This window comes from Epinephelus lanceolatus, chromosome 18 (assembly GCF_041903045.1).
Source record: "Epinephelus lanceolatus isolate andai-2023 chromosome 18, ASM4190304v1, whole genome shotgun sequence".
NCBI lineage: Eukaryota > Metazoa > Chordata > Actinopteri > Perciformes > Serranidae > Epinephelus > Epinephelus lanceolatus.
In genome coordinates this window covers 34,298,912-34,407,241 of record NC_135751.1, presented here as the reverse complement: position 1 = coordinate 34,407,241, position 108,330 = coordinate 34,298,912, and the positions used below count along the sequence as shown (strand labels likewise).

General features: G+C 42.1%; 5 protein-coding genes across 5 annotated transcripts; 3 read left to right on the top strand and 2 right to left on the bottom strand.

Annotated features, from left to right (window-relative positions):
- Positions 1-3,902: 3,902 nt before the first annotated feature.
- On the bottom strand, positions 3,903-10,652 carry pglyrp6 (peptidoglycan recognition protein 6). Its single transcript, XM_033644312.2, has 5 exons — positions 10,501-10,652; positions 7,080-7,892; positions 5,428-5,638; positions 5,033-5,327; positions 3,903-3,989 (listed from the first exon to the last, which is right to left on the bottom strand). The coding sequence occupies exons 1-5, from the start codon at positions 10,583-10,585 to the stop codon at positions 3,960-3,962; spliced, it is 1,434 nt and encodes a 477-aa protein (XP_033500203.1). The 5' UTR covers positions 10,586-10,652; the 3' UTR covers positions 3,903-3,959.
- Positions 10,653-14,146: 3,494 nt separating this feature from the next.
- trappc5 (trafficking protein particle complex subunit 5) lies at positions 14,147-19,763 on the top strand. The gene is made up of 3 exons (XM_033645473.2): positions 14,147-14,243; positions 16,119-16,391; positions 18,628-19,763. The coding sequence occupies exons 2-3, from the start codon at positions 16,122-16,124 to the stop codon at positions 18,922-18,924; spliced, it is 567 nt and encodes a 188-aa protein (XP_033501364.1). The 5' UTR covers positions 14,147-14,243; positions 16,119-16,121; the 3' UTR covers positions 18,925-19,763.
- Positions 19,764-21,471: 1,708 nt separating this feature from the next.
- Positions 21,472-39,637, top strand: LOC117267839 (mucolipin-1). The gene is made up of 13 exons (XM_033643879.2): positions 21,472-21,657; positions 28,182-28,435; positions 28,554-28,715; positions 28,908-29,064; positions 30,913-30,994; positions 31,083-31,179; positions 33,987-34,086; positions 34,206-34,312; positions 35,912-36,061; positions 36,158-36,259; positions 36,360-36,482; positions 37,858-38,064; positions 38,525-39,637. Exons 1-13 carry the CDS (start codon positions 21,615-21,617, stop codon positions 38,657-38,659), a joined length of 1,719 nt encoding a protein of 572 aa, XP_033499770.1. The 5' UTR covers positions 21,472-21,614; the 3' UTR covers positions 38,660-39,637.
- An 11,908-nt stretch (positions 39,638-51,545) lies between these two features.
- On the top strand, positions 51,546-91,465 carry prr36b (proline rich 36b). The gene is made up of 6 exons (XM_033644558.2): positions 51,546-51,768; positions 68,504-69,233; positions 70,234-70,312; positions 83,188-83,414; positions 83,621-86,770; positions 90,387-91,465. Exons 2-6 carry the CDS (start codon positions 68,606-68,608, stop codon positions 91,364-91,366), a joined length of 5,064 nt encoding a protein of 1,687 aa, XP_033500449.2. The 5' UTR covers positions 51,546-51,768; positions 68,504-68,605; the 3' UTR covers positions 91,367-91,465.
- Positions 91,466-100,901: 9,436 nt separating this feature from the next.
- Positions 100,902-104,731, bottom strand: LOC117268705 (amine sulfotransferase-like). Its single transcript, XM_078161056.1, has 7 exons — positions 104,722-104,731; positions 104,308-104,457; positions 102,166-102,374; positions 101,971-102,097; positions 101,428-101,522; positions 101,128-101,302; positions 100,902-101,020 (listed from the first exon to the last, which is right to left on the bottom strand). The coding sequence occupies exons 1-7, from the start codon at positions 104,729-104,731 to the stop codon at positions 100,902-100,904; spliced, it is 885 nt and encodes a 294-aa protein (XP_078017182.1).
- Between the last annotated feature and the right edge of the window lie 3,599 nt (positions 104,732-108,330).

The window sequence follows — 108,330 nt, the reverse complement described above, 5'->3', positions numbered from 1 at the left end:
ACTGGAAATCAATAAACGCCTTATTACTGCCTATTACATGATCGTGTGGCGCCTTCTGCTGGCCGGATATGGAACTGTGTGAAAGACACTTTACACTTAGACTTGGATTTAGATCCTAAAAGTAGAAATACCACAGTGCAGAAATACTCTAAGTAAAACTCCTTAATTGAAAAAAATACTTAAATGAAATAGAAGTATTAGCGTTTAATTATTCTCACAGAACTAAAAGTAAAAGTATTCATTATGCAGAATAAAATGGTTATATTATAGGGTTATAATTATTGATTCAGAATACTTTGATGCGTTTATGTGTTCATCACCAATGCTGCAGCCACTGGTCAAAGTATAAATCCTTAACTTATGTGAAAGTAGAAGTACTCCATCACAAGACAAAAATCCTTAATGCCAAATGTTACATTAGTAAATGTACAAAAGTACTGATGAAAATGTACCTACAATACGTAAAGGAAAATTCACTCATTGTGCAGAGTGGACTGTTTCAGAATGATATTGTCATATATCACTGGATTATACTTATTGATGTATTAATGTGTTCATCACTAATGTTGTACTTCTCAGATCTCTTGCTTAAGTAAAAATAAGAATACCTTAGTCTGAAAATACTCCATTACTAGTCCATACCTATTGAGTACAGCATACCATACCATGACTTAGTCAAACCAACAATTAGAAGAAGAAACAACATTGGTCCACAGGGGGAGCTACAGCGATGGGTCGCATTTTAGCCATTTGTAAGCATTTTTCTGTTGTTATAGCGCCACCCAGTTGACAATTAGAGTTAAATTTCTCCAGTCACCTTGAGGCGTCCTGTTCTACATATCTACCAAGTTTAGTAAAAATCCATATGGCGGTTAGGCCTAGATAAGAAATGAGCTCTCTAGCGCCCCCATTTTGTTTGATGGGGTCAATAATGGAGGGATCCCCTCAGATTATGTGTGGTCATATGCCTACAAAGTTGCGTGGTGATGGGTGAAACCCTTGAGATGTTATACACCTTTATGTGATGAGCCACGCCCTCCGCAATATTCATTACCTTATAGAAGCTCAGTTTTAGTAAGTTTTCCAACTTTTGCCAAGAGGGAACTTTAGATATTGGTCCCTAGATTATGTTCACCCAGTTTCATGCAGATCGCTCAAACTTCCTAGGAAGAGATCCATTTGAAGTGTTTTTCAAAAAATTCAAAATGGCGGAAAATCTATATAACCGGAAGTTATGGGTTCTTGAGGCAAATGTGTTCCTCATGAGGAGAGGCATCTCTGTGCAAAGTTTCATGTCTCTACGACATATGGGGCATGAGATATGCCCATTCAAAGTTTGCAACTTCAGTCGGTTGCTATAGCGCCCCCCTTTGGCCAATTGATGTAATATTGCTTCATTCGCATCCTCCCATGACCCTCTACCACTGTGCCAAATTTCACATGGATTGACCAAGTCAGTGAGGAGGAAAACGTGGAACAGACACACAGACAGACAGTCAGTTTTCGTCATTATATAGTAAGAGATGTAAAAGACCTGGGGCCACATTCACAAAGCTTCCTAGTGAAGAGTCGCTCCTGGTGACGAAACGACGAAAAGAAAATTCTTAGAGTTGTGACATTTTCTTAGAATTTTCCCCTTAAAGTTAAGACTAGGTCCTTGTGAAGATGAGAGTTATTCACAGAGCATCCTAGCCCTTAAGGGAGCTCCTAAGGTGAAAAACTGTTAGGGGCAGGAAGGAGGACTTTAAAGAGACTTAAGAGTTTCATAATCAGAGGAGAAAATGGTGGAAACAAGCACATCAGAGAAGTATTCTCCAAACGCTGGATGACAGTAAGTGAAATGCTACAGATTAGTTCGTGCAGGAATAATATGCGTGGTTGATCTCATTTGGGATACACACACATTTACCAATCACAACAGTGCAGCAGTGATGACTTGAGTCTGTCTCAACCTTCAATCAGCAGAGTGATCACACTAACAATGACGACACTTAAACAGTCAGCAGTTCATTTCATTTCCACTGGGTGTCCACACCTTGCAGGCTCACAAAGGGCATGTTTGTGACAACCAATCACGTGTTAAAAAAATGCATCATACCTAGCAACCGGGTCGACCACACCTCCTCACTGAGGTCAAAGTTTCTGTCCCTTCCTTGCTCAGAGTTGCTCTATGAACTTTCCTTAATCACTCCTAAGCTAAGACTCCTTACTAAACGTTTTAGGCTAAGTTAGGAGCTCTCTGAGAGTGTTCTCAGGCTGTTTGTGAAGTATGACACTAAAGACTTATTTTTTTCAAAGCCGATTGACTCACTTAAGGGTGTTGCACAGAATTCCTTAGAAGGTTACCTTAGTTAAGTAACATTTTAAGGCATTTGTTGCATTAAAGGAGATTTTACAGTGGTAAAATACTACAGTTTCTGTGATAACCATTTGTTTGCTTGTGATACCTTAAGTCCTTTGTGCAAGGATTTGACTGACTTTAAGTGTAAGACCTTATCTTGGTCTTATACTGAAGGAGAAAACCTTAAATACTTAAGTGAACACCTCAAGGAAACCTGAAGAAAAGGTCTTGTTATGTGCAACTGATTATACTTTGATAAAGCTAAAGCCTTAGCATGGACTTGAGGGAAAATCTTAATTTAAGGTGTTTTGTGCAACTGGCCCCTGAATAGAAAATGTCACTAAAAGCAGGGGGGAGTGGGAGGTGGCCTCTGGAGCTACAGCCCTGAATATTTTTTAAAAAGATAGATAATGTATGCAGATGTTGTTCATCCTATGATGCTGTTCCCTAAAGAAATCTAAAATAATTGAGTCTATATTCATTTCAGAGTACATTTACTTTGCAGTGTTCAGGATCCTTGACTTAAAGTTAAAGCTGCCATATTATTATGGTATGGATTCAGATGCAGCAGATTCGTCAGCTAAACATTCGTTCTGTGAACTCTAGTCCATCATAAACAAAAACAAAAATATGTTTCCGGATTAGTAATGCTGCTTAAATTCCTACACAATAGTAGCATCAGATAATTTTGGCTCATGGTGTCAGGAGTGAAAATGAGTCATCGTCAGCATTTGTTGTGGTTTCAGAGACAGCTGGAGATCAATTACATACAAAACAGGACTTTTTTCCCTCAGCAATGATCATGTTTTTCTCAAATGGTGTTCAGATTTTTAGGCATTTATTATCTCATTAATGCCCCTGAACCCTCCTAGGTATGGACTTAGCCCTGAATGTTAACGTCTGGCTCCACCCCTGAGTAAACGAGCGTGAGTATTATCAGCAAAATCTACTTAAAGTATCAAAAGTAAAAGTACTCATAATGCAGAATGGCTCTTTTCAAAGTGTTTTATTAATATAGAATGTGGAGTCGATTTAAGATACTTTGTGTGCTGCTGGGTAGATAAGTAGAAGAGTACTGCATCATAAATAAACATATTGTTTGTTTTTTAAATGTAAAAGGTAACATAGTAAATGCAGTTGAGTAAAAGGTACAATATTTCCCCCTGAGATATAATGAAGTAAAAGTAGCATAAAATAGAAATACTCAAGTATAGTCCAAGTATGTCAAAATTGTACTTAAGTTGAGTAAATGTACTTAGTTACATTGCACCACTGGTTGCAGGTGATAAATGTGGAGCAAATTGTAATTACTTAATATATTTATGGATAGCTTTTGAATATCTCCACAGGGTTCAATAACATATCTTAACCTATAATTTATGTATATTATTACATCATGATTTATTAGTTGATTACATTTTGTATTAACAAGTAACTAAAGTTTTCAGATAAAGCAGTGGAGTAAAATAGATACAATATTTCCCTTTTGAATTGTAGGAAGGTAAAAGTACCTCAGACTTGTGCTTAGGTGCAACAAAAGAAAGCTGCAACAATCAGAACATAAATATAAGACAAATATTTATTGTGTTCAGTTTTGATTTATTCAAAGTTTTTCTTCTTAAGCCGATCGTCTTCCTTTCTTGACCTCCTAAGAGAAAGGAAAAGTGAAATATGAGATGCAATAACAGATATGCAGTGATGAAAGAAGTATTCAGGTCTTTTACAAAAGTAATAGTAACAATCCAAAAATACGGATGCATCCATTTGTAAGCATTATTTTACTGGTGTAGCTGCTCGAGAGAGTTTAGTCCAGTGGTTCCCAACTTAAAGGTCGGGCCCCTCCACAGGGTCTCAGGGTAAATCTGAGGGGTCGTGAGATGATTAAATGTGTTGGAAAGAAGAAGAACAATGTCCTGAAGTTGATATTTGTTTTGTGGACAAAATGTGTCTTTGGGGAAACTGCTAATGAAGATAACACCTGAAACGTTTTGGAAAAGTTTGGGAAAGTCACCACTAACAATAGCTGACAGATAAATATGGTAGAAGTTCTGGTGGTAGAAGTATAAAGTACAAAATATTAAGTACTCAAATGAGGTACAAGTGCCTCAAGCTTACTCATAAGCACTGTACTTTACACATATGCATTTACACATACCCATGCAATGAACAAAAAACGGAGACCTGTGTGCCCAAAAATACTGTGAGAACCATCAGTTGGGATGATTTGCAAAACAGAAGAGAGCACTGCTCCAAATACCAAGGTGCTCCTGCTCTCATTAGACAAACCCTGTCTGTCCTGACATGTCCAACAAGGATTAAGAGACATAATGAGGGACGCCACACCCATATGGAAAAGGCTAAATCAGGGTATTCAAGCGACATTGTGCAACTTTTTTACCTTGAAATAACAGCTTCAACATGTATATTTCGGCGCTTTGAGCTCCACAGGCTGAGTGCCATCTAGTTCCATTATACCAGAGAGAGGGCAGACATCTCTACAGCTGATATCTCTAACACTCTGCAACTCACACCAAAACAATCTAGACTGATAAATAGCACTACAGGTAAGAGGAAAATGTATTTTTGATTTTGGGGTGAACTGTCCCTTTAAGGGCAGTTTGGAGCAGATGACACCAGTTCTCTTCTGGACATTCAATTCATTCCTATCAGAGAGCTGATGCGTGTACGTACCCCGTAGTGTTCCCAGCCTCTGATCTCATTATAGAGAGCGTCTCCAGGACAGGAAGTGTTCACCACCTGTCTGTGTCCCTGCAGGGTGAAGTTGGCAACCAGTCGGCCACCACCGACAGCGCATGATGCCAGCTGATCTCTCACCAGCCCCATGGAATGCTGGGAGGGGAGCCTGGTGGCGTAGTCTCCGATGAAGGAAACCCCGTAGCCTATGGAGTTGTGTCCGAGGGTGTGGGCTCCTTGCCAGAGCCAGCCTCGGCCCTCGTAGATGTACCCGTCAGAGCCTGCGACAAAGCTTTGGGAGAGCAGAGTATCTCAGACGTTTGTAAGCTGGGTGATGAATTTCACACATGTGCTATGTTTTTGACATGAGACCTAAACTCGACCACTCGTACCTGTATCCTATGTCGTCCCAGCCTCTGTCCTCCTGGTGGAAGCGCTGCATGGAGCGCATGTCTGCAGAGCACTGCTCTAAGGTCAGACAGGGCTGGCTGGGTGTGTGAGTGTGGTGGATGTACATGAAGGACAGAGGGAGGGACAGGTTGGTGGGGGTTCCTCTGTATGGCTCTGCACCCCACATACAGCGAGGGATCATGGGTGGGCAATCTGAAACACATTCACAGAGTGTGACCACAGCTGGTTAGTATATGTTAGTTAATTTAAAGCTGGGGTAGGCAGTTTTATTTTGGGCTCACTGGGCAAAAGTCCCATAATAAACCATGTCAGGTCACCCGCGAGTGTAAACACTGACTGACAGGACCAGACTGGCCGACCCGTATGCTCTCGCTCAGTGGACAGATGATGTCACAGGAAGCTTTGTGGTTGATTACTATGCCAATCTTACAAAGCAGGACGACACTTGAACGGTTTCCTCCAGTTTGTTTTGCTATCAAAGCTACCGTTAGCTAATGTGCTAAAAAGTTAGCGTTACAGAGAAATCTAATATTCCTCTTAATACGTCCCCAGTTTCTGATGAGTTGGACATGATAACCCTTACTGCACATAACGTTATTCATCCCTACAACAGGAAATACTTTTTCCCTAACCTGATATGAAGTGAGAGCATTTTTAATGATCGCCTCCGTCCAGTCCTTTTGTCTTATCATATTTGACCATAGTTATCTTTGTTTTCATTGACGGGCAGTGGCGGCTGGTATGTGACACAACAAGATGACATTTTAAGACTCCTATGTAGCCTACAGCCCTGTGGTGGCGAGTCGTGCTTTGCCTCCAGCTGATGAAGTGACGTCGGCCCTAAAAGGGTTTATAAGACAGTCCGGCAATAAACTAAACAAAACACGTAACAACATCGGCAAAGTGTTTCAGAAATGGAGAGAAAATGTTGTTAAGAGTTAAGCCTTGTGCTTAACATTCATGTTTATGCAGCTAGCATTAGCTAAAGCCTCAAATTAGAGTGTGTCCTCCACCTCACTCCTCCACTACAGACCACTTCACTGGGAGGAGAACCAGGTAGCAGCCGCAGCAACACAAATCCAGACAGTGCAAAGCCCAGCTATGAGGGACCAGACAGCCCCGACTCCCGCCGGATCAGCAAACTTTCTGTTGCTGCTGTTACACAGGTTAGACCCCTGTGACACCCGGCGCTGGGGGGTAAGTGCTGGCTGAACTTGAGCTGCTACAGCCTCAACTGAAGGTCAGTCTCCTAAGCTGTTGCCCAGTGTCCTGGCAAAGCAGTCCACAGTGGTGGGGAGCGAGGCGGAGGGACTGTGAGATGGCTATCAGCTTATTTTTGTCTCATTTGTGGTCTGATAAGAAGAAGAGAGAGGCAAGGAGGGGCTGAGAGAATGAACTGCACGCAACTCTACAATGAAATAAGGTTAAATAAATCAATATACGGGAAACACTGGGTTATTGTATAAAGCGTGTGCATATGCCTGTGGTCGTCTGGTGGGAGGGGCTTAGGATTTCCAGATTTCTGCCTACCTCAGCTTTGAGTAAATACATAATAATCAGCATTTATTATTCTCGATTTTGAAGACCACAATAGTTTCCTTTCACTTCTTCTGTGGTTTGGTCTCGTGCTCACCCATGTACATGTGGACGAACTCTTTCATTCCCTCTCTGACCACAGCTGTCAGCTGCTTCTTCTCCTTCACGTCCATCTTTGAGCGCCCCTTCAGTCTCCGCTGCAGCTCTACTGACTTCACCACCTTTCTGGTCAACAATGGAGGGACAACCAGTCCTCTGAAGTTCTCCCTGCGGCGTCTGCTGATGAGGCGTGGGGCTGCGTCCAGTCCTTTGCTGCCCAGCTGGTGGCAGTAGTACTCTGTCAGCAGGCTGCTGAGCTTGAGAGGACGTTTAGATTTGTCAGAGACCTCCATGCCTAGAACCACGCCGTCCATGCCTCCGTTGACCTGAGCAGTGGTGAGCACAGAGGGGCTGTCCAGGAGGGTGAAGACTTGTGGAGAGGTGAGGCTGTCCCAGCAGCCGTCAGGTCCCAGACGCTGGGTGAGAGGAGAGCTGGACAGGTCTTTGGCCAGAGTGAGCTGGTACAGGCCCCGCACACGCCCCGCCGTCTTGGAGAGGAGACCAGCCTCGATGCCCAGGAGGAGCGGTGTGAGGGCAACAGTGGTGCCGTCAGGTGTCAGAACTACACCTTCCTCTTTAGTGTCTTCAGTCATCCTGTGATGCATGGCCTTCTTAATGTAACCTGAGAGGTGAGTGCCAATTTCAGGACCACTAGAGTTGGCGTTACCGAGGAAGTGCTGGATGAATGCATCATTAAGGCCAGCTGCCCGCCGCAGCCTCCTCAGCACAGCTACTGGCTCTGATGCAGGGTGCCCAGCCTCCACCTGCTTCACCGCCTTGATGAAGTCATTCATGTGCCGGGAAAATGAGGCTGGGGACGAGAACAGGACACACATAAAAATCTTTGTCATCAGATGAAAATAAATCTCTGTAGCCCCACACAACCTCACCCTCTTATGTTTGTTTTTTTTTAATATGTCAAATTAATTTATTCATTCATTCATTTTTTAGTGACGCTGAGATTATATTAAGCCACATAAAACAAAAAATAAAATGATTTAAATTAAAACAATTTAACATTTATTGATATAAATAAAACATGACATATAATAAATGGCTGAAATAAAATAAAATTATTCTTCACCATTTGTAAACAGGATAATGCACAATGAGGCACATAAAAATACTTTTTTTACTTTACTGAGGTTTTTTTTTTTTTTGGTACATGTGCTTGATTTTTTGCAAGAACTGTGAGCCATAGAAATAAAACAAACTCAAACCATGATGTCAATATTTGATCGGCCACGTTAAACCCTTTCATATTAAGAATAGGGCTTCTTTTATTATTTTTACTTTATTTTTTATTCTATTTTAATAATTTTCTGTGTCCCTGGAGTCATGTTTTCCCTGTTAGTTAGTACTCTCTCGCCCCCCAAAAAATAGATATATACATGAAAAATTAAAAAGACAAGACCAGAATATTAGGAGGAACTATAGTTAAAAAAAAATAAAAATAAAAATCATAATTTACTGTGTGTCCCTGAAGCCATCTTGCACTGTTTGTAGTTTCGCATCTTCCAAAACAAAACAAAAAAAATTTCCATTTAGACCATTTTCAGGAAGTGTCGCACTTTTTTGGAGGGAATTCAAAGACGTAAAGTCGGGTAAATTAAGTAGATAGTTGGTCCAATCAAAAAATATATAAACATATTTGATATAATTATAAAACTTATATTTCTGGGCAGAAGATTAGCTAGATAAATCTGCATCACTCACAGAACCAAGGCTAATTGATTTGGCCATCTTGTAGTTTGCAGTTGCCAGCCATTTAGTTTGTGGTCCAGACTGTGTTTGTTTAACACACACACCTTCTTGTCTCTCTCTCTCTCTCTTTCTCTCTCTCTCTCTCTCTCTCTCTCTCTCTCTCTCTCTCTCTCTCTCACACACACACACCCATGTTTGTATATAGTGACTAGTTAGTCTTTGTGTGATTTGTTTGTTTTGCTTTCATTATGAAGAAATACTTTCGAAATCACACCTGCAGTCTGTTTGATATTACATAAGAGCGAATGAAAAGTCGTCCTCTGCTGCGTCAAGAACTCAATACTCCTTCAATATTTGTTATTTATACAGCAACTTTTATTATAGTTTTTAATTTAACTATTACTCAGAGTTCCAAATTGATAGTTTTGTTGTATTTTATGAGACTGAAACTATATTAATAGGCTATCATTTTTCCCTTTTCAGGAATGGTACTCCTCGAGGTGATTTAATGCACATTAAGTCACATTATTTAACATAATTAATAATAATCATTAATTATTTCCAATAGCCATTTCGACACTTTGAACCACAAGTTCCCAATAATTGGAGACGAGTTATGAGGTCAGGTCCCAACAATCTACTGACAATGGTCTCAAGCTTTTATGTCTTGTTGGCAAGTATCACATCCATAAAGCTAGAGTGCTTCGGATTCGTCAAATATCCAACTGTTGTTTGTGTTGAACTACAATATCTCTCAAATAATTGATAAAATTATGTCTAATGAAAACAAATAAAGTGTATTATATCCAGGGTTTCATCTCCCTCATAATGTTTCATGTATGCATTTTTTGTTTGATTTTGCTGTTTGACATGTGATGTTAAAATGACCACTTTCAATGTTTTATAATCAAATATGTTTATGAACAATGTCATGTTATATCTGAAAAAAGATCAATAAAAAAATTTAAAAAATCTGAGCCTCTCTGAGCACTTTTAGTAGAGGTCAATTGACAGTGTGAACATACCCTGAGTGGTTATTGCAGCCTGTTTTGCTGCTACAGGCTGCAACGCTATCACTCAATACTGGACCAGTTCAAAAATTTTAGTTTCTAGTAATCACTGAAGACAAAGACGATGGTCTTGGACACGGGTCCATGTCATTGGTCCGACAGCCCATTAGTCTAACCCTAACCCTAACCAAGTGGTTTTTGTGCCTTAACCTAACCAGACCTTAACCACAGGGCATCATGATGATTTCGGAACAATGGTATAATATGGTCGGAACAATGGGCAGTTCCCCTTGGACACTTTCCTAATATTTGCTTCAATTTTTAATTTAGAATCCAAGACAAAATACCTTGGTATCTGAACTGATTTTTCTTTCTAAACAATATTCATTATTATTATTATAGCAATTGTAATAATATTCATTATTATAATTGCTATTATTTCAGCTGTAGCTCATGTATTAGTCTATGTGAGGTCACACATGGACAAAAAAGTACATGTGTTAGCTGTTCACGTTCAACAGAGTAAAAGTTCTTCAGTGAAGAGGTACAAATGGCCAAGAAGACACAAAAAATGTCCGTGCTGAATTTGTCTGAGTAATAAAAAACATTAAATCAATACTGTTTCTGTCACTCTAAATAATCTAATATATCAATTGTCATAATTCATCTCACAAAACTGGTGAAAACATGAACAAATGTCTTTACCTTCTGCATTTGTGCTGACCAGCACCACCACAACAAGAGCCAGGGTCTGTCTCCAGCAGCCTTTATCCATCCTGAACACCTCCATCTCCGAGCTCTAAATGCCTGCTACCTCGTTGTCTCTCTTACTTATACAGTTCACGTGCAGAGTAAGTGGGTGGTTATGCAACAGTTGTGGACATACTGTAGATACGCCTGCGTTCAATCTGTTGGCGTGGCCCACTGAGCAATGTGGGAAACTGGCACCTGCAATGTGGGCAGTGTGGAGTCGTTTGTCCTTTCCGCTCAAGGTCTTCCCACTAACAACACACACACTGTCTGTGACGGACACGGACATTTTCGAGAAATTCTCAAGTTCTGTAAAAGTAATGTAGTCATGTTGTCGCAGTTGATGAGGCTAGTGCTTGTGAAACAAACCTCCTGGGAATCAAATCATTCCGTATAAAAACTGTACAAATCCCTGGCAGTCCTCTGTGAGGCAATACGCATGTTCTCCATAACATTCAGAAAACACAAAGCCAGGGCTGCAAAACTGAGGAAGTCCCAGAGCCATGAATCACGTGTTAGCTGGGCAGCAGCGACAGAGTATATCAGCACACTGATTTAGTCATCATTGATTTTCATGTCAGGTTTATATGTGCACGAACTGGTGGGACTAGAAGACACAGATTCGTGGTTACAGCAGTCACATGAGGACAAGAACAGGAAGTGGACATTGTCTGAGGGTGAACTGGAAAATACATTGCAGAAGGTCTGGGATGCAAATAACAAAGGTCATAAATCTGTTCACTGTATTAATAAAGACGTTTAGAAGGAGGAACAAGAGCGATAAGGTGATGTTGAGGGAACTAGCATGACTTGTAAAACACAAGTGAAACTATTAACATTAATAACTGCTGCATTTCACTGCTGCTGAAAGTAAACCAGCATAATATACACTTTACCTGGGACATGTGCTCATTATCTGCTGTGAAAATGGTCTGTAAATACAATTACTTTGGAAACAACACTGCTGATACCATAGCCTGGTTTCCAAGGCTCAGCTTTGCAAAGTTTATTCAAACCAGTCACCAGGTCACAGGTGTGGTTAGAACCCAGATGCAGCACCACAGACAAGGACAGTTTCTACTAGTGTTTAATGAAACCACTTATCAAACACGGAGTAAGTAGGCAGATGAAAAAACAGTGACGGTCAATTTGTTTGCTTGAAACCTTCCAAGACACAGGTGTAGTACCTGGTGTGGTGCACCGAAGCAGAGAACAGACGTGTCAGTGGCGTCTGCTGGATGCACACAAAAAACAAACAGTTCAAACGCGCAATGGCGGAATGTGCAGCCACACGGTGAAGCAATCCAAAGAAGTTCACAGGTGGATGAACAGGTAAACTCACTCTGCAGAACTGCGTGGCAATCTCTCCAAACAGCCACAAGCAACAGGCAAACAAAAACCAGGAACGTGGAAGCAGAGTTCTTGGTCGGGGACAGAAGGTAGAGTGGTTTACTGGAGAGAAGACGAAACAGGAGAGTCAGGAGCAGGTGGGGTTGGAAATGAGGAAGCAGTCCGGGAACAAATGCTGGAAAGTCTCTCATAAATGACAAAGAACAATTTGGTAAGGAGAGTCTGTGAAGTGGGAGTCTTTATACCAGCAGGAGGTAAAGATCCACAGGTGAGAGGCATTAGCTTGACGAGATGGGTGTGGTGGATCGGCAGGATGAGAGATGTGTGGTTAGGTGATAGGCTGGCAAGTAGGTGTGGTGGAGAGACGGATTGGGTGGATATTTACTGGGTAAAGAGAGTGGCATGTATGGCAGGTGAAAAGTGCCCACTGTGACAGATTTTTGACAGGAAACACATGATGCTCATCAAGCAAACACATCAGTATGAAGCACCCAAAATATGTTAACACCTGTCTTGCTCTCAGGTTTACTGCCAATATAGGAGACAATCTGGGGTTTGAAAAATAGAAGTTTTGGTACACCGCTCATTGTGGCACTATTTTCCCCAACACTGCTGCCAGCTGTTAAAGGACCATGACCGTTTTATAGCTTCCAAAGGGGCCTCCGCCAGGGTTGTCACTTGTCTCCGATCCTTCATGGACAGGGTCTCAAGCAACAGCTGTGGGGAGGAATTTGTCCAGTCTGGGGACCTCAGATTTACATCACTGCTTTCTGATGATGATGTGGTTCTGTTGGCTTCATCACACTGTGACCTCCAGTATGCACTGGGGCGGTTTGCCGAGTGTGAAGCAGTCAGGATGAGAGTCAGCACCTCCACAACTAAGGCCATGGGAGAGAGCTACTGCCTCAAGCAAGGGAGTTCAAGTATCTCATGGTCTTGTTCACAAGTGAAGATAGAATGGAGTATGAGATGGATCATGGCGAAGGGGACGCTAAACCAAAAGGTGAACTTTTCAATTTACTGGTCCATCTACGTCCCAGCCTTCACCTATGGTCATGAGCTCTGGGTAGTGACCGAAAGAATGAGATCGCAGATACAAGCGGCTGAAATGAGTTTCCTTTGTGGGGTGTCTGGGCTCGGGTCCATGTCATTGGTCCGACAGCCCATTGGTCCAACATCCCATTAGTTCTACATCCCATTAGTCCTACATCCCATTAGTCCTACATCCCGTTGTTCCGATATGTGATTGCCACTTTCTTTTTCATTTTAACCCACACCATGATCTTTTCCTAACCCTAACCAAGTGTTTTTTGGGCTTAAACCTAACCAGACCTTAACCACAGGGCATCATGATGATTTCGGAACAACAGGACTTCGGAACAATGGGTTTAATATGGTCAGAACAATGGAAGTCGTCAGACCAATGGGTTGTCAGAAAAATGGGCTGTCGGACCAATGGGCAGTTCCCTCTGGGCTCAGCCTTAGAGATAGGGTCAGGAGCACGAACCTCCGGAGGAAGCTCTGAGTAGAGCCGCTGCTCCTTCACAGTGAAAGGGGTTAGTTGAGGTGGTTCGAGCATCTGATCAGGATGCCTCCTGGGTGCCTCCTGTTAGAGGTGTTCTGGGCACGTCCAACTGGTAGGAGGCGCCAGGGTAGACCCAGAACACACGGGAGGGATTACATATCTCATCTGGCCTGGGAACACCTTGGGATCCCCCAGGAGGAGCTGGGGAGAGGGACGTCTGAGGTACGTTGCTTGGCCTGTTGCCCCCATGACCCTGCCCGGGATATGCAAATGAGGATGGATGGATGGATGGATGGACTCTGTCGCCTTTTTTTCAATTGGTTATTTGATGAAATGGATAAGCAGTTAGCTACTCGGCCAAATGGTTATTTCTTAATATGAGGATATTTTATATGGTGTTTTAGATTATGAAGATTGATAACTCTTATTTTTTCTCTCATTATTGTAAGACTGTTTCCATATTTTCATCAACAACACAGCTATTGCATCTGACTTAAAAATGTTGCTTCCAAAAAGGTGCATGTGACTTTCTTCAAAAAAGAAAAACAAACAATAAATGTAAAAATATTGTTAATTAACTAGATTATCATCCGCATGTTTATGACGTTTTAACATTAAAGATTTATTATTTTAAAAAAGTAATGAAAAGGTATGGTCACTTCTGTTCCGTCTGTTAGCACGCTCCCGTACAGTAGGGGGCGGTGTGTCATTTAAACGGTGGTTGAAGTCGCGAGTAAGCAAAACGTAAAGGAGGAAGTAGACGAAGAAGAAGAAGCGGAAGAAGAAGAGGAAGCTGGTCAGTCGCTTGTCTTTTCTCCAAAAGGTTCGTTTTTTCTGCAAATAAACACCCAGAACTGATCACCAGTTGTCTCCTCTGTATTTGTCTTTTTATTAAAACGTGTATGTTTCCGCTGCTGGAAGGCTCGCGTGCTGTTAACCTAACAGGAAGTACCAGTTAGCATGTTTGGCTAGGAAGCTAACAGCTAGTGTCGATCAGCTGTTTGTTGTGTTTGAAGGCTCAAACTGAGCTTTAGGAGAAACACGGTGGGTCGTTAACAGATCCTGTGTTTTAGTTAAGCTTATATAAAGTATAAATTGTATTTGTAACGCGGATAATCCCGTCAATTTGATGTAATCCCACATTTTACTTCAATCTGGTGGAAGAAACGTCACAAGTGGGATTATTATAATGACATTTATGGTAAATTAGTGAGTCAATTGATCAGTTGCTCGTCTCTGAGTACTTTGAAAAGCGCCATAGAAGTGTGTTATTGTTATCATTATTATTATTAAAAATTAATTGACAATAACTTGCTTAGAGACAAGTCTTTTAAATAATTCTTTCAGCAATATGATGAACAATATCTGTTTAAATCTCATCAAATATGAAGATATAATAGTTTTATTTGTTTTATATTATGGTATATTTTTTGTTTTTGGTGGGTGCACAAAATAATAATATAATAATAATATGATGATGCAGTTCTGGGGTCTGGGAAATCCAGATGCTTTTTTTTCAGTTCATTTTTTTAAAATTCATTTATATGTATTGTTATTATTATTATTAGGGATGCACCATAATATCGGCACATCATCTGTATTGGCCAGTATCAGCTGAATCAGAATTTGCTAAAATGCTTTTTCTTACTTTGCACAATGAATGAATATTACATACACTGACACAAGTATTGTATTTCATGTCTCGAGTATGCATGTATAATATGATCTTAATTCCACTACAGATGAGACTTGATCACTAAAATTAGGTGGGGAAAAATTACAAATAAGTTGTTGTATATTTCCATATCGGATATCGGCAAAAAAATCCAATATCGTGCATCCCTAACTGTTATTATGACATTTTACAGACTAAACAGTTAATCTGAAAAATAAATAAATATGGCATAGTGGAATACTGATTAGTTGCAGCCCTCTGTCAGTTTAGTTAGCTTTCAAAAAAGACTTCATAATATTACAACTGCATATTTGATATCTGTCTAAAGTTATTGGTGACTGCTTTTTTTAATATTCTGAAAGGCGTTAAGTTAAGTTAATGTATTTAAAATGTATTTTTTAACATTACACAGTAAAGATCTTTTTTTGTTTGGTTTAGTTTAATTTATTTCAGTCATTTCCAACATATAAAAGTCAAATACACTGGTAGATAGTCAATAAACATTAAGTAGATTTTTTTTAGCATTAAAGACAAATACAGGACTGAAAAGGGTTAGGCTGAAACCTTAGCTTAATACACCTGCCCTTTTTACATTTATTATTTTTGTCAGCTTCCTTTAAATTACACAGGGCAATAAAAGAAAGTAACAGAAACTTAGTATATTTATATATATATATATATATATATATATATATATACATTATATAGGCCTTTTGTCTACCCAAAAATCCCAAACACATTTCATGTACACTCTGGTGTTCATATTTCAGTGTTCAAACAGGTAACTTACAGGTTCTCAAACTGATGGCATGAGGAGCGGTAGCATCATTATAGCAGCACCACTAGTTGGGAAATACTGCTATTGTCCATGAACATGAATTGTGCAGATATCTGTGTCAATACATGTAAAAATAAAAAATAGTACACACGCCCAGTTTCCTGTTAGCTAACAACACTGACTAGTTATGATCTGCATGTGTGTGTTAGGAGATACTAACCTGTGCTGCTGTCACTCTCCAACAGAAAATGGACACGCGGTTCACTCGGGGAAAATCCAACATCCTGGAGCGCCCCCTGACCCGCCCCAAGACTGAGGTCAGCGTGAGCGCTTTTGCCCTGCTGTTCTCAGAGATGGTCCAGTACTGTCAGAGCCGCGTGTACTCGGTGTCGGAGCTGCAGACACGCCTGGCGGACATGGGCCAGAGTGTGGGAGCCAGCATGCTGGACGTGCTGGTGCTGAGAGAGAAGAACGGGAAGAGGGAGACCAAAGTGCTGAATATGCTGCTCTTCATCAAGGTGAGCTGATGTAAAGTACCAACACATTCTCACTCTGACCTCGTCACATATTGACGTTTGGTCATGGACTTTCCACGTCCAAATACGACGTGCAAGATACCCTGGGTGCACTGGTTGTTGACGTTGTGAGACGCTATGTCAAGTTCTGCCTGTTACATGCATTGTCTTCTTTCAAGATACACTTCTGTTTTCACAGGAAATTTAACACTTACATACAGTCTCTTTCAAAATAAACAACAACACAGCACGTGGTTAGGTTTAGGAAAAAAGAACAGGCTTTGGCTTTCTAATCTTAGGGGATGCGAACACCACTCTCTCGGGTGAAAGTCAGTGTTTGTTGGACCCAACGCCCACCCAGTTGGACTTTTGCTGCCTTGACTTTCATCCTTGTCCCACCGTGTTTTGCCCCTGACGCCTCAGGGCGCCGATAAACTAAAACAGCAACAAGCTACAGTCAGGTCCATAACTATTTGAACAATGTTACAGTTGTCATCATTTTGGCTCTGTACACCACCACAATGGGTTTTAAATGAAACAATGAATACCTGCTTAAAGTGCAGACTCTCAGCTTTCATTTAAGGCTTTTTTCAAAAATGTAGTATGAACCGTGTAGGAATTACAACCATTTCTTCACACAGTCCCCCGACTTTAAGGGCTCATAAGTATTTGGACAAACTAACATAATCATCAATTAAACAGTCAGTTTTAATACTTGGTTGCAAATCCTTTACAGTCAATGACTGCCTGAAGTGTTGGACACATAGGCATCATCAGATGCTGGGTTTCTTCCCTGGTGATGCTCTGCCAGCCCTTTACTGCAGCCGTCTGCACTTCCTGCTTGTGTTTTGGGTGTTTTGCCCTCAGTTTTGGCTTCAGCAAGAGAAACGCATGCTCAGTTGGATTCAGGTCAGATGATATGACTTGGCCATTGCAGAACATTCCACTTCTTTGCCTTAAAAATGTCTTTGGTTGCTTTTGCAGTATGCTTCAGGTCAATGTCCATCTGCACTGTGAAGCATCGTCCAATGAGTAGAAGCATTTAATTGAATCTGAGCAGATAATGTAGCCCCAAACACTTCAGCTTTCATCCTGCTGCTCTTGTAAGCAAGACAAGACTTCACTAGAATAAATACAGAGGGTTTATCACAAGATGCAAACCATTGGTTAGCCTTAAAAATGGAAGGCCAGATTAGAGTTTGTCAAAAACCATCTAAAAAGCCTGTACAGTTGTGGAACAGCATACTATGGACAGATAAAACAAAGATCAACTACCAGAATGATGGGAAGACAAGAGAAGGAAGAAGGGAAGGAACTGCTCATGATCCAAAGCACACCACCTCATCAGTGAAGCATGGTGGAGGTACTGTTATGTCATGGCCATGTATGGCTGCCAGTGGAACTGGTTCTCTTGTATTTATTGATGATGTGACTGCTTACAAGAGCATCAGGATGAATTCTGAAGTGTTTGGGGCACCATTATCTGCTCAGATTCAACCAAATGCTTCAAAACTCATTGGACGATGCTTCACAGTGCAGATGGACATTGACCTGTAGCATACTGCAAAAGCAACCAAAGACATTTTTAAGGCAAAGAAGTGGAATGTTCTGCAATGGCCAAGTCATATCATCTGACCTGAATCCAACTGAGCATGCGTTTCTCTTGCTGAAGCCAAAACTGAGGGCAAAACACCCAAAACACAAGCAGGAAGTGCAGACGGCTACAGTAAAGGGCTGGCAGAGCATCACCAGGGAAGAAGCCCAGCATCTGATGATGCCTATGTGTCCAACACTTCAGGCAGTCATTGACTGTAAAGGATTTGCAACCAAGTATTAAAACTGACTGTTTAATTGATGATTATGTTAGTTTGTCCAAATACTTATGAGCCCTTAAAGTCGGGGGACTGTGTGAAGAAATGGTTGTAATTCCTACATGGTTCATACTACATTTTTGAAAAAAGCCTTAAATGAAAGCTGAGAGTCTGCACTTTAAGCAGGTATTCATTGTTTCATTAAAAACCCATTGTGGTGGTGTACAGAGCCAAAATGACGACAACTGTATCATTGTCCAAATAATTATGGACCTGACTGTACGTATCATGCCGACGTTAAAGACACCTGCCGCAAGTCACAACCCAGCGCCGGATCCCGACGACTTCGGAGTGAGACCAGGCTCAAAGTGCAGCTGATGGTTTTAGAGTCGAGTAACTTCTTAACTAACAGTTTTCTTTCCTTTCAGGTGAATGTGTGGAAGTCTTTGTTTGGGAAGGAGGCCGACAAGCTGGAGCAGGCCAACGATGATGACAAGACCTATTACATCATAGAAAAGGAGCCACTTATCAACGCGTACATCTCTGTGCCCAAGGAGAACAGCAGCTTGAACTGCGCTGCCTTCACCGCGGGCATCGTGGAGGCCATCCTCACACACAGCGGCTTCCCCGCCAAGGTCACCGCCCACTGGCACAAAGGCACCACGCTGATGATAAAGTTTAACGAGTCAGTCATAGCCAGGGACAAAGCTCTGGACGGCAGATAAAAGACTGGAGAGATGTTTATCCATACAGGATGAATGAAATCATCCGGGTCCAGACTGGTGTTTGTTCCTGACTGAATTTCCTTGTGGTAACTTATGAGACAGGATGAAGGGATGACGGCAGCGTAATGAGCCACGTTTAGAGCAGAAACATGCTGTGGCTCCATGTTTTTATGGATCATCTCACTCCTGTTAGTCCTCATCAAGTGTCACAAAGTTGTTTACTGAAGATCACTTTTAATTTGTGGTTTCACGTCACAGTTTTGCATCACAGATCATCCATCATTTTGGTGTTTTCAACAGTACTCCTCTGACTTCTAAAGGTCCAGTGTGTCATTTATAGTTTATAATCACTTGAAAATAAGATTTGTTTTTGTTATTTTAGAATGAGCCATTTGTATCTACATACAGAGTGGGTGCTATTCCTGAACTGACAAACCAAACACTGTCTCTGCATAGGGCCATTCATGTTTTCTCATCAGCCACCGTAGTTCTACATGCTTGGGGAGAAGTTTCAGTTGGTTGCAATCTGCATTCTCACCACTAGATGGCACTAAATCCCACACACTGGACCTTTAAGTCCAACAGGTCAACATGTTTTAATGAAATAACCTTTATTAAATAATGTCACCAGGCTTTGGGAAAGTGTGATTGCACTTCTACACTATTTCTAGACTTTGTTAAGATTAAAAAAAAAAAAAAAAATCAGTTAGTCAACAGATTATTCGAGGAATGAAAATACTTGTGATGACAGCCATTGCCTCATAGTGTGAAAGTGAAGTTGCTCTTTTAATTTGAGCATCCCTTGTTTCTATGATGTCAATAAACATAGTGTCACAACACCTTTTAATGCTACACAATGTTTTCTTTTACAGAGAGAGGTCCAGACTGTGAGATTATTTCTTAAAGGTTTTTTTTCTCTGTTTCATTCCAGCTGCATGTTTCATCTCTGTAAAATAGATTCTTAATCAGGGCGGTAGCTACTGGTGATGACACTGAGGTCGTATCCTGTGTGTCTTTGCATGTGTGTGTGACTTCGGGGGTTATAGACAACACAGTGGAGTTAGTGTTCTAAAATGACAAACAGTGCTTAAACATAGGCGCTGATTCACAAAAGGATTGCACATTTTTTGCAGCTGCTAATCCAACATGTAGGGGACAAAAAGAAACTGTATTCTCAAAGCACCTGCAAAGAATCAAGTACACCTCCTGACCTCAGTTTATCTACAGTCTTGCTACGACCCTGCTGAATGTGTTTCATGTGCTTATTATAACTGATGGCACTGTTCATTTCTCTGTTAAACTTAAAAAAAATTCTGTACTAAAATAAAAAAAAATGTGAAGTGGCACTTGAGCCTGAGTCATGGTTTTATTTATTATTTATTTTTTCACTTTATCATACACGTGTTTATTTACAGAGGTACAGATGCATAGACATGGAAAACAAAAACCACAACAACTTAAAAAATACATTTTATAACGACGGAGTTTGTTTTATTTGCATCTTATTATAAGCATATAATATACTAATACTAATATACTAATACTAATATACTAATACTTTAGATTATTTTGATCATTTTCCAACTTATAAAGCTTCACTGGTAGAGAGACAATAAATAAACATTAAGTTAATGCTTTTTTGGCATTTAAAACAAAAAAAGTTTAGGCTAAAGCCTTAGCTTACAACATCTACCCTTTTAACATTGATTATATTTGTCAGCTCCCTTTGAATAATACAGAGCAATGTGATAATAATATATATTAATATAAATATATTTTTATAATATAATAGCTTAAAAATCTTAATAGCTGTTTTTGTGTAAAACATTAGGTAAGATGATGCTATATTGTTTAAATACATAAAGTGCAGGAAAATTGACCTCCTGATAAGTTCTTCTTAATATGGAATAATAATGAAAATAATAATAATAATTATAAAGCACTTTTTAAAACAAACTTAAAACAGTGCAGGATTAAAGCAAATAAAATGAGGAAATTTTAAGAAATATAAAGAACAGCAATGAATAAATAAAAAAAAAATACAATAATAATAAAATCACGAAATATAATAATCACAATAATAATTCTAATAATAATATACTTAAATACATATATAAATAAATAAATAAATAAAGATATATTACCATCACTAAGGCAGATAAGCAAAGGTGGCAACTTATTGCCAGGATCCTCGTCCAAAATAAATAAATAAATAAATAAAAAAAATTAATAATAATAAAAATTATATGATACACAGCGCAAGTTTTTTCATTTTTATCTTGACTAAAATAAGCTTTTACATCAAACATATTTATTTTAACATTCATCTTTCTTCCTTTGTAAATATGGCGTCTTCATCCTGAACATTATTATTTATTTACATTATAAAAATAACTGAGTAAAGTGACTCATCCTCACACTAAATATTAACCCTATGATGACATGTTATCTGCCTGAATGAATGACGAGATGTCACAGCTCATGTTTTCCTCACAGCAACACAGACACCGGTCACGTGGCGGAGAGTCACGTGGTCACCAGGAAGCTGCGATCTGTTTACGTTATGTGTCATCAACACACTGCGACACCACAGCGTCCTTTATGTGTGATGATAGAAAACATGAATCCAGTCAGTGCTCGGTGTCTGTGCTGAACATGTCCTCCTCCATCTTCCCTGTGTGATCGTCATCATGGCGTCTTCAAGTTACACTCACGTCGCGGACAGCGCCACAGGTTTGATTCCTATTGTCTGTCTCTGCTTCATGGCGCCGGTTCATCTGTGTCTCTGTTCATGGATGAGCCAGATATAATTAGTGCTGCAAAATGCTTATATTAAAGCCTTTGGAAACACAGCTTGAAATGGTAAAAATGCATATATTATATCAAAGTCGAGTGTCTCATTAATCATCCACAAAAGTCTGAGTGAAAATAACCATTAATAACTATTAGAAAACCTGGTTTAAAAACAGCTCATTTTGCTGTTTAGACCACTTGCCAGGACAGAGTGGGCGTGGCAGATAACGCTCTGATTGACAGCTCCCTCGTTTTGATTGACATCTCCCTGGCTCAGCAGTGGCTGCCACAAATTTAATCCAGCTGTACATGTTTGAGCCCTCTGATGATTCAGAGGACGAAGCAGAAGCTGAAAATGATTCCTTTCAGGTGGTCACTGAATGGTAAGTTTCAAAATGTTTTGTGATTCATATTAATGTTACTATGTAGAATAGTTAGCATAACTTTTACATGCAATGTTACGGCCGGGCTCCACCGCCAATCCCAATAGTATGTCTCTGCAGACCCGGAGACTGCAGATTTAGACCCGCAGTTCTGGACCCGCAGTTCTAGACCCCTTGTTTTTCGTCCCCTACTGGACGGCTGTATAACTGCAACTAAATCAGCATCTCACCCAAACACCACTGTTTGAAAGAAGTTGGACTTTTAATGCTTTACTACAATTTACAGTTTTAAAATTTTATTACACCCGAATAAAAATTTAATAAGAATAAAGAGTAAAAAGAATAAAAAGATTTAATTGTTGATTTATGCCTGGGTGCTGTTCTGCATCATTATTGTTTGCTGGTTGTTCTGTATGGTTTGATCCAACTATTTTAGTTCTTTATTTCTTAATATTCATCAGACTGCTCTGACTGGCACGCCAAAAACTTGCACTGCATTGATCAAACCCGCTACAACATATAATAGGAAATGTCTGGTCTTGGGTGTCCAGTGCTCACTTTTGTTGTGGGAATTTGAAACAAAGGCTGTGAAATACTGAAATGGTTTGAAATGTTTTATTGTGTGCAGTGGTTACATCACACATCAAGGAGATCTGCAGAGAAAAAAAAAGAAATCAAACATATCACAAAATTGAAAACAGACACTCTTAAAAAAAATAAATACCTATCACAGTCTACACTGAAATACTGAAGAATCTGGAGGATAGCAAATACATTATTATATCGACATATTAACAATAGTGCCCCTTCCTTCCTCATCTGCCTTTCGATCTTCCACAAAACTCCTCCACTTCACTGTGGTTTCCCCTTTCTGGATTGTTATGTGCACCTTAAAAAGAGAGTCCCTAATTATTCAAAGTTAAGATTTTTCAACCGTTTTACACACATAAACAAGGCCAAAACCTAATAATAGACAAAAATACATTTCTGATCATCTGCGCTGGATGAGCTTAATTTCTATCCACAAAATCTCTAAATATATGCTGTAGAGTAATATCAATGTAGTGATATAAACACACGTGATATATAATATTATGAATAATAAAGGAAAAACATGTGTAGGTGTATTACATGATATACATGAATACAAAATTAACTTTTAGCATAAAGTACACTAATTGCCAATATGTAAACAGTTTCATGCTTGTATGAAAACGTAAGCCTATACACGTTTTTCTCATATCATCCACTTCATTGCTTTAAACATTTATTCATGTTTAATTTAAAGCACATGCTAAAATTATTCGTCATCGCGCTTCGGTTTCATGAAACAAAATGTGCAGGTCAAACAGTTCATTGCTAACAAGCTAAACTATTACCTACTACTTTAACCCATATTTGACGTGCCTTTCAGACTATCGTGGTAAAGACAGTCATATCATTTTAAACGTATCACTGTAAAACATGAAGTTCGCTCTCTAATTCAAGTCAACAAAATAGTTTAAACAAATAATATGATTCACATTCAATACTCACACTCGGCCATATTCAATAGTTGTAATAGTATGTTGGCTTCCAATGAAATAGAGGGCGCTGTCGTGAAATACAAGGGGTCTAGAACTGCAGGTCCAGATCTGCAGGTCTGAATCTGCGGTCTCCAGGTCTGCAGACACACCCTCCTCCTCCACTGGCTGCAAACGTACAGCATAGCGTCGCGGCGTATTCATTTGGGCTCCACTGACTGTGTATGGAAGCGACACATAGAGAAGCCAGCGGGGTTGTTTACCGTTTGCTGAGCCGAGAGGCTGCATGTAGGCTGCATGAAATGTTAAAGCATTTTCCACCTAAATTATTACATATACAGTACAGGCCAAAAGTTTGGACACACCTTCTCATTCAATGTGTTTTCTTTATTTTCATGACTATTTACATTGTAGATTCTCACTGAAGGCAGCAGCTGTCGGCTGTGTATTAACCTGACTTCTGCACAACACAACTGATGGTCCCAACCCCATTGATAAAGCAAGAAATTCCACTAATTAACCCTGATAAGGCACACCTGTGAAGTGGAAACCATTTCAGGTGACTACCTCTTGAAGCTCATGGAGAGAATGCCAAGAGTGTGCAAAGCAGTAATCAGAGCAAAGGGTGGCTATTTTGAAGAAACTAGAATATAAAACATGTTTTCAGTTATTTCACCTTTTTTTGTTAAGTACATAACTCCACATGTGTTCATTCATAGTTTTGATGCCTTCAGTGAGAATCTACAATGTAAATAGTCATGAAAATAAAGAAAACGCATTGAATGAGAAGGTGTGTCCAAACTTTTGGCCTGTACTGTATTTGAGTTATATACAAGTTTACTGTACTGTTTGTCATCTACTCGCTTTCAAATGTCCGCCACGGACACAGTGTCACAGATAAACAATAGAAGAGCCGCTTAAATAGAGTTGTTGCGCTGCTCTCGTTGCCGGTGGAGCCGCTGTAATTGATTAACAGGGGGCGAGCTGCTACGGGACTCGCGCTGCAGACGTTACCTGAGATGAATGACAACGGGAGGCTAGCGCTTTGCCTTTCTTCATTGAGATACGTTTTCATTGAAAACATAAACCTGCTCCGTTTTTCTGATAATAGCCTTTTTCATTCAAACACATCCAGTCTTAATAGATTAAATATGTCTTTACTCTGACACACACACCGACCGTCAAAGCGGGAGAGACCGGTGGCGGCCGGCCGTCTCTCTGGCGTTTTATTTAAGTATTTGCCCGCCTCGAATAATGTTCCCCTCCGGCTAAAATTGTGTTGTTTCCCCAGCATCACCTCCGCGATTGGGGATATGTTTATGCGTAGCAAAGCTAACTGCTTGGGGTTAGGGGTGAGGAAGGGTGCACATTACGTTCCCTCCCCGCGAGTCGACACGGGCACCGGGACCGGGGGGCAAGCCCGGCCGCTCACAAGCCGCCTCTTCCTGCAGCTCCACGTGCTGCAAAGGCTCAGATTGTCCGGGCTCTGGAGCCGGTCAACCTGATTCGAGTGCTGCTGGGAGCCCGCCGGAGGCAGAGCCTCCGCTGGGTCGCAGCCGAGCGGTTCAGCCAGTTTACGATCTGTATTTTCTAAACTTCAGACTAGAAAGAGGAGTTGGCTCAGACTCAAAGAGGCAGATTTAGCTGGAGCAGAAAGGTTTTGTTGCGCTGCCACTGGGGGGTGGGATGAGACAACTGACTGATGATTTATGATTGGTTTGGAATTTATTGCGTAATAAATCTCAGAGATAACCACGGCCAAATCAAACCCAATTTCAAGAATGTACAAAAACTTAAAAGACAGATATTTCGAATTTGGATGGAAACTGATTTCTAATTGTTTTACATGTTTAATATTATGTACATAAGACCCTAAATTACATAGTTAGAAGGCTATTGTGGATTTGGGTTTCCAGAGGCTTTAAATCATGTCTGTTTGTTTTTTATAGTGGCGTCGATCACAGTATGGTGTGTTTAATATAGATATATTATTATGATGCAGCCCAGTTTATTTATTGAGCTGGTCCCAGTTAGAGCAACTTCCTCAAGCTCAGGCCAGTTAAACAATAAATAATACACATTTGTTTGCAGGGCCGGTCCTAGACATTTGGGGGCCTTCAGTAGGATTTGGTCCCCCCCCCCAATTAATTTGCATTGATTTACATGTAAAGTTTATGTAGACTCGATTAGATACAAATTCCCACCGGGCAGTGCAATGGACATGATGGACACAACCGGAATGACGCAAAACTACCTTTATTTAAGACAGGGATATTAATTGAGGGAGACATTAAAAGTTTGTTCGGATTAAGCCCAGCATACACTGTACAATTTTTAAAATCTTGTTGTTAATACCAGCTCACACTGTACAAGTGAATCGTCTGCAATGTGCGGCCAAAGCTCATGATTTATGTGCTCACACTGTACGTTCCGATCATCAAGCACAATCAGAGAGCTCACACTGTACGGGTGAAAACGGCTCATTGGCCCCTGCTGATTGTCCTGCCCGTTGACAGTTGTCAATAAAGATACATTTGAAAGCTCCGATTTGTTCCAGAAGTGCCGATGTTGCAGAAGCAGGACAAGCGGTTTGCTTTGATGATTTGCGCTATACTGTGTGCTGAAACGTCCAAAAAGAAGAGGCATCAGCGCATATGGACTCGCAGATGGCTTGAGAGACGTGGACAGTATGGTTTGTCCATTTTACAATGAGAGTTGGAGGTAAGCCGGCTACAGCCGGGTGCACCCTCTGTGTGTGTGTGTGTGTGTGTGTGTGTGTGTGTGTGTTGTACCTCGTCTAGCGCGCTAGCTTGTATGTTTGTTGTGCTTGCTTGAAAATGAGAGCAGAAAAAACTTACCAGGCAACTGAAGAATATTGGCTATCTCCTGCCAGCATTTCTCTCGTTGATAGCAGTCGTGGTAGGTGGAAGAAGAAACGTCGAACAGGCACTCATACTGTTGCCACAGCTCAACCAACCTGGCCTCCATATTTACAGTCCACCGACGCGTCGCCATGGTGATCTATGTCTTCGCACAGGCGCAGTGAGGGATAAATGCACAGACGTTGGTGAATCGGCTCGTGGCTCTGCTTCAACTGTGCGAATGTCTGTGCCAGCTGACCAAAATTTCTGACATGTCAGAAATTCATCTGACCACGGTTCTGGAACAGATGATCGGCCCTTGCCCCCCCCCCGTACACTGCACGGCAAAAGACGTACGACGAAGCGGAAATCCAGCCCGAGCATCGGCAGGTTGTGTCTCAAAAATCGGGTCAAATCCGGTCAAAAATCGTACAGTGTATGCTGGGCTTTAGTGGAGCGTGAAGCAACAACCTGTTCTGTGAACGAGTACCAAGGTTATGTGAGGTCACAGTTAATGAATTCGTATTTACATGTGGAACCTCCTGTCTACAACGGGCTTGAGACGCGCCCCCGTTGAGGACTTGGCTCAGATTCCGGAGTTACTCTCTTATCCTGAAGCCTCCTTAAGGAATCTGATCCAGTTTGATTCGGCGGTGGGAACCTCTTGCGACTGAATCCCTTTCCTGACGTCGACCTCAGGTCACAGTTAAAAGGGATGAAACATAGGGTGGAAGCATCAAAGCTTTATTAATGAGCAAATACCAATACTGTTCCCGTCTTACAGCCAAATGTGGCCAGACGACCTTTTGGTAAAGGCGGCAGTGGTGGCTGCTGTAAGGATCACCTTAGGGCTGGGTGGTGACAACATCAAGTGATCTCAGTGCACATTCTACAATTCTTTTTCTATGTACTAAAGGAAACAGCTCTTATTTCTGTACAGGAAGCTGAGTATTGTTCTCAATTTGGCCGTCAGAAATTCAATGTGGTGCTTAAAATCAAGATTGTCGTCCAGCCAGGTACCAAGGTGTTTGTACTGTTCGACTCTCTCTATGGATGAGCCATTTGCAGAATGAATATTGAAAGACTCAGCCTCGGTGAACAGCATCCATTTTGTTTTGTCTGAGTTAAGTACGAACTTTTGGTTATGCAATTGATGTTTTAGCGAATCAACAGACGATTGTAGACGTTCAATGGCTGATTGTGCAGATGTTGCGGAATAATATCAATCTCTGAAAAACCCGAACTTCAGCGACCAATTTGCCCCTCGTTAGCCAATCAGCATTGAGATCCTTCGGAGACGTATGACGCTGAGGACGTACCTGCAGAAGTTCATTCATTGATTTCACACACGTATGAAGCACGTGTGTTCAAACTCGCCCGACTAACGCAACACCAAATTTCGCACCGTTGAGTTCATTGATTTTAATAGCCAGGCTATTAATTGAAGTTGTACAGTAAATGTTGCAGCTCTGAATGAAGGATGACGTCCAGCTGCATTATAGAAGTGTTCTTTGATTCACAGTGACTAAAAGTCATGATGTGTCGGCCTCTTCTGCTTCAGCTCTGACTGATTCTGTCTCTTGTTAGTGCCCCAGCTTTAAGAAAGTCCTGTACTAAATCTTTCTCATTTAATTAATGCTGATAATGTCTAAGGTTCATCACCTGTCTGAAACTGTGCATTTCTTTGTCATTCCTAGAGAAGGACAGGCTCCTCTCCTCCGTGGCCGGCTATGGGTCCCAGGACCATCTTGTGGGAGGAAACCCTCGTCCCACTACTCTGGTGGGCTCTGAGCCCCCTCAGAAGCAGGAGGAAGAGGAGGAGGAGGAGGAGGCCCTGAGGAGGAAGCTCAAGTACTTCTTCATGAGCCCTTGTGACAAGTATCACGCCAAGGGACGCAAGCCTTTCAAACTGGGTCTGCAGCTGCTCAAAATCATCATCGTGACCGTGCAGGTGGATTCAGCTTCACGCTATGATGTCATTACATCATTGTTTAGTTCTGTGCCCATTATGTCATAACTACTTTTCTGCCCGTTTGTTGAAGCTCGTTTGTTTTGTTCCTGCCTCTCAGCTGGTGCTGTTCGGACTGAGCAACCAGATGGTGGTGACGTTTAAAGAGGACAACACAGCTGCATTCAAGCACCTTTTCCTGAAGGGATACAAGGACGGCGCTCCTCAGGCCGTCCACACGCAGGAGGAGCTGTACAGCCGCATCCACTTCGCCATAGAGCAGGTAGCTTAATAATAACTACAAAGAGTCAATTCAGTGGACTGCTTTGAAGGGTAACACCAGTATTTTTTAACCTGGACCCTATTTCCCATGTTTCTTGCAGAGAAGATATGATCATCTGATACCTGATGAGTGCATCATTATAAGCTGCTCTCCTGTTTAGTTTTAATTCCCTGTCTCTCGTTTCCTCTTCAGTACATGGCTCTACCTCAGATCTCACTGGGGCGGTATGCATACGCATTGGGCGTCGGTTATAACGGAAGTGCGTTCTCACTCTGCCAGAGGTACTACAGGAGGGGCACCATTGATCCCGTCAACGACACCTTTGACATCGATCCCACTGTCGTCACCGGTAGGATGACCTTTATCTTTTTGATTTTCTTTCTTCTTAGAGTTTAATTCAGTGAATCACCAGAGGAAAATGTTGACATTGTACATTTCTGCAAACAACGGATCCGTAACATCTGTACGTTTTATATATATCATATCAACCTCTCAAAAGGCCATCCATTTTCATCTGTTTATCTGGGGCCGGGTCACGGGGGCAGCAGGCTGAGCACCCCAGACGTCCCTCTCCCCAGCAACACTTTGCAGCTCCTCCTGAGGGATCCCAAGGCGTTCCCAGGCCAGATGAGATATGTAAACCCTCCAGTGTGTTCTGGGTCTGCCCCGGGGCCTCCTACCAGTGGGAGCTGGCCAGGAGGCATCCTGATCAGATACTTGAACCACCTCAGCTGACCCCTTTTGATGCGAAGTAGCAGCGGTTCTACTCCGAGCTCCCTCTGGATGTCCGAGCTCCTCACCCTATCTCTAAGGCTGAGCCCAGACACCCTTCTGAGGAAGCTCATTTCAGCTGCTTGTATCCACGATCTCATTCTTTCGGTCACTACCCAGAGCTCATGACCATAGGTGAGGGTTGGGACATAAATGGACCAGTAAATCGAAAGCTTCACCTGCCAGCTCAGCTCCTTCTTCACCACAATGATCTGGCATAGCGCCTGCATCACTGCAGACGCCACATCAAACCGCCGATCCATCTCACGCTCCATTCTACCCACACTCTTGAACAAGACCCTGAGATACTTGAACTCCCTTGCTTGGGGCAGTAACTCTTTCCCAACCCAGAGGGGGCAATCCACCGGTTTCCGGCAGAGAACCATGGCCTCATACATGGAGGTGCTAACTCACACTCCGACTGCTTCACACTCGGCTGCAAACCGAGTCTGCTGTGATGAACCCAAACAGAACAACATCATCGGCAAAAAAGCAGAGACACAATTCCCAAAAGTGATGTAGCGTATGAGCTTTGTCAATGGGAGGTGGACGGATGGTGGATGGCTCAACACCCAGGCAAGACGCCTGTCAAGCTGCAGACCACAACAGACCACCAACAGCGGTTGTTTTTCTCCGAGACATCGCTGCATTTCTAGCTGTGGTAGTGCCATGAAAAGCGGCTTTTTTTTTATCAAGACAACGCAGTGTTTCTGGCTTGAATAGTGGCACTAAACACGAGTATTTTAAGCCAAAACATCTCCAACAATCTTTTTCTAACCATAACAAGCTGTTTTAGTGCCTAAACCCAACCACACAGCTTCATTGAAAGGTAAAGTTTTAACGTATCTGCTACATAATAATGTACAAAGGTAATATGTCCGTGGTTTTGCAGAAACATACAATGTCAACATGTATTCTGGTGATTGGGATGTTAAATCCATCCCTGGGTATTTGACATTAGAACCTGCAGCCTCGTCATTTTCTCTGTGCCAGTATTTTCTCGGCCCTGAAGGAAATGACTGTGTCAGTGAGTCATTGTGTTGCTGCTCCACATATGTCAAGAGCTGCCCTGCAACAGTGTCCTACTTTCAAAAGCTCGAAATAGTTCCTATCACCAAAAACACAGCACATAGCTTTTTTTCCATAGACTTCAGTAGCAGCACACCGTTCCTGCCTTGGGAAAGGATTTATTTGCCTACACCTGCTGATTTGGCAAAGATGACTTTTGGTGGTTCGTGATAAATCGTGTGGAAAAAATAACATAAGACAAATAAAAGTCTCCAAGGGGACGAGGCTGCTTTAAAATGTTTTGAAGAAGTGTAAGGAGTGTGGTTGGGGCTCATGTGATGAAGACAAAGATGGTTTAAAAAATTCCCCATATGGTTTTTTTTAGTTCCTCTAATGCTATTTTCTGATTATTTTCCAGAGTGCATTGGACTGAACCCGCTGACCGACGGTTCAGCTCCAGGAAACAGTGACTACAAGAATTTCACTCTCAAGTTCTACAAGTCAGTTTGTTATTTTTAACATTGGAAATAATAAAGTGTTATTCTTCTGCTCACATTGAATTCCTCTCTGTCTCATATTTGTCTCCAGGCTGATCAATGTAACCATTGACTTCCAGCTGAAGGCCATCAACATTCAGACCATCATAAACAATGAGATCCCCGACTGCTACACTTTCGCCATCACGGTGAGCTGTGTCTTCTATTATTTATTTAAATAAACACCTGCATCACAGCATCGGTAGAAATCTGAGACCTGCTGCACAAAACACCTTAAGATTTCTCCTTAATATCTCCTTAGCAGAGGGACTTACACAGTTGCACAGAATCCCTTAAAGCAACACTTACCTTTCTGGAAATTTGTTGTTTGTTTAGGTTAAAATGCTATTAATAAGCTGATGGCACACTAAAATGTAAGCAATCATTGCAGCAATGACTGGCCAAGCGTCCTGTCTGTCTTCCTCACGTGGAGGCTTCCGACTTACGTAACTGCTCGCATAACCTGCCCCCGACCAGGAAGAGTGAGTCTGTGAGACAACAAATAAACTAGTAACAGGGATGCTTTTGGAAATAAACTTTTCTCCGTAACAGTGACAGACAAATGCGGACCACTGCTTCCACCTCCAGCTGCTCCAACAGGGAAATCAGTTGGCAAAAGAAAGAGTGTTGTAGAAAAAGCTAACACTAAGAAAGAACTCAATGCTGCAAGAGCCAAAACTCGGGTCAACATCGACTCTGCTTTCGAGCGATGGCAAAGACTGATGCAGCTTCATCCTGAGCTAAAAAGCAACGTAATGATCGCAGAGGTTATGCTGGACAGGTATTTTTAGTTTGCCTCTAATGTAACATAGGCATAATGTTATATATGACAACACAGCATCCAGTTGCTAACGGTTAGCCTACTGTAGCCTAACGTAGCCTGAGCCTCAGTATTATCTTCCTTGTTTGTTGCCAGTCATCAGTATTATCTAATGTTAGCATTTACGTTATATTATAAAGCTGTGCAGGACAGGTAACTTTTGTTTAGTTTGCTTCTAATATAACATTTAACGTTATATGACAACACAACATCCAGTTGCTAATGGCTAACCTTATCCTACTGTAGCGTAGCCTCTGAAACATTAACGTTATCTTCTTTATATACTATACTATACTCTTCTCTTGGCGTGTTACACTCGCTCTCCTCTTCCGTGTATCTAACGCTACCTTGCCAATGCTTACGTCTATCTTAGACGTAATGAGGACGTAATGGAGGAGGGGGGAGATGGGACTATGGAGGGAGGCGGGAGTTGTGGATGTTCAAATTTTTTCTAAGCGCTGTGTGAAATGCAAGAAAGGTAAGAGTTGCTTTAAAATGTTTCCTTTGTTAAGGAAAAACTCAGATTTTTCTCAGTAGCGTGGTTGTGACGTTAGTACTTTCTGAGTCAAATAGCTTTTTAGTAGCAAAGTTGATTAATTGAATGAGTAGCATGGTGTCATCCACAAACGTTACAAGCTATTTTTCCCAGGAAAACCTGTGAGGTGCAGTGGACCTTTTGTCTGCAGAGGTCTGGATAAAAGTAAGGATGATAAAACTGAGGATGAGTCATGTGAATGATGCCAGCGCCACACAGAGGAAACACTTCCATATGACATCACGTACTAATCCTTCAGTTTATTTTGCTTGCTGCTTATGCTATTGGCTTTTCTTGGCAGGACGCGCTTTACTCTGCCTCTTCTTGACTCGTCTCTCACGTGTCTCGCCCACAGACTGTATATTTAGTGGAATTGCAGAAACAGACACAACAAGGGCCGAGAAAAGAGCTGAGAGACAGAGGACAGTATGAAGATGGATGAGAGGAGACAGAGACACACTGATGTGACATGTTATTTACAGGACATGTTCATGTTCTAATGTCTCTAAAAAAAGAAGAAGTTTTCATTTAAGTCAATTTTTATAACTGTCTTGATTCATTTTGGTTTTTGACTGAAAAATATATTTTGGAATACTGTTTTTGAACTAGTGACACAAAGTAGGAAGAGGAGAGAGACAGACAGAGAGCAGCAAGCCGACTGATGATGTCATGTTATTCAAGGACATGTTCAAATGTCACAAAGTCACAAAAAGAAGAAAGTTTTATTTTAAGTCTGTTTTTATACAATAAACAGCTCAACTGCACATTTTTGCTGCCTATTTGTTTGGCTGACAGTTTTTCTGATCACTGAGAAAACACAGATTTGACATAAAGTAAAAAAAATAAATAGATAAAAGTAGCTTTGCAAGTAGCAGCTACTTTTGCCATTTTCTTTTAGCTTTGCTTGCAACATTTCTCTGCGGATAGCTTCAGTGTAGTGAAACTTCATTTTCATGTGGAGTAACTGGACGCTTATCTCACTACATTTTCCATGCAGCTTGCCAACACTGCTTATAGTTAGATGGAAAAAAAATAGCAGAAGAAAAGAAGCCAAGAAAACCATATTGATCAGAGGAGGAAAAGATTAAACTTCTGGAGGAGTACAATCATAGAAAGCACAAACTACAAAGTAAAAGTGTATCCATGGGACTCTCCTTGTTGCAGAACACTACTCTCAGGGTGTTAGTTTTTTCATCTATCACCATAAACTCGATCATGTTGCAGTTAAGATAGAGTCAGAGGTACCTTTAAGTCTTGTTTTTTTAACCTTGCTTTGGTTGCTAAGGTCTTTTGTGCAACGGTAGGGATTCCTTAAGTATAAGACCAAGACAACGAGAGAACCATAAATACTTCAGTAAACATTTTCAGGAAACCGTAAGGAGAGGCCTTAAGGGTGTTTTGTGCAACAGATTTTATAATGAGGAAACCTTAACTAGGACTTCAAGGAAAATCTTAACTTAAGGTGTTTTGTGCAACTGGCCCTTGACCTTATTAATCACAACTCTGAACTTGAGGTTGAAATGAGCCAATCTTGGAGATAAGAGTTGGGATAAATTGATTCCCTGAGGTTGTATTTTTACTCTGGTTCTTGTTGCTGTCAGATCATCATGGATAACAAGGCGCACAGCGGCAAAGTCAAGATCAGTCTGCAGAACCAGGCCACAATAAAGGAGTGTAAAGACCCCAATGTTTCGGGACACGGTGAGTCAGCTGCAGCGGACACATGATTCGTGCAGATATTCACTCATCTGTCTCAACTGTTTCACCTGTGATTTTCTCAACCCCCTTTGATCCTTGTCACTTGACTCCTCTTCTGACAGCGGAGAGCTACGCTCGGGAGTTCTTAGATGTGCTGGTGGCGTTCGTTTGCCTGCTGTCCCTGCTGCTGTGTGGCCGCTCCATCCTCAGAGGCATCCTCCTGCAACACGTAAGATTGCAGACACACATTAATGTGTTTGTAGGGAAAAAAAGAGATGACTGGTTGCTCTCAAGCTGCAACCTCAGGGGCACGTCAGAGTTTTCTACGTTCTCTCAGGAAGCACTGTCTGACAGAAATCTTTTCATTTTAATCCAAACCATGACTTTTTTTCAAACCCTTAACCATGAAATCACTTTCTGGTAGAAAGCTCTCCAGGAACATTTCTCCCAGCTGCACCTCCAGGCCTGAAAAATGAAGCCAATGCAGAGGTGCTGCAGTTCCTCTAATGGCCACTAGAGGCTGGCTCCAAGAGTGAGTCAATCCCCACAGTCTCCCATGTTAAAATGCCAAACTTTTGATCTCTATAGCTGATTTCAACATTCATGAAAACTGTTTGGGTGATTAAATTTATATAACTCACCCGTTTAATGTTATTAACGCTTATAGTTATGCATAATTAACGACATGGTCACTTTGACTGATAGATGGTTGCTGTCCGTTGACAAGTAGCTACCACAGCAACAATTTTGGTTAGGAAAGGTAACCATGATGTAACCCCAGATTGGTACAGACGTAGCTATTTCAGTGTGTTCTCAGTTCATGAAAGCTAATTGTAACGTTTTGGTCGCCTGAAAAAGTCTTGTTCGGCGTTTGGTTGAATTAAAAGACCCTCTGAGGAGCGACCACCACAGCCCAACGACACACAGTTTAATCGGTGACTCTAACTTGACTGTAGGTGTGAATGTGAGTGTGAATGGTTGTCTGTCTCTATTACCCTTTTTCCATCGTCACTTTTGGCAGCACGGAGGAAAGCCATGCCGCTCCAATTTGCATTTCCATCGTCAGTTTAGGTCAGGAGTAGATCCAAAAGCAGGGTCACCCTCCTTCAAGCAGGTAGAGGTGACATCTCGTGACCGCAGCCAACCCCCAGGACCCCCACTCTCTCCCCCAAACAAGCGTGTGTTATGGGGATTCTATGGGGATTGACTCGCTCTTGGAGCCAGCCTCAAGTGGCCAGTAGAGGAACTGCAGTTTTTGGCACTAACTCACTAGCTTCATTTTTGCATCAGATTTGATGTTATATGACTGTTTATACTTGACTTAATTGTTTATTTTGTCTCAGTGATACCAAATGTGTTTAGTATGATAATGTTGATGTGTTATTGTGTAGAGCTGCAACGATCAGTAAATTTATCAATTAGTGAACTGACTTAACTGAATTAATTGGCAACTATCTTGAACATCAATATTGTTTAAGTACATTTTCAGGCTTTTTGAATGTGAGAATTTACTGCTTTTCTGTGTTGACAGTGATATTAAACTAAATAGCTTTGGCTTTTTGGACTGATGGCCGAATAAAACAAATCACTGGAAGATGTCTCCATTGACCAAGAGAAATTTGAAACTGTTTTTGGACATTTTATTGACAAAGCGATTATACGAGAAGATTAATTGATAACAGAAATAATCGTTAGCTGCAGCTCTATTGTGTTTGCTATTGTATTGTTTTACAGTGGATAAAATTACTATTAATTAACGAATTTGCCTGTATGGGATAATGAAGTTTATCTGAATCTGAATCCTCCTCATCATCCTCTCCCTGAACAGGAGTATGTGCAGCTTTTCAAACACAGACTTGGCCGCAGCGTGAGCTGGGGAGACAGGATGGAGTTCATCAACGGCTGGTACATCCTGCTCATCATCAGCGACATGTTCACCATCATCGGCAGTTTCATCAAAATTGGGATCGAGTCCAAGGTTAGTTGTGACAGACAAATGACCATCTCTGTTTTGTCAGCTCTGCGGCACAGTTCTCAGTTTCTGGTAACTAATGACGTCACTGTTGTGATGCAGACTTTGTCATCGTATGACATGTGTGGGATCCTGCTGGGAACCTCCACTCTGCTGGTGTGGGTAGGAGTCATCCGTTACCTCAGCTTCTTCCAGAAATACAACGTGGGTGCAACACACACACACACACACACATAATTAAAATCCTCTTTCTCTTCTCTTTCTTTGAGGAATTAATATATTCCGGTCTCTCTTTGTCTCACAGATCTTGATTGTGACTCTCAGAGCTGCTTTTCCAAACGTTATCCGCTTCTGCTGCTGTGCAGCTGCCATTTATATGGGATACTGCTTCTGTGGATGGATCGTGCTGGGGCCCTATCATACCAAGGTACTGTACACACACGCCGCAGTGTCTCAGCAAGCATGAGTCATTCAGACAGCCAGTCGCCCTGGCCTAATTATCTTAAAATGCCCTCCAGCTTCATATCATCTCTGTAGCTGTGTATAATTAATGAGAGATAAAATTGACATTTATTAAACATGAATCGTGATAACATTTTGTGGGTGGATGGTTGTGGCTTGCAGTGTTTGTGTTAATGTGTAAAAGAGCAATCAAACTTACAGCAACTAGTAAAACTTCATGTGTGAAAAAAAACGATGAAAAGTTTTGTTTTAAAAACAAACAAACAAGGAAATGACCTGGAAAGAGTGAAAGAGAATAATTATGTAACATAATTTTAAAATGTAATAATAATAAATATAAATACACCTTTTCCCTAGTTTTTTTTTTTTTAATTCTAAATCTATCTTTTTTTTGCAACTTGTGGGAAATAAATAAAATAAGATGACCCAAAACAATTGCAAGAAATAAGGAAAAAGAGAAATTTAAAAACAAGAAAATGAGTAAAATTGAAATTAAAACAAAACAATTTTGTTTTAAAAGCAAACAAACAAAGAAATGACTCGGAAATAGGGCTAAAAAAAATAGAATAATTCTGTAACATAATTTTAAAATGTAAAAATAGTAATTATAAATAAACCCTTTCCCTAGTTTTTTTTAAAAATAATTTTCTAAATCCTTTTTTTTCTTTTTTTGCAATTTGTGAGACATAAATAAAATAAGACAACTCCAAAGATTTGCAAGAAATTAGTAAAAAGAAATTTAAAAACAAGAAAAATAGTAAAAATAAAATAAAAACCATACAATTTTGCTTTAAAAGCTTTATAAAAGTTCTGTAAAATAATTTTAAAATGTAATAAGAATAATTATGAATATACTTTTTCCTTAGTTTAAATTTTTTTTGTAAATCTATGCATAAATAAATCTCTTTTTAAAAATCTTGCATTTTTTAATGCAAGAGAAAAAGAGAAATTAGTAAAAAAAAAAAAAAGTTTTGTTTTAAAAGCAAACAAACAAAAATTATGATGTTATATTATAATAATTCTGCAACATAATTTTGAATGTAATAATAATTATTATTATAAATGTATTTTTTCTGTAGTTTTTTTTTTTCCAATAATTTTCAATTTTTTATTTTATTTTATTCTTTTTCTGTTGTTGTTGTTTTTTGTTTTTTGCAATTTGTGGGATATTCCTTACCCTCATTGCTTTTTTTCATGTTTTTGAAAGAAATGGCACCAATTTGCTCAGGGTTTAAAGATTTAAATACCTGTGAAAAGTGTCAGAAAGCAGCACAAGACGAATGCATCGCCACAAATTACAGGGGTGCACTCTTTATGTGTGTTGTGTTGTTTGTGTCCAGTTTCGCTCCCTGGCCATGGTGTCAGAGTGCCTGTTTTCTCTCATCAATGGAGACGACATGTTTGTGACGTTCGCTGAGATGGAGCAGAGCGGCACGATGGTGTGGATCTTCAGCCAGGTCTACCTGTACACCTTCATCTCCCTCTTCATCTACATGGTGCTGTCCCTCTTCATCGCACTCATCACCGGAGCCTACGACACCATCATGGTACGCTTTAATTTATCTGTAAGCACTTGATGAACTGCTTCGTCTCTCTCACGGGCTTCATCAGATACACTCTGGCTCTTGTTGGGTCTGAATTAAGAAAAATCCCTTTATTTTAGTGCACCGTACTCAAGTATCATTTGTTTGCCACTGAGCTGATTTCTGCAATAATCCAAAATCCAATGGAAAAAGCACGTTGGCTTTTTGACAAGGGGAAACCAGGGTGATGCTAACTTCCACATTGGCCTACAAAGAAACATCTTCCCTGTAGCAGTCTGTGATCTCTTGGTTATAAATAAAGGTTGAATTAATGACTAAATTTAGCTGCCTTCTTGTTTCTGAGAATTTTTAGCCCTGCCAGCAGCTGTCATCAGTTCAAATTACACTCTGCACAGAGACATGGTGCGGTTGTGAGATAAGTACGTGTGTAGTAAATGTTCATCTCTATGTTGTCTTCCTACAGGCCCAAACACAGGAGCAGGTACGAGTCAGCGACCTGTACACGTTCATTGCAGAGTGCACGGACACACCCAGCTCCGGCAAGTTCCGCGGGCCTGAGGGGTCATCGTGCTCCTTCCTCTGCTGCTTTGACTGTTGAGGAGGAGGAGAAAGCACAGAGGGAGTACAGAGGGAGTAAGCAGTGTACGGGTGTGTGTGTTTTTTCCCTCTCTTTAAAGCACTGTATTTCCACTCTGGTGACAGCTGTCTGAAATTGCGCTCCTTCCTCCAAACTCCCTGCGGGGACGATAAACGCCTCGAGAGTGCACAGACTGACCTTGGGCCACGCTGTCCGCGTTTGAATTTTGCATTTAGATTTGTACTGGAACGATTGAACGCTCTGCACAGTCACAAGCCCAATTACCTGCTTCAGCTTTTGTACTGTATGAATAATTTATCATCTCTCTGAAATGTCAGTTTGTTACAGGCTCTGACGACTGGACGCATAATGCCAGTAAACATATTCATTGCTGTAGACTGGACACAGGGTCCGCTAAGTAAAATGGACGCACATTTTCACTTGAATGATCCACTGAACACACACAGGGTTTTATTATCATTTTAGTATCCACGTGGCTGCCTTGGTGACAGGATGTTTGCCCTCTTGATTATGTAAATATGTGTATATCCTCTGATATTTTATAGCACAGGAACAATAGGCACAAGAGACGGCTAAGCAGGCTGAAAAAAAGGGATCATTAACTGCCGCGTGTACGCTTTAGCTTCTGTAACGTTTTCAGTCGAGGCTCTGCTCGTATTTTCATTCTTTGCTTTGTTCATGTCCTCCTCCGGCTGCACGAGGAAGGACGAGCCCTGCAGCCAACCAGTTAGTCATCAATATGTATGAACTGTTTGAGCCAGGTGACTAATGCACCAAGAGACGCAGCCTCTTTACGGTTTGGTTTAAAGTGCTCCATGCAAGGCTGTATAATTATATTCCTGTAGAAAATCAGGACTCAAACAGCAGAGTGTGGTGAAGAAGGAAACAGTGGAGGGCAAAAAAAGGCTTTAAGTCTCTAAACCTTTATGTTATGTGGATTATTAGTCATAGTCTGAGTCGTTACATAAAACCTAAAAACACCTTTTGATCCTCTGCTTGGACGATCTAGGCAGGGAAAACACATCTACAAAAAAAAAAGTTCTTGATTCTTCTCCAGTTGTCCGTTTTCAAATTGCAGCCCAACCACTCTTTTTCTTTTGCTCAGTAGCAGCAGGATAGTTTTATATCAGTTGCTGGTTTGCCACAGTTTGTTTTAGTAGTGTTTTTCATACTCACTTAAGTTTTTTGAATGAATTCTTTTTGCCTCTGCCATTGTTTTGTTTCAAGATTCACACCAGCAGTGGTGTTTTTTAGTTCAGTCCGGATGTTTATGAGCACCACAAGACAGCATGTGCTCATACTTGAGATAATAAGGCTTAAGCCAGGTGTTCTCACGCTGGGACTCCATTGTCACAGACGAACTAAGCCAAATTAAAGCCACATTCATGAAACTTGTTTAACCCAAATGTTATAGTTGAACTAGTCCACGTTAAGGCCTAACCAGCCCTGAGACTTTTTATGCACTCATTGAATAAATTTCTCTCAAATTTTGGTCACAAAATTGGTTAAAATCCATGTTAGTGAGCACTTCTCCTTTTTTCCAAGATAACCCATCCACCTGACAGTTGTGGCATATCAACATACTGATTAAACAGCATCGTTACTACACAGGTGTGCCTCAGGATGGTCACAGGAAATGCTCACAAGTTCTCATTAACAAGGATTAAACTAATTTGTGACAAATGCTGTGTCTCAAATCGTGTACATCCGTCAGTACACTTCTATGCAGTATACTATGTGCACTATGTACTTATTGGTGTAGTGCGAAAATTTCGACAGGGTAGTGTTGTCTCAAACCAAACACGGCCGTTGTGCGCTCAGCGGAAATGATGACCGCAGCTGTTAGCTAGTCAGCAAACTAGCATTGGCATTTGCGTTATCGTTCACGGTACCAAATCATTACAGCCTACTAAATTAACCCAATAAACACACTGCTGGCTTATACCTGACAACAGTATAGAGGTGCTTAGTGCAAAAAACACATGTATTTGTACAGTGCAGCGACGTTCACGGTCGCACAGTTTTTGGACGCCATTTCCAGTTTGAAAAGTGGCCCCTCCCCTTCTCCTACGTAGCCAAGATGGCGACCATTGAGGGCGAGAAGTGTCCATAGTTCCACACTCAACTTCTTGACCGTTTTGAGTGCACCATCCGGGTACTCATAGTGCACTGCATTTTTACATATTTCTCAGTGTGAACGCACTTATGCACTCAAAATATTAAGTGTAAGTACAAAAGTACACGATTTGAGACACAGTGCAGATTTTGAGAGACGTAAGTGTTTTGTGTGCATATAAAGTCCTAGATCTTTTACTTAAACCTGTGAAAAATGGGAGTGAAAACAAAAAAAGTTGCGTTTAAATTTTTGTTCAGTGTATTTTAAAAATTCTTTAATTAAAATACATGTAAATGTGTGGTATAATTATTGGTGGAATAAGTATTCAGATCGTTTACTGATGTAAAAGTACAAATACCACCATTTAAAAATACTGTTACAAGTGTTTAAGATCTGACTAAATCAAAGTAAGTACGTATAAACATTTAAATACATTTAAAGTACCAAAAGTACTGCAAAATGGCTCATTTCAGAAATATACATGTATTTTTTATGACTGGAAAATAATTATTGATGCATTCATGTTACAGCAGCTTTATATTCTGCTGTGTCGCTTAATCTTAAATAATTTTATTTATTTAATTTATACCTGAATTATATATTGTGTTAATCTTAATCTGCAAAGTAACTAAATGTAGTGGAGTAAAAAGTACAATATTTGCCTCCACAATGTAGTTGAGTAGAGTTAGAAAGGATGTAATTGTATTTTTATTCCTTCATTCATTTTCCGTACCTGCTTATCCTGGTGGGGGTTGTGGGGAGCTGGAGCCTATCCCAGCTGACTTTGGGAGAGAGGCAGGGTACACCCTTGACAGTTTAGAGTCACCAGTTAACCTGCATGTCTTTGGACTGTGGGGGGAAGCTGGAGCACCTGGAGAAAACTAATGCTGTCATGGGGAGAACATGCAGACTCTGCACAGAGGGGCTCCCCCACCACAGAGTTCGAACCAGCAACCCTCTTGCTGTGAGGCAACAATGCTAGCCACTGTACCGTTTCTTCCTCTCTGTCATAACTTCTCGTTGCAAGTTTCCAGCAGCGCAGACGCATGAGTTTGTTTGATGTGACTGTTTTGCGACTCTCAGAAAAAAACATGCCGACATCAACAAGATATCTGTGAGCTCAGAGGCATTCTGATGGATCGGAAAATTTGGAACCAGTTCTCAACTGGAACTGGTTTTCCATTCCCATCCCTGCTGATTAAGCACGAAATATATGCTTCATTTGCAGAGCATCTTTGTAATTAAATCCACACCTGTGCTATGGAAACCGGTTTAGATTCACGCTGTTTGTGTTCCGGTCTCCTGCAGGCCTCCTAAAGAGCATGTTTCTTAGGTAAACTCAGCTGTAGACCTCTTGGACCGTCTTGTTTTGGTAGGATGTAATAGATACTTTAGAACTTAATAATTTTAATGGTAATATTTCAGAAAGTCAGATGCCTGTTTTACGTCAGTAGTTACTGCTTTGGCTGTGTAGGGTCGTTTATAGGCCGCTGTCTGTATTTTATACAACATGTCAGACTCTGACATTGAAGCCATGTGTGAAGGATTAATGACTTTTTTTTTTTTTTTATCTGTGAACAAGCGAGGTCATCTCTACAAACCAGCAGCTCTTCATTCAGCCTTTTCTGAAATATTCAGAATATGTCATTATAGAAACTTACTGAAGCAGTAATGTCATTCCAGCGGGCTGCGTGGAGGCTCATGAAGGGCACTGTTCAGAGGACGAGGGACGTTCACTGCACAAAATGTCTGTCAGGACTAAAGGGTACTTTTTTATTATTTTGCTGTCATGCTAACTTGAATGAGTTAATATTGTTTACAGTCGTGTTTTCTATTAATGAATGTTTATTGACACTTATTTGCACGTTTTGAAGACTGATGTACAGCTTCACTTGATTTTAACGTGTCACATAGGCACTATATATGTACTGTAATACATCTGTTGGCATTCCCCTGACACTTATGATTCAATGATGACTGATTTTCTTTACATTTGTTGTCTTATATTCTGTTTGCTGTCTGCACTACCACTTTTTGAGAGGAAACAAGTTAAAGGGAGTCTCAGTTTCTGTATGGAGGAATTTGTACAGGTTTTTACCCTCAAGTACTGAATCTTTTCTGTGAGGATGCTACCTTCTGAATGGAAGTACATGTCGGTCAAATAAACTGGAAAAATATGCTGAGATTAATAACCCAGGCCATTGTTACGTTTTCTGTCCCTCGGCAGACACACTGTGTGTCCATTTTAAAGGTCCCATATTCTCCTGGTTTTCATTTTCGTACTTGCATTTGAGGATAGGGGTGGATGATATGGCCCTAAAATAAAATCACAATATTTCGGGTTTTTTTTGCGATAATGATACTCTTGACAAATAAGTTAAAAAATGATTTTTTTAAAAATCAATTTAAGAACTTAAAAAGGTGTGCTCTGCAGTGTACGCTCTGTGATAGGCTGCTGTTGAAGATGATAAAAAGAAAAGCTTGCATTGCATGAAGCTGCTTTTAGTGTGTTGTGGTAGTCTGACACCACTAGAGGGAGAGAGTAGGCTCTGTCTGCAGCCTAAAACCAACCAATCATAGGAAGTCAATACCAGCCAATAAAGAAATAACACAGTCGGAAGATAAAACACAGGCACTTTAAAGAGAGGAGGGCTGAACACTAAGAAAGGGAGTGGTTTGTTGCCTTCATTAAAGATAAATAATGCTGACTCTGTAAGTAAAGTGCTTAACCTTCAAGTCTACCATTACCGCGAACTACCTCTGAGCATAAACGGACGTGGAGTCAGGGTCTGTGCCAGCCAGAGAAAACTGCACTGAAGATGCAGATGGACAGAAATGAGAATATGGGGACGGACAGAGATCAAGGCAGATATGTGCACACTCACTCCTCTGAGTGCAGAGGAGTGGTGTACAGTAGCTGTCCAATATCCTTAGTACCTGCATGCATTATTTACTCAAGGATGCTACCAGGGCTGAGACGAAGCACTTAGAATCAGACTGACAGGAACTGGCCAGCCTTCAGGGTAAAGATGATTAAACAGTCCCATGGAGAAAACATACAGTCGGGCCGAGGCCTGCAGCTGGTTTCCCTGTCGAGTTAACTGCATGCGCATGGCAGCTCAGAAACACATAATTGAGGAAATGACTGGAATAAAAACCAGAAGAACCTGAAACCAGAGGAGGTCCTTTATCTGCATTAAGATCATTATATTCTCTATAGAATAGATAGTAAGTGCCTGGCTCATACACTGCAGAAGAACATACATGATATATTAATAATGGTCTTTTATTTATTTATGTATCATTTTATTTCTAAATGTATTGTTTGTTTCAAATATAATCTCTCGTCCTTGTTTTCATTCAGACTAGTTAGATTAGACAATTTATGTGTTTCAATTTTTGTTAGATGGCTATGAAAAAAGAACCATAAAATAACTACACATTCAGAGAGGTAAAGGCAAAAATAAAGTAACATAAGATGAAACAAACTAAACTTAAATAAAATAAAATAAATTTAAAAAATGCTAGTAGCAGTTTGGCTTCACACAATTGCACACGTTGCAGTTACATATTTGGACACTAAAGAGAATAGGGTAATGAAAACTAGGCTAAAATTGTTGTATTTTTTTAGACATTTGTGTGAAATTTAGTTATAATTTGCATATGAATTCTTGAGTTATGGCCAAAAACATGCTTTTTGAGGTCACAGTAACCTTGACCTTTGACCACCAAAATCTAATCAATTCATCATCAAGCCCAAGTGGACGCTTGTGCCAAATTTGAAGAAATTCCCTCAAGGTATTCTTGAGATGTGCTGTTAAAAAGAATGAGACAGATGCAAGGTCAGAATGACCTTGACCTTTGACCACCAAATTCTAATCAGATTATCACTGAGTCCAAGAGACTTTTGTGGCAAATTTGAGGAGGGCCCCATAAGGCCCTCTTGAGATTTCACGTTTACAAGAATGGGATGGATGCAAGGTCACAATTTGAGGAAATTCCCCCACGCCTTCTTGAGATATCACATTCACTAGAATGAGACAGTTGCAAGGTCACAATTGCCTTGACCTTTGGCCACCAAAATCAAAAAATATAATGCAAAATTTAAAGAAATTACCTCAAGGTGTTATCAAGTTCACAAACATGAGATGGACCAGGTCACACTGACCTTAATGTTTGACCACGGAATTCTAATTAGTTCATCATTGAGTTCAAGTGGACGTTTGTGCCACATTTGAAGAAATGCCCTCAAGGTGTTCTTGAGATGATGTTCACAGGAATGGAATGCACCAGGTCACAGTGACCTTGCCCGTTGACCTTTTACCACCAAAATCTAAGCTTGGGCACAATTTGAGGAAATTCCCTCCGGGCCTTCTTGAAATATTGCATTCATTAGAATGAGACAGATGCAAGGTCACAATGACCTTGACCTTTGACTGTCTAAATCTAACATAATGACAAATTTAAAGGAATTCCCTCAAAGTGTTATAGAGGTATGAAGTTTACAAGAATTAGACAGACCAGATCACAGTAACTTTGACCTTTGACCACCAAAATCTGAGCAGTTCATCACTGAGTCCAAGTGGACATTTGTGCCACATTTGAAGAAATACCTTCAAGGTGTTCTTGAGATGATGTTCAGAGGAATGGAATGCACCAGGTCACAGTGACCTTGCCTGTTGACCTTTTACCACCAAAATCTAATCAGTTCATCCTTGACTCATCAAGTGGATGTTTGTGCTGAATTTGAAGAAATTCCTGCAGGGTGTTTTTTGAGATAACAGGCTGACGAGAATGGGACAGACGGGCGGATGGATGGAAAACATAATGCGTCTGGCCACAGACACAGAAGAATAAACATAAATAAATAATAGTCAAGGACGTTCCTTGAATCCATCATCTTAACAAAGTCAGGTCTCACATGTTTAACTCAGTTCATCCATTTCTCCCAGTGTTGTGTGAAGATAATGGTCCTTTAATGAGGTTCTCTGAGGCTCTCCTGTGTTGCCTGTGCATCGTTCATCTTCACATGTTGCCTGTCGGTTGGTGCAGTAGCATGCTGCATGTTAATGATGTGCTGTGCTGGCACGTTGATCTCTTCAGGGAGTCCATGCTGCGCACAGAGAGCAGCAGCTGCACCCACGTGCGCTAACCTGTATCTGCCTGCTATTCATTCACACACACCCTCGTTATAATTGAATTTATTCCTAATAATGCTTGCGGTGTTACAGTGCAAAGTATGGTAATATCGCTCATGCACTTTGAAGCCAACTGATCATTGAATACCTCAACAAAAAGATGGCGACTGCGTCTCTGATGTGATGGGCGTGTCTCGCAGTGCCAGCTGCTTTCTTGTGCGGTTTGGCTGACTGGCAGGAGACTCAGACCTCTTCACAATCTGACTGTAGGAATACACGAAACACAACAACACAACATGCCTGTATCTGCCGCTGTTTAAATAACTGATGTGTTGTGCAAGAGCTTGTCAAAGGTGGCAGACCCCGGACTGGAGGCCAGGTTTTTGGGGCTTGACTGTGCGCCAGCCCTTTTGTGCTGTGGCTACCCCAGCTGGACTGTAGGCTGGGGGGAAAAAACAATGAGATAAATAACACGGGAACTGTGCAGCAGGGTACACAGCCCTGCCCCTTCCTGTCTCCGCTGCCGCACACCGCCGCCTGTGTGAAAAAAACACCTTCCTCTCTTTGTTGCGGCTGGTTGACCATGCCAATACGTCCATCAGCGTCAAGCCAGCAGGCATCGGAACACCCCCGGAGTCCCCACCCTCTTCCTTGTCTCCTTCCATGTCGAACACACCTGCATGTGTATGATCACATGTCCACACAATGAAGTCTGATCACTTTTTTACACAGCTTGTTTAATCCAGATATTTCTGAGGGTGTGACTTGACCTTCGGTAAAGCAAGCGATAACAAGCTAATCCACTTTAGAGGAGCACAAACAAAACTTCCTCTGGAAATCTGACAGACGAAGATAAAGACAAACAAAGAGACAACATGTTTTTATGCAGTCAGGTGCGTAGTTTTGGTTTTGTGCCACACATTTCCCCCCTGAGCTCAAACAAATCTCCCCTCTCCAGAACTTGGAAAGAGAAGAGTGCACCACGGGCTCGACATGAAAAGAAGCCCATCCACAACAGACCAGTGCACAAAAGCCTGGCTCATGGAGACAAGGGCAGGCGGCTGCTGGGAGCTGAGCAGCAGCGCAGCAGACAGACAGACAGGCAGACAGGCGGCATGCCCACCCAGACTGTCTCTGATGAAAAGCCCCGTTCTGTTGAGGAGCACGGCGCGCAGAAACAAAAGCTTGCGAGCCATGAAACAACGCCCTTCGGTGTCTAACTGTGACTGAGGGAAAACATGACCAAAAGGAAGGAATACTGTGTCTGCTGCTCCTCGCTGTCTGTATTTCCTGCTGCCGAGCTCACCTGTTTTCCTCCGATTCCAGCTCTGTTTGCTCAGGATGTGACAGACTGAAATGGCAGACAGGTGCACGTGTTCAGCTGCAGCCAGTTTTGTAGGTCTGTTGCATGAAGGAAATTTGACTTTTCAGACAAAGAAACAAAAAAAGATAGCAAAACCTTAAACTTTGTGTACATATGCAGAGCAGGATTACATCATAATTTGTAAATAACTTCACTACAATCAACAGGTCTGAGATGTGTTCAGGCTTTTAAATTCTTGATGCAACAGTCACATTGAAGGCAGACAATGCTTGCAACTTGATGCATGTGGGGCAGCAGTAATGCACCGTTAAAGTGTGTGTGTGTGTGTGTGTGTGTGTGTGTGTGTGTGCAGCGGGGCATGAAGAAAGGAAGAAAAGGGTTTGAAGAGGAGAGAAAAAGGAGGCGCAGGGGCCGAAGAGGGAGGAGGGCAACAGACAACTGGGAAGAACTCGGGCAAGAGAGTAGGGTGACTTGCAAGAGGTGACATCATCCTTAATTTGAATAATCCCCCAGCCTGGGTGGTGATTGGCCGTGCTTAGAGAAAGCAGAGTTCCCCTGCTATTCGCTATTCACCCCTTTCAATTTCAGCATGGCGCGCTGTCGTGGTGAATGCTGCATTCAAGGGCCCGGAGAAGCCTCCTGTTTCTGAGATGGGGAGTTGTAAAAAGAAATGTTTTTTCCTGATTCTTATATAAAACAAATTTGCTTTTCATTATGTAATTCACGTTGTCACACCAGAAATAATATGCTAAACAAAACAACACAGGGAAGGGAGTAGGACCCACCCTTTATTAAAATATTGCACATGATAGCAGTGTTTGCACATTTAACAGGACTAACAAAATTTGTTTTGATATCCCTCTGATGAAATTTATGACTGACCGGCTTGGCAGGGTGGATCCCAACTCTTTACAAAGACATCTTTAATGGAAATTAAGGCTTGTCAAACAGGTGTAATAACATTATTTAATAGCCTTCTATTTATGTATGACAATACCTGTGGGCATCCTGCTATGGACGCCCAGTGATTAACACGCTGTCCTTACACTCTGTGCTTTACTGTAGTATACACACGGCATCTTCACCATACTTTCCTAAAGCTCCAGATACCAGCTGGCTACTCCAAGCAGTGGTGATCCTAGACTCTGGGGGGGCCTCGGGCAAAGAAGCCCATCAAGGTCCCCAACACCCCCCAGTGTCATGTTTCCCTCACTTCAGAAAGGTATGCTTGTTTCATTGTGCTAAAAGTTAAGTGAGATTTATACTTCTGTGTCAAATCGATGCCGTACCTACACCATAGCCTGACGTGCACCTCCCCAGAAATGTAACTACACATTGCGGCAACGCAGAAGTCCTGCCTATTTTTGTGAGCTGAAACCATTTCCCTCAGTGGAAACGAAGCTTTTATTTCACAGATAAGAAACAAACTGTGAAGACAATAAAGCCTCCACAAAATAGCATTTTAAGTCTTGTGTGTGATTTATCCTGGCTTCATATGAGCAGAGGAAATCTCCGCTAGTTGCTAGGCTAATTTATACAATGTAAAATGCCATAGGCTTGTGCTAATAACGTCAGCATGTTATATTTGTTTGGAAAACGTGTTTAGTATAAGACAGTTGTTTTGTCAGTGAACCTTGTGAGTTGTAATGGAGCCGAATTTTGTAACGTTACCTTTGTTAAATGTTGCTGTTGTCCCTGGCTTCATATGAGTAGAAGAAAAGTCAGCTAGCCACTAGGCTAATTTCTACAATGTAAAATGCCATAGGGTTCTGCTAAAAACATTAGCATGTTGTATTGTGTGTTTGTCTGTGAATGCTGTGAGTTATAGTGAAGCCAATGTGTGTACTTGTGTTTAAATTGTCACTATAGTTAGCATATAATAGCACATATTTTTATATCTTTATGTATTTCTCATTTTTACAGTTGTTATTTTTACTTTCTTATAATTCTTTATGCTAAATATCAAAGCAACCGTGACATATCACACTTTGCCCCTGGGGATCAATAAAGTATTTCTAATTTCTCATGAGATGATTAGTGATACTTTACTGTATGAACTGTGTTTCCACCAGCAGTATGTTTGTATGAGTACATATGTGACTTACTGTTTATTCTATAATGTTTCTGTTGTTTTTCTGCTTCTTTAAAATATAAAGTATAAAGAAGATGCTAGAATAATGAAAATAGGCTGTTTCTTGGCCAGGACCAGTAACTTCCTGCAGTCTCCTTTGGTTACTTAGCAACTGCTCCCAGCCAGGAAATAGTCCGGAACAAAAACCCTCATAAAATGGCAAATTGTGGCTTTAGATTAAACACATAGATGTTAATTACTGAGCTATAGAGGTGCTGGCAGGTTGATTTTGTTACTTTTGGACAGGACCAGGCTAACTGTTTCAGTCACTGTCAGTGTTAGGGAGTCACTAGCGAGGCTACATGTCACATTAAGTAATTTACAAAATAAATGTATTTGTAATCAGATACAGTTACTGAGAAAAATGTGTATTAAATTACAGTTACTAATCAAATTGTTGGTGATTACAAAGGAGTTACATTATTATGCTAGGCTAATTTAACTGGCTAAGGCTGTAATGTCATAAACATATTTCTCTGAATGTTGAGCTATTCCATTACATTATTTATCAAGTGTCAAGTTATTTTGCTTCTTTTTCTGTACAACCACAAATTAATTAATTAACACTGACTGTTACGTCTGCAACTGACACACAGAGAACCAGATCCCACTTTAGCTGTAGGACCCTGCTTTTGCATCCTCATTCATTTTGTCTTCTTCTTTTAAACAGCTCAAAATGATTACTGGTAGAAGAAATGCACTTTAAAATTTGGAATAATATTTACTCATCCAATGAACTGCTGAGACTGAGACTTAATGTTGATCACAATAACTGCATCTTTTGTGACACTGAAATTGAAACCACCAGTCATCTGTTTTTCCACTGTATAGCCTATACACTGAGGCATTCTGGGTAGGATTTACAGGACTGGTTGTCAACCAGAAACCAACTACTTGCTCCTCTCACAAAAGAAAATATTTGAGGACTCTGAGAGTAACCATCCATTTTATTTATTTCATTGTACTTTATGTTATGTTGTGTTAGGATTTTAATATAATTCCTTACCTAATGTGCCTTATATGTGGACATGTGCTCTCTGTGGTTATGGTTTCTATGCCTATGCCTGAATAATTTTGAATAATAGAAAGAGATAACTGGATTCATACACAGATACTGGTCATTTCAAACACTGACTTATCATTAGATCCATTGTTTTTTTTAATTTTAAGAGCAATCCCTGATGGAGCAATGGATAAGAACAATACTTACTTGCTGCATATTCTTACTCTATCTTAGCTGAAGCTAGCTAGCTGCCTCCCACCCACCCTGAAAGTGTAGTCAATGGAAGTAATAACTCCATGTAAAGATAGATCGGTTTTTGAGTCTATGGGCTCCTGTAATTACCAATGTGATAAGGTGCTGGACTGATTTTATTGTGAATTTGCCCAAAACTGATATCGACTGGGCACCTGGTGGTTTAGTGGGGGCTTGGTGGGTAGCTCTCCCGTTTTCATGTTTAGACTAGGCACTTTAAAAAAAAAACAACAAAAAAAACAAAAAACGAAATGCATCATACAAATTAAATAAAAGTAAACGATAAAGGTTATAAAAATGTTTTTTAAATGTAAATAAATAAATGAAATAAAAAATAAGGCAAAAGACAAAAAATAATCAAATAAAATAATAAAAAACAACAAATATTGACTTATTTTAATGTTTATTTTATTTTATTTCATTTTATTTTATTTTATTTTATCTTAACTTATTTTATTTTGTTTTGCTTTGTTTTGTTTTATTTTATTTTAATTTAAGGTTGTTGTTTTTTTTAGTTAAAACTGTGTTTATAAATGTTTTTTTCTTTCTGTTTCCTGGCGTAGTAGCAGTGTATAATTCAAATTTGAATAAACATTTAAAATAAATAAATAAATAAAACAAGATTATCGGTATTTTATATGTAAACCTTTCGTTATTCCGACATTTCCTGTAGCACCTGAAGGCAGCAGCCCTCTCCTCTCCTCTCCTCCGCCTGTCCATCCATCCGTTCACCGGTTTACTATCGTTCGTGTGTGTGTGTGTGTGTGTGTGTGTGTGTGTGTAACAGTGTGTAACAGTGTGTGTTTAGCAGAGAGTGTCTGTGTGTGTGTGTGTGTGTGTGTGTGTGTGTGTGTGTGTGTGTGTGTAACAGAGAGTGTGTGTGTGAGCGGACTGGAGCGTCATTCTCCTCCTTTCTTCTTTCAGTGAACGCGCATCACTTGTGAGGAGAAACGGCGCTCGAGACCCAGAAGTTTCTTGTCTGTCGGCTCGGCTCGTTTCGCGCAGCTCCGGTGATTTTCCTCCCGGTTTTTCATTCTTATCCTCATTTTTTCCCTCTGACTCCAGGAGCCAGTCGGGGTTGTGCGGTACTGCTAACACTGGGCGTAGCTGGAGAGGATCTTGCTAGCTCGCCGCTGCACCGACTGGTAAGGGCGAGATTGTTTTAGCTGTTAGCTAGCATGCTAACTACTGTCAAGCTAATTAACGTCTATCGGAACCGAACCTTTAAAATGAACGTTAGGTCTGTTGGCCGTTACAACCGTTGGAGTCATAACGTGTACTTAGCGTGTTATTACTTGTGTTTCCACATTTTTATTACCAAACAGTGTATCTGAATAAAGGCGGCTCTTTGTGTGAATGAATATTTGTGTTAAATTCGCAGTTAAAAACGTTTAAAATGTTGTGTTTCGGTGTCAGTTGGTGTTTCAGTCGATGAGCCGCTGTGTTTCAGATTCCTGTTGAAAGGGGCAGATGGGGCGGTGGCAGGCTGCATGGTCGCTGGAAGTGCTCAACAGATCTGTTAGGCAAACCTAAACCACATATATTGTTTTAATTTTTCCTCTTTTCCATTATCATGAATGCTTCTTTGTGTATGTGACCATTTTGTCTGCCTTTTCCCTCCCTAAACTTTTTGTTCTCCTCTCCCCTCCTTCTCCATCCTCCATCGCGGATGCCCATTGTTCTGTGATGGGCCAAGTGGTGCGAGTGCTGAGAAATGTTTCAGTCGCCTCTGGGGGAGAAGCCGGCAAATTTAGCGCTAATAATTTAGCAGATGCCCACTCAGTTTTCACGTCAACCAAACCGGATAACTTAGGGGCATTTGTGGCGTGTGAAAAGCAACAATTTCCCCAGACCTCGGAGGGAGTGTGTGAAGCTGAAACATCCTCTGAGATGGTTGTGCACGGACTCAAGCTGGCATGTAATCAGAGGTGATTAATGTCACCCCCAAAAGTGATCGGCTATTGTGGTGTGAGAGTTAAGACTGCAGGGCCCCGTAGCTGCTCCTTCACTGACTCTTTTCGGTGTGAGTGAGTGCAACAAGACAGATTACACTCCCTTTTGTAGAACAATGGGGAGGAGAGAACACTGCCAGCTCCCAAAGCCTGGCCAAAAGCATTTAATAAACTGCAAGCATGCAAGCATTGAAAATCTTTATCCTCAGCCCACAACTCTATTCTCCTCCCCTGATGTGCTGCAGACAGCGACATAAATTGTCTCAAGCTTTGTGGCCACTGTGGGCATGGATCGGTCAGTAATGTGTGGCGATCAACCATGAGGTATTGATGTCATCCTCAGTAAATGGCATCCTGGGGCGACTAATATGAACACTTTTAAGGCTCTGCCACGCAGGGCTTGGAGACACTCCAGGGCTCTTAAGTCAGAGGTGGGCTAAGCCATCAACTAGTCCACCTCCCCTGGTGCATGGATGAGAGAATGGCTGACTCACAGTGTTGGTGGATGAGGCAGGGAAATGGAGGACAGACAGGCGGCCTAATGCAATCATATGAAAATTAAATTTAGCTGCCATTATAAACCACACTCTGTTTTTATGAAGTTATTTAACATGATCTTAAAAAGATTATTGGAGGATGTAGATGGAGGATGTGGATTAGTGCCTGGGGCGCTTTGTGTGCGGGAAGAAAACAGAAACTATACTGTTTAATAAATAACGCAGATTATTGTATAATTGCAAAAGCAAAACACACACACATACGCACGTACACACATATATATTTAAAAAAAATTGAGCACAATTTTCTTGCCATTATCGAGTAGACCATTGTTACATCTTTCTCAATCCTAGTTAGTTTATTTATTTTAATTGGGTGCATTACTTTGTCTCTTGCAGCAGATCTGTGCTCTGTTGGATGAGACACAAAGGTGTGAGTGTCTACAGTGTTAGCTACCCATAGCAATAAGAATAAGAGTGCGTAACCAGTGTCTGAAACAATTCACAGAGCTGGAATGATAAATTGATTAGTTGTTAAAGTAATATCCAACTTGTTTAATGATCAATATATCGGTTTGAGTAATTTTTTAAAGAAAAAAAGTCAAAATGCTCTGATTCCAGCTTCATAAATGTGAATATTTTCTTGTTTCCTCTATGACGTCAAACTGAATCTCTTTGTGTTGTGGACAAAACAAGACACTTGAGGACGCCATCTTGACATTTTTCCACATTTTATAGACCAAATAACTAGTTGATTAATTGAGAAAATGATCGGCAGATTACTCGGCAGTAAAAAAAAAAAAAAAAAAATCATGAGCTGAAGCCTGATCCTCCATACGCAGAGGGAGCAGACATTTGAAAATATGGCTGCTTATTATGAAATGTCTATTGAATTAATTAATGAGCGGCTTGACAACCTATTAAATAGTTGTTATTTTGATAATGATTAATAATCGGTTAATTAGTAAATGTAAATCAAAGTGAAATATTTGCTGTGGGTCTGCTTACAGGTTCACAAATGCAAAAATATGTTTTCTTTTAATTTTAATGTGTATATTTCCAAGGTGGTACTTCAGCTGTGTTAAGCCATTGGTTTGGGCATTATTTGTTAACATTTTCAAATAATTTATTGATTCAGCTAGAGATGAAACAATTAGCCAATTAACCAGCTTATCAATCAAAAGAGAAATGATCAGCAACAATTTAATAATTGTTTAAGTTAGGGATGTTCTGATACCAATACCAGTATCTGAAATGTCTCAAATACTGCCTCAAATGTTGTATTCGATGCAGGGGAGTACGTGAGTCTGGGCACATACTCCATACCACGTAATTTATTGATGAACTTTTAAGTAATTTCACCCCTTTATAAAATGGCAGTTTTCACAGAAATCAATTCTTCATTGCTCTGAAACAGTAACATATTCGAAGAGTTGCGCTGTGCAGCCACTGGCAACTTTCGGAACATCTCTAGTTTCAGTAATTTCTTATTTCCAGAAAATGCCAAACATCCACTGGTTCCAGCCTATAAAGTATTTACTGCTTTTCTTTGTTGTTTGATAGTAACCTGACTATCTTTGCAATTTGAATTTGCCACCTTGGATTCTGGAAAGTTATTATGGGAATTTTTCACAATTTTCTGACATTTTATAGACAAAATGATAAATGAAGTAAATGAGAAAATGGTCTGCAGATGAATAGATAATTAAAATGTGTTTTAATTGGCCCCTAAACTCACTTAATTGATAATGATAATGACACCTGTTAGTTGCATTTCTAACAACAACATGAGACTGAGAGCCACTTAACAACCCAGAGAAAAATCTTAGTGCACCATTGACGTGCCTCTTCTGTTGAGATTATTCTTTGCAAAACATAATGAAAAATGGTCACAGAAAATTTTCACATTGGATGTCTTTCATGAGCTTGTATTTTAGGACAATTTAAATTCTAATAACCTATTTTGCCCCCAGCTGGCCTCCTGACCTGTGCCTCCATCCTGAGAGGGTTGTCGCATTAATAGACCAATGTGTCGGCTTGCCCTTAGCCTAAGGGCTGGTGTTTGGTGGGTGTGTGACTCAAATTGAACCCCCCCAGCTCTGAACTTCTCAATTGTGACAAGGGCAAGCCTGTGCCTCTAGTCATCAGGTTTTTTTCAGACTGAACCCGTGACCCTTGCACTTTTTTTTTGCATCTTTAAAAATGACCACCATCACCTCCAGCCCTGCTTTATCCATGGCAACAACAGCACAATAGTTTCTTGTTTCGAGATTATCAAAACACCAACAGACACTGTGTTTCCCTCTGTGTTTTCGGGGTGATTGCGGCTCGAGGAAACTGCCATGGGCTCTGCAGTGAATTTGTGCTGTGAAGATAAAGTGGAGATAAACGCTGCTGTCGTCTGTGCTCCCAGTCATGATAGCAGCCTTGGTTGTCACAGTTGTCAGGGCATGCAGTTGGCAACTGCCGGTGCGGTTTTGAGGCTGTATTTGCCAGCAGCTGCAGTAATTTGCTGTGTTTGGACGCTCTGAATTCCTCTGGTGGGAGGATGGATAATAGACGTGGTTCACAGCCTTGTTGCTAGGCTTCAAGACCAAATTTTTCATGGCCCAATGTGTGAGTGGCGCCTGGTTGCTTGGTGTGATTCAGCATTGGACATGTTAAAAATGGGGCCAAAACGGTGGTTGCTCTGTCAGTCACTACGCTGCTCTGCTACCTGTGGCTGTGGCAGATATTTGTGTCAGTGGGTCCCTCTTTACATCGACATTGCTGTATGTGTGCTTCTCTGGCTGAGTGCCTGATGTGGTCAAGGTTATGTCAGAGGCTACCCAGCCTGCCCTCAACATCGCCACCACGTGTGGAATGATAGGCATTTGTGCCAGGCACTGGTGCTGACAGAATGATTTACTCCCTTTACCATAGGCAGCTGTAGGGGCCCATTTATTTCTCTGTCATATCAGTTTCTCCTGGTGACACTTAAATCTGGCTATGCCCTGTCTCAGTGTATTAGTTAACTGCTGTAAAGTTACATCATCAACTCTGTGAAGTGCTTAACATATGTTTATGGGTGTTGTGGATGTGGTAAAAACAGTGTATGGCAGTAGGATGGCAGATGTTGTGGTATTTCGAGTCCATTTGTGTGGTGGATGTTTTGTTCTTAGAAAGCTGTAGTTAGCAGGCACTGATCTGGTCAACCGTCCAACCTGTCCGCCATCCTGCGAGGGATCAGATTCCATCTGGAACGTGCCTTGTTCCACTTCAAACAGGAGGACATAATCCTCTTATGGACACGGTCGTTCCACTTGTACTTTGCATGCGTGTATCCGTGTCCCTGGGCGAAACCTCCAGAGAACGCCAAAGCCTCTCGGGCATGTTTCTGCCATCCTGTCCAGATGCCTCGGTTCTGCCCTCTTCCTCCATCTCTATATCTGCTCTATCTGGTGTCATTGATCCAAGCCACCAGCTGGTCCTGGGCTGGCCTGATCTCATTTACCCCCAAAGAGGAGCTTGTTTGTGGGCAGACGGCCCATTATGGAGATGATCCAGCAGCTCTTCAAGTTACAAATTAGCCTTAGTTTCTCTGTTGCCTCTCAGTTGGGTCCTCAGTCTCCTCGCGTTCCTGTTTCTTTCTTGCCCACACTCCCTCTGTCCCTTTTTACCCCCCACCACCAATCCCTCCTTTTATTGTCCTCTCTTAAAACCCTTGTCACTGCTATCCCTCGTATCTCCCAGGGGAGAGAGCTAACAGCATCAGAGGAACCTAATGCACTTCCTCTGTCTGTCTCCATCTCTTTCTCCGGCCTTCCCATCTGTGGAGCTGCTAGCGTGGCTCCCCATTTCTCCTGTGTGATCAATATCCACACAGTCGAGCTCTGTGCTGCCCTGCTGGTCGTCCCTGCAGGCGGTGGAGCTCAGCCAGGCTGTAGTAGGGCCCTCACCGTTGTTTGTAGTCGGGCTCTGTCTCTGCCCCTTTTTGTTTTAGGGCTGACGGACCCTCTAGCCCTGCCTCCCCACAGTATTGTCTAGTTTCTGGGACATACTGAGGCCTCTGTTACTGCTGCGTATCCCTCCCTCGTTCTTTCTCATCTTTCTTGGGCTTCCCTCTGTCCCTCTCTCTCAATTTCCCCGTAGCTGTGTCTGTGTACTGTTTTAGGACAGTCGAGGCCGACTGTACAAGATTAGCATCTCTCTTTGTCCAGGGTTAACAAGCTCTGTCATGTGTTAATCTGCCCGTCCCCAGGGGGCCGAGTTTCTCCAAGCCTGAACGCACCACGGGAAGGACAGGGTTCGAGTGTTTGTATGTGTGTTTTGTGTGCATCAGCTTGTTTGGTGTTCGTAGGAAGGAGGGGGGTGGTGTGAACATACACAATGTACAGCCCTAAACTGTGACGACAACGGTATTCTCTGCCATTTGTGGCAGTTATACTCGCCTTGATGCTGATTTGCTGTATTGTTTTATTACAGTGAGATGTTTTTTTATAGTCCTGTAATCCTTTAAACGCAGTTAAGTTTTCACTTGAGGACAGTTTGAAATCTTAGTGCGACTCTCCACAGAGTCCTCAGGATTAGTGCCACCCTTTCCGGTCACATGTTTCTGTGATCCAGGTGTCTGTCGCACAATCTGCTGCTCTATCTCACACACGCTAGCAGCAGCCAAGTAAACAAGGAGACAAAAAAAACTTGTTCCTTCCTCCCAGCAGGGCCTTTGTTCTGGCTCAGTTGGTCTTATTGAGCATCGCAGCAGCTCTTTGACTCACTGGAAATCAATTGATGGGAACGACTGTGCTGTACGCCTTTAAGGAGCTCACTTGACCAATCAGCAGGGGAGGAGACTGGTGTGTTTGTTTGTTGTGGCTCTGCCGCTGTGTGCAAGAGGTAGGTCTGGTTAACTAATGGCATCAGACACATTTGTCCTCACAGCTTTACTTTGTTGTCTATATCCATAAGTAGCTGTTCATCCACATGTTTTTATGTGTATTTTGAATTAGCACATAAAGAAAAAATGCTGTCCAGCTACTGGGGTTCAGATGATAGAAGATCTTAGTTGATAAAAATATTGATCTGAGTTGCCTTCAATTATCACCGCATGGTGACAGCAATCAATAAGCAGCAGTGAGCACTTTTGCTCCTGGCTTTGCCTTTAAGGCTACATACAGGTTGCCCTACCTTATTGGTGAAGGTTGATGGGGACCTAAAGAGAAGACTTGCAGACGGTAGTTGAAAGAAGGTTCCCCGCGCATCATCCAACACCATGCAGCCAAATCAGGTGCCTCTCAGGACTTGCAGACACTACTTGGGGCTGACAAAAGTACCTTCCCTCCTCTATTTGTCTTGTGGGAAAAAAATAATAATCTGTGTGATGTCAGAATCAGGACTATGTATTACAGTTAATAGACTCCTAAATAGACGTTAGATGAGAACAAGGTAGTAAAACAAAAGGCTGTTTAATAAAGATGCAAATACAACATTATATATCATAAATCACTGTCAAGAAACTATACATGATTTTAAGTAGGGTTTGTGCATTAAAAATGAACACCATTAAAAACACAATAGCCTATTTCAATGTAACTGCAACTAAAAATACAGGTAAAATAATGTATTTCTTTACCCTAAAACATGCAGAAAAAAGTGCAGAGATTAACAATAATGTACCATGACGTTACAGAAAAGTTAGGACAAAACAAAACTTGCATCAATAACAGCGTTGTGAAGTCATTTGGTTGCATAATTTGCCTGATTTTTTTTCTTACACACAGCTTTTCACAACATTTTGATGGAAGCCTAGCCTTTGTCTGTCTCTCCCCCTCTGTTTTGCTTCCTCCCTTTCTCCCTCTTCCCTGCCTGCTCAGCCCTCCCACAGTCTTGGGGAACGCCATGCAGAGCAGCGTGCTTTGTTTGGAGTTTATTTGTGTGCAGGACAGAGGCGGTTTCCTGACCTCAGGTCGGGGGTATTTGGGGAATGTGTGAGTTGTGATTAGTATCAAGTTGATGGAGGCAGTGGCAGCACTCGTCACCTGACTCCCCCACCTATAGTTTCTATTTGTCCATCCCTGTGCACATCCTCATCAGGGATGTGTTTGGTAATAATCAGCCTCTTGTCTCATGGATGCGTTTGGTGTCCTCCGGAGATCTGCAGCAAGCTGTAGTGATGTGTGCTGAAGCTGAGAACGAGGTGGTGACATGCACAGAAACCATCCCACTAAGTGTCATGAGATGGAGAGTCAGCGGTTGCGGATGGTGGGTAGAAGTGGCTTTGAAAGGTTTTGCTGTGATCCTGGACCGCTGTTACGTAACTCCTTGACAAAGATGAGTCCTAAAGCGAGAGTTTATTTTATAGGCAGGATGGGATTATCTGATAGTTTACAGTCTAATATAAATGGGTTCATTGACTGTGGAGGTAACTCTTTATTTCTTGTGCTCTACCTGTACAAACAGTGTTAGCCTGTGACTGATGAGAGCTGTTGCAGCTGTTAGTCTGTTACTAGTGTTCTGCCAAGATTTGGCTGAGAGTAAATGAAAGATTCAGTGGCTGGGCATCTTTGCTTAGGATTTTTACTTTGATTCAGTTCAAGTTAAGATGGATCTCTCTCCATGTCACTCCCCTGCAGCACTCATCTTCTTTTCGTTACCATTTTTCCGTTATCTATCAATAATTTTCTTAAATTAATTGATCAGTGGCAGATCTACTGGCACAACTTCTGTTCGAAACAAGCATCCATTTTGTTATCCTCTTTTTCTACTTCATGGCAAACCAGTTTAAGGTGCATACATCACCAACACTACTGGAGTGTGGAATAAGAGATTATATTGTGTAACTGGAGCATGCACAGTCACCATGCTTGCTATGCGTACAGTTTATGCGGTTGCAAAAAATGGACTGCACGCGGACATCCACATGGGGTTTGCTTGGACCTTTGCTGGCATGGTGGGATGACACCATTTACGTCACACTAGGGCTGCGCAATTGGTCAAATATTAATCAAGATCACGATTTTGGCTTCCCACAATAAAATGAACATGATCGACTACGATATTGACATTTAAAATGTGTGCTGTGCTCATAGAAAACTCTTTCCTGAATGTTGATGCAGAGATTAGTGAATTAGCAGAATGTAGCACAGCATGGAAGTCAAAGCACTGCTCTGTTTATTTAAATGTGAAAGTGCAGTAAAATGTTTTGTCCCTAAAACAGTGAATAGTGGTGATAAATAATCGTGATCTCAATATTGATCAGAATAATCCAGATTATCATTTTGGCCACCATCATGCAGCCCTACATCACACAAACCAAAGAGGACCCCTGCAGACATGCCGACACAGAAAGAATAAAGCAGGCTTAAGTCGCCCTAAATGGTAAGAAGTGTTGACTGAGACTACTGTTGTGATTTGGAGTAGGTTGAATGGACAATCTCAGGCCCCATGCCAGTGTGTGGCGTCTTGATTCTGACATTCTCCCCCTTGCAAAAAGGAGGAGTGATACACACACTCACATTCCACCTTATTTGGTAACTTTTGGCCACAGTCACAAGTAAAACAGCGTCAAATCAGAGGCCACTTGCATCAGCCTGCTTGCCTATGTGCAGCAGCACTGTAAGCAAAAGAGCAGTAAATTATTGAAGCAGAGCTGCTTACGGTAGACCTAAATCCTGCAGAGTTGAGCTCCTCGAAGAGACTAGTTTGGAGCTGGTAGCAAGAAAGGAAGAAGTAAAAGGGTAAACTGATGTCCAGCATATGGATATGTATGATATTAATGAGCGACATTTTGACGAATTTTTAAAAGAAACTGAATATCAAGACATGTTTTGTGTTCATTGTCCTCCAAATAAAGACTTCATGAATTTCTTACAAACTATTATTGATGTGAAGAGCATCTCAAAAATCAGTGCTCACAGTTTCTTACATCAACATTTGTGATTTGAGGAGATGTGCTTTGTAAATGCCACCGTGGCTGTGTCAGAGGAAATAGGATGGTTTATTAGCAGTGTCAAAGAGCGAGCACAGCACTTCAGTATCTTCTGTTTGCTGCTTGTTGAGATAAAAGCATGTCAATTACAGGGTCAGAGGCCACTGACTGCTCGTTAAAAATGCCTTCAAAAACCAGACCCGACCCACTGACATCCTCCCCCTCACCGCTGATGTCTTTCCTTCAACCCTCTATCCTCTTATGGAGGCAGTAGTTACGCCTTGAAGGATGTTATCAAGCTTGCACGAGTTTGTGTCGGCGTTAGCGGCGTGTTACATCGGCCACAAAAGCTCACTTTCTTTTTGCATCTTCTCTACCGTCTCCGCCACCCCACCCCCACCACCGCTGCCTCCTTCCCCCACAATCCCTCTCTTTGACTACTATTTAGAGTAGGCCCCGGGGATAGAAGAAGGCTCACAGAATACATGTGTGTGTGTACACAGTTGTGTACTGTGAAGCAGAGCCGACTTTCTACCACAGCGATTCATGCACAGATACATGCTGGGATGGTTGGTTGGCTAAAGAGAGTGAATGAGCAGGGGACTGTGATTTTGGCCTTTGTGTGGAGAAGACGAAGAGTCCCGTGTTTCTCAGCGACAGTGGATGTGATTAGACATGAACACACACCGCAGCCAGAGAGCAGATTTGACATTAACTTAACATTTAGCTTACTAACCCTGCAGCTTCCTAATTTGAATGTGCGTAATGAATCACAGCTACCCTTAGCACTACTTTCTTTTTCCAGATTCAGAAATGTATTTTTCAGTGGGTCTTTGAATGTAACCTTCAGCTGTATTTTAAACAGGCATGTATAGTGCATGTACACGCCCCCCTCCCTCCTCCCATGCACACAGTAGTAGATTGTACTTGAAGCAGAAAGGGGGTCAAAGTACTAGTTTACTGTTAAAATATGCTGATGACCTGATTATTCAAGAAGAGTTTATGTCTAGACAGTCAGAAAAGCTTAGATCCCTCAGCGGAGCTGGATGCCTTCCAGATATTGACAGTATAGGCCCGAACACAGTTATGTGTCAGGGGTACACACACGAGTGTGAGCACACACACGTTTTGTTTGTGTTCCAGTGTGGGTATTAGGAAGGGATGATGCCTAGGAGGATGATCTCACCTTGCAGAGCTGGCTCGCCCATCATTAGCTTAGTGCTTGAGGCCTAGTGCAATAATAATGACAACAACAGAAATAAAACAGACAATGTTTGCCTAAAAGCAAATTTTACACAATGTCATACAAAATCTTTTTAAAAATAATGATGTACAAACAAGGAAGGGGCTGTGTATGAGATAAAATTAAAACTTCATGTATTAAAACATGTAAAGTACAGTTATACTTAAACAATATCCACTGTTATATACTGTGTCTACTTACAGTGTGCACAAATGCAAATGTAATAACAAGATAGATAGACTTGTGCACAAAAGCTGGTACACTGAAGCTAGTTGATAAAAGTGCATTTTAAGACATTAGAGAAGAGCTAGTTGATGATCAGACCAAGCATGTGACTCATTCATCATAATACAAAGAATGTAAACAGTGTGTTTTTTGTGGAGGGTGAGGATGGGCTAAAAGCAGCCCTTCACTGGTCTTTTCTGATCCTCTGCTTCGACCAGTACTGCTTTTGGTGTGGGTTTCCTTTGTTCTCGGTTTCTGTAGCTCATCATTGAGGCTTGCAGGGAATTTGGAGTGGGATGCTGCTTGGAAGCTGCAACCACATGATTTAGACACATTGTGAAGGCCAACAAACACATTTTTGCAAAGTCAACTACATTCAGAAATTTACAGTCAAAAATCTGCCAAATCCAGAGGATACCAGCGCGAGACTCCCACTTCACTTTTAGTTCTGTCTCCAGCTATTGTTGTTAGCTGAATACCAAGAACAACAACCACAGCCTGTTGAAGTAGTTCTTCTCCTACAGATCCTTTGTGTGTCGCTCAGGCCACAGGAGGTCGGGACAGCTGACCGGCTGTCCGGTTAATAATATCTTCAACAGCGATTCTCTTCAGATTAAGCCATTTTATGTTCTAAGTGTTTCACATGGTGCACTGTTCCTAAATGTTTTGAAATGGACCCAGTGTAGCTGACATAGCCATCTGTCTGGAATCAGCTGCTGGAAATGTGCTCTAACTGACAAGCCATTATGTTTCAGGTCATTGAATACATTCTGTCTCTTATGGGTTTAAAATGCCAGCTTGTGTGTTACAGCCCAGGTTGTAGCCTTGGTGGGACCGAAGATGCTGTTAGAGAGCAGCCAGTCTGGGTTTTCTTTGGTTCTTGGAGGAATGCCTAATAATAATATAAGTGTTAAGACAGTTGGAATATGATTCAACTTTATTCACATCTTATTAGTAGACTACAGGTAAAACAGAGACTTTTGAAAATGCTGCTGACCTCGTTTAAGTTGGAAAACTCGTTACAGTCTGGAGGGTGAGAAACTTTTGGAAACAGTGACGCAGGCACTTACACCTCTGGTGGTCCAAGCAAAGAAATCTCTAGTCCTACTTTTCACCATCTTTGTAGTATTTTCTGTAACAAAGCCACCAACCATAGAGTGGACTATCTGCTTCCTGTTTACATCCTGCATGTGCATGCTCAGTGTACATGAATGGTATTACAATATGGGTTTGCAGGTATGCTCGTTCTGAAATGATGCCAAAATACTCATGTGGACGGAGGTTGTATTAGTTTTAAAAACAAAAACATATTAGTGTGGATGTGGGCTGAATCGATACCCCAGTCCATATTATAATTGGAGAGAGAACTTAAGCAATGTAACCCCAGTGAAATATTGTGTAATGCAATGTATGGTAATGTTATCTCACCGTAACCCATTTGAGCAACGAAAATCCACCATCAGCAGCAGCTCTGGTAGAAGTGCCAGTGAACCAGCAACGCATTTAATCCCCAGTTCCTGTAGAGAAGCTGCTTAGTCGTAAATGGAGAAAGCTAGAGTTGTGCCACAAAGTGCCCCAGTCCTAATATGTGTTGTATGAATGTGAAGCAGGAGGTTGTAGAAAGAAGGATTTCTTAGCAAAACCGCTCATTGATAAATAGAATTAAACGATTACTGAGACATTTAACTTGCACATTTAGATGTTTGTAACCAGCTGTTTGAAGACATGGTTGAACTTTACCTCATTTCCTTACATTACCATCTAAGCAAACATTTTACAGCTTCTGCATAGGCTCTCACCAGATGTGTTCCCTTGTAACAAAAGCTCACTCAGTCCGTTTGAAAGGCAATAACTCTCCACAATCTAATTAGGTTTAATGAAAACCCGTAATAGCCTTAATGGGTTCGATGTTTCAGTTGGGAGTGCTGCAGTAATTAGGGCTGAAATTCAAGATAATATAAAGCTGTCGCAGCACATTGACGAAACAATTACATGTCAGTCCAAAGTCTTACAAATGGAAAAATACGCACTTAGAAATGAGTTCAGATTTCCGCATGGTGGTCACAGTCACTGAAGTCTGAACGTTTAGTAGGGAATTGGTGAGGAGGATGCTGTAAGAAAGATAGAATCATCAGAAATTTAATTACAGTGGGGTGTAAAGAGGCGAGAGCCAGGGTGGGATAACTGTCATCTCTGTTTATTTGGCTGCTGACATAGTGAAAGTGTCGTGATGTGTCTTAAATCCCTCCGTACCTCCAGTTTCTGTGGAGAGTAGATAAAAAGTCTGTTTCTGAAGTGTGTTCCTGCCCTAGTTGCTAACCTGTTTATGCTTCCCGCTGACTGATGGTCCTAATGACGTAAGGCCAGGCGAGTGAGCAATAGAGCCAGAGAGAGAAGTGCAATATCACAGCTGTCTGGAGACTTGCTGGAGAAAGAGAAATGTTCCTCTGGCTGTGGCCGTGCAATCAGGATTTATCACTCTCTCTCATACACACACACACACACACACCAGCAGTGTAGGGTAGCAGTGAAATGCACAGCCAGGCCAGATGCTTTAGTTTACTGTGGGAAGAGCAGAACACTAAAGTCTGACATAGAGAGGAGGGATTGGTGATTGGACACAGTCTTATTTCCTGGTTCACTGCTTGGTCGAATTAGGTCACAGTGTTGATAGATATGCCACGTCTTAGTCAAACTTTGTTTCCCACAGGTCTGAAATATACTTGTGGTTATGATGTAGTTAGCCCCAGTGCTGGATACTGTCAGACATTGGTTAGTCCTAGTCCTTAAAATATTTTCTTTTGTAATGTTATGTTTCCATGCCTTCTACATACATCGTCAGCTGGTGAGGATGCTGACTTTGTGCCTGGGACACAAAATCATTTCACTCGATATCATGAATGTAACCATCAAGTGCATATGAGACCCCTTTTACAGGGCTCTTATAATTTTAAAATGAGTCAGCTAAAAAAAACCAGTGACGGCATTTTTGGAGCTAACATTAGCTTAATCAACATCAGCAGCAGTTGACGTTTCAGCCAAGAGGCAACTTCCAGGGTTGAAAAGTGAAGCCAACGCAGAAGTGCCAAAACTCCCAATTCATTTAATGGCTACTTGAGGCTGACTCCAAGAGTGAGTCAGTCCCCACAGACTCCCATGTTAAAGTGCCCAACTTTATTTAATAATTGACAACAGCCTTGATAGCAGCGTCTATAGGGCTAGCCATTGTTGTTATCACTCTTCATTGGTTATCACTGCTTGACAACGACATTAGTCCCATCGGTTGTTTTTTATTTCAACTGAGAAACAGCTGTTTCATGTCAAGATGCAAGATGAATCAGAACCTCAAACTCTGTGGAGTGGGTGGATTCAAAGATCTGGATCCTTGCAATTAGCCACCTCAAAGTTAAGTCAAATATGAGTGCAGGTTAGAAATAAAAGACAGTCTGAACCACAGGTTCTGAAACAAAAATGAAAACAGTCTGGGATTTAAATGTCTTTATTCCCCCTCACTCACTCCCACCAGTGTCCACCCTCTCTCCTAAAAGCTGCGACTGGTTGTAGTTAGTCACATAATTAAGCCAGCTGTCCACATTTTGGAGCCTCACTGGCATTTAAAAACCCCTGTGACAGAAGGGTGTGGCATGACTTGTTCTTCGCTACTACCCGTCGTCTCCCTCTCAGCCTCTTCGGTTGTTTTGGGTGGCGGCCTGTTGCACTAGCTGTGTGTGTCTGTTCTTATGTGTTGTTTGGGATACATGGATATTTTTTTCTCAGTTTCTCCCCCTCTGGCCCTGCTCAGCTGCTCCGGCCATCTGTGCAAAGGCAAACAGAGAACAGAGGGATGGAAGGAGAGCCGTAGTGGTGGGGGAGGAAAGAAATCGAGGAGGGGAAAATGTTTGAGAGAAAAGGAGGATCATTGGAGAATGAAAGAAGGCCTTTTTTGACATGTGAGATTTAGTTTAGAAGATGAGTAAAGGATGACGGAAGAGGGAAAGAAAGACGAGGAAGAGTGTGCGGGAATTGTTTCCAGGAAGCTCGCGGCAAAAAGATGATGTCTGTCCTCTAGAAATAGGACAGTGAGTGTGTGCACGTTTAGGTCAGTGGAAACTGGGATGACTAGTGTTGTCTGGATTTTAGAGTCGGACCAGCAAATATCAGCCAATAGTGAGCTCATTTTACATCTTGTTTTTCCCCTGTCTCTTTTCTCCCTCCGTCCCACCTTCTCTGACTGTTCCCATGCTCCACAGGCCAAGCCTCTTCCTCTGGGCCGGCCTCTGTGTTGCCTCAGAGTTTGTCTCACCACTTAGCCTCCTGCGCAGCCGGCTCCTCGCTCTGTTGGTAAACTTTGACAAGCCAGTTTCCTGCTGCTACTCCCCCCCTCACTTCCCTCACTGCTTCTCTCAGACTTGTAAAAACCTTTCCGTTTCCTCTCATCCTTCCATTTGCAAGTAGCTGAGGAAACCAAATAAGAGACAGTTGTTTAATATTGATGCAGACAATGTATGACAGCTCGTATTACAGATGGTTGCCCTTCATCAGGCCTCGTATGCTTCACGTCCCACTTCTTGTCCTCAGTTGCTCATGTCGCTGACTGCTCCGTTTGCAGCCCATGAGTCAAACTCTCTGCCTATCTTTGGGTTTATTGTACATGCCTTGACCCACTTAGCAAATACACTCCAGCCTTTTTCCCACCTCAGCCTACTTTTCTTTTTATAACCATTTTAACCTAATAGTGTGAAGCAGGCTGTCTTAGCTTTTCTCATGCATGTGCAGATTCCAAACATGCGTGTCTTAACATTACTGCAGGTGGCATATACGTGTGTGTGTGTGTGTCCAGTTTGTGTGCTAAGCTTTTTGCGCTCCCTTAAGTGTACTATCCTGTAAAACTAGTCTTCCACACTAGTGACTCTGATGCCATTTTGTACCAGGGAAAAAAAGAAGCCAACCCGTAGCAGCCACCCCGGCCAAGTGTGTCACTGAGCTTTTTAGTGGCACAGAGGGGACCATTTGCCTCTGCATTGCAGTTGGCATGAACTTAATTAAGGCTATTTGTAGAATGTGTTGTTTTTGCAGTAGGAGACATATTCTCCTCTGCTCCTCCTCCTGTGGTCCCTGAGACAGAAAACATAACATGAAATGTGTTGATCTAATTGCTTCCCTCCGAGCACGACTTATGAAGCTGTGATTTGTTTTTGTATGACCGCCTTTTTTGTGCTGTGTCTTTCTCTGTGTATTGCATTGTCCTAGCTAGGCTTCAGTCCTCTCCTGGATGATGCAACAGTTCAATCGATAAATTATAATGGCATGTCCTGTTCCATTTATGTCCTGCAGTTACTTTGCCTGTTAACTAGGGTTGGGTACCTTTCACTTTTGAACTGATACGGTACCATTTATTGTACCTGTAATCCGATACTTGTACCCAGTGACCCCTTTTTTCTTTGCTTTCTACTACTTGTGTGCTCCTCTAGCAGTGACACAAGCCTATAGCTAAAATAATTCGGAAAACAAAATAGACAAGATGTCGAAAATATTGCTGCAGATCAATAGTTTTAGTTGCTAGGAAGCTGACGGATGAGCCGTGGAGCGCTGTGGCTGGCTTCCCAGCTTTGGGGGGCTTCTGTTTCCTGGCTGAATTTGACCCCTGCAGCTCTGCAGAGCTTCCTTGTTCATAGCCGGCTTAGGGGCGCTTTGCAGCACTTCCATCTCTTATCTAAATCCGTGCTTTCACCCAGATGTGCTCTCAGGTACCAAAATTTGGCACAGATGGATTTAATGAGAATCAGTACTCTGTTGTACTTCTGTAATTTGGTCGGTACTTTTAGAAGTACGAAGTTCGGTACCCAACCGTACTTTTAGCACTTGGACACTTGTATAAAAATATTTCTGTGTGTGTGTGATGCTGAAGCTGTAAGGAGATACAATCCATCTCTTTATCTGATTCCTGGAGCTGACAACATTCCTGGTGCTCTGTGTACTGATAGTAGAGACAACACACTGCTTTTCATGTCTGGTCTTGCTGTTGACTGTGTTGTACTGTATTCTGTCTCTTCATAGACCAGACCGTGCTGTCTCAGAAAGCCTGTAGACCTGTGGCCATCCTGTGAGATCTAAGTCAGCCCTGCCCTGCAGAGACGGACCACTACCACTCAAGGGGAGATGAAGCCGGATGGGGTTGCCACGGCGGCGCTGGAGCCAATGGAAACATTGGAATCCAACCCAGTAAATGAGGCAGCACCAGCCGCAGGACAGGAGCCCAACGAGGCAGCCAGTCCGGCGGAGGAGGAGATGCCACAGCAACCTGCAGGAGAAACAGGCCAGGAGGAACCCCAGCCAGACCAGGCCAAGGAAACCCCAGCTGATAAGCCCAGCAACAAGACTTCAGGAGACTCCAAAGCCAAGGCTGCCAACAAGACCACAACCAAGACGAAACCTGGCGCCACCAGCGCAACCAAGACCACATCTGGGTCACGGCCCAACGGATCCCAGAACCGCCTGTCGAATGGCGTGTCTAAGCCCCAGACCAATGGAGTGGCTAAGAAGACAGGACCTGCTGCGGCCAAAAAGACCACCCCTACCCCAGCTCCCTCCAAAAAACCAACAGCTCCGGCCGCAGCCCCAGCCTCCAAGAGCAAAGTGGGTGAGAAGAAAGCCACAGGGCCTGCCCCTGCCACCAATGGCGCAAAGTCGATGACCGGAACGACAGCAGCCAAAAAGACACCATCCACAACAACTGCTAATGGTGTCAAAACCAGCACCACTGCAGCTGCTGCTAAAAAGCCCCCAGGTTGGTGAAAATGTCATCACAAAACATAAAGTTGCAAAGTGTGATTCAGAATGTAGGCTATGAGGGAAAAAACACATACACAGGAAGTGTAGCGTGAAATGTTTTCTCAGCTCTGCTCTAATGAGGAGTGTTGACTGTAATGTGATGACACGCGGATACATGCACATAGGATGGATTGAGCACACATATTACACATGCCACAGTGACTGCTGGTAATCTAGAAATGCATTTGCCCCAGATCCTTATGACATGACCTATATCTGTGATATATGTTACTATATATACTGTCATATACAATACTGCTCTGATGGTTCTGATGTTTCTTTACTTTTTCCTCTCCTCTCCTCTCCTCTCCTTCCTTGTTTCCTCCCCTCTCTTCTTTACTCTTACCTTGCCTCCTCTCCTCTCCTTCCTTGTTTCCTCTTCTCTCTTCTCCCTTGTTTCCTCTTCTGTCTTCTTCTATCCTACCTTGCCTCCTCTCCTCTTCACTCCTCCCTTGTTTCCTCTTCTCTCTTCTCTCCTCCCTTGTTTCCGCTCATCTCCTCTTCTCTCCTACCTTGCCTCCTCTCCACTCCTCCCTTGTTTCCTCTCCTCTCCTCTCTCCTCCCTTGTTTCCTCTCCTCTCCTCTTCTCTCCTACCTTGCCTCCTCTCCACTCCTCCCTTGTTTCTTCTTCTGTCTTCTCTTCTCCATTGTTTCCTCTCTTCTACCTTGCCTCCTCTTATCTACACTCCTCCCTTGTTTCCTCTCCTCTCTTCTCTCCTCCCTTGTTTCCTCTCCTCTTCTCTCCTACCTTTCTTCCTCCTTTGTCTCCTCTCCTCTCCTCCCTTGTTTTCCTCTGCTCCTCCTCTCTCCTCCCTCATCTCGTCTTGTCTCATCTCGTCTCCTTTCCTCTCCTCTCCTCTCTCCATTTTTCTTTCTTCTTCTCTACCCCCTTGTTTCCTCTCCTCTTCTCTACTCCCTTGTTTCCTCTCCTCTCTTACTCCTCTTCACTTCACCAGTTTCCAAGACTGCGTCTGCAACTCCCACCAAGCCTAGCTCTACTGCCTCACCCAAGCCTCCTGTTTCCAAGACAACCAGGTAGGTGTGACATTTGTGTAGAATCGAAGCGTCACTTTGCTGGAGTGTGTGTCTGCATACACGCACACGTCTGAAAGAGATTTTCTGTGTGTCTTTAGACAGCACAGGCAGCCGTCTATAATTGGTCCTCTTCTCAGACATCCTTCAGGCTAAAATTTTATGAGCAGGCTCCTTTTGTTAAAAGCCTTTCCAGTGATTTGCTTGCACATAAGCAAATTTGCTCCATGAGAGAAATCTGAATAAGTTGCCGAATAGATAAGAATTGCGGAGACTAAATTCAGCATTATAAATCTGCTCAGTGCCAAGAAGAGAAGCCGTTGGTTCAAAAGGCTTCACTTGGCTGCAGGTTCAAAGGAGACCCTGTTAAAGAAAAAACACCCTGGAGGAATGAGGGACAATGATTCCCCACATAGAGGCTTGGAAGGGCCGGGTATAAGTAGGCCAGCAACCAGCCAATGTCAGAACAAGCCTTAGAGGAATGCCTTGCAGGGATTCACCAGAGCAAGCATTATACAGCAGCATTATTAATAAACCAAGTTTTGGGGAGGAGTGGGGTTCGGAGCAGGGAGGAGGGGGGGGCAGTTGGAAGAATAAATTGAGAACAAGAGAAAGCTCCTAATGTTTCTTTAGAGTGAGCGTTTGCGTGCGTTTTTGTACAGAAGCGTGTGTTGCGAGTGTTTGTGTTCATTCAGGTCAGCATGTGTTCCTCACCTGAGTCACACTGTGTGCATGGTGTTGGGTCCGGAGGTGACTTGGCGACAGACCAGGAGACGAGACTGAAGGAGTCCTTTGTCTGAGATAGTGATGATCGTGATCAGATAGAGCCTGTGGGAGTCTGTTCTTTTTTTTTTTTTTTTTTACAGCCGCTCATCCCGCTGCCTTCACTTCTTGTTTGTTTGTTTCTTAGAGCAATGGCGTCTTTTTTCCTCACTATTAAGCCACCATGGTGTGCGGTATGATGTGTTATGTCACCATGTCGGTACGTCTGTGAAGACACATTGTTTAGTCTGAAACTCTTGCGTCAAACAGATTTAACCACTTGTAGAAAACCTATTATAACATATAGAAACCAGAAAACAACCACACACTGCAAGCAAGATGCTTAAAGGGATAGTTTAGTTTTCAACCATCTTTGTTTCACAACAGTGTGGGTAGTATGTGTAAATGAACTGTGGTGAACTTCCTTTATCTTACCAGCGCCCAGATCTCCCTTCTCATCTCTTAGCTCAATCTGCTGGATGATTTAAGCTGGCTCTGGGGCTGTTGCTCAAATTACAGATTGTACTTCCACTTATTCGTATGCCCTTCCTGTCACCACAGACACAAAGAGTCTCTTTCTCTCAAACTCAGGCTAAACTCTGATTAAACCGTAAAACATGCAGTGCTGATAAAAGATAACCAAGATTCTGTTACTTTATTGCCTGTTTCTCACCCTAAATGTTTTCTGAAACATATTTTTGTGCACTGTATAGTTGTAATATGAAAGTTTGTGAACAGGAATATGGCACCATACTCTTTGCTGCATGAAAATGGAGGCTGATTTAACTGTGATTAAACTAAATCTAAGTAGTGCTGTTCAAATATGAACCAAGATTCTGTGACTGTGTTGCCAATTTCTCTCCTGAAATATTTTCAGAAACATATTTTAGCGTATTTTTTAACTTTAATACAAGATTGTCTGTCACTAGCAGACCGTTATATTGTCAGAATAGCCAAGCTTGCATTATGTCACCCAGTAGCGGGAGCATTTATAGGTCCGATGTGGTGCAGTGCATTTTTCTACCTCTTGAGCAAAAGCAAATGCTACTGCCCTTTTTTTTTGTTTCCTCTGGTCCTGTAGCACCTATTTCAAAAGTATCTATATTTCTACTGCATAGACAGCGTGTTTTGGTAGCATGTTGAACAACCAACATATGTACATAACACAGCTCCGACTGCACAGGGAGCAGCTCCGGTCTCCTTCTTATCTGTCTGTGGCACGGTAGCCTTCAGGTTTGATGGGATATGACTCATGACGAGTAACCTATTAGATAGTGCTGTGGGTGGGACATTAAGCAAAGCTACAGAGCGGGAGATGGCAGAGAGAGGGGCTGCATCAGAGCCAAAGAACTGCATTTTTAATACATTTATTATATCAGCTCAAAGTGGTTATGACGGTGATAACCTCATCACTGGGTAGTATCACTTGATAATGCTGGTAATGCTGTTGTTGTCACAGCTGTATTTGACATTTTCGGAAATACTCTAATTACTCTAGTTACCTGTTTTTAGGGAAAAAAAAATATATCTGCTGAAATTTTGTCAAATATGATAATTGATGTTGGCTTCAGAAATCCAATAGAGCAGATGACAGCTCTGATCGAGGTGCGGAATACGTACATAACACAAAAGATGCGATCACAAGTACAATTAATTTCTCTTCTCTATTTAGTCAGTGCCAACAGACTCACATGACCTACACCTACACGCTAAATTGCCAGGCACTTCCTTCCACCTGACAGCAAGGTGTTTCACATGAAAATCCCTGAGGTCACCACACACACACACACACACACACACACCACGTGCTTTGGGTAGCAGTTGGATTGCTGAGATTACGCTCAGATTAAAGCTTGATGTGCAAACATCTAATTAAAAAGTATTACACAAGGGCATGTTGGTAATCACCACTGTGGTACAGAATGCTCATTGTGTGACCTTTGTGAACTTTCAGGGTGGTTTTGTTCAAAACTACTGACACACTAAATGTTCACCCAGTTCTCTGTGGATTGAGTAATTATTAATCTATCATAACATTTACATTTCACACTCCTCAACACCTTTGTGTGAAATGAGTCTCTCACAATATTTTTTCATGGCCTATAGACACAGGCATGAAGTGGTGAATGGAATGAAAGATGTGACTAAAGTTGCAAAAATACGCGTGATCTCTTTCACACCTGTGCTCTACCTTTGGATATGTTTCATACAGCAGGGCTTTAGGGAGATGAACCTTGTGTAGGACCCTGAACTGGATGAGTCTAAAGCCCCGTTTCCACCAAACACTTTCAGTATGGTACCTTTGGAACTAAAAGTAACCCTTCAGACATGGTACCTAGACCCTAGCGTTTCCACTGCAAACAGCACTCTTAAATGTTGGTTGTTGTCACTCACTGCTCCGTCCAGCACTCACTGTATTTCCTCCTTTATCAGTCTGCACCTTGTTTATCGTCCACAGAACGAGGCTGCACGCCGACATTGTCAGAACAAAGTAAAACAGGCTACAGTGAGAGTCTCTCTCCATGGGATATTTAAAAATGTTGGGTTTGTGCATTTAGTCCTTCTCAGGCAAGCTCAGGGGTTTAGTGTTGCTGCAACCCACAGCAACAACGCTCTGTGATGCTTTTTTTTTCTCTGAATGAGGATTAGAATATATGCAGTTCACATAAGCCAGTCGAAATTAATACATATAATCCTCCATGCACATATAAAAATCCACTTATTACTATAAGTGTATGTCATATAAAAACTGCATTAATGGTCAAAGTTAATGTTAGTTAATATACCAACTTAAGAGTTGGTGGCAGTCGGCGTGGTGAGTTATTTTCTCAGACAGCAAAACATCTTTTCATTTTATAATTACAGTTTACTAATAAATCTCTCCACAGTATGAACAGTGGTTACATGAGCCTCAAAACCAGCCACAATTCAGCCCTGAGCAGAGTGACCGTCCTCTACTGACCAATCAGACTGCAGTGTTCACAGCTCCACCTTTTAGTACCAGATCTGTGTGCTAGGTACCCCAACAGAGGGGGGACCAAACATGGGGACGGTACAGAACGGTTCTATTGGTACCATCCACAACTTTTCACAGTGGAAATGGAAGAAAAGTGACCACACAGTACTGTACCGTACTGCTTGGTGGAAACGGGGCTTAAGTCCAGCATTTGATGAGCTTGTATGGTTCCTATCAATCGCCCCTTTTCACTCCTCATCAGCAAAGTCAATACCCAGCTTGTGCTCCCACGCAGCCATTGTTTTACTCATAGAACAGTCATCAAGTGACATGCCGGGCTTTTAAATAACAAGACTAATGAGAGACTGAGCTGAAATCTAGCCGAGGCTAATGTTGGAATCAGGTTAATATTGGATTAATAGTGTGTATTTAAGTGCGCTTTAGATGCAGTATTTTCTGCTGTTAGTGTATGAGCGAGCAAAGTGTGTACACACAGTAGATGTGTAGCCCAAAGAAGGATTTATCTGCAGTAGACCTACATATGAATCCCCATGAGAGAGGTATAACCATTACTGATGATGGGCTCTTCTGACAGCACCACGTACCCTTGTAGGCAAAGTGTGTGTGCGTGTGACTGTGCACGTCAGCATTTGTATGTATGATGTGCTTCGACAGGGCCATAAATTTCTGCTTTAATTAGATTTTGCCCTTTTCTAACCTCACTCAATCCTTAACTCAGACCTGCTATCAGCAGAGTGGTGGAGAGAGACGGACACATTAATTGCTACATCAGACACACCCTGCCTCTGCTGTCACGCACACACACCGGCAGTGGTTCTCTCAACTTACTCAGTGTTACTCTCCAGGCTCAATTGATTTAATTCAATCTGCAGCAGGTTCCAGTTATCAGATAAATAAGAGTGCAGAGCAAATGCAGGTTCACTAAGTGACATCAGTCTGATTTAAGGCCACTCAAGTGTTTGATCCTCCTGCTCAGCTGGAGGTTTTAGCAAAATTAAATTAGGTTCTTTAGCTGTTGATGCGGATGACTCTTAATTACGGCGCAATCCTTGTCTGGTTATTTTTGTGACACAGTAAACCTTTTAAAACTTTTGACTCATTTGAAAGCTCATGTAAATAAAAAAAAGTTTTAGTTATCCACGTTTAGTTGTAAGAAAGGTAGCCTTTCTGTATAGATGAGTCCAAACGTCACAGCATTTCAGTAGCTAAGAAACGAACGTGAGCTTGCCAACCCCTCACAATGAGCCAAGAAGCCCGTCGTTTGTAGTTTTACCCTTAAACAACTTCCTCTTCCACTCCGTAAATTCACCAGCAAACCGCCTGATTTACAGGCCGTCCACACCTGGGAGCTGACTGCAGCACACCAACTGGATTATGGGCGTAACTGCGGTGTTCGTGGAGCTTTGTTGTCTAGTGGTCTATTAATTGCAAAAGGCCCCACATGGTTTTGTTGGACAAATTTTAAGTCCCAAACTGAGAAATGTATATAATTTTATATGTATTTTTTTGTAAATATTAGCAGGTGTTATTTATTTTTTACAAAAAAGTTGATTTTTTTTTCACATCCCTGTTTCAATGACTGAATATTCTTCAGAATTAAAAGTTTATTACTCTTTGAAAGGCTGCACTTGCATTATTATGTTATTATGTTATTATATTATCATATCAATGACATAAAATGGTCTTAATAAAATCCTTTATTGTCCAACATAGGTAGTTACCGTGACACGCATAATTGTTTATGCATCATATGTTATGATTGATGTGTGTATAAAAACTGAGTCAAGATTTTGGTGTGTGTCTGTGTTGAATGTGAGTGTACGTGCATGTGTGTGTGCGTACACCTGCTGTTTGAAGCTGATTGCCCGCAGCACGCCGCTTGTGGCAGTGTGAGTCTGATTAGTGTGGAAATGGAGAAAGTAGAAATCATTATGGGCTGTTTGAACATCATGTGTATGTATGCTAACAGCTTATGTTACAGCTTGTGTGCATGAATATTAACCAATTTCTGTCTTTCTCGGGCTGAAGAGTGATTTGTGTCCAGTTTATGACTGATCTTATAGGTGTTGTCATGTATATATGTATACAGTATGAAGGCATCCTTGGTAGGAGCAGCGTGTAATTAGGATGTGGAGCATGTGTTCATTTGCTGGTGTATTACTCAATGTGATGTGGAGGTAAAGGGGGAAGGGAGGCATACATGCTGGCTTGCTGAACACGTGGTACGTGCGCACGTGCCGCTGAGCTGCTTTCTCCTGCCTGCCCTGCTGTCTGCGGATGCAGTAGAGTGAAGAGAAACAAAAATGGTGGCAGTTCAGTATGGAGGCTACATGGCTGAATAAGTCATGTGTCCCTGCTGAGCTCCCATCACTGCTGCCAAAGATACATACAGAGTGTGAAGGCTATGCATGCAGAGAGTGCGAGCTGTGTGCATGAATGTGTGTGTTTGTGTGTGTGTGTGTGTGTGTGTGGAGGCAGAGGTGGAAGAAAGAAGCCGAGGACCAGAGGGTATCTCTGTGTGAAGCAGAGGGGAATTTTACCCTATAGTAGACTAGAGGACAGAGGAAGGGTATTCAGTCCATATTATACAAACCCAGAGGAGGAAGTGGGACGAGCTCACTGACAGGCGATCAGGTGGTTTTCCATTTTTGCCGTCTCTTTCCTGCCATCCTCTCAGCCACCCATGTTCCCACATTAGTCATGCTGTTTTCCTCATTGATGGTCCCTCAGGGATGATAAATTTTTATTGCAGTGAGTGAATTGAATGCAACCCTCCTCATGATCTAACAAATTACCGCTGATGTAATGGTCCGGCACTGGTGTGTGTGTGTGTGTGTGGCAAGCAGCCGTCAGGGTCCGTACCCCAGACACCGTTCTACTGTCCAGCATGAAACAGACGACATGTTGTGCAGCCTGTAAATCCTCCATCCTGCCATGGGTGTGGCAGATGACTCTGTGTTGCAGTCTTCTGCTGCCATGATGGTATAGAGGCGCAGCCGCAGAGCCAATTACCAGATGGATTTAGTGGGAATGAGTCGGAGAGAGGGAAGGAAAGACGGGCAGAAGGAGGCGTGCATGTTTGAGTGTGAGACAAAGGTTTGAGTGTGCAAGGGTGTGTTTGTAGATGTGTTCACTCATGCAGCAGACATGTGATAGATGTACCAGATATAGCAGAAAACTGTTTTTTTCTGTGTACCAGACCCACATATCAGTCGCTCTACTTTTAAGCATAAATAAGCATATATATATATATATATATATATATATATATATGTATGTATATACACATATATATGTATATAAATATTTTGATCTTTTTGAACATTCCCCATTTAAATTGTCTCATCTCTTTCTTCTCCATCTAATTTACTTCACTGAAAAAATCACCTTTGTGATTGATGTAGATTTGTAGATATTGGCTGCATCTAGATTGACATCATTAATATTTTGTAGAGTCGTTAGAGATGGCCGTGCTGATACTACGACCTTCTTTTCTCCTTTATTCTACCAGAAACACTTGAATATTAAAAGGACAGAGAATATCGGAGAGCTTTATAGTTCAGAGTACTTTCAACTTTTTTGTTAAATTAAAACTGGATTCTGTTATATACAAATTTTTCTTTGGTAATGGAGTGACAGAAATGATACATGCCTGAGTCCAGACCTTTCAATGACTTACTCCAGTAAACACTGAAAAAGTGGTTTCCCAGTTAATTAATAACGGACAAATGAGCACCACAGGGGGACTCGATTAGCCAATTAGCGCCTTGGGCGGGACTAACTAACATCCAGGTAGTCTTCTCAACATTACCCAACATCACAGTGTGTTTGACTTCACTCCGCTTCACTTTCAACAGGTATGATGGCATGACTATGCATCAGTGTGGACTAAAAATGACATTAGATTAGATGGCCTCTAATAATTGGTTAAGGAAAATCAAATCCCCCTTCCCCACAGAAATCAGTTGGAGTGGATGCAGTGTCAGATTGAAGATGGAAACAGAGTTCACAGTGAACTAACAAGTCGACAATTGTGTCTAATATCAGACAGATAGAGAGATGTTGAATTTGAACCCAGAGTATCTTATATTGTATTTGGGCTACACTCGGATTCTGCACAGTACAGTACATGAACTGTTGATCAGGTTTAGGTGGATTTTATCTATACACAGAGAGCAGGGAGCAGCTTCCTGCTTTGCTGCGGCTGCAGAAGAGGCAGACACCACTGTGGCTTAGTCCACCACAGTGAGTGCCAACTGGCTCCTATTGTCCCATAAAGATTCATTACAAAAGCGTCGGTCCCATTTAGAGAGGAGAGCTCTGATCAGGCTCATTTAACAGTAAAATTCCCAAAGTGCCCTCAGTCACATGATTGTGGCCACGTAAACCAGGGTGAAGATCCTGCCTCCATATTTCTGGTGCTTAATTAACACAGCATCATCTTTAATTTGCTTTTTGTCTTGAGAGGAGGGAGGTCCTTCCTCCACGGTTTCTCGCCTCTCCTGCAGGGAACATGTCTGCCTGCCTGCATGCTTGCTTAGCTCCTGCTTACTCATTTGCCCCTTTCATGGTGCATCTCATTATTTAAATCATAGCCTGACTCTTGTTGTATCACAGCAAAGCAGCACCAGCAGGCAACCGTTCACACAAGTGTGTAGTTGCAATAAATCTAGAATGTTATTAATGATCCTCAGGCCACCAAGGCGAACTTTAGTGTTTTTTTCTGTGTGCCTCAGTGCGCCTGCAGCATCTAACTGTCAGTCATCCCATTTTTCAGCTCCAGTGCATTTCTGGGCTTTCTGTCCAACATTTGCCTTAACCCCGATTCATGGTGTTGTTTCTCTCCTCGAGGCCTGTGGTGACATGTGAACAATGAACACAGCTTCTTACAAGCTGCCCATTGAGTTAAAATAGAATCATTTAAAGAGTACAATAACTCTTACAGGCCTCTCTGTCATTCAGCTGACAGTGAGCATAATTACAGAATGAATGGACGCTTAAAATTATTCAGGCATCAATGCATCACTGTATCCAGGCATTGTCACCACGGCCAAGTGTTGTTAAACTTCTGATCTCACAACAACACAAGACCTTATTTTGCTGTGGCCTGGTCTCTTAAATACTGTAACGGGTTTATGTCTGTATTCTGTGATAAGGAAGAAGAAGACATTGATAGAAGATAATGTTTAATCGGATGAGTATTATCTGGCCCCTCCGTCCCATCTCTTTCTCTCTGTCTTGGTCTCTATCTCACTCCTCCCTCTTTCTCTCTCTCAGTGGCCTGGTTCATTTCGAGCACTCTCTGAAGCTGTCCTGCCCTTTTGGATTATCCATATTCCTTTTATCAGACAGATTATTGTGAATGCTCTCTCTGAATATCCCCTCAGCATACTTCATCTCTAATGCCAGGTCCTCTATCTTTTAATTCTCTCCTTGCCCTGTAATTCTTTTCTTATCTTTTACTCTCTAACTCAGGCACCACAGACTCAAACATCCTTTTTCAAGAGCTTATTCTCATTTCACCTTTTAACATCTTGTCCACTGGCAAACAATGTCAAGCTTAAAATCTTAACATCTCATTCAGTGTTTCTTAATTTAAGTTAAGGACGCAAAACTTTGTGGTAGGGCTGGGACCATATGCTTATCTCACGATTCATTACTATCATGATACTTGGGTACTGATTTGATATGTATTTTGATATTTAAGTGTTGCCATTCATTGTTACGATTTATTGTGAATTTTGTTTACTTTTTGAAGACCATGGGAAAAAGTTGAATCATACTCTTTTAAGGCTGTATATCATGAGACATATTTCCAAAAACAACACATATCTACAGTAAGTCGGTCAGTCTCTTACTTTTAAATTGCAAATAAACTAAGAGGCTAACTGTTTTTATGGTTACTGCAGTTAAACCTTACTCTATCAAAGGTGCTATATTAAATTTACATTACTTACCTACTTAGTAAAACGTACATGCAAAAAAGAAAAATCATATACATTTTGAAGTTATCTTAAACGGCTACATTTAGCTGTCCCTGCAGTGTTCCCCATACATTGACTCATCTGTGGAGACTGCCACAATATCAATGCTGTGCACAGTGCATTGATTTGCTCAGTTTTGTCTCCTACTCTCACTCCCTCTCAGCCCACAAATGACACAAGAACTAGTCAATCCACAGCGTCTCCACTTCTCCCCGCTCTTAGGAGAGTATTCCCTGACAGGAGAGCAAGCCTTAGCTTTGGAGACACATCTTCAGTTGCAGTGCAAACCCCAGCACCGGGGTCAGAGCAGACTGGTTCTAATCTGTGTAACGGCAGCAACAGAAAGTTTGCTCATCTGGTTGGGAGTTTGCGCTGGGCTGGCTGAATTTGAGTTGCTGTAACTACTGGTGAACCAGGTGAGAGTGGAATCAAACGGAGACAGTTCAAGTAAAATAACAACACGAATGAATGTAATTTTTTAAAAAAAAACTTAAGAAACTTGAGCTGTGGCAGTTGCTATTCGTGCAGCTGAAGGTCCATCCTTCGTCCGACGTCATGTTACTCATGGATTACCACAATAAACAAGGCAACTTCTTTCCAGCTCCGCATTTGAATTACATAAATTCAGACTTTATAAAATTGAATGAAACACTGTAAAATGTAAAATTGCGATACTTAAGTGAATCTTTTTTTCCCCACCACTTTTTGGACCACCCGTCAGCTTCCCAGTAGAGAATGTATTTTAGATAAAATTTATTTGCTCAGACTAAACTGTCTGATTAAAAGAATAGATTTGTTGTTAAAACAGTTTTCCCTTAGCTAGCGCTGCAGCCAACATTTCACCACTGTGCCACGTGATAGACATTTTCATCGTATCTGTTCCAAGGTTCTGAGAGGGTTTTGTTTGGCTACAAGAACACTAACACATTTATTAGCAAATGTCTTCATCAGCATTTTGCTGATTTTCCAGTCAGGTCCAAACACAGAACATCAGTGTGTCACAGATGAGTGTGTTAGTGGTTTTTTATATCAGTAAAACTGCATCAACATGATCCGACAGCCTCAGTATCAGTAACACACCTTTCACTACCCCAAAGCTAATTCTAAACGACGAGGATCAGCTGTAAGAGCTTGTTTGAACTTCTGACGTGACCACACCCTGATTGTGTTGCCACCCGTTGCTCCCTGGCTTTAATCTTATTTCATGTTACCAAAACTGTGTTCAGTACCTTTGCCAGGTTGTGGAGAGCACGCACCTCTTCACTGCCCTTGTACAATGAGTGTACTGCTTTCACCACAGCCCAGGGCTCCAGCTGGGGGATTTTGAGAAGTTATTTTTGTTCTCCTTTCAGTATTAAAGATTAACATGGTCCCAGACATCTTCACTCTCTCCCACTACCTCCCCGTTCTCTTTCTACCAGCACTAGCTCAATTCTTTATTTAGAAACAGGCAGTTAGTGTAGCTTGGGCCCACGAGATTGTCAGGACTACTAGATGTAGGTTACTTCGCTCAAATGTGACATAGAAGCCAGCTTCTGGGCCAGGCTGGCCGCCAAAGCAGGCAGGCTGATGCACACCACCCCAAGTGTCATTCCCTCGTGGGCAGTGGGTATAGACGAGGGATCATGGACAGGGTTGACTCGGGTCGGGATGCCTCTCTGGGGTCCACTGTGACTCACCGTCCAGATTGCCTCACTTCAAAGCCCCTTGGGGGAGTTTGTCATGAGCCTGTGGAAGCGTGAGCTTGGCCTTAGATGCTGCTACACTGAAGACACGGTCGATGTATTATTTAGTAAATGCAGATTCCTCACATCATGCTGTTTGCTCATAGTCTTCTATAATCAATCAATCTGTCAAACTTTAATTGTATAGCTGCCTTCATACAGGTTAGAGCAATTTAGTATGCTTAACAGATGACTGAACAAGCTGATAATAAGACAACGACAAATATAAACAATTTGAGACTGACACAAGAAAAAAGTGAAGTAATAAAAATATAAAATAGATCAAAGACAATAAAATACATGGTGCCTAACTAATAGATACAGTCAGTGTCTGGTCATAGTTAGGGGGCATGGTTAAAGGCTTTCCCCCAGCCTGTAAATGCTGGGAGCTTTTAAATGCACATAATACACATCTATAACATACATAGACAATATTACATTTATTTTAGATGAAATGGATTTTTGGATTGGATGGATTCAACCTGCTGAAAGCTACACAGCGACTCTTCAGCACAGCAGTGAACGCTGCTTTGTTTCCCCCCTTGGCATGAAAGGATGTGACGTATTGTGGGCTTGCTCATAAATACCAGCTGTATCTTTAGTTCTTTTGCTGCACTTTGGAACAACTTCAAGACTCGTGCCAGAGGGCCTGAGGGGCTGACCTGGTTCATACAAGGCAAGCACGTCAGACAAATAGGCAGGTGCAATGAAGTGCCTTAAAAGCAAGTCTAAAATGTTTTTGAGTCAATACAAAAACTGACAGGAAACCAGCGTGAGGACTTTAACATAGCTGTAATGTATCTCTCATTCTGATCCAGGTAGAGTTTTGAATCAATAAAAATGAGTTGTCAGTCTGCCCTCTTGTCTTTGAAAGTCTTCAGCGGCGAATCCCTTGTGGAAACATGTTAACAAGTACTCAGTGGAATTAGGCTTCTTATGCCACATCTGTGAAAGTTTTTTAGGTCAGAGCTCTTGGCTGCTTGTGCACCCATTAAAAAAGGCCTCTCCTCTCCTTATCCCTACATGATTTGTTTCTTAGTCTTGCAATTTATGCAAGCAGTCTTGCTCATGTGTGCTGTCTTTAGGGCATCCTCTGGCAGTACAAGTGACTAATGAATGACACGACAAAGTCTTGCTCCCTGTCAGAACCATTCTGAGGCAATTACAGTTTAGGGCTGACCAACAGGGATCAGGGAGAAACCTGATGTTTGCCTCCAGCTGTGGCCTGACAGCTCAAATGCCTCAGTCACTTTCAATCAATCATCAGTATTTTTTTGTAAATAAAGAAGTCAACAACACAAATATGCCCGTCTCTTTGGGATATTGAATCATTGTATTCGTAATTTGAAACCGGCATTGTATCTCTGCCTCTGATGTCTGTGCTTAAGAACCTCTCTGTATCTCTCAACCTTCTTTGTCTTGTTTCTTCAGGCCTTCAACTGGCGCGGCAGCATCACCTCGTCCTGCCACAGGCTCAACCCGGCCACCCACTACCAGCACAACCAAGAGCTCCCCAGCTACAGCCAAAACTGCCACCCCTAAAACCCCCTCCTCCACCACTGCCAAGCCTGCTGCCTCCAAACTAACCTCCACTACCCCCTCTGGTGGCAAACCTCCAGCATCACAAACATCCAGGAACACAACCCCTGTGAAAAAAGGTAAAACACAAAACAAAATGATAATGTCATGAGCAGGGATGCACAAGAAAGGATGTATCTGATCCATTTAAACTTAATGTGCCACATCCTCAGTTTGAGAGAGAAAGCTTCCATATTGAATTGCTTTTTTGTCCATTATAATATGCTGTTACTTAGTTTAATTATATAATGTTTGCCTGTTCCTTGTCCTGTGTTTTCTCCCCCAGATGTTACCAAAACAGCCACTTCAGCATCCAAAAAGCCTGAGTCTCCCCTCACTCGCCCCTCCTCTACAACAAAGCCGGCAAAACCTGAGACCCCCAAAACCGCCTCAAAATCAGATGTCACCGCCAAAAAGCCTGCTGCCAGTAAAGCTGCAGACACAAAGACACCCAACCGCTCCAAAGCAGAAAGTAAGCCCACACCTAGCAAGGATGCTTCCAAGACCCCTGCATCCAAAACCACTGCAGCCAAGACCTCCACCCCCAAGAAAACGGTGGGCAGCAGCACCCCAACTCCAGTGAAACGTGGCGCCAAAGCTGCAGAAAAGGAACCTGAAAAGGAAATAGCCGCTGCTGTAGCTGCTGCTGCAGCTATCGCTACGGCGGCAGCTGCCATCGCCGGGTCGGAGGAACCAGAAGCAGCTGTGGAGCCATCTGCTGCAGACGCACCGGAACTGACGCCCAGCCAGAATGAAGCAGTGCAAGAAAAAACTTCAGACATCACACCAGAACCAGTGTGTGCACCAGTGTTAGAACCACTGCGAGAACCAACACCAGAACCAGTACGGGAACCAACACCAGAACCAGTATGGGAACCAACACCAGAACCTATACGAGAACCGACACCAGAACCTGTAAGGGAACCGACACCAGAACCTGTAAGGGAACCAACACCAGAACCTATACGCGAACCGACACCAGAACCTGTAAGGGAACCGACACCAGAACCTTTACGAGAACCGACACCAGAACCCGTACGAGAACTGACACCGGAACCTGAACGGGAACCAAGTCCTGTTCAAGTACGAGAAACATCTCCTGAGCCCCTCCCAGAACCCCTGTCTGTGTCAGCAGAGACAGATGTAAGAGCTGAACCAGTCCAGGAAGCAGCCCCCAGTGTACAGCCGTCAGCTCAGCTGGACCTCTTCAAATTCGAAGAGTCTACCAACGACTCAGTTCCCTCCCTGGGAACCACTGTCATGTCTCCTCCTAGTTCCCCAACAGGTCCTGTTTCTCCTGTCAGAGAGCCGCAGAACGCCTCCTCTCTGCTCGACATGCAGTCTGACCCCTGGGACAGGAACCAGGCTCTATCTGACTTTGCTCCTCAGAGTTTAGTCCAGACAGAAGAGGAAAAGGAGAATGAAGAGGCACAGGAGACAAGGGAGGAGGAAGAGGAGGAGGAGGAGGAAGACAAGGAGAACCTGTTCATGCCTACCTCCATAGCTGCATCTGCAGGGGCCTTCAGCATGACGCCACAACCTCACTTGTTGGGTGTCTCGCCCATGGATGATTTCACCTCCAGGGACCTGATGTCCCCTCATGAAAAGGAGGAGGCAGTGGAAAAGGCTGATGAGGAGATAAATGAGGATGACGATGAAGAGGAGGAGGATGAAGATGAGGAACAGAGGAGACTAGGCCACCAGCCTTCATCCTTGGTCACTGACATGAGCACATCTCAGCCCTCTGAGGAGTTCCAGGTGAGGTCCTCGGCCTTCGGTGGCTCCGCAGGGTGGCACGGTGACGACCAGCTGTCTGGGATGGACTCTGAGGACGTGAGCAGCTGCACCAGCAGTCGGCAGCAGGGAGTCTCCGACCTCAGCAGCACCCAGCACACCGCAATACTGGAGGGCACCCAGAGCTCAGATGCCCTCGTCGACTCAAGCCTCCGCGGCTCTGAAGGAGATGGTAATCTGATGGGTTCTCCCAATGTGGAAACCCTGGCCAATGAGGAGGAGGAAGACGAGGATGAAGAGGATGAGCGGGTGGATGATATGGACCTGAGTTCAGAGAGAGTAGAGGAGCATCACAAAGCTTTCCAGCAGCAGGAGCATGATGAAGATGAGGATGAGGATGTAGAGATGCACAGTGAAGGAGTGACAGAGAGCTGTGGGAATGTAGACGAAGATGACTTTAATGAGGAGGAGCGTTTAGATAACCTAAATCGCTCTGGTCCTCCTCCTTGCGTCCCTCCTACCTCCTCCTGGGGCCAGTCCAACCCCTTCTGTGATACCTGGGCTCAACCAGCATCTCTGCTCTCTGTCTCCTCCCCCAGCCCTGTTTCTGACCACGGTGCTGCTGAATCTGAAACGCCCATCCTGTCTCCAGCCCAGGCCCGTTTGGACAGCAGCGCTCCTTCCTTTGCTCCTGAGTCAGAGCAGGAGCCCCAGCAGCACCACGAGGAGATGAAGGGCTCAGCAGACGAGGAGGCTCATGCCCTATTTGCTGCCCCAGCTGTGGGCGCATCCCAGCCCGGCACTCTGGGCAGCACAGCTCATAGCAGCAGCGAGACGAGCACACCAGAGGAGCTCCGTGACTACGACAGCAGCTCTGGGGTGGAGTCCCGTTCTGACAAACAGCAGACCCCAGTGCCTGCTTCAGTCCAGCCTGACATGGAGCAGGACCTGGGTATTCACTTGGAGAAAGGCGATGGAGAGGAGGAGGAGGCTGAGACACTCCCCGCCGACGAGGTCCTTGGAACAGGACCCCCAACCGCTCCTGCATCCGCCCCGTCCTCCCCATCCACCTCAGGAGACGAGGCAAGCGACACAGAGGGCGAGATGCAAATCAACGACCCTGATGCGCCAGTTATGATAGACGAGAGCGCCGGTTTTGAAAGCCCTCCTCCCACCTGTAATCTGCCAGCTCTTGAGGAGGATGAGGAGGCGGGGGACACACCAGCCGGAGAAGGCGAAGAGGACGGAGGTGGAACCACCCCTCAGTCAGCCAACTCTGTGGCATCTTACGGCTTCGACTGCACCACATCCAACTCCAACGCCCACTCCATGGCTGAGAGCTGCGGAAAGAGCCCAGGGATCTTCTCCTTGGAGAATGAGGAGCAGCTGCCAGAGGAGGCCAAGGACCCCTCCCTCATCAAGGAGCTCACCCTGCCGTCAGCTGCTGCCGCCGCCCAGGCAGACGACCTGTTCGGCAGACCCGTGGACCTGATGCCTTTGGGCTACCCGGGAGTCAACCAGCCTGGCAGTCTAGATGAGCACCACTACATGCTGGGGGGAAAGCTTGCAGCAGACCACCTGGAGGACGTCGACCCGCTGGAGCCCAGTCACCACCTCGGGGCGGAGGATTCCGAAGAAGCCGGCGACAGCCAGCCGCCGTACTACTCCACCATATGTGATAAGACTGATAGTTTTCTGGCAGGTAATGTATAAGTCCCTCCTCTTACCCCTGGAATGCACCTTTTCCCCGCAACCCTCCCCCGTTACCTGTTGTTCGTTTTCTCTCCAGTTGGGTTAGATGGGTTAGAAGAAAAAAAGGAGAGCAAGATTGTAGGAAAAGATTTTAAAAAATGAATAAAGAAGATGGAAAAAACATGACTGTAGCAATTTTTAAATGAAGCCTCCCTCTTTCATACTGTTATGGTCATGGTTATGAGTGTACGGCTTAAACTCCTTTATGTACAATAGCTACTACCATTTTCTAGTAGAATGTTCTTTTTAAGTAACACTGCTTATTCTGTAGCCCCTGATGGGGTACTGACTGATTTGGTCCACTGTGACTGAGCTTTTAAACCGAAAAAGAAAAAAAAACCACAGATGGAATGAAATGGACTCATTGTGTATTTATCCTACTGTTTTTACCGAACAAATGTCAATGATTTTTTTTTGTTTTGTATTTGCTTATTTGTTGTTTTTTTGTTTTTGTTTTTTTCTGTTGAAACCTGGTCCTCCCTACCCTGTGTACACACGCTTCATGTTCAACAGCACCATAGCGACTAGTCACATTTTAAAAGTTTGTGTTTCAAGACTTTTAGCTATCAAAATAAAGGCTAGATATTAACACGGCAGATTTGTTGAGGTAGGTGTGGGAGTATTAGATTGCAGTTGGTGAAGTTTTTAATGTGTGCTTCAAGAGGCTCTACGCTCTTTGCATAGGTTGTTAAGGTATATAACGTGCAGTCACGTACAGTATGTGTTTCAGGCATTTGGTTTTAAGTGGCTAAGCTTCAAGCCTCAGTTAGCTGATCATTTGTGTTCCAGACTAACAACTAGCCTTTTATTTGTGATGAGACCCTGCATTGTCCTACATCACTCTCACAGTTGAGCTTTACACTCGCTGAAACGTTTTCATAGTGAGCGTTTGGTTTACTATTTCAACAGTATATTGCATGTTTAACTAACATAAAAGACTGTGTACTACCTTGAATTTGAAACAGTTCTACACTAGACATGTTCATCGATGAATGGTTCACACTAGGTTATCTTTCAAAATTCCATTAAAACATCATTGCAAGGCATTTTGTTCCTGTTTCTTATTTTCCCTGTCGATCCAGCATGCCTGAACTTTACTGTCCTCGTGTCCGAGTCGCTGTGTATTTGTGTGTTAACACGACTGATTTCCCATGGCGTCTCAAACTCCTCACCATGGGAATGACCGGTAAACAGGAAGTGATGCAACATTGTACAATGGTGTTGTATCTAAAATGGAATTTTGGTCAAATCAAGGAGGTGATTCTGATGGTGTCCCTGTGCCCTGTTCTCCAGCATGCTGTTGCCCTCATGACATTTACAGACACTACACAGGCTGACCAACATCACATTCAGACCTCGGCAGGTGGTGCTCACTTAGAAGGTGCCCTGTGGAGGTTTAACAAACGTATTGAATGTATTTACCTTTTCACAAAACACTTAAAAAGCTGAATCTAACTATAAAGCAAGGAATCCGTTCATCCAATCTACTTGACACCTGGCGGGTGAAGTCCTGGGGACCTATGGGTGTTCAGTTGGGTTGGGTATCATTTAAAAAATTACAATACCAGTACCCTTAAAGTGATACCAATACCAATAGAGTACTTCATTTGTTACCCATAATATGAATGGAGTGGTTTGTCCTATAGCCATACTTACGAATGTTTTGGTGACATCGAGCTGCCAACTCCGTCGTACACACCAAGCAACCTTAGCACACTATGGACTGTACTGGTTGTAGATGCAGGAGTGTGAGCTCAGAGCTGGGGACAGTTGTGAGAGTCCACCCAGTCGCACACACCCAGTGACAGGGCTAAGTATTAGCATCAAAGGGTCGGTGTTGATTTGAGTTTGTTGGGATCGTTTAGCAGCTTGATGTTGGACGTTAGCATTCGCTGCTGTGTTAGCTTGGACAGCGAGTCTGGAGATGGCAGCATCAGAAAGTTTAGATGGTCCGAGATCAGATCCCTGCGCAAAAAGGATTGAATGCAGATATCGTTTGACTGGAGATTTTTCGATACTACTTGGTACTGGGATATTTCGGTCTTGCTGACACCCAGCACTAAGCCCTAAACTTAAAATAAACACGCAAACAGCTCCATGCAGCAGTGTGGGCGGGGCTTCAGGGCTCTGCCATACTAACTTATAACACTAATAGCCTAACGATATCACCGACAGAATACCTCTGCTAATTTAATCCATGCTATACCTTAAAACCATGGTGGTTATGTCAAAGCAAGCGACTATTTGGGAAATCACACCTCAGCTAAGTGTATTTCATCAGTGTCGCTGACTGCAGGTAGCAACGATTTAAGGGTTTTTCAGGGGCGGATGTAGTAATTTTGCGGCCCCAGGCAAACACTGTCTCGCTTTGACCCTTTCTTAAACTGAATATTGGTGTTGGCAGTGGTAGCAGAAGAAGTTAAAATGTGTCCTGCATTCAAATTTTTACTTAAAGAGTGAAACACTATCAGCACAAGGTACACTTAAGAGTACAGCACTATGGGGGTCTTTCGTACCTTATTTTGGGATACAGATACAAATAGCAACATAAACCAATATTTTTCATATCTAAACATCTTAATAAATCTAGCTGTTTGGGGTTCTGGTGTTTTGCTCAGGGGCCAAATGAACGCCCACATACTCAGGGACTTAGGAGTTAAACATTGCTCCATATCACAAGCACTGGTCAGAAACTCCACAGGGTACATTTAACGTAAACTGGACAGGAAGTGCATCGACATGGACGTGCTTTAAACATTCAAACGGTGAAAACTACTCATGTGTCTGCAACCTCCTGAATGTTTCCCTCACACAGACAAACATACATGAACTCTTTGTACAGGCCACCTGAATGCACCTGAATGTTGAAGCTCAAGAACACTTTCTCCCTTTCATGACTTTTTCCTCTGACCTGCCCGCTCCTCTTGATCAAAATCCTGACATGAAAAACCTCTAGACTCTCACGTACCCGTCTGATTGTTTACTAAATTGTAAATATATCCATGAGACTATGCAAGTCCTACTTCAGGTTTGTGTTTTGGGACACCACTGCTTCCCTTGTATAATATACAGTTACATAGGGGCACTTACAAAAAAGGATTGACCTGCCTTTAGCATCATTTTATGACAAATACATTCAATCATTTCAGTCAGTTTCTGTGATGTTTTTGTCGATACGTCCCCCATGTTGTCATCTGTCTCTTCAAATACCTGTTGTCTGTACTGTACTGTGTACACATGACTGCTGTCTTGCATGATAAAGTGTGTTCAAAGAGGACAAAGCAGCAGATGTGAGTGTGGTGCGCAAGGAGAAAATATGGTTATTTGAAAGACAACTTAAGAGAGAAAACATCATGCAGTAACTACCTTATGATTTGTTCGTAGATACAGTGTATTTATTCCTGTGTCATGGATGTCACTTTATTTTCGGAGCCCCTTTATTTTTTTTCGTTACACCTTCGCCCTCTTGTCAAATCTCTCCTGAACCCTCCTGTTGTTGTACCACCCGTTCTGTTTGATGCATGCATCTCTAATGGATGCACCAAGTGATCTTGACTGTCTCACAGGAGACGAGAAGACACATGAAGCGGACGAAGGTCACAAGTGGCAAACACACTCACGGGAAGACAACCGGAACCAGAACCACACTTCTGGTGTCCCTATAGCCAATGGCCACTACCTGGCACTGGTCCCAGGCAACAGGAGGCCCATTGATCCGACTGTCGCGGCGCATTTCACCAAGATAGCACCCCCGCCTCCTTTGATAGAGACCAGCGTTGACGGTCGCATGGGTGGAGAGCAGTTAAGGAGGCTGGAGCAGCACCAGGAGAAGCTGAGGGAGATGCAGCACCGTCAGGAGCAGGAGAGGCAGAAGAGGCAGTGGCTGGAGGAGGAGCGGCTGAGGCTGGAGCAGCAGAAGCAGCTGGAGAAGCAGCGCAGGGAGCTCCTCCAGCTGCAGCTGCAGCAGCAGCAACAGGAGCACCGGCACCGCAGGCAGGTTCTGCAGTGGCAGCTGGAGCTGGAGCAGCAGTACCGCATGCAGCAGAAACAAATCCAACAACAGCAGCAGCTGAGGAGGAGCCCCACTGGAGTCATGTTGTCCCCGTCCACGGGGCTCTGCACCATCTACGAAGCCATGGAAACCAGTGACGAGGAGGACGAGGCCAGAGGTGAGCACAACAGGAACATGCAGGTGGTGGGGAGGAGGGTGCTGTACCCCCAGAGCATCACGCAGGATTTCCACAGGCAGCTGCGTCCAGTGCCTCCACAGGAACTGGAATGGAACAAGAAGGTAGACATGGTCCAGCAGCTCATCAACCAGACCCTGATGCTGTCTGGAGACGGAGGCTGCCCTCCGCTCCTCCTCCTCCCTGTGGGGACCGGGGGCACCTTAAGCCCCTTGGAGAGCAGCATGTGGCCCAACCTGCTGCCTCAGGTCAGCCCTCCTGCCGCCACAGTCACCTCCGTCAGCAGCTACTCCCCAGACAGCCGGGGCAGCTCTCCACCTGGAGACTGGACTGTGGTGGAGGTGGAGACTCAGCACTGACTGATCAACAAGCTGATCTAACGATGAACAGATCAATACATTAAGTAAAGGGACAGTTCACCCCCAAATCAAAGTCTGCTACTCAAGATAATCCACAGACCTTGTTGTGAGCAGTTTGATGTACAAACTATTTTCTTTCTACCAAACTACACACACCATGTAGAAGGAAGAGTGCATCTACTGCTAGCTCACCTAGCACCACTCAGCCAGCTCAGCCGGGAGACGCCATTAATGTTTACGTCATGCTGTCAGGAGCTCTAACTTCTCATCCATGAATACATTTATGCTTCTTCCTGCGTGGTGAAAGGGTTAGTTAGGAGGCATGTGTTTACTAATGGAGGAGAGGTTCGAGACAATGCCAGATGTAAACATTAAAGGCGTCCTCCTTGGCTGAGCTTTAATATTGGCTAGCTCAGTGGTGCTAGGTGAGCTAGCAGTAGATGCACGCCTCCTTCTGCGCAGTGATGCGGTTGGCGGGTGTCGGTCAGTAAAGAGAAAATAATCCCAACATGAAACTGCTCACAACAAGGTGTGTGGATTATCTTGAGTAACCAGGTCATGATTTCTGTAAAGAGACATTGCTGTTGAGTCTTTCAAATGTATTTTTTGGCACTTTGAGCACCACAAGCTGAGTGCCATCTAGTTCCATCATATTGGAGAGAGGACATACATCTCTACAGCTGATATCTCCAACACTCTGCAACCCACACCAAAACAATCTAGACTATAAAATAGTACTACAGGTAAGAGGTAAAATATGCATTTTTGATTTGGGGGTGAACTGTCCCTTCATAGGAATAGTTTGACATTTTGGGAAATACTTGCTTTCTGGTTGAGAGAGGAATGGTATCACTCTCACGTCTATACAGCCAGCAGCCAGTTAGCTTAGCTTAGCACAAAGACTGGAAACAAGGAAATGGCTTACCTGGCGCTGTCTGAAAATAAGAACTGTCATGTTTCGGTTACCTTAGTCCATGGAGTCCGCTGTTGCACCACCATGTTTCTACAGTAGTCCAGAACAAACAAACCAAACACTGGCTCTAGATGGGGCCATTTTCTTTTTTTTGCGTCGATCACTGTACTAAGCAGACCCTCTGCGACAGGCAGTATTGGAAAAACACTGATTTTTCTAACATAAAACTGCTTTATTTAGCTATTTTACCAGTTAAAATCAATGGGGAAGAGACCTCTACAAATAATTAAGCTCCCTACGTCTGGATCTTTAGTTATCTGGGCTAGCGGCCCATCTGCGACTAACCAAGCAGCGTTGGAGAAACACTGATTTGTAACGTCAAACTGCTTTATTCAGTCTTTTTACCGGTTTAAATCACCTGGTCCATATGTTTTGTGGTGGGCGAGACCTCTGCAGATAATTCAGTTCCCCATACAAACCACCTAAACAATGAACACTGAAGGAATTCTAACCAGGAGTTCACCTTTGGCACATGGGAGAAGTTTCAGCTGGTTTCAGTCTACAATCCTCACCACTAGATGCTACTAAATCTCACACACTGTTCCTTTAATTAGGGAGTTCAGCAGTGGGATTTGCTGCCACTGGACAGAGCAAAGCTATCTTCCCTTTGTTTCCAGCCTTTATGCTAAGCTAAGCTAACTGGATGTAGCTTTATGTTTAACAGACGGAAAGTGAGTGAGCTTATTTCGCAAAATGTCAAACCTTTCTTTTAACCATGCCTATGCAGAGCATCCGAACTTAGAGGCAGATTTGTATTTATATTGTATGAAAAGCCATAGCCATACAGAGAGACGTCATCACTTCAAAAGGTTTTTCATCCCATCACAAGTCACATGTCATATGACCACACAAAATCAATTTCAGGTCAACATCCTTATTCTTATTAGACCAAACACACACACTGTAGCTGCACCGTGTCACTGATTCCTGTTCCCTAGACATGCATATCACACTGTAACCTCCCATTAGAGCATGTTTCCTTACCAAAAGCTCTTAACAGCACTCCTCAGATGTCTTACTCTGAAATGCACTGTAAAGTTTTAGTCATGTGTTGTGTGGGGCGGCGCTCCACTGTGTATTCTCTTTTATATATGTGTCACAAACAGAGACCAAACACTGGTCACGCTCTCAGATGAGAGACTGAGCTATGACAAATTGCACTTGTTTTTCTTGTTTATTCATTGTGTTGGCCAAAGTATTTACACAGGTAAGTGCCAGTACTGTTAATAGATGTATATGTTGAATCCTCATAGTGAAGTGTGGAGAAAAAATATTTGAAACGGCCCATTGTGTGCGTCAGAAAGGCCTGTTTGTGGACGGTGCTGTGATGTAATCCACCAGTCTGTGGTCAGTAAATGTTAATGTGACTTCACTGGACAACCAGGTTTTCATGGACTTAATAGAGTCGTCAGTCATGAAGCACGAGAGAAGAAGGCCCTCCTTGTTGAGCTGCAAGGGGAGGTTAGGAGGGTGCTGGACCAGGGGGGGGTGAGGGTGCTGGGATGGAGGTGGGGGGGGGGGGGGGGGGGGGTGTATAGTTGTTGTCTTCTCTCTCACATTCCAAAGTTGTAGCCTCATTTCCTGGGTCGGCCACTATTCAGGGAGTCTCCAAGGTTACCGATGATGTCATGGTGGGAGAGAAAGGAGGAGATGAGACAATGCAGCTCTCTGGCAAGGCGACCAGTGGGAGGCGTGTGCGGAGGGTGGTGGGTGGTGGTGGTAGAGTACCAACACTTGCTCAACATTTATGTTCATTCCAACATAACTGGTTTTTTTTTTCCAACATATATTTTGCTGTGTTTTGTGATTTGTGCTACATATCAGAAACTTTAAAGATATTTTATATCAATAGGTGTGATTTTAAATTTTATATGTCTGGCGTGCAGAGAAAAAGCACCTGTGTCTGTCTCTTTGTGTCTGAGCTGGGAGGTGAGGTCAGTTGGAGAAATTAAAAACAACACCGCCCCCTGTTGGCTGCACAACTGAGACCCAAACCCAAATATCATAAATCATTATATCTGTTTTCACCTAAAACCCTTTACTGTTATGCACTGACACTGAATAAAATGCACAATTTTATATGAAATTAAGGAGTTACTTATCAATATCAAATGAATATTTATGACATTTTAAATCAGTGTACATGTACAGAATATAATTTTATAAACGATATAACTATTTATACTGCAGCTACACTATGCATGTCAAATTATGTTTGTGTAAAAACAGTAGACGTAGCCACTGTGCTGCTATATATTATATCTAAGAGTTTTTCTAGTTTATCACAGCTTATATACATACGAGCAAGCAAACCTTCCAATAATATTGCATGCGTTTATAAGAGTGGACCTATGTGTGCACATAGAGTGCCTCAAGTTCCTTTACACTTGTGTCATTTAATACAGTTTAAGTGTTTACATTTTTAATAGTTTGTTTTGTGAGTGTTTATCTTCTTTATTATTGCAGATTTTGTGTTGTGCCAAATAAATTTCAGTATGAAATATGAAAAATCATCGCTCTGAATATGAAATAAAATTGCTTGAAAACTGTCTGATGTTTGTGTCGTCGTGCTTCTGTCAGACCTTTAATGCTCACGTTATATGGACAAATAAGAGACGAAATAAGAGGCAGGACCCCGAACACATCTTTTCAGTCAACTCATTGGTGAGTATATATATGAGTCCTTTGCAGAGGGGACAGAAGTGAGAGAGTGGTAGTCATAGAGTAGTCCTTCTGCTGCATACAATAATATTAAATAGACTAATATTTATCCATTGATTCAGTCTTTTACAGGCACTTCATGACTCCAAGAGGGTCTTCAGAGTTACTGCAGGGAGGCTGCCAAATTATTGTTTGATAATTTTATTAACGTGTTTCTCAAAGTCAAGGATACTTCCTTGGTAGGATGAGTCCTTCCAAGGAAGGATCCTGCAGAGGCAAGGCAGAAGTCCTTCCTATCATTCAATGGACACACATTGGAACAGGCTAACGAGTGTCCCCAGGTGATCGTCATTAACCCTCAGCAGACTGAGGGGGTTTCAGGGTACTGCAGTAATTTTGGCACTCTGATGTTGCTGTACAGTTTGAACAAATGTAAGCTTTTAGGGAGAATATATTTATGGATCATACTTAAAAAAACAAACAGGTAGGCTAAAGTTGTCGGTGAAGATTCTCATCCAGGTCATGGTAATCTATATCGTAGGCAACTGGACTCCAGTATCTGTTCCGTCTTGGATTTAAGTGCATCGATGGTGAAGTGAATCTGTCTCACTCTCTCATTGAGTAGCTGGTTCTGGGCCCTCTGAAGCATAGTTGCAGCCTTGTGTCCTTCCACGATGGAATCCAAGCGTAGGCTGTTAGGGCCTGCATCTCAGGTTGAAATGTAGGTGGTTCCTGTAGTCAGCCAGTTTCCTAGATGTTCTTTCAAATTCCTGTACCAGTTGAAGGGCATTCTTCCCAAATTGAATGGCAACTTGTCGGTGAAGAGTCTCAGTCATCGAGGATGGAGCCGTGGAGGATCCACACGTGCATCCTTTGAATTTCTCTGAAACTATGACTCAGTCCTCCGTGAAACTCGGAAGGATCCTGGACATTGGAACAGTCCTTCGGCGGGGGTCGATGACATAGCGTCCTTCAAATTTGGCCGTTTGAGGATCCTTCCTTGACATTGAGAAACACCTAATGTCTTCACTTCCAGCAAATCATGCGCAGAGAATTGTGGGTACTTTATACCTGCTAAGGATACACGCATTTGCATCTCTTAAAATTCTCTGAATGAAGGACTCTATCGTCAGTAAAATCTGAAGAAACTTTGCAACATTGGAGCAGTCCTTAGGCGGGATTTGATGACGTAGCCTCCTTGAGATTCAGCCATTTTAGGTTCCTTCCTTGACTTTGAGAAACACCCACAGGTCAAGATGGCAGCCTGAGTTTGATGCCTGACAACCTCCATCCGCCCTGTGACGCCCCCTCCATCATCTTAGAGGATGTTCCAGCTGACCTCATCAGGTAGGTGGCTGACATGGGAGGCTCATTGCCTTGATTACACTCGCCTGGGCTTTCAAGCTATAAAAGCTGACCTAAACGTTCCTGACCTACACACTCCATTTGTTCATTTAAGTTAATCTTAGCTTTTTGTGTGGTCAAATTTTGTGGGTGTTGGAAGGGAGCAGCATTTGTCCCCACCTTGTTTGAAATGCAAACCAAATAATGTGAATATAGCCACAGTAGTGTGAAGAAGCCATGCATCCCCTCTGTAGGCTGAAGTGGTCGCTCTCAACAGGAGACCAACCAGTTTGTTGTTTTCACTGAGTGTGGCGGAGCATGTGGGTGAAGACAATGTCTTGGGAGCTTTTCCCTGGTTTCCTGATGGTCGTCAGTTCCTGGTTGTCTTCAGTACCCACCACCAGTATCTGTCCGAAGACTAGGGTTGAGATTAATTAGCTAGTGAGTGTGACCATTTAGTCAGGGCTGGGGAGCTTGAGCTCTGTGGGCGTTCTTTGATTTCACCACTGCAGTTCAGCCCGTGTCGAACCAATCGAGGTTGGGTGCCGCGGATTCGCTGGCCAGTCATTGCGTCGAACCCTCAAACTCCTTGGAGTAAAGTGCAAAAGAGCCATCAAAAACAACCTCGAGGCCGCTGAAAGAGCCTCACGATGGCTGTGGATCCGGAGGGGGGATCCGTGGAGTGGTGGGCCAATTGGACACAAGTCAGGCTGGGTCGCCTGGGCAAGGGTGTCTGAAGATTAAAGACCCGAAACACACCGTGACCTTGGGTTCATCACTGAGGATGTGTCCAAGTAGCACCAGTAGGTGTATTCTAGAACTTGTTGCCCCACAACAAGAGTGGGGTGATCCTTGACTTTGAGAAACACCTAGGGTCAGAGAACAGTGATAGAACCACCAGACCAGTGCTAAACTCCAGATGTGTGGACCATACAGTATGGGTGTCTGATATGGAGGAGCTGTCTAGGAAATCTTCTAAGGGACTGTGATTCCCTTGCATCCTATATTATACTTCACTTCTCCCCCTCCCATCAAAACTAATGTCATATTAGGATACTGCTTTCTTGGCCTCATGTTGCAGCCAGTTTAGACGGACTCTACTGGACGTTTATTTAGGCTCAGGAGATGGTATAGACTAAGTAAAGGGCTCCCTCTAGTGCCTGCAACATAAAATACAAAGATTTTGTGGGCGGTCGGTTAAGATTTTATATTCTAACTGTTTTAAAGCATTTCCCCACAATAAGTAATGATAAAAAAGAGGCAACAACACAAATACATCTATATAAAAACAAACAACAAAATAAATAGTCCAGCAATAATAACAGGTTCCCCATATAGTTTCAGTTTTCATTATGTGATACAACAAACAATAACGATTAAAAAAAAAAATCTAAACGTTAAGAGTAGGGAAGGTAATTTAGTTTTGTCCCCATATTTTCAGGAATGTGTGGCCTTTAGTGGTGTGTCAGTGTGTTGATTTTTTATATAACATAATACAACACATTATAGTAAGAGAGCAGCAATTGCAGATATGACCAAAAATATTGATTCAACAAATAAAAGCCAGCTTTGGAGGAATATTTACAACCAAGTAAAACCTTTTAGACATCTATTTTTGATCCGCAAGACCAAGGCTTTTATTTTGAAACGCCACGCAGGAAGTTATCTGATGCATCGGCGGAACGCGGAAAACTTGAATTCAGTTGACAGGAAGACGACCATACTGCTAGCTGACAGACAAGGTGAGTGAATGACAGTTTTTTATTATTATTTTAGCGACAACCAAGCAGCCCACTGTAAGTTAAAGTTTAAGGAGAAGTTCAGTAACGTTAATGTAGAAGCTTTAGCTGTGACACAATGGGCTGAAAGCTACTGGTTAATCATGCATGATGTGAGCTCATTAAGTCAGTGCCATGCTCATGCTCTTCTCTGTCTCCTTTAACTTTAGCTTATATTGGAGTTATGCTATGTAGCGTGTGAAATAGAGTATGGTGAATGTGCTAGGAAAGGTAGTCAGCACTGTCTCTACCTGGAGCTCGCATAAACGGAGCCTGGGTTTGGTTGAAGGTGGCAGTGCTGTTTGGGCTGAGAAAGCCATGTGTAAGTAAGGTAAAGGAGGTTGTTGGGTTGGTGCGGGGAGCAGTGAGACCTGGCATTAGGGGAGTGTCTCTGGGATGCCAGAGATCACTGTCTAGCCTCCTGGAGGTGTCGTGGGACCAACTAGACTTAACACTGGTGAAAGGAGGTTCCCACCCGATGACCCCCAAAGCCTTGCCATAATAGCTTATCATAGGGCTTAGGAGGTTATTCACTGAGCGCTGATCCTTTTCTAGAGCACAAACTTCTTGTGTGTATTTGAAGTCAAACCCTTCATTCCAAATTATCTTCAAGCATTATAATGTAATGTAATCAATAAGGTCTAAGCATAATTTTTTTTTAGTCAGATAATGTGAACATTTTCTGTGTTTTCTTTTACTTTTCATCAGCTACTTAGAGTAAATTTTGCTGATAATATGTAAATTAGGCTGACCAAATGTCCTCTTTTGCCCGGACATGTCCACTTCTCACGTCCTGTCCGGGGCGTGTTCATAAATTGATGATAATGTCCGGTTTTCCTTGTGTGTGTGTGTGTGTGTGTGTGTGTATTAGAGTGCGCCATGGGCTGCATATTTCTGTCCGAACCCGACAGTCATTCTGTTTTGTTATGTCCAAAACCGAACCGAGCCCGACATTATTTAATGACTAAAGCACTAAGTTTGTGTCACACAGCTGTCATGGTTACAGGCTATTTAACAGGCCGGGCGCGCGCCGTAGGTGCTCAGCGGAGAGGGAGACCACCGTGTTTGAGACGGGAGCGGGTGGCGGGAGGTCCGAGGCTTCCAGCGAGGGGAGAGGGAGAAATATAACAAAACAAGATAAAATAGGAAAAACCTGTCTCCCTCTTTTATTTAATTTTCAGTGTTTAATCAAGGCGGAGGCTGGCGGCTGGAGGTCCGAGGCTTCCAGCGAGGGGAGAGGTAGAAACAAACAGCCAATGTGTGTGTGTGTGTGTGTTCTGTTCAGGTGTTGTCATGTAAATAACAGTCCCCAAGCAATAAACAGGACAGACAATAGGATTTTATTTATTTTTACACTACATTTTCACTGAAAGCTGACCGAATCCGACCCGAGCCCGAATACAATTTATACATTTTTGACCGAACCCGGCCCAACCTGTCGGGTACCGTCGGACTTGGATCGGGTAGCACTCTAGTGTGTGTATGTGTCCCCTATTTATAGGGGCCTATCTGAATTTCTGTCTTTGAGAGATATTATTTTGTAATATAACTGAATTTTCTATCCATACATATAAACTTTAAATATATTAAAATTATAAGGCATCTTTGAGTAAACTGCGAGTATCATTTAAGTAGGCTATGTCGTGGCCGGCCGAGTGTCCTCTTTTTTGGAAATCAAAATATGGTCACCCTAATGTAAATACCTTTACCCAAATGCACTATTAAATGCAGGACTTTTACCTGGTGCTACATCAGGAATGCAAGTTAAATTACCAGTTATTCTCTGTTTTGTCTTCTTTCTTCTTCTGGAAAGAAATTAAAAAAAAACATTTAAAAGGTTTTCCATTCTCCACTGCTACCACACGGTGGCAGTGTAGCACTGGTTGAGTTTTGTGTCGGTTAGAAGCAGCTCTTTTGGTGTCACTTTTCATGCCTCACAAGCTGCTCTAAACAGTGTATAGTGCTTAAAAACACCCCTGTCTAGGTTCTGAGAAGCCATTGGATATACTGCAATGACTTGATAAATCTCAAGTAGTGTTGATTGTTGGTCTTGTACAGGGGGCTGCAGTGGTCTGCAGCTTAGCAAGCGTCTCACCTAGGTGTCATGCCATCCACCAACCCATCAACCTCCCAGTGATAAAGTCAGCTTGTATATTATGTCCCTTTTGAAACCAAGATATAATACATATGAAACGTACAAATGTAACATATCAATGGTTTGCACAAACAGTGCTTAAATATTAGGAGAAAGACTGGATTACAGTCCCTCTCTCTCTCTCACACACACACACACACACACACACACACACACTGCTATAGAGATTGTTTATTGTTTATTAAATGAAACCCCATTAGCTGACGCCTTGGCGACTGCTAGTCTTCCTGGAGTTCATAAAAGACATAAAACATAACAGACATAACGAGTGCACGAGTCATGCTATTAAAATTATACATTCATGTATACCTAACAAAAGTTATACAGTCAAGATAGCAAATTCAGATAAGTATTTTATAGCAAATTAATTTAATTATGGCATCAATGCCAACAGTATACATTTATATTTAATCATTTCATTGGAAAGAGATCTATTGTACTACTTAAGGAAAGATCAACCAACCCTTTTACCAATAATAACGCATAAAGAGATGAGGACATTGTTTTTCAAATGTCAGATGTCTGGTCAGGTAAAAATCAGAGGATCACAGAGGGAATGAATCACTCCTCTTGTATTAAGTGAACTGCTCTTCAGTTAAGGGCTGAGCTGAGCTTTAAGAGGAGCTACTGTTTGATCTCCCAGGTGCAGGTCAGAGGAAAGTCGCTCATCTTCTCCTTGAACACTTTGTCAAAAAGTTCATTCTGAGCCATTGTGAAGACATTCTTCCAGTCACCTGTTATACCTGCTCAGACACAGAGAAAGTCAGAGATGCTTATTTCTCTCCCACCATTTAACGTCTTCTTTGGAAATGTAAAAAAAAATAGAGGAGTCATCAGCATGGAAACAAACCTTTGCGCATGGTTTGCTTTATGTAGCGGTTGGATTCAGTTAAGTCCTTGTAGTTTGCTTTGGGGTCTGTCTTCATGTTTTCGAAGGTGGACATCTCCACAACATGATCAATGGCTTCATCTGTCAAGTCTTTTCCCAGGAAAGCACAAAGCTTCACAACTTCCCCTCTGAGATCCTGCCAATCACATTTGTGTAGGAATATGTTAATATGTGTGCAACATGTGTGTACATGTGTATTTGCTGCATTTCTAAAACAGTGTGCCAAACAGAAGACCCAGTATATAAAAGAAGATTCACAACCTTCAACATGTTCTCATACTGCACGTAATGGATGTCCAGTTGATCTTTTGCTTTGTGATATTCTCGCACATGATCAAACCACGATCCCATGTAAACTGTTGGAGAAAAGATACACGTGTATCAGTGCTGAAAATAAATGCAAAAGATGAGTGAGACCTGTTGGTACTGTATGTGGTTACTGTTTGTTTTCTAACAACCCAGTGACATGTTGGCATTTTAAATCATAGATAAAATACATTTACATGTTATTATGCAGCAGATTCGTTATAACTTTATGTTTCAACAATGCTGTGGTTAATGTACGGTTAGGTTTAGGCACAAAAACCACTTGGTTATGGTTAGGAAAAGATCATGTTTTGGCTTATTATAGCCTACCCAGTTTTGGGGCCTAGTCCTCCGCAGGAAAAGCAGCAAAGTTTTGGTAAAATCCGACCATATTTGTGCCTTTAAAAACACTGGAAACGCTATCATTCTCTCTACCTCCAGATGACAAAATCAGCTTATTTATAAAATGTCACTTCAGAAATGTTGTACTGGACCTACCATTACCATCCAGGAACCGCTGAAAGAAATCCTCAAAGCTGTGAGGTGTTTCCAGCAATACCCAACTGTGGGCAAAGTGATAGAAGGACACCAGGACATCTTTGGGGTTCCTCCAAACATACACAACCTAAAGAAAAATAAGGTATACAGATGGATGCTTGAATCAATGCTTGAGAATGACATATTGTAACTCACCTTGATTTGTTTGTCTTTCACTCCCTTGGGCAACAAGTCAGGAGGGAGATGTGAGCCAAAGATTCGAGGATCTGGTCTTTCTCGGAAAGGGTCATCCACAGTTCTCCCCTCCAGCCGAGGAACTAGTGCCCTGTTGCTGGCATCTCCTGCCCACTCAGGGTGTGCAGCATTAATGACCTGGACCAGGACCTGCTGCATCCATGTAGTGCCTGTAGACTCAAATAAAATAGAGGATGTTGATAATACAAAAGAGGACAGGGCATCCTTGAAAAGTCTTGAAAGGCATTGAATTCATTAATCTAAAAATAAGAATGTCATTTGTCTTGTCTTAAAAATGCTAACTGACACTGTATTTTACAATCCTCATGTCACAGCTCAACTTTCTTAGGTTATATTTTTTATTTCATTCATTCATGGTGTTTCCTCTTTTGCTTTGAATCTCACATCTCCTCTCCTTTCAGATCACTTCACTTCCTGCCCCTGTGAGTTTTCCCTCTCTTTTGATGACTTCACCTGTGTCTTATTGTCAGTCCCGCCCTGATTAGCCTCACCTATATGTCTCATTATCCTTCCCCTCACCAGAGTATTTAGTGTGTCTTGTTTTCTCTCAGTGCCAGTTTGTCTTAGCTCCTTGTGTGTCTAATGTTCCAGCCTTTTGTTTCCCTGCGTCCTTTTCTTTCCTTTTGGAGATCAGCCCATCATCTGCTTGCTTAACGGAAAAAGGTATTTTGACCAGGGGTGCCTAAACTTTTGCATGCCACTGTACATGCTCAAAACCTGCCCATGATTTACATGTAAGCAACTTGGACACAGATTGGGTGTGCACTGTTAACCCGACCTTAAAAACTCAAGTGTTGTTGCATGTTGCATTACATTTAATGCAATTGTACTTCAGCCAAATGTGCCATTTCCACTGGGGGAAGGGGTGAAAAACATATTTGTTAGATGGACTCACTAAATTTGTCTGTAACCGTTCAGCTGCTAAATTCCAGATGAAATAATAGAGCGGTTGATTGATGTAGGTCCGTTATATTTATTTTATTTATTATGCTCCATCTGGATCTGCAGACTGCTCTGGGCTGCCACCTCCTGTCTGTCCATTCGTCCGTCCGTCCGTCCGTCCATCCATACATCCATCCATCCATCCATCCACTTATCTGGGGCAGGGTTGAAGGGGCAAACTCATTTTGGCCGCTTGTATCTGCGACCTCATTCTCTCAGTCACTACCCAGAGCTCATGACCATCGGTGAGGGTTGGGACGTAGATGGACCAGTTAATCAATCTCCCTCTTCACCACAACCTCTTCACTGCAGAAGCTGCATCAAACTGCTGATACCTCCTCTACATATATCATTGACTATATTGTGTTTTACAGATAATATTCTCTTAAAAAGACGCTAGATGACTCTCTTGAAGAGGTGAATGCCTGGTCCTGCCATTATTGAGAGCTGATTTAACCCTTTTTCATGACCGTCAAGGTGAAACTCATGACACTCCTTTTAATACTCTGGACAACCTCCTTTTAATTAACAAAAATACATTAAGGGTGTTTTGGGTAATTGTCTTTTTCTCTTGTTTTCTTGTAGTGCTGACTGCTGTTTTGCCTAGGGGTTATATTTCTATTAATCTACTTATCTTATGTAATTGACCAACTGCCCTTTTTAATGTTTTTTTTTCTTTGTCTTTGCTTTTTAGGCTGAACCTTGACTGAGGAAAGGAGGGTTGAGGCCTGTCTAAGCCAGGGCCTAGCTCCCCAAGCATCCACTCCTTTTGCACGGTTGAGTGTTGTTTGCTGTGTTTCACTTCACTCTTTATTTTTAGTTTCGTGTGTGTAACCTCACTCCCCCTTTTTTTTTGCATTGACTTGAGTGGGTCTTCCCCTTAAATTTCCCTCGGCTTGGTAGACAGCGAATTGGTGAATGGGACCATCTAAAATGGTCCCAGTCCTCACCCTGTGGTCACATAATCTTAACTAAGAATAGTAGATTGAAAATAAAAAAAAATACATCAATTTTCACAAGATTTTAGATTTCATCCAAGTTTATTTGCTATACATAAACAATTTTTTAAAAATATAAATGTAGATACTTTTTCAAAGCATGCATGCTACGTAGTTTCCATTCATTCTTTCAGCCACTGACCTGACTTGGGATATGTGATGAGGAAAATATCAGTAGGACGGGTCTCAACATGCTTCAGAGCATCAATGTCTGTGGGTCGCAATTTGTCCTTGACCAGGAAGTTTGTCTTTTTGTACTTGAACAGGTAAGGGCTCACTAAGTCCAGAGAATCTGTTGACGCTAACATTAGATAAATAAATGAGTGAGTAGATTCAATCAAGTATTCTTAGTTAAGATGAAAAAAAAAAAAAACAACATGTTTACGTTTAAAAATATTTCCTTATGTACACCTCTACAGTCAAGTCAGTTTCATCTATACAACCCAAAATCACTACAACATACAAAAGCCTCTGTCTGTAGACCCTCACAGCAGATAAGGAGAAAACTCCCCAAAAACCAGCTCTACCTGGTGAACACAATAAGAGAAGCACTTACTTGAATCCATGTCTGCGTTCCTGTCCTGTTTCCAATGCTGTAGTGCAATCAGTGACTGACTTAAGACTGACTGAACCAGTTTTGTTTGGGAGGTTATGTTAAAATTACTTCAACAAGACTGATTGATGATGATGATAATGACTAACCATGATAGAACATACAGGCTTCACTGTATAGCAGGTTGGATAAGTAAGACTGCGTAAGCCAGGGCGTAGGTTTCCAGGCACAGGAAAATGAAAGGCTCGCATACACTGGCATTGTGAATGCTTGTCGGTAGCTCTGTCATGAATTGACATTGTATCTGTTTTTTTTTACCCTGTTTTTAAGCCATATCCTGCACTACACTTGTAGTTCCTGGTTGTATGTATTTATATATATATATATATATATATATATATATGTATATGTATATGTTTTAACAAAGTGGATGATTTTATTCATCAGGCGTTCAGATTTTAAGTTTTGTTTCCTAGTGCGGATAGTCACTGAGGACTGCAGAGACTGGGTGAAGATGAAGTCTTACTAGACCACTGGTTCCCAACTGGTCCAGCCACAGGGTCCAGATTTGTCCTTAGTTCAAGGTCCACAAAGTTTAATATATTCAACGTCATACTCGTCGAGCTAGTTTGTTGTCTCTGACAAGTAGCTCTGAAATTGTCTTACTTATTCTACAGCAGGAAACAGCACTTCAAAGTAAAAGGTCTGTGCCAGAAATTCACTGTACATCAAAATAAATTGGGTGTTTTACAAACTTGACACATTCTCACAGTCACTTGCGGTCCATTCAGAATGGACCCATGACCCACCTTTGGACTGCAGCCCACCAGTTGGAAACCACTGCTCTAGACCCCATCCCAACCAAGCTGTTCAAATCCTACTTCCAAAGTCTTTCCCAACCAACAAGCTGCTCTCCTTCTTATGGATTTACATGCAGCATTTGATACAGCCGACCACTATATTTTAATAGACAAACTTAAGAAATGGGTCGTCCTCTCTGAGAGTGTTTTAGCTTGATGTACGGCATATTTAACCGATAGCCATTTTTTTTGTCAGCCTTGGTGCGAATGTAACAGAGACTCATGGTAATGATTGCGGTATACCTCAAGGAAGCATTCTTGGCCCAATTTTGTTTTCGTCATATATGCTTCCACTTGGAAACATTATCAGCCAGCCACCACCATGTCACTTACCATTTTAACACACCTTATTTTATCCCTGCTGTTAATTTTTACTCTATTTCATCTATTCATTTTCTTTGTATTCTATAGATTTTTATTCATAATTTCTAGTTTTAATTCAATAATTTAATTTTTTATAAAATTTTCCAATTTTATATTTTATTTTCTTGTAATTTCCTAGTCTCGCAATGCTTTGTGTATAGTTCTTTGTGTTATCCTTTAAATTGTGTGTGTGTGTGTTCTTTCACTTTTATGTAAAGCACACAGACAGGTACCTTAACAACATCAGACTAGCAAGTGCAAGGAGGCATGATGCTGAATTATAATTTTGAGAAAGTCAACAAGGGAGGAGACTAAAAAAAGAAAAAGAAAAAAGTAACCAATGGATGGAGGTAAACACAGGACGACAACGTGAGAGACAGACACAGTGTTTCAGTCAGACGGACACAATCCATCAGTCAGACATTCAATGTCAAAAGAGGGTTCACTGGTGGATACCTGTGCAGCGCCTCCTCGCATGATCTCCGCATGACAATGTGTCGCAGGGAGACTGTGCAGTTTGCGTCACAATACAAACTGAATTGCATTTCCGTCAGCCTCAGCTGTACTTAATGTGTAATGCTAGTTATTTAATGTTAGCATGCTAACACACTTAACAACAATAGTTACCATGGTAAAAATTATACCTCCATCCATCCACCTATTCACTTTAACCTCTTGTCTGCACTTTTGCTATTTTTATTATCGATTTGTTTTAAAAATTGTAAATCATTTAGTGATTAATTTTACCTTTTATATCTTTTTTTCTCTTAACACTTTTCTGTATATTCTGTTTCTTATATTTTATTGCTCTGTAAAGCACTTTGAATTGGCCTTGTCTATGAAATGTGCTATACCCTACCTATCAGCACCTCTGAACATAAAGTCCTGAAAATGAAAATAAAATTTCAACATCTACAGCTCCGTAACATCTGGACACAGCCCATCACCCTGCTGAGGACGATCATGCGATACAAACAAAAACTTCACAACAGCTACCAAATGAGTGAGATGTTTTTGTCAAGGACTCAACCACAGTAGCTCATTAAAGGATTTATCTTCAACTGGTGTGTTTTAGCCTGCAGGACTTTTGATTTTAACTGAACTGCAACTTTATTCTTGTATTTTTATCTTTGCTACTTGCTTATCTTTGTACTTTTATCTTTTATCCTGTCTGCTTTTTTTGCTATTTTTAATGCTGATTTTTCTTTTTCTTTTAATTGTTAATCATTTAGTAATTTGACCTTTTTTTTTATCCTTTTTTTCTTCTTTACTCTTTTATTGTACATCTGTATCTTATATCGTGTTTTATATTTTGTTGCTCTGTAGAGCAGTTTGAATTGCCCTGAGGTATGAAATGTGCTATACAAATAAAGCTGACTTGTCCTGCCTTGCCCTCACCTGAAGTAATGATATGTGTACATATACAGTATGAGCTAATCAGGTTTTAGTTGGCCAACTGTGACTGGGGTGCCGGATCAGGTTATGTGGGACAGGATTAGAAGTGACATGAGGACTCTCTTGTCTTTCCTCACATTCAGAGTCATAGATAAAACTCCTTGTCAAGGTAATTCCCTGACTGTAAACGTGGATCGTTTGCAGGCAGTTGTAAACTGTATTTTAAAATTTTGCTGTGAATCTGAGGCAACAGAATCTGTCTCCAGCAGTCCAAATTGACAGGATGCAGGGAACCAGTTCCCCTCAATATTTAGAATATGTTCATTTGTCCCATCCAATAAAAACCTAACAGCAGCAGAGGATTATGGCATTTACGCCATAGATTGGTGCAGAAAACGCTGGTTAAAGATGTCCAAAATCATGAAAAAACCGTCATAGTATAGTATGTTGTCCAAAATCATGAAAAACCGTCATAGTATAGTATGTTGTCCAAAATCATGAAAAAACCGTCATAGTATAGTATGTTGTCCAAAATCATGAAAAAACCGTCATAGTATAGTATGTTGTCCAAAATCATGAAAAACCGTCATAGTATAGTATGTTGTCCAAAATCATGAAAAACCGTCATAGTATAGTATGTTGTCCAAAATCATGAAAAAACGTCATAGTATAGTATGTTGTCCAAAATAACGAAAAAACGTCGTAGTATAATACGTTGTCCAAAATCATGAAAAAACGTCGTAGTATAGTATGTTGTCCAAAATCATGAAAAAACCGTCATAGTATGTTGTCCAAAATAACAAAAAACCGTCATAGTATAGTATGTTGTCCAAAATAACGAAAAAACGTCATAGTATAGTATGTTGTCCAAAATAACAAAAAAACGTCATAGTATAGTATGTTGTCCAAAATCATGAAAAAACCGTCATAGTATAGTATGTTGTCCAAAATAATGAAAAAACATCATAGTATAATACGTTGTCCAAAATCATGA

Coding starts and splice junctions, on each gene's coding strand:
- pglyrp6 (XM_033644312.2), bottom strand. CDS start 10,585: ATGGAGGTGTTCAGGATGGATAAAGGCTGCTGGAGACAGACCCTGGCT. Junction 7,893..10,500: donor GGTCAGCACAAATGCAGAAG/GTAAAGACATTT, acceptor TCTCGTCCCCAG/CCTCATTTTCCCGGCACATG. Junction 5,328..5,427: donor TGGGACGACATAGGATACAG/GTACGAGTGGTC, acceptor GCTCTCCCAAAG/CTTTGTCGCAGGCTCTGACG.
- trappc5 (XM_033645473.2), top strand. CDS start 16,122: ATGGACACGCGGTTCACTCGGGGAAAATCCAACATCCTGGAGCGCCCC. Junction 16,392..18,627: donor ATATGCTGCTCTTCATCAAG/GTGAGCTGATGT, acceptor CTTTCCTTTCAG/GTGAATGTGTGGAAGTCTTT.
- LOC117267839 (XM_033643879.2), top strand. CDS start 21,615: ATGGCGTCTTCAAGTTACACTCACGTCGCGGACAGCGCCACAG. Junction 34,313..35,911: donor GAGGCATCCTCCTGCAACAC/GTAAGATTGCAG, acceptor CTCCCTGAACAG/GAGTATGTGCAGCTTTTCAA. Junction 36,062..36,157: donor AAATTGGGATCGAGTCCAAG/GTTAGTTGTGAC, acceptor GTTGTGATGCAG/ACTTTGTCATCGTATGACAT.
- prr36b (XM_033644558.2), top strand. CDS start 68,606: ATGAAGCCGGATGGGGTTGCCACGGCGGCGCTGGAGCCAATGGAAACA. Junction 83,415..83,620: donor CACAACCCCTGTGAAAAAAG/GTAAAACACAAA, acceptor TTTCTCCCCCAG/ATGTTACCAAAACAGCCACT. Junction 86,771..90,386: donor GACTGATAGTTTTCTGGCAG/GTAATGTATAAG, acceptor ACTGTCTCACAG/GAGACGAGAAGACACATGAA.
- LOC117268705 (XM_078161056.1), bottom strand. Junction 101,523..101,970: donor GCGGTTCCTGGATGGTAATG/GTAGGTCCAGTA, acceptor TTTCTCCAACAG/TTTACATGGGATCGTGGTTT. Junction 101,021..101,127: donor AAAGCAAACCATGCGCAAAG/GTTTGTTTCCAT, acceptor GTGTCTGAGCAG/GTATAACAGGTGACTGGAAG.